Source organism: Chionomys nivalis, chromosome 2, assembly GCF_950005125.1.
Source record: "Chionomys nivalis chromosome 2, mChiNiv1.1, whole genome shotgun sequence".
NCBI lineage: Eukaryota > Metazoa > Chordata > Mammalia > Rodentia > Cricetidae > Chionomys > Chionomys nivalis.
Genome location: NC_080087.1, coordinates 68,578,601 through 68,717,211, shown reverse-complemented (window position 1 = coordinate 68,717,211; position 138,611 = coordinate 68,578,601). Strand labels below are relative to the sequence as shown.

At 46.7% G+C, this 138,611-nt stretch overlaps 10 protein-coding genes and 1 pseudogene across 23 annotated transcripts in view; 7 read left to right on the top strand and 4 right to left on the bottom strand.

The window, feature by feature from the left end:
- Positions 1-2,928, top strand: part of LOC130869529 (leukocyte immunoglobulin-like receptor subfamily B member 3) — a 7,454-nt gene extending 4,526 nt beyond the window's left edge. The window contains exon 9 of the mRNA XM_057761771.1: positions 2,792-2,928. Within this exon, the coding sequence (XP_057617754.1) occupies positions 2,792-2,928 (137 nt within the window). The remainder of the gene's footprint in view (positions 1-2,791) is intronic.
- Positions 2,929-13,343: 10,415 nt separating this feature from the next.
- Positions 13,344-13,805, top strand: LOC130868036 (40S ribosomal protein S20-like). The gene has a single exon (XM_057760273.1). The coding sequence runs from the start codon at positions 13,419-13,421 to the stop codon at positions 13,803-13,805; it is 387 nt and encodes a 128-aa protein (XP_057616256.1). The 5' UTR covers positions 13,344-13,418.
- Positions 13,806-17,178: 3,373 nt separating this feature from the next.
- On the bottom strand, positions 17,179-34,866 carry LOC130868025 (leukocyte immunoglobulin-like receptor subfamily B member 3). The gene is made up of 14 exons (XM_057760261.1): positions 34,644-34,866; positions 24,862-25,146; positions 24,422-24,727; positions 23,254-23,538; positions 22,823-23,128; positions 22,302-22,598; positions 21,754-22,056; positions 21,039-21,089; positions 20,098-20,214; positions 19,670-19,745; positions 18,680-18,717; positions 18,412-18,464; positions 17,498-17,656; positions 17,179-17,421 (listed from the first exon to the last, which is right to left on the bottom strand). Exons 1-14 carry the CDS (start codon positions 34,864-34,866, stop codon positions 17,242-17,244), a joined length of 2,679 nt encoding a protein of 892 aa, XP_057616244.1. The 3' UTR covers positions 17,179-17,241.
- A 6,514-nt stretch (positions 34,867-41,380) lies between these two features.
- Positions 41,381-51,104, top strand: LOC130868016 (leukocyte immunoglobulin-like receptor subfamily B member 3; annotated as a pseudogene).
- Positions 51,105-61,132: 10,028 nt separating this feature from the next.
- On the top strand, positions 61,133-68,299 carry LOC130869449 (leukocyte immunoglobulin-like receptor subfamily B member 3). The gene is made up of 15 exons (XM_057761635.1): positions 61,133-61,234; positions 61,399-61,434; positions 61,603-61,887; positions 61,990-62,295; positions 63,254-63,538; positions 63,665-63,970; positions 64,202-64,498; positions 64,743-65,045; positions 65,341-65,388; positions 66,177-66,293; positions 66,607-66,682; positions 66,760-66,797; positions 67,019-67,071; positions 67,824-67,982; positions 68,059-68,299. Exons 1-15 carry the CDS (start codon positions 61,201-61,203, stop codon positions 68,236-68,238), a joined length of 2,523 nt encoding a protein of 840 aa, XP_057617618.1. The 5' UTR covers positions 61,133-61,200; the 3' UTR covers positions 68,239-68,299.
- Positions 68,300-72,877: 4,578 nt separating this feature from the next.
- On the bottom strand, positions 72,878-75,985 carry Rps9 (ribosomal protein S9). 2 transcript variants are annotated; one of them, XM_057761633.1, is made up of 5 exons: positions 75,921-75,985; positions 75,546-75,667; positions 75,235-75,357; positions 73,823-74,009; positions 72,878-73,144 (listed from the first exon to the last, which is right to left on the bottom strand). In XM_057761633.1, the coding sequence occupies exons 2-5, from the start codon at positions 75,640-75,642 to the stop codon at positions 72,967-72,969; spliced, it is 585 nt and encodes a 194-aa protein (XP_057617616.1). In that variant the 5' UTR covers positions 75,643-75,667; positions 75,921-75,985; the 3' UTR covers positions 72,878-72,966. The 2 variants fall into 2 exon arrangements, with proteins under 2 accessions (XP_057617616.1, XP_057617615.1); XM_057761632.1 differs by having other exon boundaries at positions 75,885-75,975.
- A 2,597-nt stretch (positions 75,986-78,582) lies between these two features.
- Positions 78,583-85,638, bottom strand: Tsen34 (tRNA splicing endonuclease subunit 34). Of its 3 annotated transcripts, none has more exons than XM_057761624.1 (5): positions 85,621-85,638; positions 83,921-84,167; positions 83,418-83,769; positions 83,011-83,286; positions 78,583-79,097 (listed from the first exon to the last, which is right to left on the bottom strand). In XM_057761624.1, exons 2-5 carry the CDS (start codon positions 84,161-84,163, stop codon positions 78,910-78,912), a joined length of 1,059 nt encoding a protein of 352 aa, XP_057617607.1. In that variant the 5' UTR covers positions 84,164-84,167; positions 85,621-85,638; the 3' UTR covers positions 78,583-78,909. The 3 variants fall into 3 exon arrangements, with proteins under 3 accessions (XP_057617607.1, XP_057617605.1, XP_057617604.1); XM_057761622.1 differs by lacking the exon at positions 85,621-85,638 and adding an exon at positions 85,242-85,383 and having other exon boundaries at positions 78,584-79,097; XM_057761621.1 differs by lacking the exon at positions 85,621-85,638 and adding an exon at positions 84,824-85,107 and having other exon boundaries at positions 78,584-79,097.
- Positions 85,639-85,670: 32 nt separating this feature from the next.
- Positions 85,671-101,237, top strand: Mboat7 (membrane bound O-acyltransferase domain containing 7). Of its 7 annotated transcripts, none has more exons than XM_057761615.1 (8): positions 85,671-85,862; positions 86,666-86,744; positions 86,848-86,977; positions 87,453-87,579; positions 90,981-91,140; positions 93,114-93,525; positions 95,260-95,436; positions 100,213-101,237. In XM_057761615.1, the coding sequence occupies exons 2-8, from the start codon at positions 86,669-86,671 to the stop codon at positions 100,601-100,603; spliced, it is 1,473 nt and encodes a 490-aa protein (XP_057617598.1). In that variant the 5' UTR covers positions 85,671-85,862; positions 86,666-86,668; the 3' UTR covers positions 100,604-101,237. The 7 variants fall into 7 exon arrangements, with proteins under 7 accessions (XP_057617598.1, XP_057617601.1, XP_057617597.1 ...); XM_057761618.1 differs by having other exon boundaries at positions 85,671-86,025; positions 93,117-93,525; XM_057761614.1 differs by having other exon boundaries at positions 85,671-86,025.
- A 269-nt stretch (positions 101,238-101,506) lies between these two features.
- Tmc4 (transmembrane channel like 4) lies at positions 101,507-113,698 on the top strand. The gene is made up of 15 exons (XM_057761611.1): positions 101,507-101,594; positions 102,582-102,783; positions 104,348-104,493; positions 104,759-104,991; positions 105,107-105,228; positions 107,668-107,815; positions 108,323-108,490; positions 108,708-108,871; positions 109,493-109,619; positions 109,840-109,937; positions 112,042-112,225; positions 112,509-112,639; positions 112,731-112,883; positions 113,291-113,369; positions 113,472-113,698. The coding sequence occupies exons 1-15, from the start codon at positions 101,525-101,527 to the stop codon at positions 113,538-113,540; spliced, it is 2,094 nt and encodes a 697-aa protein (XP_057617594.1). The 5' UTR covers positions 101,507-101,524; the 3' UTR covers positions 113,541-113,698.
- Positions 113,699-113,997: 299 nt separating this feature from the next.
- On the top strand, positions 113,998-119,136 carry Leng1 (leukocyte receptor cluster member 1). The gene is made up of 4 exons (XM_057761626.1): positions 113,998-114,177; positions 116,720-116,899; positions 117,742-117,992; positions 118,917-119,136. The coding sequence occupies exons 1-4, from the start codon at positions 114,046-114,048 to the stop codon at positions 119,134-119,136; spliced, it is 783 nt and encodes a 260-aa protein (XP_057617609.1). The 5' UTR covers positions 113,998-114,045.
- A 37-nt stretch (positions 119,137-119,173) lies between these two features.
- Cnot3 (CCR4-NOT transcription complex subunit 3) lies at positions 119,174-135,410 on the bottom strand. 5 transcript variants are annotated; one of them, XM_057761608.1, is made up of 19 exons: positions 135,110-135,410; positions 130,263-130,469; positions 129,380-129,457; positions 129,206-129,273; positions 128,920-128,994; positions 128,688-128,777; positions 128,308-128,436; positions 128,115-128,210; positions 126,889-127,111; positions 126,664-126,797; positions 126,038-126,094; positions 124,233-124,614; positions 124,028-124,151; positions 123,118-123,316; positions 122,185-122,284; positions 121,891-122,089; positions 121,541-121,673; positions 120,788-120,913; positions 119,174-119,545 (listed from the first exon to the last, which is right to left on the bottom strand). In XM_057761608.1, exons 3-19 carry the CDS (start codon positions 129,402-129,404, stop codon positions 119,447-119,449), a joined length of 2,259 nt encoding a protein of 752 aa, XP_057617591.1. In that variant the 5' UTR covers positions 129,405-129,457; positions 130,263-130,469; positions 135,110-135,410; the 3' UTR covers positions 119,174-119,446. The 5 variants fall into 5 exon arrangements, with proteins under 5 accessions (XP_057617591.1, XP_057617592.1, XP_057617590.1 ...); XM_057761609.1 differs by having other exon boundaries at positions 129,380-129,454; XM_057761607.1 differs by lacking the exon at positions 130,263-130,469.
- Positions 135,411-138,611: the final 3,201 nt, after the last annotated feature.

Genomic DNA, 138,611 nt, shown 5'->3' with positions numbered 1-138,611 from the left:
TAAAGACCCCATTGTAATGTGGGGTTTTAATATAAAATAGCTGGTTATGTGTTTGAAACAGCTGCTTTTAGAGATGTTGACTTAGATAAATCTTCCTGTTTCTGGGCTGCTGCTAACCACGATGCATGAGCTGGCTCTTTGGAAACTATTCCCAATGGCAGGATGCCCTGTTCAGCCTTGAGGCTGGGGTAGGAGGAGCTTGGTCCTGCCTCAACGTGATACGTCAAGCTTTGTCAGTTTCCATGGGAGTCTTTACCCCATATGAATGGAAATAGAGGAGCAGTGGAAGGGGGTGTGGGAACAGAACAGAAGAGAGGTTGGGGAAGGAACAAGAGGAGAGGTAGGAGGAGAAACTGACTGATATGTAAAATAAAGTTTAAAAGGTGATAAGAATGGAGTCTGTGGCCCAGACCTTGAAGTTTCTTTCACTGCTGGCCATGGCTGTGACTTCTCCTGACAAAATACTCCTCCGTAACTTGGTTCTCTGTGGATCTGTCCCACAGTGCAAGTGGCATGTGCAAGCATGAGGCACAGGGCCATGGCAGAGCATTCTTCCTAGCTCGTAGGGTGTAGTTCTGGTATTCTCCAATGCATTCTGTGACCTCCAATCTCAGGGATTCCTATCAATGAATGGATACCTCAACTCATCTCTGTATCTGCTGTCATGTGACAGTATCATTGTGAAACTCATGATCCTTAAGAGCTGAAGGGGTGTCTATGCATCCTCCATTTACAGCAATTATTGACTAGGATTGAGTAACAAAAGATACAGAGAAGCAACCAGATGGTTAACTCTCATGATGGTAGAGTCCAACATGGATATTTCCAAGAATGCTCACTACAGACCCTGCTAAAGGAACTGAGAAGGATTCTGGAAGTCTGAAAGAGCATCTTGGAGAAGTCATAGACAGATATACACTACTAAGCAGAAACCAGGCCCCAGTGACAACCTTTGCTCATTACCCTACACTTACCAGTATTTATAGACCCATACTGGATGAGCATCCATGGCCCACAGTGTCTCCAGGGGAGGAGGAAGCCTTGCTGTAATAAGTAAAATCCTGCTATATTCTCCTCCTACTCAAAATAGATCCAAATTCATAGCTCAATCCTACAAGACATAAGTCTTCAGGAGAATCCGAACATAACTATGATCACATTAAGCAAAAACAAAACCCAGCAGTCTCAGTCAAATTCTATTGTTTGTGAAGTTTGTGACATTTCACTTCAGAATAAAATAGAGAAAATGAGACTGGATGGGTTCACCTTATTTTGTGAGCTGGCAGCTAAGAATGTCTTCTGCCTGCCCTCAGTGTGCTATCTGAACAAGAGAAGCTTTGGGGATAGGACCTGCAGGAACTCTCCACCATGGACCTTTAACTCTCCTAAAGTGGTGGGAGAGCTGCACCACCCTCTCTTCATACTGTAGCCTGTCCCTTTTGTCTCGATAATGACTATTTGAAAACATGACAAAAGTAAGGATTAAATATGTCAGTCTTGGGACCTACGCTTAGCGTCAGAGAGCCATGCCATGGGAACACTGTTACGTTAAGACCTAGTGACTACAATGTACTCTTTCATGGTTCACACACACACTCACACAAACACAAACATACCATCACAACCACCACACCTTTTGAGAGCCAGGACTGCAAAACCCTCTTCATGACTCTTCTCTACATCTTGGTCCTGCATTACTCATATAATATGTGAAAAAACAGATGGTGATCCATATACATCAGAAAAATGTACTTCTAGATGAGCTGGGAATCGAGAAATTTCTTGGTCTGGTGTGGGAAGGAACATCTGGGTAGGTTTAGTAACAAAAGACAGGTTCTCAACCTTAGTAGAAACTGTATCTCATCTCTGAAACTATAAGGAAGTTTCACCTCACCCACCCACTACTGGTCCCTGGGTACTCAGAAGAGATCAGGGTAATATTCAGGTCAAAGGAGAAATGGGAGTATCTAAGTATGGCAATCAAACAAACATTAAGCAAAAATATGCATTTAGGAAATCATCTCAGATGATGTATGCCCAGTCATTGCTGAATTCACCAGAGACACCATATTCAGAATGGTCCTATGGTTGTTCAGAGCAGTGACTCAAAATCGATGTCTGTAATATCTTGACAATGTTTTCTACTCTGAATTTTCTGTTTTCTCTGGTGCTTCACAGTGACATTGAAGAAACAAATAAGAATAAGAAAGAGAGCCCAGCTATACCAAGTGAAATAGTCATTCCAGAACATCATCAGTTTATAGGATGAAAATGATGGATATTTATATTAAATGAGAGAGTGGCACACAAAAGAGACCCTCAGGTCTCTTAGGCACATCCACTTTATATGTTTCTTCTATTCTCAGGATTAGCTGAAACTACCAGTCCATCCTAACATGCCCAAACCCAAGACAATTGAATAAAGAGATTTCAAACTCAAAGTACTGAAAACATAGGGCCCAAGTTTTTTTTGTTGTTGTTTTTTTTTTTTTTTTTGGTTTTTCGAGACAGGGTTTCTCTGTGGTTTTGGAGCCTATCCTGGAACTAGCTCTTGTAAACCAGGCTGGTCTCGAACTCATAGAGATCCGCCTGCCTCTGCCTCCCGAGTGCTGGGATTAAAGGCGTGTGCCACCACCGCCCGGCGAGGGCCCAAGTTTTGTCCAGGGAATGTAGGGTCCCTGGGTGTACATTCAGTTATCTGGAAACATTTAGTTATCTTGGGGACCTTTAGTTATCTTGAAGGAATTTTGACCATCACTAACCTCTGTAACTTCTTTATCCAAAACCACAGCCTCAGAGAAACAGGACTACACAGCGCAGAATCTCATCAGGATGGGATTTGCTGTCATGATCTTCATAGTCCTTGGGATTCTGGTCTTTGAGGCTTGGTGCATCCAGAGACAGAGTCAGTGTGCTCCTGGGAAGTAACCAGAAGAAAAAGAAGTATATATTTCAAGGTCCCAGAGTCTGGGAAATAAATCTGATAATCCAAGTTTTCTGGGAAAAAAATCCATTTCTTACTTTGAAGAACTGTTGTGAGAGATTATCCAGGGAGCAAACGTGTTTTGGGTGTTTTGCTTATGTTTTGATGAGACCCTTCCTCAGCAAATAAATGTATATTTCTCCATATACTGGAGGCATTTGCTGACTGAACTGACTTTTTTCTGAATAAATATAGTGAGGGAATATGCTGTTCCATGTGTTTGCCTTGGATCCTCATTTCTGTACATTTCTAGTCCCCTCCCTCTGATGTGTCATTTTTCATTTTTATACACTGCTACATTCTCCATGGCAGGAGGCTCTGTCTGTTGGACTAGAAACAAGAAAGGCACCTCAATAACAAAAATGATGAGTCAAGTCAGAGACCAGAATTCAAAGTTACTCTTCCTATGTTGCCCAGAACTCTTTCCATGACCCCCCAACCTTTCAGTCTTCAACACATGTTCTTTGTGGAGTTCCTCTTGAAATATGAAGTCAAATATACCACACTGGTGGGACAGGATAACCTGGCAAATTAATGTGGGCAGGACTTTGAAGGCGCTTTCTAATACAAAGTCCTGATTTGTGACATTTCCTGACCACTGTAAATATTCCCATCAAAGACACCTTTACAACAGCAATGTAACATCACAGGAGTGAGGGTGTGAAATGATACATTAAATAGATGTGCTTTTCATTTCATTTCCCACTGTTTCTTTCTCATATCTGCAAAAGGAATTAGCTAGCATATCAATCATCCCAGAATTCTCTTTCCTAGGATGGCTTATTATACAATGATTCAGAATTTCTACATAAACAACCATGTTATCTTCAATCAATGATAGTAGTATTTATTTCTCTCTCTCATTTTAGCTTTAATGAAATACTCTTTTATTTTACTTTTGCTTATGTATTAGCTAAGGCTTCAAGTACAAAGCTGAGAATGTGTGAAGAGAGATTCTGTTACCTTCTTCAGAATTTAATGCATGTCTCTGTTTTTCTCATCATCCGATATGCTAACTTTGGTGTTTTGGTATATGAAATCATTTTTACTCTAGAGGTCTCTGCTGCTAATTTCTTGTTAATGTCTATGACAAGTGGTGGTGGTACACTAACAAATGCTAGCTCTGTGTTAAAAACCATCTCCATTGTGTATGTCTTTAATTTTCTCCTTGTTATCATCAACACCATATAGTGTTGAATTTTTAATGGGATTTACAAGACTGGAAAGCTCTACTCTTTCATGAGGTGTTATTTCTATTTGATAATACATTTTCTTGGTAACATGGTATAGTCTGAAGTATTCACACTCAGGAAATTTTTTCACAGGAACATCATAGAATACTTAGCAAAGTCTCATGAGTATGATATTACACAGTACTTGCTCTTAACAAAAAAAAAAGAATACTTGCTCTTCAGGACAGTATTTAGATGGCCCATGAATTACATTTTTGTACATTTTGTATCTCTGTTCATGGCATGTTTTGGCCTATAATTTGTTTCATCTAGTTTATTTGTCTTGGTTTACACTTAGGTAATGTTGCCCTTACAACATGACTTAGGTTATATGATCCATTCTCTAGACCTGAGTGTCCATTATTTGGATAGGCTGAACTCAATTGAACTCAATTTCTTCTACTACTTGATCATTTTCTTCTGTTTTCCTTTGCTTAGGTTTTTGTTGTTGTTGCTGTTATTGTGGGTTGTTGTTGTTTTTTTTTTTTTTTTTTTTTGAGAAAAGGTCTCTATAGTGAGCCATGACTGTTCTAGAATTCACTATGCAGACATGGTTGGTCTGGAACTCACAGATATCCAGCTTTCCCAGGCACTGAAGGACTGGACTAAAAATGATGTGACACCACAGCTAGCAGATGAGCAGAACTTGGGAGACTACACTTGTCCACACCACTTTACTCTGTCCTCATGGAAAATATTTCCTGGACCTGTCATACTTTCATCTGACTCTGGAAGGCTCATGAAGGGAGATATGTCCTGGTCCTAATTTATTATGTCTAGAGTGAACTATAGAAATTGATGCTCTAATAACTGCTACATTCAAGGTCAATGGAAGGGGTACAAAGAGCTGGGTTACCACACGACACCTCTCAGCTCAGATGCTCTAATGTTCTTTTCACTCTGTGTACAACACTAGTTCACAGGACATCATATATATGGTGAAGGGAACAGGTTGCTGATGGAAGCATGAGCAGAATCTATTGTCTCTGCCTCAGGAAAAAGAAATGGTTGTCCTAACTTCAACCATTTTCAAAACTTCCTAAAACTTCTGGTGCTTCTGCATGAAGCTGTGTGGGGAAGAATGAAAAACACCAAAGTGAGCCAGAAGAGAAAGGGCTGGATGGATCCAGCAGAGATACCCAATACCTTTGAAATTATAGACCCTTCTCCTATACCTAAGTAAGAAAACTACATGCTGGGATCATGGAGTGCAAATGACCTTGTCAGGAGTCCCAAACTTTGCTTCCATATATGTTCCTCTGAGAGGAATAGCTTTTGGTTCTGATGTCATTTAGCATCATTAAGTACACCCACAGACATGACTACAGTTTAATCTGATAAAAGCATATCCTCAGTTGATGTACCCTGTTTCCCAAGTGACTTTAGTCTATGTTAAATGACAAAAAATATCCAACGCACTCTCCCACCACAATGCATATTCTCAGAAACAAGAATCCCTATATAAACGCTCCCATGTTGCTGGACTAGTTGATTCACACACTAATCCTGAAAGAGAGGTCATTGCCCTCATTGTACCCCAAGGAAGGACAGAGGGAGATTATTACCAGCTTCTGTTTGAATGTTGGCAAATGATATTGTTGTACATCACATAGCAGCCAGATAATTTGATACCCTGTGCATTAATACTGAGGGTATTGAGACAGGTTCCTCAGTGTGATACCGAGAACTGTGGTCAAGAAACAAAGGAACAGAGGGAAAAACACAGTGAGGAGTTTTCAAAACAGAGAAGGGAGTAGGAAGACCTTTCTGTGACAGAAATGAAGAAGTTACAGGAATAAGGAAATTACTAGTTACACACCACAAGCACAGACAAGCAGGAAAGTCAGCTTCCCCAGTGAGTCACCTAGGGCTTGCATAACTACTTCTAAACTTCTCTGTCACTGCCTCTGATGATCATGGATGATACTTCTATCAATCTTGGGAGTGAAGCACCTTTTTCCCTTTCTCTATCCTTCCATTTTCATTCTGACACTAACCTTAAACATTCCCAACCTGAGCTGTTTTGTCACTGTCCCCAGGATATTGCACAGCCCAAGTGCAGTGAAGACTCAAACAATTGTCAGTACTCCTGATCAGTCTACATTCTCCAGCACTGCAGGCCCCTGTCCCCACTATATCACTTTCTCTACACTTCAGTTCCTCTTCTATCACTCCACCCTGTTCCCTGCCTTCCTCTATGGTGAATCCCTCCTAAGGGCTCTTCCTCCTGAAGTGTCACAGAATCCCTTCCTGATGTTCACAGTCAACAGAGATAATCTCTCCCCAGCAAAACATTCTTCCCACATTGAAAATTCAATAGAGAGCACAAGCTGCATCTTATACACACACACACAGAGAGAGAGAGAGAGAGAGAGAGAGAGAGAGAGAGAGAGAGAGAGAGAGAAACCGAGACTAAGAAGGACTATAGAGAAGACAATGAGATACACACAGAGAGAGGAGGGGCTGTATCTCTCACATTTACTTTTCTGGGAAAATAAGAAACTAGAGAATACCACTGCACCCTCTGAACAGTGACATTGTCAAAGGAATGTACTTATGATGATCCATCTAATGGATATATATTAATAAGCTCAGGCCCTTATTAGGGACACAATGGGAACTCACACACAATTTACTACACTGATGGACATACTGCCTGGGTTCAGACTACTGCTGGAGATTTATTACAGTTTAGTGCAAAAGGCTCCTTCTACCAAGAGCTTTCAATAACAACTGAATCCCTAGAACAGCAACAAGGTCAAATATTCCCTTGCCTAAATATCTTCCTTATTTAAAGATGAAAACACAGATCTCTATATTGCACAGAGGTAAAAGCACCTAGTGAGAGCTTCACTTTTCAGAATGAATGAAAACCTTCCTTGATGAGAAAGCATTCATAAGAGTATCTTTTTTTTTTATTAAAAATTTCTGCCTCCAGGTTCCTGGCTTGAGTTCCTCTCCTGATGGGACTTGAGGGACTACAGGTTGTAAAATACATGCCTACATGAAGAATTTGGAGAACTCTCACAATAATGACTTAAAAGCACACCTGAAACATCTAGAATAAAAGACATAAACTCACCCATGAAGAGTAGATGGCAGTAAATAATCCAACTTGGAGCTGGAATCAATAAAATAGAAACAAAGAGTTGGTTATTTGGGAGGATAAACAATATAAACAAACCCTTATTCAAAATACCCAAAAGGCAGAGAGAGAATACTTAAATTGACAAAAATCAGAAAGGAAAAGGAAGACATAACAACAGACACTGAGAAAATCCAGAAAATCATCAGGTCATACTTCAAAAACCTGTACTCTACAAAAATGGAAAATGTAAAAGGAATGAACAATTTTCTAGATAGGCACCACATACAAAAATCAAGACCAGATAAACAACTTAAATAGCCCTATAACCACTAAGAAAATAGAAACAGTCATTAAAAGTCTTCCAAAAAAAAAAAGGCTAAGACCAGATGTTTTCAATACAAAATAATTCTACTAGAATTTCAAAGAATAACTAATATAAATAATCCTCAAATTGTTCCAAACAATAAAATCAGAAGAAAAATGCCAAATTCCTTTTATGGGGCTACAGTTACCCTGATACACAAATCACACAAACACAAAACTAAGAAAGAAAATTACAGGTCCAATCCCCCTCATGAACATTGATGCAAAAATACTCAATTACATACTAGCAAACTGAACCCAAGAACATATCAAAAAATCATACACCATGATCAAGTAGACTTCATCCCAGAGATGCAGGGTTAGTTCAAGATATAAAAATCTGTCAAGGTAATATACCATATAAAAACCTGAAAGAATAATACCACATAATCATCTCATTAGATGTAGAAAAACCCTTTGACAAAATCCAACACAACTCCATGATAAAGGTCTTGGGAAGATCAGAGATACAAGGAACATATATAAACATAATAAAAGCAATATACTGCAAGCTGACAGCCAACATCAAATTAAATGGAGAGAATCTCAAAGTGATTCCACTAAAATCAGAAACATGACAAGGCTCTCCACTATCTCCATATATAGTCCACATAGTTCTTGAAGTTCTTGCTAGAACAATAAGACAACAAAAGGAGATCAATCTGATTCAAATTGGAAAAGAAGAAGTCAAACTTTCGCTATTTGCAGATTATATAATAGTATACATAGATGAACCCAAAAACTCTACCAAGGAACTCCTACAGCTGATAAATATCTTTAGTATTATGGCAGATTACAAGATCAACCTAAAAAAAAAAATCAGTAGCCCTCCTATATACAAATGTTAAACAGGCTGAGAAAGAAATTGGCAAAACATCGCTCTTTACAATAGACACAGATAATATAAAATATTTTGGGGTAACGCTAACCAAACAAGTGAAAGACCTGAATGACAAGAACTTTAAGTATTTCAAGAGAAAATTTGAAAAAGATATCAGAAAAGGAAAATGTCTCCCATTGTAGTGGAATTTCTATTGTATTTTAATAAATAAAGACTGCCTGAAGATCTGAGAGCAAAACAGTCCCACTGGTCAGCCTTACAGACCAGGTTATGGTAACACATACCTTTAATCTCAGTAGCTACAATAGCACACACCTTTATTCCAGTAACCACAATGACACACACCTTTAAATCCAGTGGTGCGTGCCTTTAATCCTAGCCCCAGAGGGGAATATAAAATGGTGGAAGATAGCTCTCAAACACATAGTCTCATTCTGAGATTACTGGAGGCAGGATTACCGTTTCAGACTGATGTCAAGATTAGAGCCAGTGGCTGGCTATTTTGCTTTTTGGATTCTGACCCTGAGTTTTTATTAATAGTGCTATACTTTGTGCCCAACTTTTGGGGGCACATATTTATGAAAAAGCCATTTGCCTGAGGCTTTCTAGCCACCAGCCCAAGCCAGAGCTGGAATTAGAATTCCAGCTTGAGGAATTGGAAGGCAAACCTATCGACCTTGGTTCAGGAGAAAAATTAGCACTTCCAGCTTCCATCTGCCACAGCTTAGCTTCCATGTAAAGATGGAAAGCACACATTTGCTTTTATATGATACTGCATATTATTGTGTTGTCTTTGAATTATTTGACTGCAAAGGAAGAAGCAACAGCTGCTAAAAGATTTTTGATTGTAAGTGTTGTTGGATTAATCCAATTTACATATTTTGAAAATGTCTTGACTTCAAAATTAAGTCAAAAGATATGTTACTTTGGAGAAGAGGTTTTGCTTTTCTTTCCTTGGGAAGTGAGAGGCTGTGGATTCATTCTGGATTAAGAAAAATAAGGTTTTTGATTGAGGGAGCCATTATGGAGTTAGCAAGAAACCTGGCTCTAGAAAAATGCCTAAGAACCCACAGAGGTGAACCCAGCTGAGACTCTAAGCAATAGAGGCGAGAGTGTCTGAACTGACCTTACCCTGTATTCAGACTGAAACACTTTGCTTGAGCTAATGGGAACTCACCAACTCCAACTGGACTGGGGGTGAACGAGCATGGCAACAACCAAGCCCCTCTGAAAGGGGTTGACAGCTGGGGCAGACTGAGGGGCCACTGATAGTGACACTGAGATGTGTCTCTTCTGCATGTACCAGTTTCATGGGATCCTAGTCTCTTTGAATGTAAACCTTGCTCAACCTAGATGTAGTAGGGAGGGCCTTGGACTTTCCACAGGATGGGGTGCATGATACTCCCTTAGGGTTGGAGGGGTTGGGGGGGAGGGTCTGTGGAGGGAGAGGGAAAGGCCTGGGAGGAGGGAAGGGAGTGGGAATTTGGATTGGTATTTTTTAAGTAATAATAAAAAAGAAAGAAAAAAAGGAAAAATAAGGTTTGATCAAGGAAGACCTCCTGAAAAATCTCCAATGGGAACAGATGACCCCAGATGTTCCAATGTTTCAGAGCACATCTGTTGCAGTTTCCTCTAAGTTCTACATCCAGAACAGCTTCAAGACTGCCAGATGAGATGACACAGCCTCATAGATTTGATTATAACCCTAAATTTTCTTTGGGTCCCCATAAGATTGTCAGTGCCATCAATCAGCAGAAAGTAGCATAGAAAACTATGCCTACATCCCCCCCCCCAAAAAAAATGGATTATAGATGTTTATTTTTGTTTAATGTGTTGGTTACAAATTATTGTGGATAATGGTCAGGAAAAAAAGCTAAACAAGGGAAATTAGATTCAAGGTTCTTGTTTGAAAAGGTGAGGGATGCTGCACTTGGGAGGCAGCACTCCGGAGGCAGAAGCAGATGAATCACTGTGAGTTCAAGGTCAGCCTGGTCTACACAGGGAGTTCCAGGACAGGCTCCATACCTACTGAGAAACCCTGTCTTGAAAATGAGAGCTGACGAGAGGCCAAGGAGAATGGCACAGGAACTTTCATCTGGCGATGGATCGAGAGAGAGAGACAGAGACCCAATTTGGATCAACCGTCTGAGCTCTTAAGGTCCAAATGAGGAGCAGAAGGAGGGAGAACATGAGCAAGGAAATCAGGACCACGAGGGGTGCACCCACCCACTGTGACAGTGGAACTGATCTATTGGGAGCTCTCCAAGGCCAGCTGGACTGGGACTGAATAAGCATGGGTTGAAACTGGACTCTCTGAACAAGGCGGACAATGAAGGCTGATGAGAAGCCAAGGACAATGGCACTAGGTTTCGATCCTAATACATGAACTGGCTTTGTGGGAGCGTAGCCTGTTTGGATGCTCACCTTCCTGGACCTAGATAGAAGTGGGAGGACCTTGGTCTTCCTGTAGAGCAGGGAATTTGGACTGCTCTTCAGTATCGAGAGGGAGGGGGAGTGGACTAGGGGGAGGAGAAGTGGAGTGGGGATAGGGGGAGGGGAACAGGGGGAGGGGGCAATATGTGGGAGGAGGGGGAGGGAAATGGGAAACGGGGAGCAGTTGGAAATTTTAAGTAAAAAAGAATAAAAAAAAGAAAAAGAAAAAAAAGAAAGAAAGAAAGAAAGAAAGGAAGAAAGAAAGGAAGGAAGGAAGGCAGAGATAAAGAAAGAAAGAAAGAAAGAAAGAAAGAAAGAAAGAAAGAGAAAAAGAAAGGAAAAGAAAAAGGAGATATATATATATAAGATAAAAAGGTAGATTATTGAATCTACTTTTTAAAAGTAACTATTAGTTTTAAATATTTTACATTGATTTTACTTTTGTATATTGTATGCAAATTGTGTATATTGATACAAATTTGAGGTTTATTTTGTTAAAAAATATTATACATACATTTCTAATCTTGTTCAAGCTATTGTATTTTTACAGCTCATTTAACAATGTAATACAAATCTCTAGCCTTTGAAAATTATTATTATCAATTGTTTAGGATAATAAAGAAATATAGGTTAGTAGTTAATTACCTAGTATTGATGTGGGAAGGTCATATGTCAATCTGTTGATTTCATTGGTTAATAAAGAAACTGCCTTGGCCCATTTGATAGGCCAGCCCTTAGGTGGGTGGAGTAGACAGAACAGAATGCTGGAAAGAAGGGAAGTGAGTTAGTTGCCATGATTCTCCAACCCAAGACGCCATGCCTTTCCTCTCTGGGCCAGATGCCATGGACCCAGCCGCCAGGTCAGACATGCTGAATCTTTCTGGGTAAGCCACCACTTCATGGTGCGACACAGATTATTAGAAATGGGTTAGTCAAGATGTGAGAGTTAGCCAAGAAGAGGCTAGATATAATGGGCCAGGCAGTGATTAAAAGAATACAGTTTGTGTGTTGTTATTTTGGGTGTAAAGCTAACCATGCGGGAGCCAGGCGGGATGAAAAGCAGGCCTGCCTGCTGCTCCTTCTATAATAAAGTTTTTACTATAATAAAACTTGTAGTCACATTTGGTATGCTTTCAAGGTCAAACAAAGATATAATTTAGATAGATAGGTCATTTTTGAACTTTTCAGAGATCTACAGAATATGGCATTTAAGATTTTTTAATAACCTAGGTTCCTCTTCTTTTTTATGACAATGAGACATGCCTGCTCCTGGAAGCACCAATCTACTTCAGAGAAGATGATGGGGATTGAAGAAACTCCACATGGAGTTAACTTTGTTTGTGGCAAAAGTAAGCCACTGGTCAAGAAAATGCCCCTGCCTCAACTGGCATTATGCTGTCTTGATTAGACAAGCAGGACACAAAATATCCTGCTTCACAGAAAAGTCTGTCAAATATGCTTGGCCTGTAGGCCAAAGATGGATACCCTAATGTTGCAAAGGAACTTTGGGTGGCTTTCCAGGTAGCCAACTGTTTCTGTCATTATTCACAGTTTTTGAAAATCACTTGCTTGCACTTCCTGCTTACTCTGTTAATATTATTTCCTTCTCAGGTCTCTGAGGGAATTGAAGATTTGATAAGTATAGTTATAGTTTACCAGACACAGAAAACAAGCTATAATAGAAGGTAAATTAGGTATAAGACTTTGGACTCATCAAGATAGAATAGATATGAAACTCTGAACTTATCAAATGCAAATGGACTAGATATTGTTGATGTATCATTGCTTGTACATATTGTATATAGTCATTTTACTTATTGTATATAGTTTTCTTATATTAGTAATAGCCTTTTGATTTTAGACAAAAGGGGGAAATGTACTTGCATTTCAATTGTGTTTTAATAAAAAGATTGCCTGAAGATCTGAGAGTAAACAGTCCCACTGGTCAGCCTTACAGACCAGGTTATGGTGACACACACCTTTAATCCCAGTAACCACAATGACACACATTGTATGCTCAAAGACTATTTGCATACAACAAGAAGAGGGAATATGGTTCCACCCCCATACATTTTAAATTTTTTGACTGTTGATGCTCAATCTCACACTGCTACTGGTATTGACAGCCAGTTTATTCTGAAATGCCTCACGTCAAATGGAAGAATCTAGCAGATGGCACTTGGTGTGGTCCAGATCCCATACTGGTGTGGGGAAGAGGGGCTATTTGTGTTTTCCTACAGGATGCTGACAGTTCAGTACGGGTACCTGATCATCTGGTGCATGCTGTGGATTTTCCTGTCTGGGATCTTGAGGACAGGACAGAGCCAAGAGATCATATGGACACTGGTAAAGAATTCTGTTTCTGGCTTTCTGAGGCGTGGTGGTGTGCGCCGCGGAGCTCTGCCTGCTCCCGTCCTGACTCACCGCTGTTCGCTCCCCGCCGAGGAACAAGTCGGTCAGGAAGCCCGCACCACAGCCATGGCTTTCAAAAACACTGGGAAGACGCCTGTGGAGCCCGAGGTGGCGATCCATCGCATCCGGATCACGCTCACCAGCCGCAACGTGAAGTCGCTGGAGAAGGTGTGTGCCGACCTGATCAGAGGCGCCAAGGAGAAGAACCTAAAAGTAAAGGGACCCGTGCGCATGCCCACCAAGACGCTGAGGATCACTACGAGAAAAACACCTTGTGGTGAAGGCTCCAAGATGTGGGATCGTTTCCAAATGAGAATCCACAAGCGCCTCATTGATTTGCACAGCCCCTCCGAGATAGTTAAACAGATTACGTCCACCAGTATTGAGCCGGGCGTGGAGGTTGAAGTCACCATTGCAAGATGCCTAAGTCAACTGTTTAATAAATTGATTTAATAGGAAAAAAAAAAAAAAGAAGAATTCTATTTCTGACGCCAGTGGGATTGAATAGCCCTGTGCCGCCCTATTTCTTATCTACCAATTTTAGCACAGGTAAACTCACTGTGCCTTTGGATACCACCCAAAATATTACCACAGGAACTTGGAAAATTCCTCAGTTGTAGATACTTCTGTTAGCAGAATTCTCCCAGCTCCAGGAAGTTGCTGGGCCTTTGAGTTATGATTGGAGTCTTTCCATATTTTGGGCTGAGTGCATTACCGCCTCCCCGTGGACTCTTAATTCCCATTCAGCAAAAATAAATGTTCTTCATAATCCTGATAATATTTCTGGAGTTTTAAAATGTTCTAAGCATGTTTGTCAACTGAGGAGTTGCTGGGGTTCTGAGGAGCTGGCTGTGGTGGTCTGAGTGCCGAGGATTGTTCGTCTACCTGTCAACACATCCCATGATGATCAACTCATCCTGCATCGAGCAAGAAGATATTTTGGCTTTACAGCAGCCATAATAGCAGCCATCGCTGTGACTGCCACAGCAGCTACTGTTGCTGGAGTTGTCATTAGTCAGTCAGTTGCTTCTGCTAGCACAATAGATACCTTATCAGGCAGGTTGCAAATGCCTTGGTCACTCAAAATAAATATTGCAGTTAAATTTGCAATTGGTTTTGGTTCAAGACCACTGCTAGGTTAAAATTTAACAGATACAGTGAAAATGCTTAATGCTGCTATTTACAGACCTGGAATGCACAATTTACAAACTGGCTCTTGAGATTATAAGGTATTCAGGGAGAAGTGGGTGGCACTATGTGTCCTGCCTCTAGCTGTTCCTGGACCAGGGTATAAGCATCCTGTAATTTTTCCTTACTTATGGGCCATTGCTCTATCCATACAGGTTTTTCAGTTTTCCATTTTATTGGAATGCTTTCTGGCTGCTCTGCAATGGCCCCTAAGAAAAATTTCACAACCCTGCACACTGTCCAGGTGACTGTTGTATTATTTTCTTGTCTGCTAAAATTTGTGGGTCTCCCTGCAGATCTTGCCCAACCCCTGCCCATGGACAAAGCTCTGGTCTGTTAACATGCACTGCACAGGTTTAGTGGTCAGAACTGCTCCCATAGCTTGCAAAATATCTCTTCCCCACAAATTGAGAGGAAAGTGTTCTAGGACAAATGGTTTTAAAATGCCCCTTATGACCTTCCTCATCCTTCCAATCTAAATATTGGGCACTGCACTCTGGAGAACTGGCCATTTTTACCCCCTCCCCCCCCCCACGTAATGCCATAGAGGCTGGTTGTAGGGGCCAGGTCGTGGGCCAATGTTTTTTAGCAGAAGAATCAGCCCCTGTATCTGGATGATCTTGGAACTTTTTCCCATTAATTGTTAATATAAGTGTGGGGTGGTTCCCTAAACTAGAAACCTAAAAAGTTCTAGGGAGTCCCATGGAGCCAAACCCCTTATTCCCCCATTCTTGCTGTAGGAATAGATTAGTAGAGGAAAACATGGATAAAAGCAATTCTTGAGCTATTCTCACTCTTGAGAGATGACAAGGACTCCCACCCCAGCTTCAATCATAACTTTAATTTCTCCAGTATAATCACAGTCTATAATTCCTGGTAAAATTTTATTTCCTTGAAGTGCTGACCTACTCCTATCCAAGACTATACTTACTGAACCCTCTGGAATAGGTCCATATGCTCCAGTCCCCAAGGCCTGCACACCCATTTGTGGGGTCAATACTGCCCAGGCAGAGGTACAGAGGTCCAGTCCTGTACTTCCTGGGGTGCCCTGGACAAGGTCGTGGGCAGTGAGGTGTTTCTTTGAGGAACGAATCTGATGGGAACAGCCACTCCGCTCATGGCCCCATACACTTGTGTTTTGGGGGCCTGTGACAGGCCCCTCCTCCCATTTCCTGACATGGGAAATGGGATTTCTTTGAATGTCAGTTTTAGAGTGGCAATCATTAGCCCAACGGGCCCCCTTTTGACATTTTGGGCAAACACCTGAATTTTGCCTAGGATGAAAAACCGTCCCTATACCCACAGGGCAATTCCTTTTGAAATGTCCCCGTTGCCCACATTGAAAACAATTCCTTGATCTAGTTCCAGCTTGAGTCCCCCTAAGGGCAGAAACATTTACCTGTTTCATCACATGAGTGCCGTCGATGCCCCTGCCTAACTCCTATTTCTATGAGGAGGGATAGCCTCCTGACAGTATTTGTTAACATTTTCATAGGCCAATTGTTTTATGACAAGGATAGCTGTGTCCACATCCCCAAAAATGTGACATCCCCGCTGTAATAGGCAGTCAACAAACTCAGGATAAGGTCCTGAGGGTCCTTGAAGGACCTTAGACAATTGTTTCCCTGCTCCTCATTAGATAAATAAAGCTTTACATGTTTTAAAAGCCACGGCAGATATCTGAGCACAAACATCAGGGTCGTAAGTAATCTGTGCTGCTAAGCCCACACACTGTCCTGCACCAGCTAACATGTCAAGGTTACATTGGGGGAAACCCACAATGGTATTATGCAGTAAGGTATTTGTGCAATTTCCCTGCATTTCATCTCTCCATAACAAATAATATCCCCACAAAAGATAAGCCCTGCAAAGCTGCATCCAGTCAAGATGTAAGGTTAAGTTCCACAATGGAGTCCATTAAAGCCACAGTGAAGGGGACATGAATTCCATAGGCCATAACTGCTTCTCTTAGTTGCTTAATGTCCTTAAAGGCCAGAGGGTTATACTGCCTGAGCCTCTGTCCTTGTGAATCAATAACTTCCACAACAGGATGAATTTACCATCTCACTGGCCCTATTTTATTGTTTATTCTTTGAGACAAAGTTTCTGTATATTGCCCTGGCCACATATAACTCACTATAGACCAGTCCGCCTTGAACTCAGAGACCTGCCTGTTTATACCTCCTCAGTGTTAAGATTGAAGGCGTGCACCACCACGCCTGGCCTATTTATTTATTTTAAAACTGTGTCACCAGTGTTCCAGGCTGGCCAATAACTCCTATACAAGGTGAAGATGGCCTTGACTTCTTAATCTCCTGTTCACGCCTCCAAAGTGCTAGGATTTCAGATGTGTACCTCCACCCTGGCCTTTGGCGGTTAATGTTGTTTGAACATCTCTATGTAGCCCAGGCTGGCATGAAATTCATTAGGTAACCCAAGATGATCACAAAACAAAGGCAATCTCCTGCCTCAGCCTCCCAGAGGTTGGGATTATGGACCTGTGCAACCATGCCTGTACATTTTCTCATAGCACATCTTTGATGAGAAATGCCATTAAAATTAGTACTCAGTGTAAACCCTTCCATTCTGTTTCATTTCTCATTTTACTTGATTATTAAGAAATCTATTTTATTTCCAGTCAGGTTTGCAAGGGTTCCCAGAATTTCTGGAGGTCTCTGTTAGGACTCTTGGCAGGCAGAGGTCATTGCCCCTTGTCATCGGGAACAGAACCTGGTCGAGTGACTGCCAGGGCAGCATATACACAGGGCTCCTCCATGGCTTCCCCTGCCTGGGAGCGGGGAGGTACAGCTGTCCCCTGTCTGAGCGACCTGCTACACAGCTGGGCATAGACCACATCTTGGGGCTCCTCAGATTCAGCAGCCTGGAGCAGGAGAGAGTGAGAGGAGGGTGTATGGTTTGCTTGGGGGTGGGGAAGGCCTGGGGAGGAGAGGACCAACCTGAGTGTCCATCTCTCTGCCCTCTTCTGTTTCGTTTCCATCTTTTGTTTCCAGGACTTCTCCTGACAGGACAGAAGGTAGGAGGGCTTCTGCCCTCCTGTACCTGGAGGGTTTCACCTGGGCATATGTCTCTCCCTGGGGGTCTTCTTCAGGTGGTCTCTGTAGCAGGGAAGTAGTGAGGTACAGATAGTGTCACCTTGTTCCCCTAGGGCTCTCCTCTGGCCAGTTTTCCACAACATGGCCAGAGTGACCCGTTTAGATAATAACATCCTTGATGGATTATTCTGGGGCTTCCTTTCTATATTCTGGCCTCTTATCCTGACACTCTAACCCTTGCTGTCTTGGCTGTACCCACACAGTCCATCTTCCTGAAAACTCATTTTGGGGGACAGTAGATGTATTTGTGATTATGAGCACTGACTATGTTACAGAGGATCCAGGTTTGATTCCTAGAAATCACATGGTGACCTACATTCATCTGTAACTCTAGTTCCAGGGTATCTGACACTCTCTTCTCGCCTCTGGGAGCTCCATGCAGGCATGTGATGCAGAGACATTCATGTTTGTAAAACACACACAAACACAACAAAATCCCCACATGTTTCTGCCCAAGCTCCTTTGGCTCCTGCCTGCAGTTGTTAGATGTTTCTTTGGACCTTTCTCTCTGGGATGTCCTCTCAGAAGACAATTAGACAGATGCCAAGGAGACAGAAAGCAGACAGGAGTGAAGAGACACATGATTCTGGGAAAAACAGGAGCGGGTGAGGCCATAGCACACAGGAGGCAGGTGCTTGCAGAAGAGAGTAGTCAGCTGTGGATGTTGTTGAGGGCCAAGAGAGGGAGAACAAAGATGGCCCCCTGGACTAAACTGGGCCCTAAGTTATTAGCACTGTAGATGAGGACAGGGACCTCACCGAACTGTCCAGCTCAACACCATCCTTAAGTTTCATGTCCTCCATTGAAGCATCTGTCATGGCAGAAAAAACAGAATGTCTCCCAACCAGAGTCTAGGGACCCCTAGTTTTCTGCTTTGCCCCGGTGGGACAGAGAACGAGGGCTTAGATATACCTGGGTCTATAGTGTGAAGTTCAGACACAAACAGAAAAGACCCCAGAGCTTTCCACCACCCCTGCAATGCTGAAACCTCAGACATCTCCCTCCCCATGACCCTCTTTCTCTCACAAAGGCTTTCTTCCTGGGTGGCAGCAGCTGGGTTGGATCTGGAAAGACAAGACGAAGTCAGTTGGTAGTGAGGTGTGTCTAGAAGGTATGGCTCTAGGGGCAAGAAACTGTTCTTGCCTGGACTATTGCATAAACTGGACACAGAGAACCCGCAGAAAGAGGACTGCTGAACTTGCCTAAAGGTGAGATGGTTTTTCGGGGTTCCTGACTCATAAAAGAGTCTGCAAGACATTCTGCAGGACACAGCAAAAAGTGACTGAACTGTCTTTGGAATTTCCTGCTTGATGAAAATGTCTGCTGGATACTATGGGCCTGCAGGCTGAAGATGGATGCCCCAACGGTACAGAGGAACTTTGGGTGACTGTCCAGGCAATGAGATGTCTCTGTCATTTCTAGAGTTTTGGATTTCTTGTTTACTTAGGTAATATTATATCCTTCTGGAGTCTTTGATGGAGTTGAAGAATGGATAGATAGTTATAGTTTTCCTTAGTTATGATAAGAGATAAAATAGATATAAATATTGTAACTGTAATTTTTACTTGATAACCATTTTGTTATATGTAATTTTACTATGTTAAAGTTAAAGCCTTTCTTTTTGTTTAAACAAAAAAAGGGGAAATGATGGAGGAGTTATTTTCATTTAATAAAGAAACTGCCTTGGCCCATTTATAGGCCAGCCCTTAGGTGGGTGGAGTAAACAGACAGAATGCTGGGAGAAAGAAGCTGAGTCAGTGAGTCTCCATGATTCTCCCACTCCAGACAGATGCAGGTTAAGATCTTCCCTGGTAAGCCAGCTCGTGGTACTACACAGAATATTAGAAATGGGTTAGATCAATATGTAAGAGCTAGCCAATAAGAGGCTGGAGCTAATGGGCCAGGCAGTGATTAAAAGAATACAGTTTCCGTGTAATTATTTCGGGGCATAAGCTAGCCATGCGGGCAGCCGGGTGCTGGGGACGCAGCCCTGCCGCTCATATTACAACAAGTTACCTCTTCTGGGGGCCCCTATCTCTGGCTGTTGGCGCTGCAGTTCCTGCAGGAAGCTGCAATTCTGTCTCTTCCTGCGCTGCAAGAGAGAGTAGAGTCTCGTCTAGGAGAGGAGGAAGTCCCTCCTCCAGGAATGCACAGGGAAGGAGGGAGGGAGGGAGGGAGGGAGGGAGGGAGGGAGGGAGGGAGGGAGGGAACCTTTACAACATGGGTGAGTGAGCCAATTCAAGGACATAATAAAGTTCACAGAATACCTGACATTGCACAGGTTCTGAGATCATGTTTTTTTCTGATCTGAGATCTGCAAGTGTTTCTAAAGTACCCAGCCACAGTTTGAGGTTTCCCTGGGGTTCATGTCCTAATCCCCTGCTTGAATGTTCACAGGAACACTTATCATCTCATGTGATCCAGGTCACCCAAACCGTACTCACCTTCCTTCCTGAATTTGCCCTGATGTTTTCGTCGGAGAAGAAGGAAGACAAGGATAAAGAGGAACAGGAGGAAGGCCACAGAAACTCCGATCAGAGCCTGCAGATATCTTTCCAGTCCTGAGGCACAAGTGACATCATGTGAGCACCTACTGTGTGACAGGTCCTATTGGACCTTTGCACACATCATCTCCCATCCTCACAATCATGCAGCAAGGAATTGTCTGTTTTCCTATCCAGACAGTTCCCCTGCCTCAGAGCACCTGACTGGTAGTGACACTCTGACTTTCAGCTCTTCTCTCCATCTAAGCTGAGCCCCATGAGTTGGAGGGAAGGAGCCTGAGTACCCTGCCATGGCCCTGGGCCCCACCCTTGCACATGTCACCACCACTGTGGAACAGACCCTTTATTAGTATAGGTGCCATCCAAGGCCAGAACTGACAAAAAACTTATACATGTGGGGCAGGCCTCTCCCCATTATATTCAAAGAAACAGCAGCCAGCGCAGGATGGGAAGGGCTTGTTCAAGTTAACATCTCAAAAAATACTTGTATCATGCCCATAACAAGCTATTTCCCATTAGGGCCCCGCCTTCCGATAGAGTGCTTTTTCGCCCACTGGGGCCAGATTCATGCAGGTGAGAGGTTTGTTCTCAGGGCTTTAGAGGCAGGATGGGGAGGTAAGTGTTTGGGATCCCTTCCCTCCACATCACCCACCTATCCCATCCACCAGACTGAGTCAGAATATCTATATCTCAAAACCATATGCTGCACATTCTGTACCTCAACCTCTAAGTCTTGGGTTTCTGGGGTCTGTATTGTGATCTCTTTACCTCCTTCCCTAACAAGCTGAAGTGACAGAGAAATGAGGACTTCAGTGGAGTAAGAGCAGTGAGACAGCTTGGGGATGGAGCATACTCCCTGCACCGATGTGTCTGATACTCACCAAGTGTTCTCATGGGCCTTGAGGGTGGTGGGGTTGAGACTCCAATGGGTCCTAGGAAACAGAACAGTGGAAAGTCCTTCTCTGAATGTGTTGCTTCTATAGGTTAATAAAGAAGCTGCTTTCGGACAATAGCTTACCAGAATATAGCCAGACTGGCAGAGATATATTTAGAGAGAGTAGGCAGAAAAGAGAGAAGCAACGTAGCCTCTGCCAGACACAGACGCCTTGACTGGAACCCGCCGAAACTTTACCAATAGACAACGACCTCGTGATGAAGCACAGATTAGTGGGTATGGATTAGTTTAGGAATAAGAGCTGGCTAAAAATCCATTTAAGCTATCAGCCAAAGAATATTGCAAATAAAAAAATTGCTGTGTGATTATTTTGGGTTTAAGTAAACGGGAACAAATGACCGGTCTCCCCCAAAAGAGGAGGGTGAGGATTAGATGTTAACACAGGCAGCCTGACTCTGCTTACTGTCCTCCACTTTTCCTGTAACCTCCATAATATCCTCATGCTGTTTACTCAAAACCTAGATTGCCATAGAGAATAGACTGATTGTTACTTGAAGGACTGCTGCTGGCATCTACTTCTCTGGCAGGGATAGTAGTGGCTTCTGATTAACTATTTACATCCTCCCCTTGATCTCACACAAGTAAAGGTCACTCTTAAAGTTTAAACCATAAGTCACCATGACAGTTCAGGGTCACCTCACCTGAGACAGTGAGCTCCACAGGGGCACTGGCATGTGACAACAGATAGACAGATGAGCCTGCAGAAACATAGCACCTGTAGGTGCCTGAGAGGTCAGAGGTCACAGCACTCATGGAGAATTCTGCCTGGGACTCCCAAACATGAAGCTTTGGTTTTAGTCTCTGGGGTGGGTGTGCGGCTCCCTCCTTGGACAGAACGAAGGTGTCCACTGTGTCAGCTGTCTTACACAACAGGGTCACGTTGTCTCCAGAGTGTACCGTGGAGTTAGGCTTCACTGAGAGGGAAGGAATGACCTCAAACTGTCCTAAAGAAGAGAGAGATGAAGAGAGACTGCCTTCAATGTTCTGAAATAGCACAACAACTGGATCTTCCATGAACACCTAGGACTCTGTTTCTTTTCTTTGCCTGAGCCCCTCTCCTGCTCCCCCGTCTCTGCATCTGTTCCCAAATAAGATCCCTGTCCCTCATCTCAGCCAAAACCTCCTTAATTCCCCCAAAGAGAGCCCTAATAGATGCTAGGTACCTGAGGGAATCTATTTAGTTCCTCACCTGAGATCAGGATGTCCAGGGGGTCACTGGAGGCTGACCACTCAGAGGAGAGGTTGTGTGCACCATAGCATCTGTACCGGCCTCCAGTAGAGCTGCTCACAGAGCCCAGTGTGAAGTTGGCCAAGGAGAGACCAGTCTGGGCCCTATGGCCATAGTGTTGGGGGAAGTCAGTTCTGCCCACCTTATACAAAGCAAATTTGTCATAGCTGATGTCAGAGCAACACTGCAGGGTGAGGTTCTTTCCAGGGTCCAGGATATGACCTTGGTGAGTCAGCAAGGAAGGCTTCTTGGATAGGCCTGGAGGGAAGGTGATAGGCTAGTGATTGAGGAGATGGTTGTTACCAAACACTTATCTCCTCCCATCCTGCCCTGCACACGTGACTGCTTCTCTGGAGAAGTGGGTTCTGGTTCATCAACCAGGTTCTTCCTTTTTCACTCTTTATCTGCAGCTACACAGTGGGACACTTAAGCAAAAGGCATTGGGTGTCAGAAACGATTGGTCAATAATGGGGCTGACTCACCAGAGATGTGTATTTCCAGGGGGTCACTGGGTACTGACCACAGCTGTGGGGTCTGCTTGTAGTAACCATAACATCTGAATGTTCCTGTGAGGTTTGGTGTTACATGATCTATAGAGAACAAGGCTTGGTACTGCCTAGTACTGTGTATATACTGTGAGTCCATGGAGCTGAGGAACTTCTGATCTTCCTTGGTGAGAATGAACTTGTCATATCTCTCCCCTGAGACACACTGGAGAGTCATGTTCCCTCCTGAGATCACCACAGGGCTGGACAGGGCTAACAGCCTGGATTTACTGTTGTAGATTCCTAGGACAGAAAACTAAGACTGATATATGTGCTCCCAGAGACACAATGATTTCCAAGGTTAGGCAGAGGGAGGGGAATACTCCTGAGAGCACAGCCTGGGACTGAGACCCTGACTGTCCCCTCACCTGTCACCACGAGTTCCAGGGTGTCACTGCGCTCTGTCCAGCCAGCTGAGCTGTAACAGTAACAGTGATATTGCCCTGCATGTAGACGTGTCACAGAAGGGATGGAAAACTTGGCTTTGTTCTCAGGCTTATCTGGGGTTTGCATGTCCAAGGGTTTTTGACTTCCCTCTTTTTGCAGAACATAGATTTCTGCATCCGGGTTCCCCTGACACCAGATGGTCATGAGCATTCCTGAGGTGACAACGGATCCTGGCTCAGCCTTAATGGTGGGTTTGTGGAGGGTCCCTGCAAGGAAGGAGGAGAGAAGGAGTTGGTCCTGTCTGAAGTGGCACAGAGAAGACCTACTTGCAGATGGCACTTGTTTTCTTTTAAATTTATTCTCATGTCAAACAATACATCCCGATAGCAGCCTCCCCATAACCCCTTCTCCACCCACCCCCAGATCCACTGTTCTTCTGTTTCTCTTCAGAAAATAGAAGACTTCCCAGTGATATTAACTGAATATGACATAAAAATGTACATGCATGAAAAAGAGTCAGAGACTTTCCCACTCCAATTATTATGGTTTTAACAAAAACCCTAAGCTAGCCAGGCAATAGTGGGGAAGTCCTTCATTCCTAGCACTAGAAGGTAGACGCAGGTCCATCTCTGTGAGTTCAAGGCCAACCTGATCTACAGAGTGAGGTCCAGGACAGTCAGAACTACACAGCGAACCTCTAAAACACAAAACAAAGTGAAAAACCCAAGGTAAACAACCACAGCATGTGTGCAGAAGCCTAGAGTGGACAAATGCAGCTTCTGAGTTTGTTGCCTCAGTCTCTGTGAGCCCATGATTCCTGCTTAGTTGAGTCTGTGGTTCATGTTCTTCTGGTACCCTGAGTACTTCAGCTCCTACAATCCTTCCTCTCTGTCTTGTTAGGTTTTCCTGAACTCTTGTGGATGCTACTTGAACTGATTCAGAATAACAGAAGGCTTCACGAAGATTCATTTCTAACCTGTACCTCCTGCTACTCTCTCCCTTGGACTCCGTATCTTTTCCGCACTGTCTCATGCGCTCTGTGTGAATGGGCTCAGGAGCCCTGGCTCCTCACACACACCACGCACCAAGTCCTCCCTGGACACCTGTATAATTTCAATAGCATTAAATGGAAAATCTGGGGTTCCTCACCTGAGACCAGGAGCTCCAGGGGCTCACTAGGGTCTGACCACACCTGTGGGCTGTACCAGTGATAGCTGTAGCACATGAATGTCCATCTTTGAGTGGAGGTCACAGGACCCACAGAGAACTGAGCCTGGAACTGTCCAGTAGAGTAGTTATACTGTGAGTCTTTAGTCAAGGACTGTTTCTGTGATCCTTTGTTAGTCAGAAGTAACCTGTGATATGACTGACTTGTGGCACACTGGAGGATGACATTCCCACCTTCAGTCACCACAGGACTGGGCAGGGCTGACAGGCTGGGTTTACTGTAGACTCCTAGGAGGGAAGGAAGAATCAGTTAAATTTCCTCAATAGCTCATTATCTTCTATGGTGTGAAGGGGCATTCCTGTGAACACACCCACTTCCTGAAAGTCAAGCCTGAGACTGGGAACCCTGTGTGTCCTCTCACCTGTCACCACAAGCTCCACAGAGTCACTATACTCAGACTGTTCATCATAGGTCCAATAGCAACAGCGATATTGCCCTGCATGTTTACGGTGTACTTTTGAGATTGAGAATTCAGCCTGGTTCTTAGGGTTCTGGGGAACTTCTGTGAGCTCTAGATGCTGGTCTACCTCTTTATAGAGACTGTACTCTTCGGCTCTCGCAGTCCCATTACACAAGAAGGTCACTGTAATCTGCTCAGAGACCACGGAGTCTGGCTGTACTCTGAGGATAGGTTTAGATAGGGATCCTGTGTGGAAATGAGCAGCTAGGATCAAAAACAGCCATCCTCAGATTGGCTCGAACTCCAACCACCAAACCGACCCCAGATTTAGCACACATCTGTTGTTTTCCAGCCTCCGTGCCCAGGCATGGCTTCTGGGAATGATGGGAAATGCAGGTCAGGACATCTGCAGCCGCTCACCTGCCAGCACTGGGGTCCTGAGGCCCAGAGTGAGTCCTGGAAGAGAGTTCCCTGTGAGAGGTTTGTCCCTGAAGCTTGAGCAAGTCCTCCCCTCTGCAGGACCTCCTAAGATTTTGTTGCTTCCTGATGGGCCAGGGCTAGGAAGTGGGGCAGCATCAATTCCAGACCACAGTATCCCCTCCCCATCTCCACATCTCACCCACACAGAGCAGAGCTGTGAACGTGAAGTCCATGGCATCTCCTCCTGGAAGCTGCAACTGTGTCATGGGCAGAGGTACAGAGACTGCCTGGAGAGACAGGAAACACAGGGTGTGGCCTCTGGAGGCAGGCACTGCACATGACATGGTTGCACTGGTGCAGCCCCACAGGAAGAGGAACTTCCCTCTTCAGGCACCAGGCTCCGACTTTCCCAATGCTGTGACTAGGTCAGGTAGTAACTCTGCAATTAGTTCTGTTACGGATGACGTTTGAACAATCCTGTCAGTGTCTGTTTCATCTGTACTCATCTTTGCCAGTCCACAGGGAGCTGACAAATTATCAGACATATATGAATACTACATACAAGATATACAAATTTACACGTGGGTTTGCATTATTCCTTTCACATTTTTATGTGAAATACTTTTTCATGTTTGAAGGTTTCTGTGAAGGGTCTTGCAGTGTTTATCTGCATGGAATAAAATTTACAAACCCCTTCCTCATAGTCTCCAGTGTTGCATTCCAAATGTGCATCCCTATTTGAATGTTCTTTTATGATATATATACTTTTTATTACAATTTTAAATTATACTTATTTATTTACACTCATTTCTTTAAATCACACATAGTTAATAATAATAGATTACACTGACTTTTTCTTCATTGCTGTATATTTACATGTGCCACAGTACTTCTTGGAGGTCAGAGGACAGCTACAGAGGCAATTTTCTCCTTGTGCAATGTGGATCCGAGTCAGGATTGAAAGTTGGCAGCAGCACTTATTCACTGATCCTTGTCAGTAGCTCAGTCTTAGCATTATCACTTTCCTGTGTCCTTCTGCTCAGGCAAAAAATAAAAAAGGTGCTGGGTTCGGGTGTCCCGGGACAACCAAGGTCCAAGCAGTGTTTGATTATTTTGGTCTGCAGGTTGTTGGACTGGAGGCGTTCGCCTGCACACGGGTTCAAGTGTGGGCAGACCTTATAGGCAGCAGTGATGTGGGAATCCCCTCTGTGTACTGTGATTAACATTAATGATTAAGAAACAGCCTTGGCCTTTTGTTACGGCAGAACTTAGGTACGTGGAGTTAATATTGCGAGATAGAAAGACGAGGTCATGGGATGCCAAGGATCTGCAACTGGAGAGGACATGGTGGAACTTTGCTGGTAGGCCACGATCTTGTGGTGATATAGATTAATAGAAATGGGTGAAATTAAGAAGTAAGAGTTAGCCAATAAGAAGCTAGAGCTAATGGGACAAGCAGTGATTCGATTAATACAATTTCTGTATGATTATTTCAGTTCCGGGCGGCCTGGAAAACAAGAAGCTCCTCCTTCTATAGAGCAGTGCACGGTCTTGTCATAGTTTTACTTCTACAGAAACTGGCAAAGGGGTGGCTTTATTATCACACATGTACAGAACTAAAAAAAGGGTGGGAATCTTTCTGGACTTTGCTGTTGGTCAGGGTGCAGCCACTCTCTCTCTCTGCTGGCAGCAAATACCAACCACCGATCATCAGGAGTGATCTTGGTTCTCAGTCTTGACACTGTTCATGGAGTCACAGGGTTGGACCTCAAGAGTCATAGTCTTGCCTTTCAATGGCTTGCCAACATTCCAAAGATCACCTTCTTTGATGTCTGTTCCACCACCTAGTAGAAAAAGAGAGTTCGATAAACATAGTTTATTTCCCTTCACTTTTAGTGCTCGGGACAGATGGTGGGGCCTCCAGTATTCTACTTCTCCTGAGCCATACTGCACCCTTGAGCCACAGCCACTTTCTCTTGCAATTTTCAATTTCTGATCTTACTCCAAATTTATTTCACATGCTAAATTTTTCTTATGCTTATATGTTTAATTATTACTGATGTTGATTGGAAACAGGCTCTCTCAGTGGAGCATTGGCTGTCCTGGAGCTGGTTATGTAGGATAGGCTGGTCTGGAACTCACAGAAATTCTCCTGCCTCTGCTTCCCGTTTAGATTAAAGATGTGGGCCACCACACCTGGCCATGGGTTTAGTTTTTGGCTTGTTTGAAAATGTCATATCAGTATGCATTGTGTCTCGGATGAGTCCACCCTCCACCCTTCCCCTTCCTCCTCACCCTCTCTGATTGGATCCCTCCTCACTGACTTGTTTTGCTTTCATTTCTTCTGGGTTTTGTTGATTGTTGAAAATCCACTTTCCTGTCTCACACACCCAACTTTCTGTTCTCTTCCTCCCATGCAGTTCATTTGTGCTTCTCTTCATCTTGGGCATAGTTCCAGGGGCCACTCCATTACAGATAACTTGCTTTCCCTCTCCCAGTAGGCATCAATGCCAATAGCTCTTCATCTGTGGATGGGACTTTGTGCCCATCTCCCATCCACATACTGGATTTGTGGTGCATTGAACTTACATTAGGCTTGTAGATATCCTAACAATCACTCTGAACTCAGATGTTTCATTACTCTTCAGTGTCCAGAAAATTGTTTGTTGACATTATCCACCACTTCTGAATCTTACAGTTTTTCCACATTCTCTTCAGTAATGATTGCATGTCAGGAATGTGTCACATGGGGACAATTCTCTTACTTATCATCACTTCAAAGATTGTGTCCAGGGCACACACAAGTCTTGTTTTTCACATGGACAATGAGATAAAGGTCACTGAGTATGTCCCCCTGTTGTAACAGAGCCTAAAATACACCCTTAGTGTCCTCTTTGCATAAATGTTAATATGAATAATTACCATCTTGTAAGTCTGTCTATGTATGTCCTTTGCTAAATCAGAAAAATGCTCAGTTCATAGAGTCCTTGTGTGACAGTCTTAGATGTCTGGTTTAATCCCCAGTACTGCACACATTTGATGTTGTGACTCAAGTCTTGGACTTCAGCATTCAGGAGGTAGAGGTAAGAGTTTTGGGATTTTCAGGAAATTTTTATTATGCAATGAGTTTGAGGTCAGCCTGAACTATATCAGGCAATATCCCATAAAAGGAAAGAAAAATTCTTTCGGAGTATGTGGTGAACATGATCAAATATTTTTCTGCATGTAATAATCTTCAATAAATAATGAAGATATATTTACTGTAAATCTCCCACATTAGGTGTATGTACCAAGTATTTCATCTTATTCATTTCTAAGGGGATATTTCCATTCCAGCCTCTGCCTTCTTTTCTCCCTTGTGAGTTCTCAAGCCAAGCATGTCACATGGCTATACTGTCTCCTTCCTATTGATTTCTTTGGCAGCTCTTGTTCCTGACCTGATTAAGTGATGGATTATGCCATTTGAACCAGTTGGGGTTTTGCTGAGTGCTGTGAACTCATTCACACCTACCTCACACAGGCCTCATTGACAGTGAGAAGAGGTGCTGCCCTCTGCTGGATGTGTGCAGAATTCCTGCAGAGCATTGCAGCTGGCTTGTATACCCAAGTGTTAACCCTTTGGCTTTAATCTACGTTATGAGACTGTTACCTTTTGTGCTCACTAAGCTCTGCTTGAAGTGTGAAAATCTTATCTGAGTTCTTCCTGAAAGGTTCAAACCAATGCAAAACAATCAGGAATCAGAAAATAGAAGCATCTTGGTACAAGAATGCTTTGGCAATTGTCTCTCTTGGGGAGATTCAGATAAGATGTTTTGGTAGGTGAAAATTAACTTGTTAATGTGTACACAGTTTAAAAATAAAAGATTAAAAAATTTTAAAAATAAAAATATTTTTTTTCTTTCTGGGTTTTTGAGACAAGGTCTCTTTGTAGCTTTGGAGCCTGTCCTAGGACTAGCTCTTATAGACCAGGCTGGCCTCGAACACACAGATCTGCCGGACTCTGTCTCCTAAGTGCTGGGAGTAAAGGCATGTGCCACCACCGCCCAGCCAAAATAAAAAAACTTTTATGAAACAAAAGCTAGTCAGTTCACCAGAAGCAGATTCCTCTTCCACAGAAAAAGTCAAAATTCATCCTAGTGTGACCCGGGTTTTTCCAAGGAACAGGGAAAAACTGAACACCAGCACTTGACATGTTTGGATGAGCTATATATGATGACCTTGCCTCAGATGACTGGCAGACACACATGGCATCTCATCAGTCCTCTCCGACATTGATGTAGAGTTCCAGCCAGAGGCATCACATTTATTGGTGGATATGATCTCCCCAGGATGTAGGGTCATGTATCTTCTCCAACCGTGCCCCATGACTTCCATCCCTAGTACCCCACATGCACTAAAATTGCAATTACTGGACTCTTCTGGGTTAGTTCTTTAAACCTCTGTGTCCTTCAAAGTTTGTCCTGTGGAGGATGTCTCCTGTTGCTTTTCACAAACAATTCATGGCAGCATGTAGAAGAATCTCTGCCTTGAATCTTCTTCAGTGCTGGGCAGAAACTCAGAGGAAGGATCTTGAGTACAGGTCTGTGTTTGTATGACTCCTGCATCAACCATACCATATCAAGTGTTTTGTTGTTTGTGGAAGTAAGTAATTTTTTATCTTTTCAAGTAGATCCAGATCTTGGTTATTGACTTTTGATCCAATTCTGTTTCTTCTTCAGTTACATTTCCAATTATTTATTCCCTGTGAATGAATCATATATACCCATACACCACCACATATGTACACACACATACATGAGTTTGTAGATTTATATGTTTAATTGAAGCTTGATTTCTGGAGTATGCTCATGTTGATCATGTCTATCATCCCATCCATATGCAAAGATGTGTTACCTGCTAAAAATTAGTTCAGGATTTTTAGTCTTTCCCTATAGGAAGAGATTTTCCATGCATCTTCATGATGGAATGAGTAGGGTCCTATCCTCTCCTAAGGATACCATGAGACCAGGTTCTGGCTGCCCCAAGCCTCAAAGACCAGAATCGCAAGGACTATGAGGACCATGACAGCAAATCCCATCCTGATGAGATTCTCCACTGTATGATCTTGTTTTTTTGAGGCTGTGTTTTGGATAAAGAAATTACAGAGTTTAGTGATGGTCAAAATTTCTTCAAGAAAACTAGATGATCCCAAGATATCTAAATGTCTATACTCTCAGTAATTTGAGTTTGAATTCTCTTTATTCAACTGTTTTGGGTTTGGGCATGTTCTTGGATGGGCTGATAGTTTTCAATAATCTTGTCAACAGAAGAAGAGTATGATATGGGCATGTGACCTGAGGGTTTTTTCTCTGTCCTTCTTTCTCATTTAATGTAAATACCTATATCATTCTCATTCTATAAACTAATGAAGTTCTGGAATGTATCTTTTTTCCTTGTCATAGCTGAGTTCCCTATCTTTTTCTTATTATTTTCTTCAGCACCACTGTGGAACACCAGTGAAAAGAAAAAAATTCAGAATAGAATAAATTGTCCTACCGCGAGGGGTGCACCCACACACTGAGGCAATGGGGATGTTCTATTGGGAACTCACCAAGGCCAGCTGGCCAGGGTCTGAAAAAGCATGGGACAAAGCCGGTCTCGCTGAACATAATGGACAATGAGGACTACTGAGAACTGAAGAACAATGGCAATGGGTTCTTGATCCTATTGCACGTAATGGCTTTGTGGGAGCCTAGGTAGTTTGGATGCTCACCTTAATAGACCTGGATGGAGGTGGGTGGTCCTTGGACCTCCCACAGGGCAGGGAAACCTGCTTGCTCTTTGGGCTGAGGAGGGAGGAAGACTTGATTGGGGGAGGGGGGAATGGGAGGTGGTGGCGGGGAAGAGGCAGAAATCTTTAATAATTTAATTAATTAATTAATAAAAAATAAATAAATAAATAAATAAATAAATAAATAAGACCAACCGTCCCTAAATACAGCTTATGAGTTTCTGAGTAGCACACCCTTTTTGTAGTTGCCAAAAAGTAAAATAAAATACCAGTTTTTGTTTTGTTAAAAAAAAAAAAAGAATAAATTGTCCTTACATTACAGACATTGATCCTGAGTCACTAAACTGAGTCAGAACATCTATCTCTCAAAACCGCATTCTGTACCTCAACCTCTAAGTCTTGGGTGTCTGTGATCTCTATTGGAATCTACTTGCCTCCTTCCCTCACAAGCTGAAGTGGAGTAAGAGCAGTGAGGCAGCCTGGGGATGGAGCATACTTCCTGCACTGACATGCCTGATACTCACCATCTGTTGTCATTGGCCTTGAGGGTGGTTGGGTCGTGGCTCCAATGATTTCCTAGGAAACAGAACAGAGGAGTCGTGTAGAAAGTCCTTCTGTGTATGTGTTGCTTTTATTGATTAATAAAGAAGCTGCTTTCCTCCAATGGCTTAACAGAATATAGGCAGACTGGATGAGATATATTTAGATAGAGTAGGCAGAGCAAGAGAGAAGCCACATAGCCTCCACTAGAGACAGATGTCTCGAATGGAGCCTGCCAAAATTTGCCAATATTCCACAACCTCATTGTGATTCATGGATTAAGGGGGGTGAATTAGTTTGGGATATAAGAGCTAGCTAAAAATATAAGACAAAAAGGCACCCTACTGACTGGGAGAAGATCTTCACCAACCCCGCAACAGACAAAGGTCTGATCTCCAAAATATATAAAGAACTCAAGAAACTAGACGTTAAAATGCTAATTAACCCAATTTAAAAATGGGGCACTGAACTGAACAGAGAATTCTCAACAGAAGAAGTTCAAACGGCCAAAAGATACTTAAGGTCATGCTCAACCTCCTTAGCGATCAGAGAAATGCAAATCAAAACAACTTTGAGATATCATCTTACACCTGTCAGAATGGCTAAAATCAAAAACACCAAGGATAGCCTTTGCTGGAGAGGTTGTGGAGAAAGGGGTACCCTCATCCATTGCTGGTGGGACTGCAAACTTGTGCAACCACTTTGGAAATCAGTGTGGCGGTTTCTCAGAAAAATTGGGATCAACCTACCCCTGGACCCAGCAATACCACTCTTGGGAATATACCCAAGAGATTCCTTATCATATGACAAAAGCATTTGTTCAACTATGTTCATAGCAGCATTATTTGTAATAGCCAGAACCTGGAAGCATCCTAGGTGTCCTTCAATGGAAGAATGGATGAAGAAAGTGTGGAATATATACACATTAGAGTACTACTCTGCAGTAAGAAACAATGACTTCTCGAATTTTGCATGCAAATGGATGGAAATAGAAAATACTATCCTGAGTGAGGTAACCCAGACCCAAAAAGATGATCATGGGATATACTCACTCATAATTGGTTTCTACCCATGGATAGGGGGCCACTGAGTCTATAATTTGTGGTCCTAAAGAAGCTAAACAAGAGGGCAAACCCAAGGAAAAACATATAGTTATCCTCCTGGCTATGGGAAATAGACAAGATTGCCGGGCAAAAAATTAGAATCTAGGGGTAGGGTGGGATGGGGGTAAGGGGAGATGGAGAGAGAAAAGTGTGAAGGAGAGGATGAGGGGAACTTGGGGAAACGGGATGATTGGGGATATAGGAAGGTTGGATAGGGGAGCAGGGAAACTCATATCTTAGTTAAGGGAGCCACCTAAGGGTTGGCAAGAGACTTGAACTTGGAGTGGCTACCAGATGCCCAGGGCAATGTCCCCAGTTAGTTCCTTGGGCACCTGAGGATAGGGAACCTGAAATGAACCTATCCTATAGCCATACTTTTGAATATCTTGCATATCACCATAGAACCTTCATCTAGCGATGGATGGAGATAGAGAGAGAGACCCACACTGGAGCACCAGACTGAGCTCCCAAGGTCCTAATGAGGAGCAGAAGGAGGGAGAACATGAACAAGGAAGTCAGGACCACGAGGGCTGCACCCACCCACTGAGACAGTGGGACCGATCTATTGGGAGCTCACCAAGGCCAGCTGGACTGTGACTGAAAAAGCATGGGATAAAACCGGACTCTCTGAACATGGCGGACAATGAGAGCTGACGAGAGGCCAAGGACAATGGCATGGGGTTTTGATCCTACTTCAGGTTCTGGCTTTGTGGGAGCCTAGACAGTTTGGATGTTCAACTTCCTAGATCTGGATGGAGGGGGGAGGACCTTGGACTTTCCACAGGGCAGGGAACCCTGACTGCTCCTGGGACTGGAGAGGGAGGAGAAGAGGAGTGGGGGGAGGGGGAGAGGGGCGGGAGGAAGGGGAGGGAAATGGGAGGCGGGGAGGAGGCGGAAAATTTTTTTTCAATAAAAAAATATATATATATATGTTTAAGTTATTGACCAAAGAGTATTGCAAATAACAAAATTGCTGTGTTATTATTTTGGGTCTAAGTAGCCAGAAACAAGCAAGTGGTCTCCCCCTACATTGATGTGTGCACCATAGCATCTGTACTGGCCTCCAGAAGGCTTCCTCACAGAGCCCAGTGTGAAGTAGGCCCTATGGCATAGTGTTGGGTGAAATCAGTTACCCCCATCTTGTTCATAATAAATCTGTCATAGATGATGTCAGAGCAACACTGCAGGGTGAAGCTCTTTCTAGGGTCCAGAATATGGCCTTGGTGAGTTAGCAAGGATGGCTTCTTGGATAGGCCTAGAAGGAAGGTGATAAGCTGGTGATTGAGGAGACGGTTGTTACCAAACACTTGTCTCCTCTCATCCTCCCCTGCATATGTGACTGCTTAGCTGAGGACTGGGAATCTGGTTCATCGACCAGGTTCTTCCTTTTCACTTTTATTTGCAGTTACACAGTGGGACACTTCTTGGCAAAGGGCATAGGGTGTCAAATATGATTGGTCAATGATGGAAGTGACTCACCAGAGATGTGTATTTCCAGGGGGTCACTGGGTACTGACCACAGCTGTGGGGTATGCTTGTAGTAACCATAACATCTGAATGTTCCTGTGAGGTTTGGTGTTACATGATCTATAGAGAACAAGGCTTGGTACTGCCAAGTACTGTGTATATACTGTGAGTCCACGGAGCTGAGGAACTTCTGATCTTCCTTGGTGAGAATGAACTTGTCATATCTTTCCCCTGAGATACACTGGAAAGTCATGTTTTCTCCTAAGGTCAACAAATGGCTGGGCAGGGCTGACAGCCTGGGTTTACTGTTGTTGGTTCCTAAGACAGAAGGAGGCAGCCTGTTAAATGTGCTCACACAGCCACGGTGTTCTTAAGAGCTAGGCTGTTGGAGGGGAATACTCCTGAGAGCAGAGCCTGGGACTGACCCCTGACTGTCCCCTCACCTGTCACCACCAGTTCCAGGGTGTCACTGCGCTCTGTCCAGCCAGCTGAGCTGTAACAGTAACAGTGATATTGCCCTGCATGTAGACGCGTCACAGAAGGGATGGAGAACTTGGTTTTGTTCTCAGACTTCTCTGGGGTTTGCATGTCCAACGGTTTTTGACTTCCTTCTTTTTGCAGAACATAGATTTCGGCATCCAGGGTCCCCTGACACCAGATGGTCATGAGCATTCCTGAGGCTACAACGGATCCTGGCTCAGCCTTGATGGTGGGTTTGTGGAGGGTCCCTGCAAGGAGGTAGAAGAGAAGGAGTTGGTCCTCTCTGAAGTGAAACAGAGAAAGTCTCACTTGCAGATGGCACTTTGATTTTTTTAAATTTATTCTTATGTCATACAATACATCCCAATAGTAGCCTCCCCATATCTCCTCCCACCCCAGAACCAGTGCCCTTCTGTTTCTCTTCAAAAAAGAGCAGACTTCCCAGTGATATTAGCCGAATATGGCATAATAACATACAATAACTAGGCACACACCCGCATATTCAAGCTGACCAAGGCAATCCAGTAGGAGATAAAAGATGCTGCATGCATGAAAAAAGTCAGAGACTTCCTCCTGCTGGCTCATTGGGGCTACCAGGAGTCCCTGTGTAGGTGCTGAGAAGCTCCATCTGGACGGGTGAGTGTGTGCTATCCTGGGGCGGACTGTCCCAGTAGAGAGCACAAACGCCCCTCACCCAGCTCCTGCTGCAGCTCTGCCTGCGCCCTACTTCCCTTGGTCCCTGGCTCATTGGGGCTACCAGGAGTCCCTGTGTAGGTGCTGAGAAGTTCCATCTGGACAGGTGAGTGTGTGCTATCCTGGGGCTGACTGTCCTGGTAGAGAGCACAAACGCCCCTCCCCCAGCTCCTGCTGCAGCTCTGCCTGCGCCCTACTTCCCTTGATCCCTGGCTCATTGGGGCTACCAGGAGTCCCTGTGTGTCAGGAGCCGTGTCCCCCCAAAATTTACAGGAAGCACCGCCGTGAGGAGTTTTTACAGAGGGCTTCACTTTTCAATTGTATTGAGAATAGTCTTATTGACCAAGCCTATCCCACACCCAAATTAACTGTTAATAGAGAGTTATCTGTTAACGGAACCTGCCTCACATTCCAAACTATCTAGAGAACTAGGTGGGTCACCTTGTGACTTCCCGACCAAGGAATCTTGACCTGACCCATCGTAACCTCTTGGACGTGAGGGGCGTGGACCACGTGGCAAGACCCCGTGCTCCAGCCCCCCAAGCTCCCCATTCAGGGGCTATATAAGCTGTAACCATGACTCTAATAAACGGAGGCTTTGACAAATAAGCTTAGCCTCCTTCCCCTTATCAGCCTATGCCTTTCAGGTGGTGCCTCTCCGTGACCCTGGAATAACTGGCCAGCCAGGCGGGTTACACACCCTAGACAGAGTAACCCGTCGAGGCGGCTACAGTGGCGCCCGAACCAAGATTGGGGTTCTGACTGTTGCTCAGAGACTGGAGACTGGAGCTGGTGGTATTTGATAACAACAATGTCTGTCAATGTATGAATTCTTACTGGAATTGACTTAATGATATTTGTAACTGCTTATAGATGTTGGAAAAGGTTTGACACATGCTGTAAAATGTTTAGGTTTAATGCATATGTTAAAAATTTTAGATTTTGATCCCTTTACACTGCCCTAATTGTTGGCAGGCAGCACTCATAATCTTATTGTGGAGTAGGCATTTAGGAAGGAGGATATACCTTAGGCCAGACTAAACGGTGAATACTGGGTTTGGAAAACGCCCTTTCTTCTGGTCTGGAGGATGGAGCTATTGGTGCCAAAATTATATCATTATATCTTTTATTTGAGGAGCTCCTCATAGTCTTTTCATTAATGATAGATACAGGGGCCCAATGACGGGAGTTAGTGTGGACCCTCACCTGAACAGCACACCATACAGAGGTTGTAAAAACCGGCTCAACATGGCATGGTGCCAGGCACGAGGATCGCCCTCCACATGGCCTAAGACAGGGTGCCCTGTAGTCAAAGACCTGCTTACTGTAGGTCTTGCTAGATACCTTTTATTTGAGGACCTCCAAGGAACTAATGCTACTCATAAGGCACCCCTCTGTTCCCAGGAGAGAAAAATTGCTCTACCATTCGAGAGAAGGGTCCCTCCTTGTCCCAGTCCCTTCTCATTTAGATCTGACACCGGGGTTAGACTCTGACCTGGTGCCCTCCACTTGATAGATGCCTGCTTTTATAAAAGGAAGGGGGATATGTCAGGAGCCGTGTCCCCCCAAAATTTACAGGAAGCACCGCCGTGAGGAGTTTTTACAGAGGGCTTCACTTTCCAATTGTATTGAGAATAGTCTTATTGACCAAGCCTATCCCACACCCAAATTAACTGTTAATAGAGAGTTATCTGTTAACGGAACCTGCCTCACATTCCAAACTATCTAGAGAACTAGGTGGGTCACCTTGTGACTTCCCGACCAAGGAATCTTGACCTGACCCATCGTAACCTCTTGGACGTGAGGGGCGTGGACCACGTGGCAAGACCCCGTGCTCCAGCCCCCCAAGCTCCCCATTCAGGGGCTATATAAGCTGTAACCATGACTCTAATAAACGGAGGCTTTGACAAATAAGCTTAGCCTCCTTCCCCTTATCAGCCTATGCCTTTCAAGTGGTGCCTCTCCGTGACCCTGGAATAACTGGCCAGCCAGGCGGGTTACACACCCTAGACAGAGTAACCCGTCGAGGCGGCTACACCTGTGTAGGTGCTGAGAAGTTCCATCTGGACGGGTGAGTGTGTGCTATCCTGGGGCGGACTGTCCCGGTAGAGAGCACAAATGCCCCTCCCCCAGCTCCTGCTGCAGGGCTTTCTTACCTACACACGCGCCCCCACCCCCACCTCCAAGCCTGCCTTGTCTGCAAGGTCCTTAGCTGTGGAACAGCTTCCTGCCCTTTCACTAAGGCTACCAACCCAGAGCAGTGAGTGCCTGACTAGAGGGCAGGCCTCAAGGTCCCCGCCAGGGAACTCGGGCCCCTGCTGCTGGGGCTGCAGTGTCTGCTGCGCTCTCCTGGACCCTCTCTGCCTGCCCCCAACTTCCCTTGGTCCCTGGCTCATTGGGGCTACCAGGAGTCCCTGTGTAGGTGCTGAGAAGTTCCATTTGGGCGGGTGAGTGTGTGCTATCCTGGGGCAGACTGTCCCGGTAGAGAGCACAAACCCCCCTACAATAAGGCTACCCAACCAGAGCAGTGAGTGCCTGCCTAGCAGGCAGGCCTCAGCAACCCCCGAAAGGGAGCGCAGGCACCTCCAGCTTGTACTGCAGTGTCGCCTGTGTTCTACTCGACCCCGCCCTACCCCCTGCATTTGCCCTTCTTTCCGCGGGTCATTGGAATACCAGGCATCCCTGTTTTGGTGTTGAGGAGTTCATCTGGTAGGGAACAGTTCCTGCCCCTACACTGAGGAGATACACCCAGAGAGTTAGTCACAGCAAAGACTGGTCCAAGACACCAGGAATCTCCTGGCTCCATTTGAAGGAAGAGATGGGCAGGCGCCAATGCAAGAATTCCCCCAACAACTTGAAAGGCAACGTGACATCACCAGAATCCAGGAATCCTGAAATAAGAAGTGTACACCCTAATCCAGAAGAGTTAGAAGAATTCGACTCAAAAGTGAATTATATGAAAATAATAGAGGACCTTAAACAGGAGGTGAAAAACTGCCATAATCAATTAGAGATTACAAACAAAAAGGTAGAGGAAATGAATAAATCTCTCAAAGATACCCAAGAAAACCAAGAGAAACAAGAAAAAGTAATCAAACAGGTAAGGGAAACGGTTCAAGACTTGAAGAATGAAGTGGAAGTAATAAAGAAAACACAAACCGAGGGAAGGATGGACATGGAAAATTTGGATAAACGAACAGGAACTACAGAGACAAGTACCACCAACAGATTACAAGAGATAGAAGAAAGAATCTCAGACACTGAAGATACCATAGAGAAAATAAACACTCTCATCAAAGAAAACAGCATAACCAACAAATTCTCAACACAAAACATTCAGGAAATCTGGGACACAATAAAAAGACCAAACCTAAGAATAATAGGGATAGAAGAAGGAGAAGTACAGCTCAATGGTCCAGAAAATATATTTAATAAAATTATAGAAGAAAACTTCCCCAACCTTAAGAAAGATATTCCTTTGAAGGTCCAAGAAGCATACAGAACACCGAATCGACCGGATCAAAAAAAAAAAAAAACATCTCCTCGTCATATAATAATCAAAACACAAAACATACAGAATAAAGAAAGAATATTAAGAGCTGCAAAGGAAAAAGGTCAAGTTACCTATAAAGGTAAACCTATCAGACTTACACCTGATTTCTCTATGGAAACCATGAAAGCCAGAAGGTCCTGGATAGATGTACTGCAGAAACTAAAAGACCATGGATGCAAGCCCAGACTACTATACCCAGCCAAGTTTTCGTTCACTATAAATGGAGAAAACAAAATTTTCCAGGATAAAAACAAATTTAAATAATACGTAGCCACAAATCCAGCCTTACAGAAAGTAATAGAAGGAAAATCACAAACCAAGGAGTCCAACAATGCCCACAATAACTCAGATATCTAATGACCCTTCACCAGCACAACTTGAAGAAGGGAAACACACAAACTCTACTACAGAAAGAAAGAAAGAAAGAAAGAAAGAAAGAAAGAAAGAAAGAAAGAAAGAAAGAAAGGAAAAATGACCGGAGTTAACAACCACTGGTCATTAATATCACTTAATATCAATGGACTCAACTCACCTATAAAGAGGCACAGGCTAAGAGATTGGATACGAAAACAGGATCCAACATTCTTCTGCTTATAAGAAACACACCTCAACCACAAAGACAGACATCTACTCAGAGTAAAGGGCTGGGAAAAGGTTTATCAAGCAAACGGACCTAAGAAACAAGCAGGTGTGGCCATACTAATTTCTAAGAAAGTTGACTTCAAACTAAAATCAATCAAAAGAGATGGAGAGGGACATTTTTTACTCATAACAGGAACAATTCACCAGGATGAAGTCTCAATCCTGAATATATATGCCCCTAATATAAAAGCACCCACTTATGTAAAAGAAACATTACTAAAACTCAAGGCAGTCATCAAACCACACACACTAATAGTAGGAGATTTCAACACTCCTCTCTCACCAATGGACAGGTCAATCAGACAGAAACCTAACAGAGAAATAAGAGGATTAAGGGAGGTAATGAATCAAATGGACTTAACAGACATCTATAGAACATTCCACTCAAATAAGAAAGAATATACCTTCTTCTCTGCAGCTCATGGAACCTTCTCAAAAATAGACCACATACTCGGTAACAAAGCAAATTTACACAGTTACAAAAAAATATCTGTAACCCCAGAAAGTCTATGAACTCATGGAAACTGGACAGTCAACTACTGAACCACACCTGGATCAAGGAAGAAATAAAGAAAGAAATTAAAGTCTTTCTTGAATTCAATGAAAACGAAGACTCAACATACTCAAACCTATGGGACACTATGAAAGCAGTGCTAAGAGGAAAGTTCATAGCATTAAGTGCCCACTTAAAGAAAACGGAGAAAGCACACATTGGAGACTTAATAGCCCACCTGAAAGCTTTAGAAAAAAAAGAAGCAGACTCACCTAGGAGAAGTAGAAGACTGGAAATAATCAAATTGAGGTCTGAAATCAACAAAATATAAACACAGAAAACAATCCAAAGAATCAATGAAACAAAAAGCTGGTTCTTGGAGAAAATCAATAAGATTGATAAACCCCTATCCAAACTAATCAAACGGCGGAGAGAGAATACGCAAATTAACAAAATCAGAAACGAAAAGGGAGACATAACCACAGACACAGAGGAAATTCAGAGAATCATTAGATCTTACTACAAAAACCTGTATGCCACAAAATTGGAAAATGTAAAAGAAATGGACACTTTTTTAGATAAGTACCATATACCAAAGTTAAACCAGGACCAGGTGAACAATCTAAATAGACCTGTTAGTCGCGAAGAATTAGAAGTTGTTATAAAAAGCCTCCCCACCAAAAAAAGCCCAGGTCCAGACGGCTTCAATGCAGAATTCTACCAGAACTTCCAAGAAGACCTAATACCTATACTTCTTAATGTATTTCACAATATAGAAACAGAGAAGCCATTGCCAAATTCCTTTTATGAAGCTGCAGTTACTCTGATACCAAAACCACACAAAGACCCAACCAAGAAAGAGAACTACAGGCCAATCTCACTCATGAACATCGACGCAAAAATACTCAATAAAATACTGGCAAACCGTATCCAAGAACACATTAGAAAAATTATCCATTATGATCAAGTAGGCTTCATACATGTATTTCTTATGTATAATATTCATACAGTTCCATCCAGGTGGAACTGACAAAGGAATAAAGATGAGAACAGAATGAAGCAGACACTGACAGGATTATGGAAACCTCATCCATCAAAGAACTGATTGCAGAGTCTACTACCTGACCTAGTCACAGCCTTGGGAAAGTCAGAGCCCAGTGCCTGGAGAGGGCAATTTCCCTTCCTATGGGGCTGTGTCAGTACAATTGTGTCATGCAGAATGCCTGCCTCCAGAGGCCACACCATGTGTTTCCTTTCCCTCCAGGAAGTCTCTGAACCTCTGCCCATGAACACAGTAGCAGCTTCCAGGAGGAGATGCCATGACCTTCACCTTCACAGCCCTGCTCTGTGTGGGTGAGATGTGGAGATGGGGAGGGGATACTGTGGTCGAGAATTGTTGCTGCCCCACAGCTCAGCATTGGCCCATCAGGAAAGCCCAGGGTGTCAGGAGGTCCTGCAGAGAGGAGGACCTGCTCAAGATTCAGGGACAAACCTCTCAAAGGGAACTCTCTTCCAGGCTGACTCTGGACCTTGGGACCCTAGTTCTGGCAGGTAAGTGTATGCAAATGTCCTGACCTGCACTTCCCATCATTCCTGAAGCCATGATGGGGTGTGAGGCTTAAAAATGAAACATGTGCTAAACCTGGGAACAGCTGCAGGATTGGGGTTGAGGCGTACAATCTAAGGATGGCTCTCCTGGATCATAACTGTTCATTTTCTTGCAGGGATTCTCCCTAAACCTATCCTCAGAATACAGCCAGACTCTGTAGTCTCTGAGGACCTTCTTGTGTGAGGAAACCACAGGAGCCAGTCTGTATAAAGATGGAAATCAACATTTAAGGCACACAGAGATTCCACAGAATTCTATGGACAAGGCTGTATTCACCATCTCAAACATAGAATATCACAAGCAGGGAGATATAGCTGTCAGTATCAGATACGTGATGGATGGTCAGGACACAGTGACTTCCTGGAACTGGTGGTTACAAGTGAGAGGACACACAGGGTTCACAGCCTTGGGCTTGACTGTAAAGAAGTGGATCTGTTCAAAAGAATTCCCTCCAACACTATGTAAGACAATGAGCCCTTGAGGACATTTAACTGATTCCACTTGCTCTCCTAGGAGTCTATAGGAAACCCAGGCTGTCAGCCCTGCCCAGCCCTTTGGTGATTGATGGAGGGAAAGTCACCCTCCAGTATTTCTCAGAGCAGCGATATGACAGGTTTGTTCTGACGAAGGAAGTACCAAAGAAGCTCTCCTGAACATCAGACTCACAGTATAAAAACTCTATTAGACAGTTCCAGGCTCTGTTCTCTGTGGGCCCTGTAACTTCCAGCCAATGGTGGACATTTAGATACTACAGCTTTAACAAGCACAGCCACTGGTGTGGTCAGAGCCTAGTGACCTCCTGGAGCTCCTGTTCTCAGGGGAGGAATCCCAGGCTTCCCCTAGGATGATGTTGGAATGATACAGGTGTACAAAGAGGTCTTGGTGTGTGGTGTATTGAGAAGTCAGGGCTCTTGAACCCATTGACATAGAGCAAGGGAAACAGGGGACACAAGATACAGAATCCAAGGCAGAGTATGATAGTAAAGCCAGGAGGTCCAGGACTTTCCCTGTGCCACTTTTGGACAAACTCGCCTTCTTCTCTCCTAATTCCTTGCAGGCACCCTCCACAAACCCACCATTAAGGCTGAGCCAGGATCAGTGATTGCTTAGGGAAGTGCTGTGTGTCAGGGGACCCAGGAAGCAGAAATACATGTTCTGCATAAAGAAGGAAGCAAAAGTCCCTGGGACACAAAGATCGCAGAGAAGCCAGAGAACCAAAGCCAATTTTTCCATCCCTTCTGTGACCCACCAACATGTGGGGCAATATCATTGCTACTGTTACAGCTCAGCTGGCTGGTTAGAGCGCAGTGACACCCTGGAGCTGGTGGTGACAGGTGAGGGGACAATCAGGGTCTTGACCCCAGGCTTGCTCTCTAGAGTACTTCCCTCCCACAGCCTAGCCCTGGAGAATATGATGGCTGTGTGAGCCCACATAACGTTTGACTCCTTCTATCCTAGGAATCTACAACAGTAAACCCATCCTGTCAGCCCATCCCAAACCTGTGGTTACGTCAGGAGGGAACATGACGCTCTGTTGTACTTCATTGTGGGCATATAAAAAGTTCATTCTCACTAAGGAAGATCAGAAGTTCCTCAGCTCCTTGAATTCACAGTACATACATCATATTAAGCAGTACCAAGCCTTGTTCTCTATAAATCATGTAACACCAGACTACAGAGGGACATTCAGATGTTATGGTTACTACGAGTATACCCTACAGGTGTGGTCAGTACCCAGTGACCCCCCTGTAGTGATGAGGCGAGCAGGCCTGCGTTTGCTCACCCAGCTCCCGCACGGCTAGTTTTACACCCAAAATAATAACACACAAACTGTATTCATTTAAACACTGCTTGACCCATTAGCTCTAGCCTCTTACTGGCTAATTCTCACATCTTGATTAACCCATTTCTAATAATCTGTGTAGCACCACAAGGTGGTGACTTAACGGGAAGGATCTTAACCTGCGTCTGCCACATCCATGGCTGTCCCGCCTGTGTGACAAAATGCCTCTCAGGTGGTGGCCGTCTCAAAATGAGGGGCTCGTGCTTCCCGGAGCTTGGCCCCCGGTGGTTCCCTGGCAGTCTGCTCGAGTTGAGGTGCCTGATCAGCCTCAACGATCTCGTTCACTTTGTTCCTGGCGATGGTTTCTTGCATTGACTCTGCTTCTGTTCTATTTTTCTCTTGACAAAAACTTAATCTGTTTAAGGAACCAGGAAGCATTTCCAACGGCTCCTTGAATATGGAGGAACTGATGCGTTAGTTCCCTCCTTTGATTCAGGCCATTAATGTTATGATTAAAATTCCAGCTCGCTCTCTAGGGGAATTTATAGATACCCTAGAACAGAAAGAGCCCATGATAGGAGATTTGGTAGAATATGGGTAAATTATGAAGGAAAATGTATGGAATGGCATGAGTTACCATTTATGGAGAGGCTAGCCAGAATGAGAAACCCCTGGTGCATTTTAGATAGGAAAGAAAGGCAGGCTATTCTTGATAACATGAAGTCAGTCATTCAATATTGGAACAAACCCTGGGGGTGGAATCCTGAAGAATGGTGTTTGGGTTACCTTGGTTACCTCGAGAGCAGATATGATTTAGGGCCATGAGAAAGCACAGGTAGTTAGTGGTGTGAGACGAATTTCAGAGAAAAGCTCTGCCCACCTGGCCCTGACCACAAGACTTGCTGAGAATAATCAATTGTTTGTAATCATTTTTCTATGGAAACTTTTATGTCTGCCAACTTCCTTCTGTAATCTCTTAAAAGTGATGCTTAAATTTTAGTAAAGTTGCAGCAGATTCAAATCTCATTAGAGTTGTGTCTGTCTGTCATTCGCCGAATCCTGGGTTCTCCTAAGCCTTCACCCCTGTTCTCCCTCGGTCTTCGATCTCCAAGAGAGTCAGTCCGCGGCATGCGTCCATCTTGGAGAGGAGAACTATAGTGTCTGCCTCACTGCCTTCTTTCTCCCAGCATTCTGTTCTGTCTACTCCGCCTATCTAAGCTGCTGTCCTATCAAAAGCCAAGGCAGTTTCTTTATTAACCAATGAAAGTAACACATAGGCAGATGACCCATCTACATCAACCTCCTGGAAATACACATCTCAGGTGAGTCAACACCATCACTGACTAATAATTTATTGAGATCCTAAGCTCTTTGCCATGCACCTGTCCCACTGGGTAGTTGCATGTAGAGAGAGGAAAAAGAAGAGCCTGATGACTGAGCCAGAGCCCCACCCCTGGGGAGAGCAGTGACATGTGCTGGATACTGGGAGGAGTCAAATGTTTGACATAAACCAGGTACTCAACCACTAGTCTGTCCCCTTCCCTCTAGGCCTGGCCAGGAAGCCCTGCCTACTGACTCATCAAGGACCCTGGAAAGAACCTCACCCTGAAGTGTTGGTCTGACATCAACTATGACAGATTTGCTCTATACAAGGTGGGGGGAACTGACTTCATCCAGCACTATGGGGTGAGGACCCAGGCTAGCCTCTCCTTGGACAACTTCACACTGGGCTCTGTGAGCAGCTCCACTGGAGGCCAATACAGATGCTACAGTGCACACAACCTCTAAGTGATCAGCCTCCAGTGACCCCCTGGACATCCTGATCTCGGGTGAGGAATAGATTCCCTCAGATACCAAACCCCTGCATGAGCTCTCATGGGGGAGTTAAGGAGGTGATGCTGGGAAGATGGACAGGAACTTCATTTGGGGACAGAAACAAAGACAAAGGAGCAGAAGAGGGGTTTGGTCAGAAAAAAGATACAGAGACCCTGTGATCAGGGCAGATTCAGGTAAGGATTCAGCTCAGAACATTGAAGGCAGCCTCTCATCGTCCCTCTTCTCTTTAGGACAGCTTCCTGTCATTCCTTCCCTCTCAGCGAAACCTAACTCCACAGTACACTCAGGAAACAATGTGAGCCTAATCTGACAGTTGCCATACATGGTGGACACTTTCATTCTGTCCAAAGAGGGAGCAGCACACCAACCACAGCGACTGAAACCAAAGTTGCTAATTTGGGGGTTCCAAGCAGAATTATTTATGAGGGCTGTGAACTCTTCAATCTCAGGCACCTACAGGTGCTATGCATCTCAAGAGCCATCTCTCTACCTGTTGTCGTATGCCAGTGCCCCTGTGGAGATCACTGTCTCAGGTGAGGTGACCCTGACTCCTCAGGGTGGCTTCCTATCTAAACCCTAGGAGAGCCCTTGAGAGGCGATATTAAGGGGACAATGGGAAGAGTTAGTAAGAAGACACCTTCCCTGACAGAGATGCGGATGCCATCAGGGGCCCCTCAAGTAATGTCCATGACTTGCTCTATTGCAATCTAGAATTGTAGTAGACAATGTGGGGATCTTGAGTAAGTTACAGGACAGATATAGAAGAATGAGCAGAGGCAGGTTCCTGGGTTAGCATCTAAAACTCACCCCCTCTTATTCTTTTTCCTAGGACCCATTAAAGCCTCCAGCCTGCCACCCCTAAGGCCTGTGCCAAAAGCTGGTGAGTATCAGGCACCTCCATGCAGTGAGAATGCTCCATCCCCAGGTAACCTGCCAGTTCTTATCTCAGAAAAGTCCTCATTTCTCTGTCACTTCAGCTGGTGAGTGTGGGAGGCAAACAGAGATCCCAACAGAGGCGTCTGAATCCCAGGGTTTAGACAAAAGGTGGCATCCAGGGAGAGGTGATTAGGGTCAGGTACATGAGTAGGAGAACAGAAACAGGGACCCAGACACTCACCTCCCCATCCTGCCACAAAGGTCATGAGATTACACTTCTCAGCTATATGGAGTCAGGCCCCAGAACAGTAGGTAAAATTCCTGTTGTAATGTGGGGTTCAGATGGACAATAGCTAGTTGTGGACTTGATACACCTGCTTCTGGAAATACTGACAAATTCTCCGCTCTTTGGGCTGCTGCTAAACGTACTGCATGACTTGGCTCTTTGGAAACTATTTCCTATGGTGAGATGCCTTGCTCATCCTTGATGCAGAGGGGAGGAACTTGGTCCTTCCTTAACTTGATATGTCATTTTTTGTGCATTTCCATGGAAGACCTTACCCCATCTGAATGGAGATGGAGGAGCGGTGGAAGAGGTTGTGAGAACAGAACAGAAGGGAGTGTGGGGGAGGTCACAGGAGGAGAGGAGCAGAGGAAATTGGTTGGTATATAAAATAAATTTTAAGAAGTGATGAGAAAAAGAGAGAATGTGGCCCAGACCTTGAAGTTTCTTTCAGTGCTGGCCATGGCTGTGACTTCTGACAAAATAATCCTCCGTAACCTGGTTCTCTGAGGATCCGTCCCACAGTGGAAGTGACATGGGCAATAGTGAGGCACAGAGCCATGGCAGAGAATTCAGACTCCTTCCCTCTAGCTCATGGGGCATAGCTCTAGTATTCTCCAGTGCATTCTGTGACCTCTACTCTCAGGGGTTCCTACACATGTATGGATACCTCAACTCATCTCTGTATCTGTTATTATGTGACAGTACCATTGTGGAAGTCATGGTCCCAGGTGAGGTGATCCAGATCCTTATGAGCTAAAGGGGTATCTCAGCAACCTCCATGTACAGAAATAATTGACTTGGTTGAGGTTGTAAATGCTACAGAGGGTCAGTAAGATGAATATTCACCCTCATGATGGTGGAGGCCAATATGGAATGCTCACTATGAATCCTGCTAATGAAACTGAGAAGATTTCAAGAAGTCTGAAAGAGCATCTTGGAGAGGCCACAGATGTATATATGCCTCTAAACAGAAACAAGTCCTCAGTGACAACTTTTGCTCATCACCCTCCGCTTACCAGTATTCAGAGACCCATACTTGATGAGCATCCATGGCCCACAGTGTCTCCAGGGGAGGAGGTAGCCTTGCTATAATAAGTACAAACCCTGCTATACTCTCCTTCTATTCAAAACAGGTTCATATCCACAGATAGCTCAATCCTTCAAGACAGAATTCTTTAGGAGAATCTGAACATAACAGTGATCACATTAAGCAAATTAAAATCCAGCAGTCTCAATAAAAATAAATTGTTTTGACATTTCACTTCAAGGGGAAATAGAGAAAATGAGACTATATGAGTTCACCTTTTTTGGTGATCTGGCAGCTAAGAATGTCTGCTTCCTGCCCTTAGTGTGCTCATCTGAACAAGAGAAGTTTTGGGGATAGGAACTGCAGGAACTCCCACCACAGACTTGTGGGTCTCCTAAAGTGATGAGAGACCTGCACCATTCTTTCTTTATGTTATAGTCTGTCCTGTTGTTTGCCTCAATAACTACTATTTTTAAAATGACAAATAATGCTGCTATGAACACAGTTGAACAAATACTTTTGTAGTATGATAGGGCATCTCTTGGGTATATTCCCAAGAGTGGTATTGCTGGGTCCTGGGGTAGGTTGAAACCAAATTTCCTGAGAAACCGCCACACTGCTTTCCATAGTGGTTGTACAAGTTTGCATTCCCACCAGCAATGGATGAGTGTACCCCTTACTCCACATCCTCTCCAGCAAAGGCTATCGTTGGTGTTTTTGATTTTAGCCATTCTGACAGGTGTAAGATGGTATCTCCAAGTTGTTTTGGTTTGAATTTCCCTGATCGCTAAGGAGGTTGAGCCTGACCTTAAGTGTCTTTTGGCCATTTGAACTTCTTCTGTTGAGAATTCTCTGTTCAGTTCAGTGCCCCATTTTTTAATTGGGTTAATTATCCTTTTAAAGTCTAGTTTCTTGAGTTCTTTATATATTTTGGAGATCAGACCTTTGTCTGTTGTGGGGTTGGTGAAGATCTTCTCCCAGTCAGTAGGCTGCCTTTTTGTCTTAGTGACAGTGTCCTTTGCTTTACAGAAGCTTCTCAGTTTCAGGAGGTTCCATTTATTCAATATTGCCCTTAATGTCTGTGCTGCTGGGGTTATATGTAGGAAGTGGCCTCCTGTGCCCATATGTTGTAGCATTATTTGTAATAGCCAGAACCTGGAAACAACCTAGATGCCCTTCCACGGAAGAATGGATGAAGAAAGTGTGGAATATATACACATTAGAGTACTACTCAGCGGTAAAAAACAATGACTTCTTGAATTTTGCATGCAAATGGATGGAAATAGAAAACACTATCCTGAGTGAGGTAACCCAAATCCAAAAAGATGAATATGGGATGTACTCACTCATAATTGGTTTTTAGCCCTAAATATAGGACATTGAGCCTATAATTCGCGATCCTAGAGAAGCTAAATAAGAAGGTGAACCCAAAGGAAAACATACAGTTATCCTCCTGGTTATTGGAAGTAGACAAGATTACTGGGCAAAAATTGGGAACTGGGGAGTGGGGTGGGATGGGGGAAGGGGAGACGGGGAGAGAAAAATGAGAAGGGGAGAATGGGGAGAGCTTGGGGGAATGGGATGGTTGGGATAATGGAAGGATGGATATGGGAGCAGGGAAATCTATTTCTTAATTAAGGGAGCCATTTTAGGGTTGGCAAGAGCCTTGACTCTAGAAGTGTTCCCAGGGATCCAGAGAGATGTACCCAACTAGGTCCTTGGGCAGCTGAGGAGAGAGAACCTGAAATGACCCGATTCTATAACCATACTAATGAATATCTTGCATATCACCATACAACCTTCATCTGGCAATGGATGGAGATAGAGACAGAGGCCCACATTGGAGCAATGGACTGAGATCCCAAGGCCCCAATGAAGAGCAGAAGGAGGGAGAACATGAGCAAGGAAGTCAAGACCTTGAGGGGGGTACCCACCCACTGAGACGGTGGGGCTAACCTATTGGGAGCTCACCAAGGCCAGCTGGACTGGGACTGAATAAGCATGGGATAAAACCGGACTCTCTGAATATGGTGGACAATGAGGGCTGCTGAGAAGCCAAGGACAATGGCACTGAGTTTTGACCCTACTGCATGTACTGGCTTTGTGGGAGCCTAGCAGGTTTGGATGTTCACCTTCCTAGACCTGGATGGACGGGGGAGGACCTTGGACTTCCCACAGGGCTGGGAACCCTGACTGTTCTTTGGAAGGGAGAGGGACGGTGAGGGGAGTGGGGTGTGGGGAGTGGGGGGAGGGGGAGGGAAAAGGGTGGCAGGGAGTAGGCGGAAATTTTTAATAAAAGAAATTTAATTAAAAAAAAAAGAAAAGAAACCTAGGGGAAAAAAATAAAATGACAAAAGTTAAGATTAGGTGTATCAGTTTTGGGAACTTTGCTTAGTGTGAGATAGCCATGCCATGGAGGAAACTATTATGTGAAAGCCCATGAATTATCATGCACTCTCATGGTACACACACACACCACCACCACCACCACCACCACCACCACCACCACCACCACCACCACCACCTTTAGAAAGACAGGACTGCAAGAAACTCTACATGACTCTTCTCTACACCTTGGTCCTGCATTATTTAAATAATATATGAAAAAAACAGATGGTGACCAATATACATCAGAAGGATTTGTTTCTACATGAACTGGGCATAGAGAAATTTCTTGGTCTGATTTGAGAAGGAACATCTGGAAAAGTTTAGTAACAAGACACAAGTTCTCAACTTTAGCTGAAACTATATCTCATCACTGAAACTATAAACAAGTTTCTCCTCACCCACCCCCAACATGGTCCATGAGTACTCAGAAGAGATCAGGGGAATATTCAGATCAAAGGAGAGATGGGAGCATCAAAGTATGAGAATAGAAAAAAATTCACCAAAAACACACACTTAGAAAATCATTACAAACTGAAGATGTGTTTCCAGACAACTTCTGCTGAGTTCACCAGAGACACCACACTCAGAATGGTCCTGTGGCTGCTCAGGACAGTGACTCAGGAACGATGTCTGTTAATGTATTCTACCCTGAATTTTCAGTTTTCACTGGTGTTTCAAGGTGGAGCTAAAGAAAATAATAAGAATAAGAGAGGGAACCTAGCTATGCAGAGAAAAACAGATTCATTCCAGAACTTTATTAGTTTATAGGATGGTAATGATGGGTATTTACATTAAATAATGAATCAGAACACAGAAAAGACCCTCAGATCATATGCCTACAGCATAGTCTTCTTCTCTTCACAAGATCATTGAAAACTGTCAGTTCCTCCTAGAACATGCCCAAACCAAAGACAGTTGAATAAAGATATTCAAACTCAAAGCACTGAAAACATAGGGGCCAAGTTTTGTCTGGGGATTGTAGGGGTCCTTGGTGGACATTCAGTCATCATGGGGACATTTAGTTATCTTGGAATCATTTAGTTTTCTTGAGGTAATTTTGACCATCATTAAACTCTGTAACTTCTTTCTCTACAACCACAGCCTCAGAGAAACGGGATCACACAGTGGAGAATCTCATCAGGATGGGATTTGCTGTCATGATTCTCATAGTCCTTGGGATTCTGGTCTTTGAGGCTTGGGGCAGCCAGAGACAAAGCCAATGTGCAGTTCGGATGTAACCAGAAGAAAAAGAAGTAAATATCTCATGGATACACACCATGTGAAATAAATCTAATGATCCAGGTTTTCTGTAAAAATACAGTTATTGTGCTGAGGAACTGCTGTGAAAGAATGTCCAGGGAGCAAATGTGTTTTGCATGCAGAAGAAGGTGTGAGTGTTGGGTGCAGAGGAAGGTGTGAGTGTTGGGTGCAGAGGAAGGTGTGACACTGGTAGGCCCATGGAAGGAAATGTGTCGTGGTCTTGATATCATGATGTCTAGAGTAAACTCTAGAAATTGATACTCTAATAATTGCTATATTTGAGGTCAATGGAAGGGCTACAAGGAGTTGGGATTCCACATGAAACCTCCCAGCCCAGATGCTCAAAGGTCCTTTCTACTCAGTGCACAACACTAGTTCACAGGAAGTTGTACAAATGGTGAAGGGACCAGGTTGCTGATGGAACCATGAGGAGAATCTATTGTACCTGTCTTGGGAAACTATAGTGGTATAGTATTCATGTTTTAAAAATAAAATCTGCCTGAAAATCAGAATGTAAGACAGCCACCCTAGTCATCTATATAGGTTAGGCAATGGTGGCACACACCTTTAATCCCATCAGCCACACTAATTAGCTATAGGACTGGGCAGTGGTGGTACACACATTTAATCCTAGCACTAGAGAGGGATATAGGATGCAAGGAGACAGGTCTCAGCAGTCTCGGTCTGAGGATTCATAGTGGCAGGATCACCCATTAGGTCTGAAGTAGTAGTAAGAGCTATTGCTGGCCACTTTGCTTTCCTGATCTTCAGCTTGATCCCCAATATCTGTCTCTAAGATTTTATTGTTTGTGCTACAGGAAACAAAGAGTTGTCAAGACTTCAACCATTACCAGTACTTCCTAACACTTCAGACACTTCTGCATGAAGCTGTGGGAGGGGGAGTGAGCAACACCAAAGTGAACCAGAAGACAAAGGGCTGGATAGATCCAGCAGAGATAACTAATATCTATGAAATTATAGACCTCCTCATATATCTAAGTCAGCAAACTACATGCTGGGATCATGGGAAGGAAGTGACCATGTCAGGAGTCCCAAAATTTGCTTCCATGTATTGTCTCTTAGAGGAATAGTTTCAGATTCTGAGGTCTCTTCTCATCATTAATCAAGAAAATGCCCCCACAGACATGACTACAGTCTAATCTCATCAAAGCACATCCTCAGTTGAGATTCCCTGTTTCCAATTGATTTTAGTCTGTCAAAATGACAAAAACCAACCAATGCCCTCACTTACCCCAATGTATATTCTCAGAAATAAGAATCCATATATGAACCCTCCCATGTTGTTGGACTAGTTGATTCTCACACTAACCCTGAAGGAAAGGTCATTGTCCTCATTGTACCCCAAGGAGGGGCAGGGGGAGATTATTATCAGCTTCAGTTTCAAAGTGAGCAGATGATATTCTTGCACCTTACCCTACAGTCAGAAAATTTGACCCCAGAGTATTAGTGCTGAGGGCATTGAGACAGCATCAGTGGTGTCATGTCAGGAACTCTGATACAGATAGAGAAGAAACAGAAAAACACAGTGAAGAGGTTTGGAAGCAGAGAAAGGTAGAAGTTTCTTCCTGTGTCAGAAATCGAGAAGTTAGAGGAATAAGGAAATTGCCGGTTTTGAACCACCAGCTCAAGCAAGGAAGGAAGTCATATCCCCAGTGAGTCCCTAGGGTTTGCATAACTGTTTCTGCTATGGATTGCAGAATTATGCAGTGAGAGACCAGAGAGTACTTCACAGGTCAACCCATCAGAAATACATATCTCATGGAGATAGCCTTTGTTTAACAGGATGAGAAGGAATATTGACATCAGAGATGCACATCGCATTAACCTTATCTAGCAAAATGATAAGGTACAAAATCTTCTGAATGTGTTAGCTGTCCTCATCGCAGATTTGGTGTGATGAGATCTTTCCCCCACATTACAGTTTGGGGATTCTTCACACAGCATGGTAGTGTTAGTGTTATACCAAGATATTATGTTATTTGTTGCTACTGTGAAAGGTGATGTTTCTCTGATTTCTGTGTCAGCTTCTTTATCATTTGTGTATAGGAGGGCTACTGATTGTGTTGACTTGATCTTGGATCTTGCCACATCACTGAAGGTGTTTAATAGCTATAGGATTTCTATGTTAGAGTTTTTAGGGTCACTTATATATACTATCATATCATCTGGAAATAACGAAAGATTGACTTCTTCCTTTCCAACATGAATCCCCTTGATCTCCTTTTGTTGCCTTATTGCTATTGCTAAAACTCAAAAACTATGTTGAAGTGATATGGAGAGAGTGGACAGACTTGTCTATTTCTGATTTTAGTGGAATTACTTGGAGTTTCACTCCATTTAATTTGATGTTAGCTGTCGGCTTGCTATATATTACTTTTATTATATTAAAGTTGTTTTCTTCTACTTTTTCTGGGTTAGGATAATCAAGTCTTACTGTAGTGTGACCTCTGGGTTCTGGTGTTACCATGTTGCTTTTTAGGTTGTTGAAGGAACTCTTGCATTGGTGCCTACCCATCTCTTCCTTCAAATGAGGCCGGCAGTGTCTTTGCATCTTGGTCCAATCCTAGCTGTGGCTGTCTGAGAATTCGGGAGTTCTTGGTCTGCTCTCTACTGTCAATGTCTGTCTCAGAAAGACTCTGAGGTCTCTATACACCTGCTCTATTGGTCTTCTCTCCTGGTTTGCTCTCTTGGCACTCTCTCTTAATCACCTCAGTGTTGTAGCATGTTCTTGGTCCCCTAGGTATTATAGCAAGCTCGCAGCTCTTAGACAGTGTGTGGTTAGTACCTTGAATGATTTGGGTTTGGGGGGAGGCCTAGCTGCAGGAACCTCCCTGCTGACTGACTAGAAAAGGTGAGGGGGTTGGTGAAGGGCCCCTGGGTTTTGTCCTACTGGGGAGGTCCTAGAGAGTGGAGCAGGCAGCCATGTGGCTGTTCACTCACCTCTTAAGTCCCCTCAGTATTGGAGCAAGCTGTGTTTTAGAATTCCACTGAGATTGCAGGAGAATAGGTGGGTTTGAGGGCAGGGTGCAACTAGTAGTTTGGATGGTGCCTGGATGTGACTGTTCACTCACCTCTTAGGTTCCCTCAGTATTGGAGCAATCCAGTTTCTTTCTTTTTTTTTTCTTTTTTTTTTAATTTATTTATTTACTATGTACACAATGTTCTGTCTGTATGTATGCCTGCAGGTCAGAAGAGGGCACCGGACCTCATTACAGATGGTTGTGAGCTACCATGTGGTTGCTGGGAATTGAATTCAGGACCTTTGGAAGAGCAGGCGATGCTCTTAACCGCTGAGTCATTTCTCCAGCCCCAATCCAGTTTCTTTATGTAGGCATTTAGTGCTATGAAATTTCCTCTTAACACTGCTTTCATTGCATCCCACAAGTTTGGGTATGTTGTATAGTCATTTTTATTGAATTTAGGAAATCTTTAATTTCTCCATTATTTCTTCCTTGACCCATTGTGATTAAGGTAACCATTGTTTAATTTCCATGTGTTTGTAGAATTTCTGAAATTAGTGTTGCTGTTGAATTCTAATTTTAAGCCATGATGATCTGATAAGATATATGGGGTTATTCCAATTTTTTTTATTTATTGAGGTTTGTTTTGTTACCTAGTATGTGGTCAGTTTTAAAGAAGGTTCCATGAGGTGCTCAGAAGAAGGTATATTCTTTTATGTTTGGATGGAATGTTCTATAGATATCTGTTAAATCCATTTGAATCATAACATCTATAAGTTCTCTCATTTCTGTTAAGTTTCTGTCTGGCAGACCTGTCCCATGGTGAGAGTGGGGTACTGAAGTCTCCCACTTTCATGTGTGGGGTTTAATGTGTGTTTTAAGCTTTTGTAGTGTTTCTTTTCCATATGATGGTGCCCTAGTATTTGGGGCATAGATGTTCACTATTGAGATTGCCTCTTGATAAATTTTTACTTTGACTAATATGAAATGTCCTTTGTCTCTTTTGATTAAATTTAGCTTGAGGTCTATTTTGTTAGATATTAGGATAGTTACATCCACTTGTTTCTTAAGTCCATTTGATAGAAAATCTTTCCCCTTTATTCTAAAGTGATGTCTCTCTTTGAGGTTGAGGTGTGTTTCTTGTATGCAACAGAAGGATGGATTCTGTTTTTGTTTCCAATCTGTTAGCCTGTGTCTTTTCATATATGAATTGAGTCCATTTATATTAAGGGATATTAATGACCAGTGATTACTAGGTCCTGTTATTTTATTTTTTGTTGGTGGTGATGTTATTTTTTGTGATTTTCCCTTTCCTGGGATTTCATGCTGTGACATCAACTGTTGTCTGTGTTTTTAAGGATATAGCTAACTTCCTTCAGTTGGAGTTTTCCTTCTTGTACTTTGTGTAGGGCTGGGTTTGTGGCTAAGTATGGTTAAGTCTAGTCCTGTCATAGAATATCTTGCTTTGACCATTGATGGTAATTGAAAACTTCACTGGATATAATAATCTGGGCTTGTATCTGTGGTCTCTTAAAGTCTGCAGCACATCGGCCCAGGACCTTCTTACTTTCATGGTTTCCATTGAGAATTCGGGTGTAATTCTGATAGCTCTACCTTTATATGTTACTTGACCTTTTTCCTTTGTAGCTCTTAATAGTCTTTCTTTATTCTGTATGTTTTGAATTTTGATTATTATATGGCAAGGAGGCTTTTTTTTGATCCAGTGTATTTGGTGTTCTCTTAGCTTCTTGTACCTTCATAGGGATATCATTCTTTTGGTTGGGAAAATTTTCTTCTACGATTTTGTTAAATATATTTTCTGTGCCTTTGAGCTGGAGTTTTTCTCCTTCTTCTATCCCTATTATTCTTAGATTTGATCTTTTCATAGTGTCCCAGATTTCCTGGATGTTTTGTGTTAAGGATTTTTAGGATTTAATGATTTTTTTTTGACCAGTGAATCTGTTTCCTCTATAGTATCTTGAACCCTTAAGCTTCTTTCTTACATCTCTTGTATTCTGTTGGTTATACTTATCTCTGTACTTCCTGTTTACTAAAATTTTCCATATCCAGAATTCTCTCTCTTTGTGTTTTCTTTATTGCTTCTATTTCAGGCTTCAAGTTTTGATTTGTTTTCTTCACATGTTTGATTGGTTTTTTTCTCGGTATTCTTGGGTTTTTTGAGAGATTTATTAATTCTTTGTATTAATTAATTTATTTATAATATATTTACATATATAAACACAATTTATATAATATATTATATGTTTATAATTTATAATCATAATTATTTTGTTATATTTATAATTTATTATTATATTTATTAATTTTTTAATTGTTCTATTCAATTATTTACACTTCCTTCCCTCCTCCCAATCCCCTCCCGCTTTCCCACATCCCCTCCTCCATCTCCCACCCTTCTTGAGAGAGGGCAGAGAACCTTGCCCTGTGGAAAGTCGAAGGCCCTCCCCCATTAGATTCTGCCCTATACTGAGGTAGATTCAAGACAGAGACTCTTTTACATTTCATTATGAGCTGATTGTAAAAAGTAACAGGCATTGTCCTCAGCTGGAAAACTCTGATGGACACACAGGTTTAAAGGACTGATCCAGCAAAGTCTATCTGACTATGTGGTCAGCCACTGTGGTGCATGTGGAGTGCCATGGAAAGGGGGCATGGGAAAAGGTTGATAAAGACACTATCATGACACTACATCCTGGGGAGTTCATATCCACCAGCAAATGTGATGTCTCTGCTGGACCTCTACATCTAACCCATCTGTGTGAGAGAGGAATGATGAGACGCCATGTGTGGCTGTCAGTCACGTGAGGCAAGTTCATCACATGGAGTTCATCTCACCAGGTCAGGTGTTGTTGTAATAGGAGGAGCGGCAGGGCTGCGTCCCCGGCACCCAGCCGCCCACATGGCTAGCTTATGCCCCAAAATAATTACACGGAAACTGTATTCTTTTAATCACTGCCTGGCCCATTAGTTCCAGTCTCTTATTGGCTAGCTCTTACATATTGATCTAACCCATTTCTAATATTCTGTGTAGCCCCACGAGCTGGCTTACCAGGAAAGATCTTAACCTGCGTCTGTCTGGAGTGGGAGAATCATGGCGACTCCCGACTCGGCTTCTTTCTCCCAGCATTCTGTTCTGTTTACTCCACCCACCTAAGGGCTGGCCTATAAATGGGCCTAGGCAGTTTCTTTATTATTTAACCAATGACCTTCCTCCATCAAGGTGTTGGTGTGTCGTTTCACACAGGTCCATAGAGAAAAAAAGGTTACTGCGGGAAGAATTTTGGCTTTTGCAAAGGGAAGAGAGCCAGCTTCTGGTGAATTGACTTATCTTTACTTCACTACAGACTTTTATATTATTATTATTATACCTTAGCAAGTAAATTTCCGTATACCTAAACCTCTGATCTGAAGCTTCCCTAAAGAGACAAATGCCACAGACAAATGTCACAGGACCACTTGGTTTTCTTAGTTCTCCTACAACCAAATATTGCTTAGGTTTGAACCTTACAGGAAGAACTCAGATGAGCTTTACATATGCCAAACAGAAGGTAGAGAACAAACTTATTACAAAGACAGATGCTAACACTCCAGCATACAAGCTTCTGCAATGCTCTGCAGGAACACCGCACACGACCAGGAGAGGGCAGCACCTCTTTTCACTGACAATGACACCTGTGGGAGGGAGAGGTGAATGAGCTCACAGCACTCAGTGCAACTCTGACTGGTCCAAATGGCATGGCCCATCACTTATTCTCAGGTCAGGAGAAACAGGTGCCCATGAAATCAATAGGAGAGAGACACTCTAGCCATGTGACACACTTGGCATGACAACTCATACGGGTGCAAAAGACACAGGGACTGAGATAGGAATATCCCTTAGAAATGGATATTATGAAATACATGGGATATTCCCCCAGGGTGGGAGCCTTATACTAAATATAATTTTATTATTTCTTTGAAGAAAATTATATGTGTAAAATACATTTGATCATGTTCACCACATACTTTAAGGAACTTTTTCTTTCCTTTTCTGTGCCTGATATAACCCAGACTGACAAAAAACACACTGCAAAATAAGGGTTTCCTTAAAGTCTTGATACTCTTTTTTTTTTTAAATATTTATTTATTATGTATACAATATTCTGTCTGTGTGTATGCCTGATGGCCAGAAGAGGGCACCAGACCCCGTTACAGATGGCTGTGAGCCACCATGTGGTTGCTGGGAATTGAACTCAGAACCTTTGGAAGAGCAGGCAATGCTCTTAACCTCTGAGCCATCTCTCCAGCCCCAAGTCTTGTTACTCTTAACTCTACCTCCTAAACCCTAATGTCAAAGCCGTGAGCCACACTCTACCTCCTAAACCCTAATGTCAAAGCCGTGAGCCACAACATCAGATTTATGCATTACTGGGGATCATACACAGACATCTAAGAATGTCACACAAAAACTCTACCAACTGAGCATTGTCCTTATTTACAGAACATGTATAGAAAGGCTTACAAGATAGTAGTTCTTCCTATTGACATTGATACAAAGGAAACTATGGGTGTCTGCTGGATTCAGCAACAAAAAGGGGAAATACTCAGTGACCTCTCTCTCATCATCCATATGACAAACAGGACATGTATGTGCCCTGGATCCATCATTTGAAGTGATGTTAGGTCAGAGAATTTTCCCCATGGGACACATTCCTACCGTGGGATTATTACTAAAGAGGAGGTTGGAAATTTGTAAGACTCAGAGTGGTGGATGATGCAAGATTCTCTGTTCTGAAACTGCAATACAGTTGCACATCTGAGCTCACAGTGGTTGTGATTACATCTACACGTCCCCTACGAGCTGGGAGATTGGCACAAAATCTCACCCACAGATCAAGAGCAATTGGCATCTGAGATCTACTGGAGAGGAAGGGTAAGGTTTCTTTAATGGTGTGGTCCCTGGTACCATGCCCAAGAACAGGAGAAGCACAAATTGAGCTACATGAAAGGAAGAGAACAGAAAGTTGGGGTGTAAGAAAGGGCAGTGTATTTTCAACAACTAGCATGTCTCAGAAAAAATCAAAAAGAAGATCAGGTCAGAGAGAAGGGAAACCAGCGAGAGAGGGTGAGGGAGAAATGTTGAGGTACATGGTGGACTCCATCAAAACACAATACATACTGATATGACATTTTCAGACAATTAGGATGTTAAACCCATGGCCAGGTTGGTGGACAACACCTTAAATACAGACAACTGGGAAGCAGAGACAGGAAGATTTCTATGAGTTCCAGCCCAGCCTGGTCTACATAACCAGCTTCAGGACAGCCAGGGCTCCACAGAGAGCTTGTCTTAAAACAACAACAAAGATAAGTAAGCTCATAATCATAAAGAAAGGATAGCAGATGAAAATATTGAAAGATCAGAAATTGAAAATTACATGATAGAGTGGGTGTGACTCAGGGTGGCTTAGGAGAAGTAGAATACTGTAGGCCCCACCATCACACCTAGCATCGAAAGTAAAAGGAAACAAAATGTGTTTACTGAGCTCTTTCTCTTAATCTTGGTTGCAAAAGAATACTAACATGTAGGTCTTTGGAAAAGTCCTGAAAGACAAGATCATCACCCTTGAAGTTGAGGCCAGAGACTCCACAGGGGATGTCAAGGCCAAGATCCAAGACAAGGAAGACATCCCAGCTGATTAGCAGCATCTGGTATTTGCTGCCCCCAGAGAGAGCATGGCTGCCCTCTGGCCAATGGCAAAATACAGAAACACTCCCACACTTACCATGGTTCTACCCCTGTGTGATGAAGAAAGACGCTTAAAAGAAATCCCACACTAGCTCAGAACTGGAAATAATAGATGGTTATTTATTTAGGTGTAGACTCACAAATCAGAATTCTCTCCTGAATGGAGAACAGAAACCAAATCCCACAGCCAGAAAAAGAGGAGAGACTCATGCTTTACATCTTCAAAAATAGTATAAGAGGCCACGCCCCAGTGGACGGTTAACGCAAAGGCTATTGGCTGTATGATTTCCTACAGCAGTGTGGTGGCATCCAAGAGCCATCCCTTTGCCAGTTTATTCGCAATCACAACAGTGACAAAGCCATGCCCACAAGTGCTGCCCACACCTGAAGCCCTGTGCAGTTAACTGCCTCAAGAAGGGTGGTCACACCAACCTCATCCCAAGAGATTCTAGCAGTGCTGGGAACTGGTTTGGTTTAAGATCCCCAGAAACAATGAATATTTTTTTCCTTACCTGAAGCGGAAGGACTAAGGAAAGTGATGATTTTAAGACTGGACTAGAGACACGGATCAGTGTATAAGAGCCTGACATCACCTTCAGCCCTGACTGTGATCCACATTGCTCAATGAGAAAACTGCCTTCTGTAGTTGTCCTCTGACCTCCATTCAGGTACTGTGACACATGTGAGTGCACACCCATTAAGAAAGAAATAAGTGTAATATATTATTATCACATACATGCAATTTAAAGAAATAAGTGTAAATATATAAATAAGTGTAATTTAGGTTTGGAATGGAAAGTACATATATCCAAAAATAACAAACAGCCAGAGAAAGCAGTCCACATTTGGAACCCATCACTCGAGACTATGAGGAAAGGAGTATAAAACTCATTCCATGCAGATGTACACAGCAAGACCCTTCAGAAGCCTTTAAACATTTTGAATATGAAAACTATTTCACATAAAAATGTGAAAAGAAATAAAACAAACACATATTTAAATTTGTATTTTTTTTAGGTATAATATTCATACATATCTGCTACATGGTAAGAAATCTGGTCCTGACAAAGATGAGAACAGATGAGACAGACACAGACGGGGTTATGGAAATGCCATCCATCAAATATTGCCTGAAGAATCTACTGCCTGGCCTAGCCACAGTATTGGGGAAGTCAGAGTCTGGTGCCTGAGGAGGGCAGTTCCCCTTCCTGTGGGGCTGCTCCAGTACAACCCTGTCGTGGGGAGTTCCTGCCTCCAGAGGCCACACCCTATGTCTCCTGTCCCTCCAGGCAGTCTCTGTTGTTCTGCCCCTGAGCACAGTTGGAGCCTACAGGAGGAGATGCCATGACCTTCACCTTCACAGCCCTGCTCTGTCTGGGTGAGATGTGGAGAAGGGGAGGGGATACCATCGTCTAGAAATGATGAAGCCCCACCGCTCAGCACTGGCCCATCAAGAAACCCCAGGGTCTTCAGGGGGTTTTGAAGAGGGGAGGACTTGCTCAAGCCTCAGGGACAAACCTCTCACAGGAAACTCTCTTCCAGGACTGACTCTGGGCCTCGGGACCCCAGTGCTGACAGGTGAGTTGAGTGTCTGCAGATGTCCTGACCTTGGCTTCTCATCATCCCCAGGAGCCCTGCGTGGGCAGTGAGGATGGAAACAACACACGTGCTGGGTGGACGGGGGGTTGGGAATGGGCTGCAATCTTAGGATGGCTGTCCTGAGTCCTAGCTGCTCTTTTCTTGCAGGGGCCCTTCCTAAACCTGTCATCAGAGCACAGCCACATTCTGTGGTCTCCAAGCAGAATAAGGTGACTTTCCTGTGTGAGGGAGCCATAGAAGCCAAAGAGTATAGATTTTATAAAGAACCATACCAAAATCCATGGCAGAGAGAGATTTCACCGAATCCTAAGAACAAGAATGAATTCTCAATCTCAAAATTAGACTATCAAAACGCAGGGCGATATCGCTGTCGATATCGGACCCTTAAGGGATGGTCAGAGTACAGTGACTCCCTGGAGCTGATGGTGACAGGTAAGAGGACACAGTCTGTTCAGTAAGTATGCCCACCCCCTCACTACCCGGAAGGTAATGAGACTATCGAGGACGTTTAACTGATTCCTCCTTCTCACCTAGGATTCTACAGTAAACCCAGGCTGTCAGCCCAGCCCAGCCCTGAGGTGACTGAAGGAGGGAATGTCACCCTCCAGTGTGTTTCATGGCAGGCACATAACTGTTTCAGTCTGACTAAGGAAGGACCACAGCAGCTGTCCCAGACACTGGACTCACGGTGTAGCACCTATACTTGGCAGTACCAGGTCCAGTTCTTTGTGGGCCCTGTGATCTCCAGTCAAAGGTGGATATTCAGATGCTACAGCTTTGACAAGAACAGTCCTCAGGTGTGGTCAGAACCTAGTGACCCCCTGGAGTTCCTGGTCTCAGGTGAGGAACCCTAGCCTTTCCCTAGAATGATGCTGAAATGATATAGGTGCTCAGAGAGGACTTGGTGTGTGGTGTGTGTGAGGAGCCAGAGCTCCTGAATCCATAACACAGAGCATGGACGACAGTGGTCACAAGATACAGAATCGAAGGCAGACAGTGACAGCAAAGCCCAGGAGATTCAGGACAGATGAATCTTCATGGAACCTTGTGTTACTCTGGATCAGCTCAAGGACCATCATCCACAAGAGCACAGTAGACCCACAGGAGAGAGGGAGGAGCCAGAGCACTCAGGACAGCAGGAGAACAGGGCCCACAGAATCAACTAAGCAGAGATCAGGAGGGCTCACAGAGACTGAAGCAGCAACCACAGGGCCTGCATGGGTCTGCCTTAGGCCCTCTGCACATATGCTGTGGTTGTTTAGCTTGGCTTTTGTTGTTGTTTGTTTGCTTGCTTGTTTATTGTTTTGTTTTAGAGTTTCAGTGTGTAGCCCTGGCTGTTCTGGACCTCACACTGTAGGCCAGGCTGGCCTTGAACTCACAGAGATCTGTTTGCACCCGACTTCTGGTGCTGGAGATTAAAAGAATGCACCATCACTGACTGACAAGCTTGGGGATTTTGTTAGACTCATAACAACTGGAGTAAGGAAGTCTCTGACTCTTTTCCTGCACGTGGGATCTTTTTCCTCCTACTGGGTTGTGTTGTCCACCTTAATATGAGGGTGTGTGACTAGTCTTATTGCATGCTGTTAGGCCATGTTGCTTTAATATCACTGGGAAGGCTGCAAAAAATCTGAAGGGAAATGCAGCAGAGATCTGGGAGAGAGGAGGTGAGGAAGCTGTTGTTGGGGTGTATTGTATGACAGAAGAATGAATAAAAAGAAAAGAAGTGCCATCCAAAGTGACTTTCTCTGTGCCACTGTCAGACAGACTTACCTCCTTCTCTCCTACTTCCTTGCAGGGACCCTCCACAAACCCACCATCAAGGCTGAGCCAGGATCTGTGATGACCTTTGGAAGTCCCATGGACATCTGGTGTCAGGGGACCCTGGATGCAGAAATCTATGTTCTGCATAAAGACGGAAGCCAAATGCCCTGGGATACACAGACCCCAGAGAATCTGGAGAACAAGGCCAAGTTCTCCATCTCTTCTGTGACTCACCTAGATGCAGGGCAGTATCGCTGTTACTGTTACAGTTCAGCTGGCTGGTCAGAGCGCAGTGACACCCTGGAACTGGTGGTGACAGGTGAGGGAACAGGCAGGGTCTCAGCCCCAGGCTCTGCTCTCAGGAGTATTCCCCTCCCTCAGCCTAGCCCTTAAGAACATTGTGGCTGTGTGAGCCCGTGTAACTGTCTGCCGCCCTCTGTCCTAGGACTCTACAGCATTAAACCCCAACTGACAGCCCTGCCTAGCCCTGTGGTGACTTCACGAGGGAACATGACTCTCCAATGTGTCTCATGGGTGGGATATGACAAGTTCATTCTCACCAAAGAAGATCAGAAGTTCCTCAGCTCCGTGGACTCACAATATATACACAGTACTAGGCAGTACCAAGCCGTGTTCTCTATAGATCATGTAACACCAGATCACAAAGGGACATTCAGATGCTATGGTTACTACAATCATACCCCACAGCTGTGGTCAGTACCCAGTGACCCCCTGGAAATACACATCTCTGGTGAGTCACTCCCATCATTGAACAATAATTTCTGACACCGGATGCCCTTTGCCAATGAAGTGTCCCACTGGGTAGTTGCAGATAAAGAGTGAAAAAGAGAAAGCACCTTGTTCCTGAGCCAGAACCCCATCCCTGGGTAGAAGCAGTGATGTGTGCAGGGAAGGATGGGAGAGGATAAGTGTTTAGTAAAAAACTGTCTCCTCAATTACTAGCCTGTTACCTTCCCTCTAGGGCTGTCTAAGAAGCCCTCCCTGCTGTCTCACCAAGGCCATATCCTGGATCCTGGAAAGAGCCTCACCCTGCAGTGTTTCTCTGACATCAAATATAACAGATTTGTCCTGTACAAATTGGGGGGAGCTGACTTCATTCAGCAAGATGGCCAGTGGACTCAGTCTGGTCTCTCCATTGCCAACTTCACACTGGGCTCTGTGAGCAGCTCTACTGGAAGCCAGTACAGATGCTATGGTGCACACAACCTCTCCTCTGAGTGGTCAGCCTCCAGTGACCCCCTGGATATCCTGATCTCAGGTAAGGAACTAAATAGATTCCCTCAAGGTACCTAACGTCTATTAGGGCTCTCTTTGGGGAACTAAGGAGGTTATGGCTGGGATGATGGACAAGGATCTTATTTGGGAATAGATGCGGAGATGGGGAGCAGGAGGAGGGCTCAGGCAAAGGAAAGAAACAGAGTCCTAGGTGTTCGTGGAAGATCCAGATGTTGTGTCAGCTCAGAACATTGAAGGCAGCCTCTCATCATCTCTCTTTTCTTTAGGACAGTTTCAGGTTATTCCTTCCCTCTTAGTGAAGCCTAACTCCACGGTACACTCTGGAGACAACGTGACCCTGTTGTGTAAGACAGCATACAAAGTGGACACTTTCATTCTGTCCAAGGAGGGAGCAGCACACCAACCCCAGCGTCTAAAACCAAAGTCACAAGCTCGGGAGATCCAGGCAGAATTCTCCATGAGTGCTGTGACCTCTGACCTCTCGGGCACCTACAGGTGCTATGTTTCTCAAGACTCATCACACTACCTGTTGTCATATGCCAGTGCCCCTGTGGAGCTCACTGTCTCAGGTGAAGAGACTCTGAACTGTCACGGTGATTCATAATGCAAACCCTAGCAGAGTCCTTAACTTTGGGGACTACGGGGACAATAGGAAAGGTTAGTCAGAAGGCATTTCCTTGCCAGAGAAGTGGACACCAGCTGGGGTCCCTCAGGAAATGTTCACTCCACCCTCTGTTGCAAATAGGTTTGGGGCAGACAACATGAGGATCTTGAGGAGGTTTCAGGGCAGATGGAAAAGATTGAGCAGAGGCAAGTCCCTAGGTTAGCATCTAGCCCTTACTCTCCAATTGTTCTGTTTCCTAGGACCCACTGAAGCCTCTAACCCACCACCCTCAAGGCCTATGCCAGCTGGTGAGTATCAGGAACCTCAGTGCAGGGAGTATGTCCATCTCCAAAGTCCTTATTTCTCTGTCACTTCAGCTTGTGAGGGAGGGAGGCAAGCAGATTCCAACAGACCTCAGAAGCCCAGGACTTAGATGTTGGGGTACAGAAGGTGGCATCCAGAGAGACATGTTCTGGTTCATGGAGGATGGGCCAGGTGGGTGAGATGGACGTTGCTTGTCCATCCTTCCTCTAAGACCTAAGAACAAGTCTCTCACCTGCATGGATGGAAGCAGGCCCCAGAGAGCTAATAAGGACTCTATTGGAAGGTGGGTTCTGATGGGCAATAACTAGTTATGGGCTTGGTAAATCTACTTCTGAAGATGCTGGCTTGAACAAGTCCTTCCTGGTCTGAACTGGCTGCTGTTTCTCTGAATATAAAGGGGCCCGCACATCTAAGTTTCTGTCTGGCCTCGGCTGGCACCTCTACTGTGAGAGAGGAGGCCTCCAGAACTTGACTCAGCAGTGGGTCTGCCCCACAGTGGTGGTGCCGTGTGCAAGGGTGGGGTACAGAGCCACGGCAGGGCATTTAGGATGAAACTTAGCTTAGGTAGAGAGAGAAGAGCTGGAAGTCAGAGTCCCTGGGTTCAACTCCCAGCTCTGCCATTTACAGTCATGATCTGAGGCAGGGGGACTGTCTGGATAGGAAAACAGACAATTCCTTGCTGCACGATTGTGAGGATGGGAGATGACGTGTGCAAAGGTCCAATAGGACCTGTCACACAGTTGGTGCTCACACGATGTCACTTGTGCCTCAGGACTGGAAAGATACTTGCAGGCTCTGATCGGAGTTTCTGTGGCCTTCCTCCTGTTCCTCTTTATCCTTGTCTTCCTTCTTCTTCGACGAAAACATCAGGGCAAATTCGGGAAGAAAGGTGAGTGCGGTCTGGGTGACCTGGGTCTCATGTGTTGATAAGTTCCCCTGTGAACCTTCAAGCAGGGGATCAGGACACCAACCCCAGGGAAACCTCAAACTGTGGCTGGGTCGTTTAGAAACACTTGCAGATCTCAGATGGGAAAGAACATGGTCTCAGAACCTATGCAATGTCAGGCATTCTGTGAGCTTTACCATGTCCTGTTACATTGGCTCACTCACCCATGTTATAAAGGTCCCTTCCTTCCTTCCCTCTACGTGCCTGGGGGAGAGGCTTCCTCCTCTCCTTGATGAGACTCTGCTCTCTCTTGCAGCCCGGGAAGAGACAGAATTGCAGCTTCCTGCAGGAACTGCAGCGCCAACAGCCAGAGATAGGGGCCCCCAGAAGAGGTAACAATGGCCAGAGACCTAGAGCCCTACCTCCTAGACACACCTCACTACCAACTGACTTCGTCTTGTCTTTCCAGATCCAACCCAGCTGCTGCCACCCAGGAAGAAAGCCTTTGTGAGAGAAAGAGGGTCCCGGGGAGGGAGATGTCTGAGGTCTCAGCACTGCAGGGGTGGTGGACAAGCTCTGGGGTCTTTTCTGTTTGTGTCTGAACTTCACACTATAGACCCAGGTGTATCTAAACATGCCCTGGTTCTCTGTCCCTACCTGGGCAAAGCAGGAAACTAGGGGTCCCTAGACTCTGGTTGAGAGACATTCTGTTTTTTCTGCCATGACAGATGCTTCAGTGGAGGACATGAAATCTGAGGATGGTGTTGAGCTGGACAGTTCGGTGAGGTCCCTGACTCCATCTGTGTGCTAAGAACTTAGGGCCCACTTTAGTCCAGGGAGCCATCTTTGTTCCCCTTCTCTTGGCCCTCAACATCCACAGCTGACTACTCTCTTCTGCAAGCACCTGCCTCCTGTGTGCTATGACCTCACTCTTTCCTGGTTTTCCCAGAATCATGTGTCTCTTCACTCCTGTCTGCTTTCTGGCTCCTTGGCATCTGTCTAATTGTCTTCTGAGAGGACATCCCAGATAGAAAGGTCCAAAGAAACATCTAACAACTGCAGGCAGGAACCAAAGGAGCTGGGGCAGAAACATGTGGGGGTTTTGTTTTGGTTTGTGGGTGTTTTATAAACATGAATGTCTCTGCATCACATGCCTGCATGGTGCTCCCAGAGGCCAGAAGAGAGTGTCAGATACCCTGGAACTAGAGTTACAGATGAACGTAGGTCGCCATGTGGGTTCTGGGAACCAAACCTGGATCCTCTGTAAAACAGTCAGTGCTCTTAACCACAGAGACATCTATTGCCCCAAAAAACATGTTTTCAGGAAGATGGACTGTGTGCGTATAGCCAAGACAGCAAGGGTTAGAGTGTCAGGATAAGAGGCCAGAATATAGAAAGGAAGCCCCAGAATAATCCATCAAGGATGTTATTATCTAAACGGGTCACTCTGGCCATGTTGTGGAAAACTGGCCAGAGGAGAGCCCTAGGGGAACAAGGTGACACTATCTGTACCTCACTACTTCCCTGCTACAGAGACCACCTGAAGTAGACCCCTCGGGAGAGACATATGCCCAGGTGAAACCCTCCAGGTACAGGAGGGCAGAAGCCCTCCTACCTTCTGTCCTGTCAGGAGAAGTCCTGGAAACAAAAGATGGAAACGAAACAGAAGAGGGCAGAGAGATGGACACTCAGGTTGGTCCTCTCCTCCCCAGGCCTTCCCCACCCCCAAGCAAACCATACACCCTCCTCTCACTCTCTCCTGCTCCAGGCTGCTGATTCAGAGGAGCCCCAAGATGTGGTCTATGCCCAGCTGTGTAGCAGGTCGCTCAGACAGGGGACAGCTGTACCTCCCCGCTCCCAGGCAGGGGAAGCCATGGAGGAGCCCTGTGTATATGCTGCCCTGGCAGTCACTCGACCAGGTTCTGTTCCCGATGACAAGGGGCAATGACCTCCGCCTGCCAAGAGTCCTAACAGAGACCTCCAGAAATTCTGGGAACCCTTGCAAACCTGACTGGAAATAAAATAGATTTCTTAATAATCAAGTGAAATGAGAAATGAAACAGAATGGAAGGGTTTACACTGAGTACTAATTTTAACGACATTTCTCATCAAAGATGTGCTATGAGAAAATGTACAGGCATGGTTGCACAGGTCCATAATCCCAACCTCTGGGAGGCTGAGGCAGGAGACTGCCTTTTTTTGTCATCATCTTGGAATACCTAGTGAGTTTCACGCCAGCCTGGGCTACATAGAGATGTTCAAACAACATTAACCGCCAAAGGCCAGGGTGGAGGTACACACCTGAAATCCTAGCACTTTGGAGGCGTGAACAGGAGATTAAGAAGTCAAGGCCATCTTCACCTTGTATAGGAGTTAGTGGCCAGCCTGGAACACGGGTGACACAGTTTTAAAATAAATATAAATGGGCCAGGCGTGGTGGTGCACGCCTTCAATCTCAGCACTGAGGAGGGAGAAACAGGCTGACTGGTCTATAGTGAGTTCTATGTAGACAGAAACCTTGTCTCAAAGAATAAACAATAAAATAGGGCCAGCGAGATGGCTTAGCCAGTAAACGTACTTTCCCAAGCCTGATATCCTAAATTCAAACAGCAGGAATAGGGGAGGAAGAAAACTGACTCCCACGAATTGTTCTCTGACCTCCACCTAAGTCTTTAGTGTCCTCCCTGTTAAGTATTTTTCCTGGCCAACAAACCTCTCCGCCGATGCAAATAATCCCAATCAGACCAAATTAAAAGATGCCCAGGTTTAATGGATGGCAATACTCCCGGGAAAACATGGAGAGGTGAAGAGAGAGAGAAGGGGAGGCCACAGGGACTGGGCGACTACGTGTTCATTCTCTGGGGGGGGGCAGTTTAAATAGCCTGTGCGAGTGGTCTTGACCTTCCCTGGGGAGGGGTTACCCTTTGGCAGGCTTTCTTGACCCTCCTTGGGGAGGGTCACCATTTGGTGGGATTTCTTGGCGGTGGAGTTTGAACTGAGGCAACTCACAGGGGAGGGAGCTTATGCCAGGAGCTGAGGTGAAGCCCCCAGCTAAATACTCCCCACACCCAAGATGTAAATAAAACAATTTTGAAAATAAACTAATAATCACAAATGAAAGCTGGGTATGGTGTGGTAGGCCTGTAATCCCAACAGGGTTGCCTCAAACATGCTATCCTTCTGTTTCCATTCCTGGCATGTACAACCATACATTCATTTTATTTTTTAAAGGTTTGTTTTATTTATGCGTACGTATATGCATCTATGTGCTCTTATGCCATGTGTGTATGGGCATAGAGCCAGAGTTATAGGTGTTTGTGAGCTACATGCTGTGGGTGCTGGGAGTGAACTCAGGTCCACAGCAAGAGCAGTGCATGCCCTTAACCACAGAGCCATCTTTCCAGCCTCCCTACATTTGTTAAAATGTATTAACAGCAGAACACTATGAACAGTTTCATACCAATGTATTAGGAGCTGTACATGAAATGGACAGATCCCTTGATGTCAATGAAAGTTATTTTATTGCTTACAAAGTCTGGGGGAAGGGAGACTGTGTGCAGTATGCAGAACAAATGAAAAAATGTCATTTAAAAAATGACTAACAGAACTAAATACAAAATCTGAGTGACTTCCCACACATTGAACACACTGTCACTAGAAAAGTTCCCCTTTGGAAATTCTTTCTGGAAGTTGGTGATTTTTTCCAAATGTCTGTGCATTTGAAATAAAGACATTATGAAACTAGAGAAAGAGGAAATATAAACGAACGTCGTTTACCAAGCCAGAAATTATTTTTTTATTCTTTTTTAATTAATATTTCCACCTGCTCCCCGTTTCCCATTTCCCTCCCCTCCTCCCAAATATTGCCCCCTCCCCCCACTCCCCTCCCCCTATCCCCACTCCTCTTCTCCACCCCCCACACCATTCCTACTCCCTCTGGATACTGAAGAGCAGTCCAAATTCTCTGCCCTGCGGGAAGACGAAGGTCTTCTATCTACGTCCAGGAAGGTGAGCGTCTAAACACCAAGCCAGAAATTATTAACAAAACCTGACAAAGTAAACCTGATTAAGAAAACCTAGGAGAAAAGTTTTTCCACATCACCCTACATGCGATCCCTTAAAAAAATTAATGAACCGGTCACCAGGGAGCCTGCTCAGGACTGACCTAGATCCCCTGCATATATGTTACAGTTGTGTAACTTGATCTTCTTGTGGGAGCAGGGGCTGACTCTGACTCTCGCCTGCTTTTGGACCCCATTCCTCCTACTGGATTGCCTCATTCGGTCTTCAGAGAAGAGGAGGTGCCTAGACTCACTGAAAGACCATGGCTGGCTGATATCCAAGGGAGGTCCTCCATCTTCTGAATAGAAACAAAGGATTAGTGGATGGGTGGGGCTCGGGGTTATGGGTGACGAATTGGAAGAGGAGAAAGGAGAAGATTGGGAAGTGGAAAACAAAAAAGAAACAAAAATACGGTTCAGCAAAAAAAAAAAAATTAAGCGCATCACAATCACACTGATGTTTTTTTCTTTTCTTTCTTCCTTTTTTAATATTGGTTTTTGTTTGTTTTAAAGACAGTGAGTAGCTTAAAATTTAAAAGTTGCTGGGCATGATGGCACGGTCCTGACATCACAGCTACTTCGGAGGCTGACACAGAAGGATATAAAATATAAAATCCACTTTAGCTGCAGAGTGAGTTCAAGGCCATTCTGGACAAATTAGCAAGATCCAGTCTCAAAATAAAGGTTAAAGGGCTGGGATATAGCACTTGTCTGGTGTTCAGAACTCAATGACTTACCCTGGAAGGTTCATTTCCTGGTTCTGTTATCCCCTTTCTTTTCCTTGTTTAATGTACATCAGACATGGTATAACCTAGAAGACTTCAAACTTGCTATTTAATTGCTGCCCAACTTGAAACTTCTGATCATCCTACTTCATCCTCCTAAACACCTGACTCACAGGCTTGGGCCGCCTTCTCCAGCTCTGGGACCTTTTCTGGCCAGCAGTCTCTTGTTCTGTGCCTGTTTTGTGCCAAGACAATGCTGGTTGTGTTGCTGTGGTTCTAGATTTATAATCTGAAGTTGGGTGATGATACCACCACCATCCATCGCTGTTTAGAATGTTTCCATCTTGGAGGTATTTCGTTTTTTCATATATATCTTAGATTATGACTCTGTCTTTTGAGTTTTGTGTAGCTGACTGGCCTTCAGAATATTGGGAGAAGCAATCATCACCATATGTACTTTAGGATTTTCTAGTTCTGTGAAGGATGTCACTGGGGATTGTGCTGAGTCTCTACATCGCTTTGGTTCATATAGCCATTTTCACACTGCTGACTCATGAACAGAGAAAACCCTTCCATCTTCTGTTGTCTTCAACTTCATGTGTTGTGTATATGGAGTCACAGGTTCTCCACTTTTGGAGGGAATGGGCAGGAAACCCAGAGCCATAAATTTGGGTAGGCCGGGTGCCTAGTGGACTACAGTCCCCAGCACTGGAACTTGATAACTTTACACAAATCCTGCAAACACACAGCTTTTAATGAGTACAGGGGGACCAAAACTCAGGTCCATGTGCTTGCACACTCGTTTTGCTGACTGGGCCACATTTTTAACCTTTGAGTGTTTCTTCAGTTTTAAGTTAAAATAGGTCTTTCACCTCCTTGGTTAGATTTTTGCAAGGCTTAATTCATGTATTTTTAATTCCATACTGAGGCTATTTTGGACTAACAATGAACTGTTCTCTTCAACTCTAAGTGTACATTGGGATAGCTTTCCAGTTCTCTGGGGAGGCTCCAGGGTGGGTTGGAGGCAGACTTCCAAATTACTATAGTGTGAAGTCTAAGGACAGAAGCCTGTTGAGGACTACCCATAAGTACTGCCCCCACCACTGTTTACACCTAACCTGCTATCCCATTCTCCCCGTGTAGGGGTAGTGAGAGGAGCCCCTAAGTGCTTAGAGAATGGGGACTGGACAGGCAATGTGGATGGGATGCATGCATTCTCATACTGCATGCTTCTGGTCTGCACAAGGGTCTTGGGGAACCTTCCTATTCTCATGTCTAGTTGCAAGTTTCTATACCCTGCCCTGCAACAAGGATTTAACTGACCTGAAATCCTCTTTCAAGGACTGAAACACATTACCAAAGCAATTGTCCTTACGGGACACTTGCTTTTCAATTTCAAGCAGTTCTCACTTCCTCAGAGATGAAACCGCACCCTCTAATCTGACTCAAGCTTCCCAGAAGGCAAAATAGAAAATGAGGAAGCCAGCCTCCCTCCTGACCATGAAAACACAAAACTTCAGCTGATAATTTCTTAAGCTGCCCCGGGGAAAGGGCTCACTGGCTTATTTCCTGCTAACCAAAACCGCATCTTGAGAAACAATTCACAAAACAGAAGCCACCTAGCAGCAAGTTTACACCAGTCAACCTCACTGAAGATTCATTCAGCTGCAGATGGCTGGGTTGCCATTTTTCTTTCCACTGTTGCCCACTAAACAGGGACCCAAGGTTAACACAAAGCATCTGGGCAAACATGTTGTCTACATCTAGCATGGCTTCTTTCCACTGCAGAGGCTGTGTTCACAGCAGAGGCACACTAATAAACCAAGTGTTAATTCTGTTTTATTAGCCAACTGGAAACTAGACAATTCTCCAGTCCAGGGAGACATTAACTTAATCTTCTTCTTCATCATCACCAGCTCCGGCACCACCCTGGCCCTTCTTGGCATTCTTCCTCTTCACTCGGCCCGGTCGTCCACCACCATAAGGAGACCGGAGGGAGAAATCAATGTGCTTCTGGGAGTCCAGACGAACAATGAAGGACGGGATGTTCACCACCTGCTTGCGGACCCTGAGTGGGAAGAACAGGTTAAAGGGACAAGGTGAGAGGTAAACAATTTTTGGTCCTGTCCTTGACAGCGGGCTGATGGGCACTGCTGACCTCACAGATGCCTTGGAACCAGAGCCTATACAAATGCTTTAGGTACTAAGGCTCACACCACCTCAGACAGAGTACATCTCTGCCCATAGATGAAGTTGATGAGGGAGAATCTGAGCCTATGCCATACACAACTCTCACGATTGGTGCTCATTTACAGAAGAGTGCATTTCCCCTCACCTGAACCTCTCACTTCAGACAGGCTGATTACCAACTGGCCAACTAACAAATACAAATATAGCAATGAGGTCTGTGTTGGAACTCACAGTAAACTCCAATGACAGTTTCACCGCCAGCCCAAATTCAACTGCATCCTCTCAAAGAGAGCACCAGGAGCTATTACCTGTCCAGCTGCTTGCATGCCTGGCAGAGACCTTCGCAAGGTGTACGGCTTGAGCCGCAGTGACGCTTGCGCTGGGCTATGGGGTTGTTCCCAATTCCCCATAAGCTTTCATTTTGAACCCTCAGGGTAAGCTCAGATTTGTCAGCTCCAAAGGCTACACAGGAGATAGGGACAGCAGCTTAGCAAAGGAAACCAACATTGCAGATAAGGAAGGCAAAGTAAGGTTTACAGGCCCAGCTGCAGCTTACCTGATGTGACGCTGGCGGATGAGCACACGGGCATGGTGAATAGATTTAGCCAAACCCAGCTTGAAGACTTGGGTCTGCAGCCGCCTCTCCAAGAAATCCTCAATCTTCAGGCCCAGGATGTAATCCAGCTTCATCTTGCCCTCATCCAGCACCCCAATGCGAACAAGCCGCCTCAGCAGAGCATTGCCTGGGGGGGAGGTGTGACCCAAATAAAGACCCGACTTCCTCACCTCAGAGCCCCTAGAAGAGGCAAGTTACTACAGCTTCCCCATTTTTGCAAAGAGCACAGGAGAAAAGAACGACAATGACAATGACGTGCCTAATTGATAACCTTTCTTCTAAGCGCTCCAGGCTTGAGGCACTGATATTGCCACTGGGTCACCCTTTCAGCAGGCATTGTATCACAGGCTTACAGCTTTTCACTCAACCTTCATCTCTAAGACAGGCGCTTTAATTTTAAACTTAAGAAAGAAAACATGCTAACTTGACAAGAATCACAGCACCTGGGCAGCTAGGGCAAGCAGAGATCAAGATAATCCAGACTACATTGAACAAGACCCACAAGATATATATAAGAAACAACCTCCATCTATCCTTCAGACTACTATTCTCTTATGAGTTTGAAATACCACGAAGGTCCAGTCACCTAGCAATAAACCCCAAGTATAAAGAACCAAACCGAAAAAAAAAAATGCACCCAGCATTCTAAATTACAGGCTCAATTTCCGACGTTTTATATAAACACCAGTTAGACACAAATACAAAAAGAAAATCCCCAAAGGAATATACTATTACAATTAAACCATCCAAACATAAAACATTCAGTAAGAGAAATTAAGTGCACACTGAGCAAGCTAAGACACGAGCACGCCCCGCCATCAAGCTGTTCCTGGTAGGCTAACCCAGAGCTCTAAAAAATTAACTCATCTAGCCCCCTTGTGGCACAAACTGGTATTATTAAAGCGTTCAACTTCTAATCTGAAATCTGTCAATCAGGAGACAAAGCCTTCCTGGTAGTCACATGGGAAAGTCTAGCTTCGAATTCAAGGCAGTGCCAACAACCACAACTCCAGGGCTTTTCTTTCCTAACACTAGCCAGATTGTTTCACGATAAAATGAGATCCCTAGGAGGCTACCTTGACAATTTTTACTTCTGCTTAATAAAACAAGAAACCTCATATACCTGCAGCTCCCCCATTCTCCTCTAACTAACTCTAAAATATGAATCTGTTTTAACTGTGTTGAAAATTCCAAGTGAGGTGGCTAACCCAACACTTCTAGATTTCTGTAAGTTTACAGGCCAGACTTGGCTCCATCTGAGTTCAGCGTCATACCTTCCAAGACCACAATACAGCCTAAAAACTCAACAAGCCCGCACGCGACCACCCATTCAAGACGGGCCCCATACACACCTTCAAAAAGACGCCGTGGGTCCTTTTCGTCCAGCGTTAGCAGCTCTCGGGCGGCCTTGCGGATCTTGGCCAGGGTAAATTTGACTCTCCACACCTCACGCTTGTTCCGGAGCCCATATTCTCCTACACGTGGTTGGGAGAGAACCACAGGGCCAGAGCCATGGGTTACTTGCGACTTTAGAACACAAGACGAAATCTAAACCACGATCTTCTGCGGCGATGGCGCCCATGCCGAGCACGAGGGAGACCGACCTCATGACGGCCTAACTCGTCCCTCATCCCCAACCCGAAATTCCACCTTGGTCACTCACCTATGAGTTTCAGTTCCTGGTCGAGACGCGACTTCTCGAAGGGTCTCCGTGGGGTCACATAGGTCTTACGACAAACCCAACTTCTGGCAACCGGCATGTTGGCGTCTCTAGGCCTGCCGCGCCTGCGCAAAGGGTCATATTTGAAATAAAAATGTCATGAGGCATGCGCAGCAATGCCCGGCTAGCACACCACAGCCCCGCACCAACTCGGGCCTAGCGAGATCCGCCTTAGAAAACTTGGAACTGAGATCGTCCCACCACCGTACTGTAATATGTCCGACCACCTTCTTCCCGCCCCTCTTCCTTAGTGTATTCGTAAACTTATGAATGGCTCCGTACCCCAAAAAGCCAACTAGGCAGCGCCCCGAAGCTCACCTAGGAGCTCACGACCGCGACAAAGAGACACGCTGCTGCAGAACCGCGATCTTATAGTAACGTCGCCTTGTCGTGGCGTCACCACGCACCGCTCGCTGCTTCTCCTATCAGAAGCAGGAAAACCATAGAGTGGAGAGGTTGGGCCAGAGCGACGCTGAGCTGGGCCGATTTACCAGTGAGGTGGTTAGGCGGCTTAATAGCTGAAGCGGGGACATTCTTGTTTAATCCAATCATTAACGAAGCTGCCATTTTTTTAATTTATTATTATTTTTTTTTTTTTTGTTTTTTTTCGAGACAGGGTTTCTCAGTAGCTTTGGAGCCTGTCCTGGAACTCGCTCTCGTAGACCAGTCTGGCCTCAGACTCACAGCGATCCGCCTGCCTCTGCCTCCTGAAAGCTGGGATTAAAGGCGTGCGCCACCACCGCCGAGGCTGCCACTTCTAGGGCAAAGGCATTGAGTAACGCCCTTAAATTGTCACTTTTTGTTTTAGCAAAGACTCTTGGGAAATTCAGGGAAGCCTTGGTTCCCCACCAATGTCTCAGTCTCATAACAATGTCCAGCCCTGGCTTTACAAATGCTAGGATTTTAGGGCCATATATTGAAGTATGCATGCTGTGCTAGTTTGGTTTTGTGAGCTTGACACAAACCTAGATATATCCGGAGTGAGGAACTCTTAGACAAGAAAATACCCCCATCACCGTGGCATATGTCTCCATTGTTTTTGAGACAGGGTTTCCCATCAAATGACTGTGAATTCAAGATCCTCCTGCCTATATTTCCCAAGTGCTGAGTTCACAACCCATTTTTCTGCACATACTTTATTCGTTTAGTTGGTACCCCTGCCCACAAGTCTTTCTACTTAGTCTTGGCTGTCCTGGAGCTGACAATGTAGACATGTAGACAGGCCTGGAACTCAGGAGGGATCCACCTGCCTCTGCCTCCCAAGTGCTGGTATTAAAGGCGTGCACCACCACACCTTTATTTATTTTTGAGGGGTTATAGGGTCTATGCAGCTAGCCCTGGCTATCCTGGAACTATGTAGACAGGCTAGCCTCAGACGCATAGGGACGATGTCCCTGCCTGTCCCTGAGTAGCTATGAGGACAGGCCTGTAACACTAGGCCTAGATCGGGTACTCTTTACTTTTACTTCAATTTGCATTTATATACTCAGAAGGCAAGGATCTTGCTCATTTAGTCCAGGAAGGGGGGGGGGGAACAGGTAGCAACAGGTAGACAGTTTACTATGTGTCATACATTTGATTTTTATTCTTATATTACACGCATTGGTATTTTGCCTGTATGTTTGTATGAGGGTGACAAATTCCCTAGAGCTGGAGTTACAGCTGTGAGCTGCCATCTGGGTGCTGGGAATTGAACTTGGTTCCTCTGGAAGAGCAGCAGGACTCTTAACTGCTGAGTCATCTTTCCAGTCCCAATTCTTTAAAAAATGATTTAATGTGTACAGGTGTATTATCTGCATATATCCACCTGTCCCATGTGTACACCTAGTGCCTTCAAAGGCCAGAAGGGGTTAGATGCCCAGAAACTGGAGTTACAGATAATTGTGAGCCCTGTGTATGCTGTGAACCATACCCAGGTTCTCTGAAAGAATATCAAGTATTCCTAACTATCTCTCCAGCCCTTATATATGAGACAGGCCTTCTTGGCCTGAAACTTGCTATGTAGACTAGGCTAGCCTTTAACTCAAAGATACTCTTGCTTCTCCTGAGTACTGGTATTAAATGTACATAGCACCACACCCAGCTGGTTTTTTTGTTTGTTTTGGTTTTTTTTTTTGGGATTTTTTCGAGACAGGGTTTCTCCGTAGTTTTTTTTTTTTTTTTTGGTTCCTGTCCTGGAACTAGCTCTTGTAGACCAGGCTGGCCTCCAACTCACAGAGATCCGCCTGCCTCTGCCTCCCGAGTGCTGGAATTAAAGGCGTGTGCCACCACCACCAGGCGCCCAGCTGTTTTTAATTGTGTATATATGTGTGGGTATATGCACCTGAGTACAGTTGCCTTTGGAGGACAGAATAGGGTAGCAAATTCCTTGAAAATGATGTTACAGGGACTTGTGAGCTGTCCAATGTGGGTGTTTGAAAATGAACTTAGGTCCTTTGGAAAAGGTCAACCACTGAGCCATCTCTATAGCCCCAAACCTGTAGCCCAAGTGGACCTCAAACTTATGATCCTTCTGCCTTTGCCTCTTCAGCATGTCTTACTAGACTCGTATACACCACCACAAGCAGCTCATGCAGCGTTTTTAGTTATGACCTTTATATGCATCTGAAATGATTTGTAGAAATCTCAAGACGACCAGTGAAATGGCTCAGCAGTTGAAGTTGTTTGATGGCAAGCCTAATAATCTGAGTTTAATCCCTGAGACCCAAATGGTAAAAAAAAGAGAACAGGCTCTCATAAATTGTCCTCCTCTCCACATATGTTCCATGGCACTTTGTACCCACACACATACACATGTATGCAGATAATATATAAGCATAATAAAAAAATCTTCAAGGCACAACTTCGTGGAATGCAGAGAGGCAGAATCAGAAAGACCAAGTATAATGTCCCAGGCCTGGTAGTTATTAGTTTTGTGACCTGGGCAAGTCATTTCCCCTTTCCTTTCTCATCTAAATACAGGATTAAAAGCTCCACATTCCAAAGATTGTTGTAAGGAGTCAAAATACGAACATTTATTCAACAAATTTATTGAGAACTGCCCTTTAGAAAACAGAAGAGCCAAATAAGAGCAGTCTCAACTCTGAACAAGCTCACAGTTTGGAGACAGAAAAATAAAACAACATAGCTAGTAAGCGCCTTAAAACAGGAAAAAAAAAACTATAAAGTATTTAGTGTTCAAAACTCTGGAATCAGGCAAGGCGGGAAAACACAAGCCTCCATGCGAGATGGGGGGGTGAGAAGGAGGAAGAGTTGACCATCTAGGAGGGTTCTTGGACGCACAACCACACCCTCCTCAGTCTGCAGCTTACTGCAGGCTAGCCCACTGTAGGGAGGTGTAGACCACCTTCCCATCAGGCTGAGGGGAGCAGAGAAGCAGGGTCTTTCTGACACTGGTTCCCAGGCGGCCGGCAGAGACCAGGTCCTGAAGTGGGATGGGGTCCTCAGCAGCCCAGCACTGAGCAATGTAGTGAGCGTGGAATCGCAGCGGGTCACCTGGGAGAAAGAGACAGATGCATAGCAGTTCCCATCTGGAAAGGCTGGAGCACTGACAATGGATCCTTCTGCTTACTGCATTTTAGGTTCCTTTGTAGTACTGTGTACGGAAGTCAGGGCCTTGTGTAGATTAAGTATCCTAACATTTTCTTTTGATTTATTTATTTAAAGTATATGAGTGTTTGCTTGCCTGCATGCGTGTATGTGTACCATGCATGTGCCTGGTACCTGCCTAGGCCAGAAGAGGGCATTAGGTCCCACAGAACTGGGGTTAGAAGTGGTTTTGAGACACCATGCGAGTGCTGGGGACAAGATCTGGGTACTCTGCAAGAACACCATTGAGCCATCTCTCCAGCCCTCTTTTTCCATTTTTTTCTGAGACAGCTGTTTCATTGTGGCTCAGGTTGGCTTTAATGGCCCAAGATGGTTCACAATTGCCAAGACACAGAAGAGAAAGCAAAGAATGGTTACTTCCGTGGTACAAGGTACACCTGTAAGACTAAACAATACGCAACTATTATGATTAAAATGATGGAGGAAGGTCATTGGTTAAATAATAAAGAAACTGCCTAGGCCCATTTATAGGCCAGCCCTTAGGTGGGTGGAGTAAACAAAAGAGAATGCTGGGAAAAAGAAGCCAAATGAGAAGTCGCCATGATTCTCCCACTCCAGACAGACGCAGGTTAAGATCCTCCCTGGTAAGCCAGCTCGTGGGGCTACACAAAATATTAAAAATGGGTTAGATCAATATGTAAGAGCTAGCCAATAAGAGGCTGAAACTAATGGGCCAGACAGTGATTAAAAAAATACAGTTTCCGTGTAATTATTTCGGGGCATAAGCTAAGCCATGCGGGCAGCTGGGTGCCGGGGACGCAGCCCCACCGCTCTTATTACAACATTAAAAGATATGGTGAGACAGGCTTGTAACCTTAAGCACATAGAAGGCTTAGGCCAGGAGACTCTGAGCTTAGGAGTTCAAGGCCAACCTGGGTACCATACAGACATTTTTACCAAAATAAAAGATGAAAAAGAAACAAAAGAAAGCAAGTCAAGATTTAAAGATAAGTCACAAGTGCTGGGATGTAGCTCTTGGCAGACCACTTATGGAACACAGGCAAGGTTTGATCTCTAGTGCAACTGCAAAACATTAACAGGACCAGGCTGGGACTCCGATAGACTAAAGAAAAGATTTTATAATAGAATAAAGCAAAAATCAAAGTCCTATGCCAATCCCAGCACTCAGGAGGCAGAGACAAGTGGAGGTCTTTGAGTTCCAGGTCAGTCTGGTCTACAGAGCGAGTTCCAGGATAGCGAAGGCTACAGTGGAACCCTGTATCAGAAGAAAAAAAAGAGAAAGAAAAAGAAAAAAAGAAACAAGTAGATTATCAATAGAATTTCCCCACAAAGAAGTGCCAGATGGTAAACACGGGTTAGTTTTTTTTTTTTTTTTTTTTAGTTTTTCAAGACAGGGTTTCTCTGTAGCTTTGGTGCCCATCCTGGAACTAGCTCTTGTAGACCAGGCTGGCCTCAAACTCACAGACTCACAGAGATCTGCCTGCCTCTGCCTCCCGAGTGCTGGGATTAAAGGCGTGCGCCACCACCGCCCGGCCACAGGTTAGTTTTGTAGGCTCCGCCAGTGCAGCGCTGCAGCCACATGCTCTGGAAGCAGAGGCCCTCGGAGGGCTTGGTAACTGAACAGCTGACAGTCTGTCCCTGGAATAGGTGAATCTAAGTTAGCAGGACAGGAACCTGAATAAGACTATACAAGAGGGTGAATCACAGGCAATGAAAATTAAGAACGGAGAGCTGGAGAGATGGCTCAGCAACTAATCTACCACTCTTCCAGAGGACCAGAGTTCAGTTCTTCGCACTCACATCGACCTCCCACTGCCTGTAACTCCAGCTCCAGGAGAATCTGATACCATCTTCCGATCTCCCTGTGCACCCACGCACATAACACCAAAAAACAAAACCAATAATCTTTAAGAGGGGAGAGGAGGTGAGAACCTAAACCATGAGACTGTGAAGCATTCTAAGGAGACTGTTGCTATTCCCTGCCTGGCAGATGGGTTCCTGGCAAGAGTTTAGCCAAAAGTGCGAGTCTCTGGCTGTTAAAAGACTCCAATAGGCTGAGAGGGTACATCAAAATGCTTGAGAAACTAATCCTGTAACTGTTTTCCTGGTCGCTTAGCAATTCTGAGCCTCAGGCAAAATTTAAAAATAAATTTAGAAGCATTACAGTGATTGAGGCTTTGGACACTATTTCACAGGCAACAAGGATTCTCTCAGCGTCCGGTACACTGAGTACTCACTGTCTAGAAATATCGACATATTAGGACTAATTGGTCAGTGCCAGACCTGAATGCTTATGCATTTTAATCATCTCAACACTTCCACGTTTGAAGACAGTCAGGGATCACCCTGTTATAGGAAAGAAGAGGACAAATAGTTTAGCTTATGGTTCAATTTAATGCATAGAATTAGAGCTGGATGTGGTGGCACACATTTGTCATCCTAGCTCCCAGGAGGCCAACAGCAAGAAGATTGCTTCTAACTCAAAAAACAAAAAATGAAAAAGTATCATGAAATTAACTGATTTAAACTAGTAATTTTAGGCCGCAGTAGTTTTATCTACAAATAGGAGTCTCACTATGTTTCATATGTTGCATAGGTTGGTTTTTTAATCTCAGGTCAAAGAAATTATGCTTCAGTTTCCCAAGTAGTTGGGGATACAGGCATACTGAGACCTAGCTAGAATGTCAATGACCACGGCTACTTAAATACCATGCAGGCATCTGCATATCCATATCAACACACAATCTACCATACACTTACCATTTTTTTTTCACTTTTGATTATAGTTTTCACATGCATGATCCTATACTTTTTCTGTTTTCAGACAGGGTCTAGATACCCAGCCCTGGTTGGCCTGACCTCACTATATAGCCTATACAAGTCTTAAACTTGTGGCAATCCTCCTGTCTCTAATTCTAAAGAGCTAAGATTATAGGCATAGTCATCACACCCCTTTTTCTTTTCTTTCTTGAGATGGGTTATCATGCAGCCAAAGCTAGTCTCAAACTAGCTATGCCTTCAGTTATCACTAGAGACATGCACCACCATACCCAACTACAATCCTACACATTAATTCTTTGAAAATTAACACTATGTTCTCGGACAACTGGGTTGTTTTTTTGATGTTCTTGTTGTTGTTCTTCAAGACAGGGTTTCTGAGTAGCTATGGAGCCAATCCTGGAACTCACCCTGTACATCAGGCTGACCTTGAACTCACAAAGATCCACTTGTCTCTGTCTCCCTAGTGCGGGGAATAAAGATGTGCGCCATCACCACCTGGTGCTGTTGCTTGGAACTCAGAGATGCACCTGCCTCTGCCTCCCCAGGGCTGGGATTAAAAGAAGGAACCACCTCTCTCAGTTTAATTTTTATGTTTTGCCCTTACTAATAGTGACTTTGCTGCTTTTAATCTTTCAATTCTATAAAGAATTCTGCAGGGCATGCGCTCATATGTTTTGTGCACATTTGCAAGGATTTCTAAGCCAATCTTCTAGATCATAATATTTATCAAGAGTTACTAAATCAAGCCAGCTGCTGTGACACAAGCCTGTAATCCCAGCACTTGGGAAGCAGGGAAAGGAAGACTTTGCATTCCAAGGCTAGCTTGTGCAGCACAGCAAATTCCAAGCTAGTCTTGGAGACCTAATGTGACCCTGACTCAAGCCAAACAAGTTATTAAACTATTCTCCAGGAGCTCAGGAAAACTCTCTCATTATCCACTGTCCTTCCCTGAGTCTCCAGGGCATTGAGTCCCCAGGGTGTAGACAAAAGAGAAAGTGTAGAATAAATAAAGACCAGCAGGAAAGGTACAGCCACCAGAGCCCCAACCTGAACTCACCAGGATAGACCAGGAAGTCACCACCAAACTTCCCAGCTGCGCTGAGGAAGAAGCCTCTCTCCCACAGGTCTCGGTAGATGCTGTAGCGCAGCTCGTGGGCAGGGCGGCCAGCATGGGGCCAGTCTTTGGACTGCACACGCCAGTCCAGAGGCTTAGCCTTTACTGGCCGAGGCCTGGCAGTGGCCAGCTGGATGAGCAGGGCTGACCTGGGCAAGGGGGTCACCCCGTTTGAAGGCCCTGGTTGGGGAGATGAAGAGTCTGGGGGAGATGACGAGTCTGGAGGAAGGTATAGAGAATTACTGAATTCACAAGGCAAGGTGTCCTTATCCCCCAAAAAACCTCAATTAAAATCCCCTAAGGCTTCCTTCCCTCCTGCCCCAAATCTGAACTCCAAACACTACTCTCACCTGCTCCCTCCTGCTCCGCAGAAGCCTGGCCATCATCACTGTTTTCACTCCCTTGGGTAGCTTCGCTCCCACTGGCTTCTTGGCCTTCATCCGCCCCTGAATCCTGCTCCAGCTTCTGCTTCTTGGCAGTCTGGCCATCATCACTGGTTTCACTCCCTTGGGTAGCTTCGCTCCCTCTGGCTTCTTGGCCTTCATCCGCCCCTGAATCCTGCTCCAGCTTCTGCTTCTTGGCAGCCTGGCCCTCTACGATCTTCTCTAAGAGCTCCTGACGCCGGGTCTCACGGGCCTCGGCTGCCAAAGTGCTTTGCTCCTGGAAACTCTGCTCTTGCTGGCGTTTGAACGATGCTAGGGCCTGAGAAATAAACTTAACTGGAACCCCAAGACATAGCCTGCGGTCCCTTAGGAAGACAGGAATCCTGACCCTGTTTACAACCTCCCAACAGCGTCCTTCCAAAACAGGCCATCCCAGGCTTTCCCACCACAAGGGCCTTTTCGCTTCTTACCAAGCCATGGTTGCGGGGATCCGGGCGCGGGGCGCTGACGAGCGTCACGGCGCCTATCTCAGCTAGGAGCCGGGCTTCCTCCGGCAACAGCAGAAGCGGGAGGCCCAGGCGCGAGTTCTGGCGGGGCCCGCGGGGCAGGGCGCCCACTGTGCGGCCCCCGACTCCCAGGCGCTCCCGCAGCGCCTGCACGGCCTCAGCTCCCCACACCAGCGAGCGGCCATTAGCAACCTCCACCACCAGCATCCTCCTGCAAAGTGGGGGTGTTGGTCACCCAAACAGCCCCGCAGACCGGACTAAAGCCTTCTACGCCCCCGTGCAAGCAAGGTCCGCCCCTGAACCCGAGGGGGCGGGACCGGGGTTGCCACCTGCGCCCCAGGCCAAGCCCCACCCGGAAGGACCGCTCGAGACCACGCCCCTCGCCCAGGTCCCACTGTTCAGCTCCCCCTCAGTTCCTGGTGACCATCATCTCGGCCAATGCGTGCCACCGCATCACGTCTCCTCCCGCCATAACGGTGCACCGCCCTTTTCGCAAAGTGGGTGTCTTCTTTCGGGTGTGTCCATCAAGTCTCGAACCTCAACGTAGATTGGCGGTTTGCTCAAGCCACACCCTCTTTTAGAAACTTGGAACCCAGACCCTCCCATGTCGGATTTCCGAGGTTCGCCTTTCCTGCCTATTCACTTAGACAAACTTTAAAGAACCCAGTCCTGTCTTGCACAAGCGGTTCGATGTTCCAGCATCCTCGGTTCGGCTCAATCCGGAGCCCTGCCCACCCTAAACACAAGAGTGTCAGCCTTCCGGTGATCTCGGCTCTACTACCGAACGCATTCGGGAGTGCTCGGCTCTGTCGAATCACCCACCCCTTCCAAGTCGCACCTCCTGCTGTGACCCCGCCCACTCCCTACCCAGTTTCGGGAGCTGTCGCCCACGATTGAACTCTGGACGCAGTGCACGTCTTAACTTCTCTTCACTCTGTCGCACTGTCTTCGGTCAGAGCCCATAAGTCAACTGCTAGCCAACACTCTCAGTAGAGGCGGAGCCGGCACTACGTAGAGCGTCCTCCGTCATCCCGTCACGTTAGCAGAGCTGAAAACCTGAGGCGAGCTCTCACGGCCGCAGGGTCTCCAAATGTGGGACCTTGAGGGTCACCGCCCTTGGCCCTACCCCGTGCCTACCGAGTCTTGTAGGCCCCGCCCCGTTATAAATGATCTCGCGTATTGCCTTTTCCGGTCTTGTATGGCTCCGCCTTCCTCCTCCCCCAAATAAGGCTAGATATTTCGAGAAGCTCTTGGCTCCGCTTGTTATTACATTAAGTCCACTTACCCCTGATTATTTTCAAAGTTCAGACAAAACCTCTGGCCTCACTGGCATTTGACAGTGACCTAAAACGTATTCAACTATCCGAAATTAGTCCAGGCTTTTGGCCCCGCCTACATCCTGCTATTCTTTGACACACACCACCCGTCTGATTCCGACTATTTCCGAAGTAAGCCGAAGTGTGTGGCCCCGCCCACATCGGGTTGCTTTTGTGAGCCCGCTTTGGAACCGATTATCTCCGAATCACGCCGAAGCGTGTGGGCCCGCCTACATCCGGCCGAGTTTGTGAACGCTTCTAATTCCGAACCGTGACCCTAAGAACTCGCCTATCTCCGAAGTAAGCCGAAGTTTGTGGCCCCACCTCCACGCCGTGAGCTTGAATTACCGAGTGTACCCGAAGGAATCCGAAGCTGAGAGTCCTCCTCTTTCCGAACGCCGAGCTCCAGGTCCCGCCTCCTTCTTAAGTCACAACCCGTTTTCATCGGGACTCGAAGCCTTGGCCCCGCCTCTGACCCGAAACCCCGCCACCCCTTTACTGGCAGCTCTTTGCCCTGGGGCCTCCCAGAAAGAACGGGGCAGGCAGCCTTCCGCGCATTGGTGTTCTGGGTTCTTTTCCCACTGTGCTGTGTACGTATTGCATCCGCTTTCTGGGCCTGGACCGTGCAGCCCAGCGGGCACCCTCGGGAACCGGCAGTGCGGGGGCGTGCTGAGCTGAGGAGGCGTGGCCCGAGCAGGGGCAGTCGCGAAAGAGGGATTTTCTCATCAGCCTCCTGGTCCACGGTCGGTTCAGGTGGGCCGAGGTGGGGTTGTATGGAGGCGTCGCTGAAAATCGTAAGGTGGCTGGGTGCGGGGACGGGGACCAGAGCGTGGCCCGGCTGGGTGGCGTAACCGCCTGTGGATCTGCTGGGGCGGAATCGGATCCACGCGGGGCTGGGCTACGTAGGGAGCCTGCAGATCAGACAGAGTCATTGCTTTCTCTCCGGGGTCTGGATTGGAGAGGAGGCCAGAGGTCTGAAGACAGGTGGATCCTAAATGCTGGATTTCGCCGGGGCGGGTAAGGGTAGGAGTCCTGGGTTTTTGGGTCCCCTGAGACATAGGGGAGTCTGGGGATCCAGACAGGATTCTTAAGGGTTCCTGTGTACTCAGAGGAAGGTGGGGGTGATGTGGGTTCCTCTTCTATCAGAGAGGAAGGGTCTTGCAAAGGATTGTTTTCCGGGCCAGAAGGTGTCTAGATAGATGTCTAGGTCTTAAATAGGGGCAGAAATGCTTTTGATTTGTACGTTGGCAGAGGATTGGGTTGAGGGGCTTGATTCCTGGGTCCTGGAAGGAGGAGTGAACTGGAGGCCTGGCTTCTCAAAAGTAGGGGATTCTACATCAAAAGAGGAAGGTACTGGAATACTAGTTCTCACTGTGAGTCCTTCCTCCCCCAGACCATGACACCCGAAGAATGGACCTATCTAGTGGTCCTGCTTATCTCCATCCCTATCGGCTTCCTCTTTAAGAAAGCTGGTGAGTCAGGTTCCGTGCCCAGTGGAAAATTAGGGTGAGGGAGCTGAGGTGGGGATCACCCCTCCCGAAAGTTCTATGCTTACACTTTACCTTTTCCTTTCAGGACCTGGGCTGAAGAAATGGGGGGCAGCAGCTGTGGGCCTGGGGCTCACTTTATTCACCTGTGGCCCCCATGCTTTGCATTCTCTGATCACCATCTTGGGAACCTGGGCCCTCATTCAGGCCCAGCCTTGGTGAGAGCTAGGTGGTGAGAAAGAAAGGAGGATGCAGAGAAACAGCAACCTGTTTCCTCTTGGGGTCTTCCATTTCTTCTCTTTCAGTCTCTTGCTGCCTCCTGTTTCTCTCATGTTTCTCTGTGTTTTGGCCATGTTTCTTCCTCTCTCACCTTGTTCTGCACCTTCCTGTCCCTGCAGATTTGCCCCAGTCCTCAATGTCCACATGATGACAGTCATTTGTAACCCAATCCTGCGCTCTGGCGCTTAAGGAGGGCTCTTCTTCACCACAACGCTTCTCTCTTGACTCCCTCATTCCTTTTTTCTCTGTGGCTGTGCCTCTTCTGTCCCTGCCTGCCATCCACTGGTCCTCACTCTCTCCCCTCTTTTTTTCTGGCTGAATGGGGGAATGGTGGGATATAAAGCCACACTCAGGAGAAGGAAGCAGGGCCAAGGTCCCTGTACCCAACTCTATAACTTCCCACCTCTGTCCTAGCTCCTGTCATGCCCTGGCTCTTGCCTGGACCTTCTCCTATCTCCTCTTCTTCCGAGCCCTCAGCCTGCTGGGCCTGCCCACTCCCACACCCTTCACCAATGCCATCCAGCTGCTGTTGACACTGAAGGTGAGATTTGGGAAACACTACCCCCCCCCTTTTTTCTCCCTGGTAGCCAGGTAGCAGCATTCTTGTTCTCTTTTCCCGGACTAGACTTTCTCATAGTCAGGGGAGGGCTATGGATTTTTTTTTCTTCTGGTTTTTCGACACAGGGTTTCGCTGTAGTTTTTTTAGAGCCTTTCCTGGAACTAGCTCTTGGAGACCAGGCTGGCCTCGAACTCACAGAGATTCACCTGCCTCTGCCTCCCGAGTGCTGGAATTAAAGGCGTGCGCCACTCCTGCCCAGCTAGAATTTTTTTTTTTTTTTAATCTTTCACAAATCTTAAGCTTGAAATTTCACACCTCCCTGGGGACAGAGTTGACCTCTCACATACTCTGGAGGAGGTCTTCACCTCTCCACTCATTCCGTGGTCAGGAGATATCACAAGCCACTTGGCTCACCTGGAATGTGCCTGCTCAGCATGCTCTGCCAACATGCTCTTCTTGAATCTATAGCAGACCATCCTCCAAGGAGGAAGTAGCACTGTGGAGAGAAGGTAGCTAGCCCAAGGGCACAGCTGGGACTACCAGATCTCATTTTGTTATTTTGTTCCTGAGAGTCTCTTGTAGCACCCTATGTTGTCCTCAAAGAAAAGATGACTTTGAACTTTTTTTTCTTGGTTTTATGAGACAGGGTTTCACTGTGTAATCCTGCCTGTTCTGGGAACTCACTGTGTAGACCAGGCTGGCCTCAAACTCACAGAGATTCACCTGCCTCTGCCTCCCTGGGTGCTGAGATTAAAGGCGTGCGCTGCCACCACCCAATGACTTTGAATTTTTGTTCCTCCTGCCTCCACCTCTTAAGTGCCAGGATTGTAGGTGTACACCACTGTGCCTGGCTTGTATGGTACTAGGGAATCAAACCAAGGGCCTCAAGCGCACTAGGCAAGCACATGATCAACTGAACTACATTCTTAGCCCTGGGTTGTACTCTTAATCTCCTCGGAAGCGAGCAAAAAGAGGCCAGCCCTCAGTCCCTAGCACAGAACACAACGTTGGTGAGCTCTTGTTATGTTCTGGGCTCCAGCAACATAGGCTTGGACAGCCCTGCCAGCCTGAGAACTGGTTTCTCCAGAATCCTTTGTTCTTATGGAAAACTCAACAGTAGGCAGGGATTGGTCAGCTGTGAGTTGGAAGGAGACCCTTTCAGGGTGTGTATGGACCTGCATATGTAGGTGTGAACGGGCTGGGGTGCCACAGACTATGTTTGCTGCGTCCACTTTCTGAATAACATGCTGTTGAATGGATTTCCTTCTATAGGGGGCTGAAATCCCTTGAGAAGAAAGTTTTTCATTTTATTGATTTGGTTTTGGTTTGCTGGCCAGAAGACAGGATACAGCAAATTTGCCTCTTCAATAATAATTTGCCGTGGGTGCTGAAAGAACTAAAATATAATGCAATGAGATGAGATAGATAAACTTTTTTATCAGAGTTGAGCAAATGGTTCATTGATGTAATCTCAGCATTTTTTTTAAAAAGCTTCTAAGCTGGGCATGGCATGCCTTTAATCCCAGGACTCTGGAAGCAGAGACAGGTGGACCTCTGTGAGTCAGCTTGGTGTACATAGAGAATTCCAGGATAGCCGAGGCTATTTAGAGAGACCCTGTCTCCAAAAATAAAAACACCCATCCCTTCAAACAAAAACCAAAAAAAAAAAAAAAGGGAGAGAGGGCTCCGTGGTTCAGAGTACTGTTCTTCCAGAGGACCTAAGTTCAGATCCTGGCATGCAGACTGATGGGCTCTCAAACATCAGGAACACCAGTTGCAGGAGATAACGACGCATCTGCACACACAGGCCATACACACAGACACACAAAAATAAAAATACGTATTACAGACAAAAGAAGCAAAAAGCTAGTGGAGAGCTACCCACCCATAATGCCAGCACTCAGGTGAAGCCGGAGGAGGAGTTCAAGATCATCCTTAGCTGCGAAGTGGGTTTGAGAATAGTTCTGTTATGTAAGACTCTGTCTGGGGGAAAGACAAGTCTAGATGACTATGGAAGTGGCCTAAGAGACTGTGGGCTGTCGGCAGGTGAGTCAGAGTCACCTTGGGAGACGTTGCTTTGAGGATGATTTTAGGGTTTTGAATTTTTGTGTTGTTTTTGTTTTGCAGTGGCTTGGTGAAGAGGAGACAAAGTTGTCAAAAATGAAAAACAAACAAAAAAACCTTGGGCCTGTAGCTAGGTCAGAGAAGAATTCTATATTGTGGGCCTAGAAGGGGAAAGTGGTTCTTTTTGTTTGTTTGTTTTGTTTTTCGAGACAGGGTTTCTCTGTCCTAGCTATCCTGGAACTAGCTCTTGTAAGACCAGGCTGGCCTTGAACACAAAAGAGATTCACCTCACCATCACCCAACAGAAAAGTGTTTTTTAGAGCCCCCTTCCTACCCCTTGAAACCATCTTGTAGGGGAAGCCCTGCTTCATTCTCTTTCCTCCTTCTCTCTGCTGGGGCTCTGTCCACTAAGCCTAGTAGGAAGCAGGAGGACACAGATGTGGCCTTTAGGTTTTGCCTCTTGATAAAATAGGTAGAATATTTTATCTACATCCTCATCCTGACCCCTACCCACTAGAGTCAGAAAGGAACAAACAAGCTTGGGGTGGGAGAAATGCCTCAGCAGTTAAGAGCACTGACTGTTGTTCTAGAGGACCTGGGTTCAATTCCCAGCACCCACATGGCAGCTCACGACTGTGTGTAACTCCAGTTCCAGGGGACCAAACACCCATGACAAAATACTAGTGCACATAACAATAAGTAAATAAGAAAGGAATGAGCTTGGCCTAGTAATGCAGGTATATAATCTCAGTACTCCAGGAGGCAAGTTTGGAGGACCACAAGTTCAAGGGCAACCTAGACAACTTCCCATGACCATGTTTCAAACTGTAAAAGAGAAAGAGGGGATGTGGCTCAGTGTTAGGGCACTAGTGTTGCATATGCAAGGCCCTGTGTCAGAGCCCTGGCGCAGGAAGGAAAGCAGGTAGGCAGGCAAACTGTGGGATTGGATGAAAGCAGAAAGAAAAAACAGGTAGAAAAGGAAGGTCTAGGACCGAGCCTGGGGATGGCCACCAACTAAAGTTCCTTCCAAAGCCGGGCGGTGGTGGCGTATGCCTTTAATCCCAGCACTTGGGAGGCAGAGGCAGGCGGATCTCTGTGAGTTCGAGGCCAGTCTGGTCTACAAGAGCTAGTTCCAGGACAGGAACCAAAAGCTATGGAGAAACCCTGTCTCGAAAATCCAAAAAAAAAATAAAGTTCCTTCCACCACTCTGGATATGTAGTGCCATCCATAGGTAGAATCTCACTCCTAGGTATAGATTGAAATGAAATGGGTGTAAAATGGCCTGGGGCACTGATCTCATGCCTTCCTCTTCCCACAGTTGGTGAGTCTGGCCAGTGAAGTTCAGGACCTCCATCTGGCTCAGAAAAAGGAAATAGCTTCTGGCTTCAACAAGGAACCTACTCTGGGCCTCCTGCCCGAGGTCCCCTCTTTGATGGAAACACTCAGCTATAGTTACTGCTATGTGGGAATTATGACAGGTAAGTGGCCTGCCCAGCACTGCTGGGTCACCCTCTGCCTCACTCCACCCAGAGTTCTGTTCCTGTTTAATGTCCCCTGCTCTGTCCCAGGCTACCTGTACTCTGTCAGCTGCTATCTTGTCCTCAACACATCTGCCTGCTGTGGGAACGAACCTTGGAGAACTGCTTCCTTTTCACCTATTAGGGGCCAATAGGCGATCTAAAGGAGATAGGTCTGTGTAAGCCAGGGGTTTGCAGCTCAGAGTCTTCCGGGGGTGGGGGTAGGAGGCTGGGGCCACAGTATTAAAGATTGAACCAAGGGCATTATATGTGCCAGTCAAATGCTCAAGGACTGAGTTATATCCCCAGCCTTTTAGTTTGGTTTGGTTTTGCTTTAGATAGGGTCTCACTTTGTAGCAAAGACTATTCTAAATGCTCCATGTAGCCGGGTAGCCTCAAACTCACAGAGAGCTGCCTACCCCTGCCTCCCAAGCTAAATTTTTATCTTGAGATAAGGTCTCTGTGTGTTTCCTAGGTAGGCCTTGAACCTTTGATTGTCCTACCTCAGCTTCCTGGGTAGGTGGCATTATAGGCGTTGTGCCGCCTGAACTGAATGAGAAAGTCATTACGTTGGGTTCATTTGGTGCTAGGGGCTGAACCTAGGGCCTTGTGCATGCTAGGCAGGTAAACTCTACCAACTGATCTACATCTCCAGACACAATTCATAGATTTTGGCTTTGTTCCTTTGTTTTTGAATTTCTTGTTTGGTTTGGTTTTGGAGAGTTTGTTTGTTTTTGAGAGAGAGTTTCTCTTTGTAATAGCCCTGGCTGTTCTGAAACTCACTCTGTAGACAGGCTGGTCTCAGATTCACAGAGATTGGCTTACCAAGTGCCGGGATTAAAGGCTTGTGCCACCACTGCCTGGCTGATTGTTTCTTCAGTATTTGTGTGTGTGTGTGTTATGCATGTTGTGTGCATTTGCTCATGCATGCCTTGGTGTGCATGTGGTGGTCAGAAGACAATGCTCTGACATTGGTTCTTACTGGGAACCAAACTTGGGAGCCAATACTCTACTGAGTTCTCTCCAGCCCCTTTGTTTCATTTGACACAGGCTCTCCCTATATAGTCCAGGCTGGTCTATTACCTCTGGACCTGGCTCAGCTTCCCAGGATCTGGAATTACAGGCATGCACCCCCATGCCTGCCAGATTCCTTGTTTGTTTTTGTTGTCTGCAATGCTGGGGATTGAACCTAGGCTTGTTAAGTGAATGTTCCACCACTAACCTATATTTCCCAGGCCCGCTTTTCTTTTTTCTTTTTTTTTTTTTTTTTTTTTTGTAGAGCCTCATGGAGCTGTTATTTATGCATGCATCCATTTAAAATGCCCCAGCTCACTGGCTTTTATATAGCCATAGAGTTTTGAAACCATCACCAGTGCACATTTGTCTGCAGAACAGCCTCGTCTCTGAAAAGGAGCCACCTAACCTTTAGTCATCAACACCAAGCCGCTTCCATTCCTGCAAACCATGGGCTTCTGTCTATAAAGACGTTTCATATAAATGGAATCACAGTCATGGTTTATGGTGAACATACAAGGGCTTCAGCATCCATCCCTTCATTCAGTCTCCACTGATGCTCCCTGATCCAAATCCCATCGTACCTCAGGAACCTCAGCTGTCCTTCTGCTTGTCCCTACTCCACCACCCAAGCCAGCTCAGCATCCAGAGGGAGCTTAGGAAAAGTTGTCAGGAACCAGCTCTTCCCTGTCAGGGAAACCTACAGTGGTTTTCTGGTCTGGTTTTCTGTCCTCTTTCCCCACACCCCTAGAGTACTTTGTCCTCTCCCCTTAGGCCTTATCCCTCAACTCTCTAGGTCTCTCCCCTCTGTAGTTGTGAGCCCCTCCCTCTCTGTTCACAGACCTCCTCAACTCCTCCTCTTCCTCCCTCTCCCGTTTCCTTTCTCTTCCATCCTCCTCCTCTCGCCTCCCACTCCCCAGTAGGCACGGATACACGCCATCCAACCACCTGCCCCTTGCCGCCTTCCACAGGCCCGTTCTTCCGTTACCGCACCTACCTGGACTGGCTGGAACAGCCCTTCCCGGGAGCCGTGCCCAGCCTGAGGCCGCTGCTGCGCCGTGCCTGGCCAGCCCCGCTCTTTGGCCTGCTCTTCCTGCTGTCCTCCCATCTCTTCCCACTGGAAGCTGTGCGTGAGGATGCCTTCTACGCCCGCCCGCTGCCCACCCGCCTCTTCTACATGATCCCGGTCTTCTTCGCCTTCCGCATGCGCTTCTACGTGGCCTGGATTGCGGCCGAGTGCGGTTGCATTGCCGCGGGCTTCGGGGCCTACCCTGTGGCTGCCAAAGCCCGGGCCGGGGGTGGCCCCACCCTCCAATGCCCAACCCCCAGCAGGTCAGGCGGCGGGAGGGAGGCTTCCCAAGACCCAGCAGGCCCCACCACCAAGGGTTGGCTCTGCCCCTAGTAGGGAGGAGAGCAGGGAGCAGGGTATAGGACTACCAGCTGTGGTTGACAGCCTATTGCCCCCCTGGTGACTATCACCTGCCTTCCCTGGGCACCAGGGAAACTATGTGTTCCTGGTACCTACAGATTGCCCCTTGTTGCTAGCATTTGTTACCCCTCAGTATGGCTAATTGCCCTCTATTGCTAGGGAAAGAGAAATGGTATCATAGCAACCACATGCCTACCCTGTGTTGCCATGGAAGTGTCACCCCCAAAACAAGGTCCTTCCTGGTTGCTGAAGATACTATCTTTTGGTAGTAGTGGGTCCACCTTCTGTTTCTAGGGAAACAGTTCCTTAGCAATTGAATTGCCCCTCTGCTGAGGAAGCTATATCTCTAGCAACCATGGTTCCTTCCTTCTTGCTGATAGCCTTGCTGTTTGTGGCTGTGAATTCTTTCCCTTGAACTGCCTGTCTTGCTGAGAGCCAGCAGCTCACCGTGATATGTTCTCACAGAGCACCTCCCAGTTGCCCTATTTCTAAGGAAGTAGCATCTTGGCTGCTCTCCTCCAGTTGAGGAGAGTACCACTCTCAGCAACCACAGGTCATCTTCTCCCCATTGCTGAAGCTTAACCCTTTATTAGTAAGGCTACCCAACCCCAGCACTGTCATTGATGGGTGAGCCACAAAACTAGTAACTACAGAGTTCTTATCACATAGGAAGCATCCCTTCTTGTTGATAGGAAAATGGTATCCCTAGCAACCAGTAGTGAACTGAATCTCTGTTTCTAGAATCCATTGTCATCCTCCCAGCTGGGGAATGGGGTACCAGCCTCTCTGTAAATTATAGCCCACCCCTTACTAGAGGTGTGCCACCCCGGTTGTTGTAAACTGCCATGCTGTTGGACAGTCATACCCCAGGGTGTGATTTACTACCGCTGCCCTGGTAACTGAGTAGACCTCCCACTGCTAGAGAGAGGATGGTCTTCAGAGAAATCAGACAGAGATTAAATGCTGTTTGAAGTCTACAAGTCCCACTGGCAAAGGATGCCTTCCCTCCCGTGGCTAGAAGCCACTAGAGGTTCACATAGGTCCAGCATCTTTCTCTGTAGCTGAAAGTGTTGGTGTCAGAGACCTGAAAACCTCTGATATTTCTGGACGTGACACTTCTCGAACAATCACAGGGACCAGGAAAAAGGCCTGTTCTGAAATAATTTTCTGAATAGCCTGGGCCTTGTTGCTAAGGAATGCCTTTTCCCTAGCAACAGAGAACATTGAGAGTCACGAGGCCTAGAATATCTCCCTAGCAACCATGAACCACCTTTTTAGAGTGGATACTTCCCTGGCAGCTGCTCTGCCCCAGAGTTCAGAAGGGACCACACTTGGAAACTATTCCCAATATGCTGAGCTTGGTTGCCAGTGGACTTGATAGCTTAGCAACCATAGCCTTTCAAGGCATTCTGTGACTTATTAGGCTCCAACTAGTTACGAAGAGCACCCCACTATTAGTGAATTGTGGCCCACCCACCTGACTCCTATGGTTACTCTCAAAAGTCATAGCCAGGGAGAGAGGGAGCCGTCGCCTGTCCAGAACCCTTTCTTTAGCATTGGGCTGGGACAGAAGCAGGTGTCAGGAGGGGCCTGGCTGAGCTGCATGTCTGTCCCCATCCTCATCCTCCACCCCCCAGTCCGGAGAATGCAGCTTCCCTGGAGTATGACTATGAGACCATCCGTAACATCGACTGCTATGGCACAGACTTCTGCGTGCGGGTGCGGGATGGCATGCGGTACTGGAACATGACGGTGCAGTGGTGGCTGGCACAGTACATCTACAAGAGCGCACCTGCCCGCTCCTACGTTCTGAGGTGAGGGAGCCCCACCTGGTATCAGAGATAGTGCAGAACTTCACCTCCCAGTAGATCCTATGGTAGTATGTGGGGGCGGGGGTGGGGCTTCTCTAGCTAAGCCCCAAGTCCTGAGGCTCATGGGAGTTGTAGTTTCTTGGGCCTGCTAAGGTAAATCCTCTGGGCCCAGAGATTGAACTCAGGTCATCAGGCTATAGGGCTTTTTACCCACCGGGCTATTTTGATAGTCCTTGTTTGTTCTTAGGCAGAGCCTCAAGTAGGCGAGGCTGACCTTAATCTGGATTGGTAGCCAATCATGACCTAGGATCCAGATCTTCCTGTCTCTGTCTTCATGGTGTAGATGTGCACTATCATGCCTGACTTGTTGCTTGGACTCTTGTTCTTGAGATAAGGTCTTACTCTATAGCCATGGTTGTTCTGGACTTGTTTATAGAAACCAGACTGGTCTCAAACTTCAGCTATCCTCCTGCCTCTGTTCCCTCAGTGTTGGGATTACAGGTTTGTGGCCCCATACCTGGCCAACTTTTTTTTTAACTGTTTCTTTTCCATTCACCTTCCCATTTTGCTCAATTGTCTGCAGAACAGCTCTTGGCCGCTCAGTGGTGGCTTCAACTTATTCAGTGGCCTGAGCAGTGGGAGCTGCAGACAAGTCCTCAGCCTAACTTTTAAGTTGTTTTCTTTCTTCCTGTTTTTTGTTTGTTTCTTTACAGTGCAAACACCCAGCCTTTCCAAACTGTCAGATGTGGTCAGTGGACACAGAGATACCATCCCCTGATAAGTAGTTAATGAAGGCAGCATATGAGCTAGATTTCCCTGGGCATCATGGGAACTGTGGCTTAAAGATCGATCCACTCTAAGGATCTGGAGAGGTGACTTCAGTGATTAAGATTGCTTATTACTTTTAGAGAAGACCCTAGTTCACTTCCCAGCACCCATATCTGGTTTATTGCCACTAGTAACTCCTGAAGATCAAAAGCTCTGTTTTGGCCTCCTGGCACTACCCTCACATGTATAACCCCCAACACACACACACACACACATACACAATTAAAATCTTTTTTTAAAAAAAATTTCATGAGGACTGGAGAGATGGCTCAGAGGTTAAGAGCACTGTCTGCTCTTCCAGAGGTCCTGAGTTCAATTCCCAGCAATCACATGGTGGCTCACAACCATCTACAGTGAGATCTGGTGCCCTCTTCTGGTCTATAGGCATACATGCAGACAGAACACTGTATACATAATAAATAAATAAATCTTTTTTTAAAAAATGTATTTACTATGTATACAGTATTCTATCTGTTTGTATGCTTGCTGGACACGAAGAGGGCACCAGACCTCATTACAGATGGTTGTGAACCACCATGTAGTTGCTGGGAATTGAACTCAGGACCTCTGAAAGAACAGTCAGTGCTCTTAACCTCTGAGCCATCTCTCCAGCCCATAAAGAAATCTTTAAAAAAAAAAAAAAAAAAAAAAAAAAAAGATTAACTCTGAGTCAGATATGATAGCACACACTTATTATAATCTCAGCACTCTGGAGGCTTAGGCAGAAGTTTGATGTCCTGGGCACCTTAGTGAAACCACATCTTCAAAGGAACAAAAAAAAGATGTACTCTGTGTCTGATATGCACAAGGCCCTGAATTCCATCTCTAGCATCACAAAGAAATTGAGAAACAGTCTGCTCTGGCCTTGTAGGGAGAATGCATAGGAGGTGTGGGCGGCAGAGGTGAAACAAAAGTGAATGTGAGCTTCTGGGTATCTAGGTGGGGGTGATGGAGAGCAGTTCCTCAGCAGGCCTGGCTGACACTGGCTTTGGGAGGAAGAGTTGGGGCTTAGAGTGCTCAGCAGCAGCAGAGCAGAAATGAGCCCTGCTTCCCAGGCAGTGGGGCTGGTGACCCACAGCGCAGGAAAGTCTTTCCAGAAAAGAAAGGACAAAGAGAGGAAACTCTTGGGACGTGGGTGAGGAAGAAGACTTGAGTTTCATCTCATTAACTTAAAGACTATCAGGTGTCACTGGAGAGGTAGGTAGATTGTAATGTGATGCTGGCACTTAACGAAACGGTGTTAGAAGTAGGCACTGAAGCCAAGAGGAAGTACTCATTGTACTGAGAGTGGAGAGGGGTGAAGGCAGGAGGATTGGGAGTTCCAAATCAGCCTAGATAACAAAGTGACACACTGTCTCAAAACAACAAAACTAAAAAGGGCTGGTGAGGTGGCTCACTGGTCAGGTTCTTCCCTCCATGCCTGGCCATCAGTTTCTTCTCCAAGACCCACGTGGCGGAAGGAGAGGGCTTACTACAGCCAAGTTGTCCTCTGAACACCACAACTGCTTCATGGCACACAAGAGTGTCTACACATAAATAAACGTTACAGGGGTGTGTGCTGGGAATGTAGGCCAACTGGTAGTGTGTGCAGGTAGTGCTGTGCATGTGTAATAACAGCATTGGGAAGGTGGAAGCAGAAGGATCAGGAGTTTGAGGTAAGCCTAGGCTGCAGGATGTTTGAGCGCTACCAGTTACAGGTGATGCTATTAAAACTCTGGGGATCAGGTCAAAGCCCAGGGCACCGCAGTATTTTGATTACTTATTCTCAATTAGGGGTAATTGCTACACCCTTGGGGGACATATGGCAATGTCTGGAGACTTTTTTGTTTCTAGGGCCTCAGGCATACCAGGCAAGTTCTCCACCACTGTCTTAGCTAGGGTTTCTATTGCTATGATAATACACCATGACCAGCTTGGGGAAGAAATGGTTTACTTCAGCTTATAGTTGTCCATCACGGAGGGAAGTCAAGGCAGGAACCTGGAGGCTGGAACTGAAACAATGACCGTGGAGGGGTGCTGCTTACTGGCTTGCTCCTATGGCTTGCTCAGTTCCCACCCCCAAGACCACCTATTCATAGTAAGGTAGGTTCTTCCACATCAATCATGAATAAAGAAAATGTTCCCTAGACTTGCAGAGGCTGATTTGATGAGGTTATTTTTCTCAATTGAGATTCCGTCTTCTCAGATGACTCTAGGTTGTGTCAAATTGACAAAATTATTAAAGGGGGAAAAAGGACAACCACTAAACTACACCCCACTTCAGGAGACATTTTTACTAAGACTGAAAGATTTCCTTTGGCATCCATGAGTGGAGACATGAGATTCACATCTGGTACCCCCTGCTTCTCAATGTAGTACAGTCAGCATTATTCTGTCACTGCAGAACTTGTCAGAGACAAGTCCCTAACAGGAAAAGAACCCAGGAGCTCATGCTGCTGCCAGAACTGCTGGTTTCTGCTCAGTTGGAGAATGAAGTAGAAAATGCATTCTGTGTCCTTTAAAAAAAAAAATTTTTTTTTTTTTTTTGTTTATTATGTACGCAGTGTTCTGCCTGCAGGCCAGAAGAGGGCACAAGATCTCATTAATAATGGTTGAGAACTGTCCTGTGGGTGCTTGAACCAGGGTCCTCTGGAAGAACAGCCAGTGCCCTTACCCACTGAGCCTTTTCTCCAGTTCTCTGTGTCCTTTTCATATGGTCAGAGCCTGAATATATGGACTGAAAAGTTAGGGAAGTAAGGTTTGGAAAGATACTTACTCTTGCAGAGAATCTGAATTTGGTTTCCTATTACCCACATGACAGCCCAGCCTTCTGTGACATCAGTTCCAGGGGAGCTCTCTTCTGGACTAAAAGGGTATCAGGCAGGCATGCACATGGTACACAGTCATACACACAGGCACAAAACACCATACACATAAATAAAAATAAATTTTAAAAAATAGAGAAGTCGGGTGGTGGCACACACCTTTAATCCCAGCACTCAGGAAGCAGAGCAGGTGGATCTTTGTGAGTTCGAGGCCAGCCTGTTCTACAGAGCAAGTCCCAGGACAGGTGCCAAAAGCTTCAGGGAGAAACCCTATCTCTAAAAGCCAAAAAAAAAAAGAAGAAGAAAAAGAAAAGAAAGCGAATTAAATCTCTTCGTAAGAGAGTGAACCAGCATGGTGGTGCACATCTAATCTCAGCACCTGGAAGACGGGCAAGCAGAGCTCTTATGAGTTCAAGGCTGTACAGTGAGACAAAACTGAGAGAATCAAACTTTAGGATCCACGAAGGAGGAGCGGACCATCCCTGGAGGTTTTTTATCTTTTACGGTTTATTTTATGATTTTATGACCATTTTGCATGGGTGTATGTATGTGCGCCACATGCTTGTCTGCTGCCTAGAAAGCTGAGAAAGGGCACTGGGTCCTCTGAGACTGGAGCTGCGAACTTGTGAGCCACCGTGTGGATACCAAGAACAGAACCTGAATGTTTTGCAAGAGCAAGAAGTACTATTAGCAGCTAAGCCAACTCTCCAGCTCCTCCTAAACAGATTCTTCCTACAGGGTTTCTGATGCAGATGAGAGGATCCTAAGAACTTATAAGTTCTTTCCAATATTAACCAAGTCTGACTCTGTTTAACTTGAGATCTCTTGAGTTCAAGGCCAGCCTGGTCCACAGAGTGAGTTCCAGGGTGCCAGGGATACACAGAGAAACCCTGTCTCGGAATACTGGTGATGCAGCTCAGTAGTACATTATTGTCTGGTGTCTGCAAGGCCCTGGGTTCAATTCCCAGTGACAAAAACCACAAAGGCACCTTGACTTTCAGGATACAGGAAGTGTGAGTAGGCCTGAACTCGGTCTGAGGAAGAAGGAACAAGGTCTAAGTCCTTGGTTTGAGGGAGGAGGACATGAGACAGTGGGTACTGTATTGAAGCTTGGACTTCTGTATCCTGATTCAATCTCTTTATTCAGGAGTGCCTGGACCATGCTGCTGAGCGCTTACTGGCATGGCCTCCACCCTGGCTACTACCTGAGCTTCATGACCATCCCGCTGTGCCTGGCTGCTGAGGGCTATTTGGAGTCAGCCTTGCGGAGACATCTGAGCCCCAGGGGCCAGCAAGCCTGGGACTGGGTGCACTGGTTCCTGAAGATGCGTGCCTACGACTACATGTGCATGGGCTTTGTGCTCCTCACCATGGGTGACACGCTCCGGTACTGGGCCTCCATCTACTACTGGATCCACTTTCTAGCCCTGGCCTGCCTGGGGCTGGGTCTAGCTTTGGGTGGGGGCAGCCCCAGCAAGAGGAAGACAGCATCCCAGGCCACCACCGGCCAAGCCAGGGAAAAGCTCAGGGAAGAGTGAGCTGTGTTGCTCTGGCCTGCCAGCCAGCGCAGTCTTTGCTTGGGAATTCTGTGAACCGGGCTGTATTCTCCTTTACCCAGCAAGAATCCCTTGTTTGGCTAGGAACCTGGAGAGGATTCCTCCTTCCTAACAAATCCCCTGCCTCTGATTTAAACAAAGCTGGAGGTACCCTTCTCTTAGATGCTCGCCACATCCTGACTTTTCCAAACCTCCCTCTGCTGACATCAGGGTATTACTGTCCACTCTTGTCCCAGTCTCTGCAGCAGTCTTCAGGTATTCAAAATGCCACACTTCCCAAAATGCAAGGGCACAGACCAGTGGTCATGTGGCATCTTGGACAAAGTCCCTGTGGGTCCCCGGTATTGGGGCAGGAGCTTCAGGGCCAGGTTCTGTAAAAGGGGAGGAACAGCCTTCTCGTTTTCTTGGCTTTTATCATCAATCCAGTATTTCAGAGACCATGACCTTACACATCCTGGAGGAGAAACCGAGGTACAAGTAAGCAGCCCCAGGGGAACACACTCTTACAGTAGCTTCTGTCTGAGCCATTTCTAGGCCCCCACACAACCTGCTACCCAGTGTCATCCTTGGCCTGTGACAGGTCAGAATGTATAAATCTTTCTCAATAAAATGTTACACGTGCATCTGTTTGTGTGTCTATGGGCGACAAACCACCAAGGTACACTTAGCCCAGCTTGTCAGTGTGGCATACTGACCGCTGTCATCAAGTTTTGCAGGCTCAGCCAGTAAGGACTTCAATTCCCAGGAGACCTTTTAAAGCTTTATAGGAAGTGTAGCATAGTTACCTCAGGCCACCTAGTGGCCAGGTACATCCCTGCCTCATGCCCCTCCCTTACCTAGGGCGGTCCCCACCCTAGGGGCCTGGAGACACGGAAACAACAGGTGCAAAATACATCCACAAACATGGAAGAACTTCCCATGGAAGCCTGGGGCCAGTCCAGGGATTGGTCTAGCTCCGCGAGGGCAAGAACAGGTAGGAGAGAGTCCTGGGAAGTCGGGTCAGAACATCAAGGAAAGAAGCTGAGGTCCTGAACCTGAGAGCACAAGGGATTTCATTTCCTGGGTTTCCTGAGACAGAAACTCGGAACCCCTGAAGAAGAACCGTGCACAGACCTAGTTACAGTGTTGGAGGACAGGGGTTGGGTCACTAGTATCAGGCACGGGAAGGCCCAGGGGTTCCAAGTTCCAGTAAGGGAACAGGAAGTTGAAGATCAGACGCATACTTAGGGTAGGAGGGATCTGGGGGTTCACACCTGAAAACCTTAGGAAGAGTGTCTAGAAGTATGGATGTATGAGCCTGGGGTTTTGAAACAGTATGAGGAAGGCCAGGACCTGGATCTCTGGATCAGAGGGATAAGAACTAGGGCCTTGAATCCCTGATGAGGGAGAAATGATGGGATCTATAGCCCTGGGGGAGGAGAAACTTGAGTATAGACTCCTGGGAGAAGTGAACCTGAGAACTAGGCCTGAGGGCTAAGGCCTGGACCCATGTACGTGAGGGAGGGGACTTGGGCCTGGATTCCTCAATCTGAGGGAGAAGGGCTCCTGGGTCCGAGGGAGGGGGGGCTAGGACCTGGACTCCTGGGTCCGAAGGAGGACGACTGGGGCCTGGACTCCTGGTTTGAGGGAGGAGGGCTGGGTCTGGACTCCTGAGTCTGAGGGAGGAGGGCTGGGGCCTGGACTCCTGGGTCAGAGGGAGGATGGCTGGGGTCTGGACTCCTGAGTCTGAGGGAGGAGGCTGGGTCTGGACTCCTGAGTCTGAGGGAGGAGGCTGGGTCTGGACTCCTGAGTCTGAGGGAGGAGGCTGGGGCCTGGGCTCCTGGGTCAGAGGGAGGAGGACTGGACTCCTGGAAGAGGACTAAGTCTGAGGGAGGTGGGCTGAGACCTATACTCCTGAGTCTGAGGGGAAAGGGCTGTAGCCCAGTCTTCACTGTCTTCCAATCCTTGTTGTCATGACCAGGCCCATCACTGGCCTCCGTGCTGAAAAACCTCCCAAGTGCTGCTACTCTTCGCTACCGTGGCCCTGGTGTGCTCCCTTGGGGGACACTGGATGAGGATGGAGATGGAGGAAGGAGTCCTCAGGCCTTTTCAGAAACTGACCAAATGGAATCTCACCCTTCCCGAGAACTTCCCTGGCCTATGCAGGCAAGGCGGGAACACAGGTGAACCCCTCTTCTCTGACACCCTGACACCTCTTTCTGTCAAGGAACTCTTTCTGATTTCAATAGTTTATTTTCTTTCTTTCCTTTCCTTTTCTTTTCTTGTTTTGTTTTGTTTTTCGAGACCGTTTTCTCTATGTAATAGCCCTAGCTGTCCTAGAACTCACTCTGTAGACCAGGCTGGCCTCAAACTGAGATGCACCTGCCTCTGCCTCCTGAGTGCTGGGATTAATGGCATGCACCACCACCACCTGGCAATAGGTTATTTTCCTTATTGCCTTGCCACTAGCCAGGGTAAGGTTTGCCTGGGCTTGGTCTGAACTTTGTGTTAGAGAATCAGGAAGACTTTTGTTGTTGTTTTTCAAGACAGGGTTTCTCTATAGAGCCTTGGCTGTCCTGGAACTTACTCTGTAGACCAGGCTGGCCTCACAGAGATCCACCTGCCTCTGGCTCCTGAGTGCTGGGATTAAAGACATGTGCCACCACTGCAGGCTGAGAATCAGGAAGACTTAATTTTTCATTTTGTTCCTTCCTTCTCCCAGCCTTCCTTCTTTCCTTCTTGTTAGTTTTGTTCTCTACCCCCCCCCTTCTTTTCCCTTTGAATTTTTTAAACAGAGTTTCTCTGTGTAATAGCCCTGACTGTTCTGGAACTCACTCTCTTCACCAGGCTGGCCTTGAACTCCCAGAGATGGTCTGCCTCTGCCTCCCATGTGCTGGGGGGCTTAAAGGCATGCGCCACCACTACCTGACTGTTCTCTTTTACATTTTGGTGTGTGTGCCCGATAGCATGCCCGATAGGCTTTCTGTGGCGCTCAAAGGACAGCAGGCAGCAGCCAATTCTTTTGCTCTACCATGTGGGGCTCAGGAATCAGACACAAGTTTTGAGTTGGTCACAATTGCCCTTACTTGCTGAGCCATCACACCAGCCTTTTTGTTTTGTTTTGTTGAGACAGGGTCTCACTCTCTAACCCAGACAGACCTGAAATCACTTTTTATCCCAAGCTCTCCTCGAATTTGCACTAGTCTTTCTCCCAGTTGAGGGGCTACAAGCAGGAATGGTGCACCGCACCCGACTTCTTTATTTTCTTTCAAAAGCATGTCATTGGCCGGGTGGTGGTGGCGCACGTCTTTAATCCCAGCACTTGGGAGGCAGAGGCAGGCGGATCTCTGTGAATTCGAGACCAGCCTGGTCTACAGAGCTAGTTCCAGGACAGGCTCCAAAACCACAGAGAAACCCTGTCTCGAAAAACCAAAAAAAAAAAAAAAAAACGCATGTCACTAATCTGACCAGCCTGTCCTTGGACTCTGAATCCCCCTGCCTCCCCCTGACCACTGGTGGGATTACAAGTGTGTGCCACCATACATGACTCTGTTGTTATTTTGTGCCCTGCTTCCTATACATAAAGTAGATTTGTTTCTTCTTTAATTGCTAAAGAGTATTCCACGATGGATACAGTATACCACATCTCCACCCTTACTGGGTCAAGTTGTTTCTATCTTTGGGCGGTTCCCAGTTTGTAGCTTCCAAGCCCTTCACCCTCTGACTCTGACTCTTCTTTCCTTCCAGGAAGAGGCAGGCTAGAGAGCAGGTGGCCTCTGGCTCTGAATCTAAGGCTGCCCATTGGACCCGACAGCTTTCCAAGACCAAGGGAAAGATGAAAGAAGGCTTTCAAACTATACAGCCCTGGGCATGGACGCTGAAGAAGATTGGGGGTGTGGAGCCTGGGGTCTGAGGAAAGGAAGGCTGGAGTCTGGGGCACAGACTCTAGGCCTTAGAGAAGAGGGCTATGGCCTGCGCCCCTGAGTATGAGGGAGGGAGCTGGTGCCTGGGCTCCAGGGTCTGAGGGGGAGGCAGGACTTTGTTCTAGATTACTGAGTCTGAGGGAGGAGAGCTGGGTCTGAGAGACAGGGCTGGGGCCTGGACTCCATCAGAACTGTACTAGTGAGGGACTTGAGGCCTCTCTGCTGCCCCCTGCAGGCCAGTTTGGAGCAGGCACGGAGTCCTACTTCTCCCTGCTGCGCTTCCTGCTCTTTCTCAACCTAGTGGCATCTGTGATTGAAGTCTGCATGAAGCTGATCCCCACCTGGTTGGAAGGGACTCCTCCAGGTCCCCCTAGCCCTAACATCTCCTCACCCTGTGGTTCCTATACCCCTCAAGCTCAGGGCCTGGTCACCTTCTCCACTCAGCTCTTCAACTTGCTCTCTGGAGCGGTAGGTACCATGGTCCCTGGTTTCCTCAATGGCCTATGGTCTAGATCACCCAGCTCACTGACCCCTGCCTCCACCTAGCCCCATAATGACCCTTGCTCTCCCTCTCCCTTCCCAGGGTTACCTAGAATGGTCTCCTCTGTTCTATGGGTTCTACCCGCCCCGATCAAACCTGCCCATCACTTACCTGTGCTCCGTCTTTGTCATCGGGCTCATCTACTTGCTGTGCATCCTACACCGGTTAGTGACACCCACATCCTGACTCTGATAGGAAGGGGAAACTGGAGGTAGTATAGAAGCCCCGCCCACCCCCAGGAGTCGTTTCTTCAGCACTGAAATCTATTTTAAAGCCTGGTGTGGAGGCCCAAGCTAGCAGTCTCATCACTTGAAGGCTGAGGCAGGATGCTTATTTTGGGTTCAAGGTCAGTCTGGGCTACAGAGTAATTTGAAGGGCACTCTGAGCTACACAGAAATGTCCTGTCTGGCTGAGTATGTTGTCCCACTCCTTTAGTTCCAGCACTAGGGAGGCAGAGGAAGATGGACCTCTGAGGCCAGTGTGGTCTACAGACTGAGTGCTAGGACATGCAGGGCTACACAGAGAGATCCTGTCTCTTTAGAAAAAGACAAACAGACAGGCAGAAAGAAGAGAGCACAGTTGGGAAGTCCCCACCCCTGCTTACTTAGTGGTATACCCTAAGGTGAGGCATTAAATAAGCATATGAAAGCCTGTTTTGAAGATTCATAATTATAATAATCCCAGTGTTTGGGAGGATAAGGCAGGAAAGTTACCTTGAGCTCCAGGCTCCATCACAAAATCCCCAACGATATCAAGAAATAGAACACTAAGTTGGCAAGATTTTGCCATGGGTAGGAACACTTTCTGAAAACCTGACTTCCTTTCTCAGGACCTGCCTAGGACAGAGAGGAAGCCAACTCCTCCACAGGTTGCCTTCTGACCACCACACACACTGGTGGTGGTGGCACACGCCTTTAATCCCAGCACTTGGGAGGCAGAGGCAGGCAGATCTCTGTGAGTTTGAGGCCAGCCTGGTCTACAGCATGAGTTCACAGACAGCCAAAGATACACAGAGAAACCTTGTCTTGAAACAAGCAAACGAAACAAAACAACATACAAAGGCTGAGGAAATAGCTTGGTGGATAAAGTGCTTGCAGCAGAAGCCCAAAGACCTAGGTTAGGATTCCCAAAACCCACAGAAGAGCTGCCAGCAACACACATCTGTAGCCCCCAGCACTGGGGGTGGGGGACAGCAGCAGAAACAGGAGGATCCCAGGGGCTAACTGGCCAGCTAGTCTCTCCTCAACAGTGAGTCCCAGGTTCAGTGAGAGACTCCATCTGAAAAACTAAAAGGCAGAGTGATAGACACCTGGAATACACCTCTGGCCTACAAGCACACACACATGCACAAGTGCACCCATGTTTTCATGCATATGCCACATGCACACACATATTCCCAAGTGTACCCATACACTCATGCATACACTAAACACATACACACAATCCTTAGAGCACCTATACATTCATGCATATACCACACACACGGACACACACACAGCTTCCTGGTTGGTTTGGAAGGTGGGAGAAGCTCTGTGATAGTTTTCTTTTTTTTTTTTAATATTTATTTATTTATTTATTATGTATTCAATATTCTGTCTGTGTGTCTGCAGCCAGAACAGGGCATCAGATCTCATTTCAGATGGTTGTGAGCCACCATGTGGTTGCTGGGAATTGAACTCAGGACCTTTGGAAGAGCAGGCAGTGCTCTTAACCTCTGAGCCATCTCTCCAGCCCCGATAGTTTTCTTTAAATATAGGAATCCCTTCTGATTTGCATAAAAAGAATGTTCCCCAGGTTTAAGTACAAAGAATGAAGTCTCTGAAGATGCAGGGACCATGTGGGGACACTCCCCAAAGGTAGACATAGTTTCTTTGGCCAGGTCTATTTTTATCTTCTTTTTGTTTTCATCCTTTCTTCTTTTTAAAGTTTCCATTTATTTTATTTATTTTGTATACAGTGTTCTGCCTTCATGTTTGCTTGCAAGCCAGATGAAGGCACCATATCTCATTACAGATGGTTGTGAGCCACCATGTTGTTGATGGGAATATGAACTCATGACCCCTGCAAGAACAGTTCAGTGCTCTTAACCTTTGAGCCATCTCTCCAGCCCTCATCCCTTTTTCTTATTCAGTCTCTCTAGTCTTTCCCCCTCCCCCCACTTGTCTTAATGGGCAGGTTGAGACAGTTACCTTGTTACCCTGCATACCTACCTCTGGCTGGTCTGGAACTCACTATGTAGCCAGGCTGGCCCTTGAACATGCAGAAATCCTCCTGACTCCGCTTCCTTTGTGCTGGTATTAGAAGTACATGCCACCAGGCCAGCTTGCCTCCTCTCTAGAATGTCTTTTTTTGTTGTTGTTCTCTCTTCTCTGTCTTATTCTTAAGTCTCTCCCTCTTTCCACTGGAGTCTCTCCTAGGTCTTTCTGTCGCTTTAGGGTTTCTGTTTCCCAGATTGCTCTGTTAGCCTTTGATCCCAAAGATTTTGCGTATCTCTCTGACTGCAGCAGATGGCACCTGATCACAGGTCTTTGAGTTGTGTCCCATAAGTAAGATGCCCCCACCGACACTCTTAAACGCCCTGTTCTCGTGGTCTCTTCTCTCAGTTCGGTGTCCGGGCTGAAGGAGACTCTGTTGGCCGAGACAGATGTTCTGACCAGCTATAGTCACCGGGTGTTCTCAGCTTGGAATTTTGGCCTCCACGGGGAAGTGCACGTGCGGCTGCGCCAGCGCATCATTTTGTACGAACTGCAGGTGTGCTCGGGGAGGCGGGGCTACAACTGGACAAGACCTGGTTGCGATGGGAGCAGTGCTTTGCTAAGAAACAGGGAGAGACAGAACTAAGGGGAAGCCACACTAGGAATGTGTGGCATGGAGGAGGGGGGTACTGAGGGAATGGACTCGTTTAGGGAAGACGCGCAGCCCAATACTACCGGTCCAAAGTGAAATAGGGACGTGGCTTAAAAAACAAAGTGGCTTAGAGTCTCAGGGGAGTGGATCCTGGGATTCTAGGTTGCACGGGGTGGGTTTTGGACAGAAGGCAGAGCCTTAAAGGGGCGAGGTTTGGGGATCTTAGGTTAGGCTGAGAAGGGTGGACCCTGGATGCAAGTCCGGGCTGCAGAGGGTCAGTGGCCCAAGAGCTAAGTGGTCTCATGGACATCACTGGAGGGTATGGAGCAAGGAGAGGACTGTATCAGTTCCATCTGAAGAACTAGGCCTGGAGGGAACTATCCCTGGCAGCAGTGTTCTGCTTGGCCTCAGGTGGAGCTGGAGGAAGCCATGGTTAGGCGCCGTGCTGCGGAACAGACGCTGGGCCAGAGAGTCAAGGTGTGGTCGGTGAGGGCTCTGCTCAACCTGCTGATCCTCGCGCTCCTGGGGGCGGCCTTCTATGGCATCTACTGGGCTACAGAGTACACCGTGACGCTGCAGGTACAAAGGATCTTGAAGGGTCTTGGAGGTGGAGGGTTCGCGGGTCCTAGAAATCACATTTCCAAGGGTGAAGCTCTGTGAGAGAGAACTGAGGTCTTAGGAGGATCTTAGGAGGGTTGGGAAAGGGAGGTCTGGGATTTTCGGGTCCTTTGAGGTAAAATGAGGCTAAGGACGGACTTTCAGCTTCCTTCCTTCTTTGTTCCACACTCCCTCTCAGGAGACACCAGTGGTTCAAGAAAATCCCCTCCTCAAGCTTCTGGTGGATTATCTTCCATCCATTTCCATCTCCGTGTTCAACTTCGTGCTGCCTATCGTGTTCAAGTTCATTACCTCACTAGAGGGCTACACTCGCAGCCACCAAATCGCCTTGATCCTGCTTCGGTTCTGGACTCATGGGATGGGATGGGAGCTCTGGGAGAAGGGAGAAAGGGTCTCTGGTTCCACAAACAAGACAGAGAAGTCTGGGCCCGTGAGATGGCTCAGAGGGTAAAGGCGCTTGCTGTGCAAGTCTGGCGACCTAAGTTCATCTCCAGAAAGAATGCAAAGGCAGAAGGAGAGAGCCGAATGCACAAAGTTATCCTCTGATTTCCACACACTCACTATGGGATGCACGTGTGTGTGTGTGTGTGTGTGTGTGTGTGTGTGTGTGTGTGAAGACAAAGGAGCTCTAGAGATGGCTCTTGGAGAGGACTGGCAACCATATCAGGGAGCTCACAACTGCCTGAATGAGACTCCTTCTGGCCTCTGCAGGCACTAGCATACTTGTCATGTACACACAAATGTACAGGACCACACCTATGAAAAGTATATGATAGGGAAGTCCTCTGCATGTGAGATCCAGGGTCTTCAAGACTCAAATCCTGACACTGAAATGCAGTTCCTTTCTCTATGGAAGGCAGCAGGGAGAAGATGGGAGGGGATCATGGGAGAGCATCAAGAAGGAGGGACTGCATGGTCTGCATGGCAGCAGTGTGAGTCCCTTTCTCCATCTTCATCTTACAGGACTGTGTTTTTGCGTCTGGTCTCCCTGGTGTTCCTCCTGGTTTCTCTGTGGAATCAGATCACATGTGGGGGAAACATGGAGGCAGAACGATGCAAGGCCTGTGGCTACAATTACAAAGAACTTCCGGTGAGAACGCTGTGGGGGCATGTGGGGCATTCTTGTGCTTACAGGTAGGACAGGGATTGTTAGTTTGGGAAGAGAATATAACATGGCTGCTTATAAACACAGAAGCCCTCACCCATGCACTTTATGAGTGGGGCTTCTGATGCTTGCTAGCAATTTGGAGCATCAGATGCTTGAACCTCCATGTTGGAAGGTCTGGTCTATTGATTTCTTGCTTCTTCAGTGCTGGGAGACTCGGCTGGGCCAGGAGATGTACAAACTTGTGGTCTTCGATCTGCTGATAGGCTTGTTGGTCATGCTGTTGGTCCAGTTTCCTAGGAAGTAAGTGTCCTGCCCCTCCTTGTAGCTCTGCCCCTACTGGAGCAGGCCCCACTCCTGTCGAAGAGTCTCACTTTCTCTCCTACCAATTTTCTTTTAACTGGGGTCTTTACACAAACAAGGTAGTTTGTCACTGAGCTAGATATTCTAGCCCTCTTTATTATTATTTTATCTTATTTATTTATTAGTGTGCATATGTGTTTGTGTGAGCATATGCTGTGTGCTTGTGTGTAGGGGGATAGTCAGATGAGTCTTCCTCTATCATTCTCTGCCTGGTCCTTTGAGGCATGATCTCTCTCTCTCTCTCTGAGCCTGGGATTCACATTTTCTTAGCTAGGCAAGAAGCCAGCAAGCCCCAGCAATTTTCCTACCTCTGGCCCTCTCAGTTACAAGCATGCCAGGATGTCTGACCAGAGTTCTGGGATCTTAACTCTGGTTCTCATAATTGTCCAATAAATGCTTTTAACTGTTGAGCTGTCTCTTCTAACACACACACACACACACAATATATATATATATATATATATATATATATATATATATATATATATATATTAAAGATTTACTTGTTCTAATTATGTGGGGGGGTGGAGTAAAATTGAAAAAAATTATGCCCTGGCAATGCTGAAGCGTGCATGGGCAGCCCATATTTGGTGGTTCTGTTGAACTTGTCCTTATTGGGTTTCATGGTCTAAGTTGATGAGGACAATTTGACCAGGTCTCTTCCTCAAGAGGGCACCAGGTCTCATTACAGATGGTTGTGAGCCACCATGTGGTTGCTGGGACTTGAACTCAGCATCTTGGAAGTGCTCTTAACCGCTGAACCATCTCTCCAGCCGGGGTGGTAGAGTGCGCACAGGTGCCCATGGAAACAAGAACAAAGTGTATCCCTTGAAACTGGAGTTACAAGTGGTTATAAACCACTTGATACAGGTGGTGGGAATTGAACTCTGGTCCTCTTATAGAGGAGTCTGCCCCTCATCCCCCTTTTTGTATGTAGAGACAGGGTCTCTATACAGTCCTGGCTGTCCTATAACTCTCTGTGTAGACCAGACTAGCTTAGCCTTGAAACTCACAGAGATCTGGCATCAAAGACTGCTCAAAAAAAAAAAAAAAAAAAAACAAACAAACAAAAAAAAAAAAGACTGCTCAAAATAATCACTCAGAAACTATATTAATTACACCCCTGCTTGGCCTATTAGCTTATGCATATTTTTTACTAGCTCTTACATCTTAAATTAACCCATTTCTATTCTATATTTTATCACGAGGCTCATGGCCTACTGGCAAGGTTCCAGCTAGTGGCTCGTGTCTTTTTCCTCTGGGGGCTAAATGGCTACTCACTGACTCCTCCTACTCTCTCTCTCTTTCTCTCTCTCTCTCTCTCTCTCTCTCTCTCTCTCTCTCTATATATATATATATATATATATATATATATATATATATATATATATCGTTAAGCCATTGGCTGAAAGCAGCTTCTTTATTCATTAACTAATACAGAAGGACTTTCCACACCAGAGATCTACCTGCCTCTGTGTTGAATGTGCTGGGAATAAAGGCATGTGCCACCACATCTGCACAGTATAGGCCCTTAACCACTGAACTGTCTCTCTCATCCCTTTTTATTTTTCCCAGACTCTGTCTGTGGCTCAGGCTGTCCTGGAACTGGTGGCGATCCGGTCTCCTAGGGCTCTGATTGCCAGTCTAAGTCACCACATCCAGCATCCTTCCACTCTCCAGATACAGTTTTAACTTCCTTTTCCTCACCTAAATCCCCACCCGCTCTTTTTAAAGTTATTTCTCTCTGACTCCACTCCTACTCTTAGTATTTTAGATCAGGTAACTTTGAAACCAGGTTCTGGAACATAGATCACAGATCTTAAAAGTCCTTTACATTTAATCCCAGCACTCAGGAGGCAGAGACAGACCGATCTCTGTGAGTTTGAGGCCAGCCTGGTCAACAAGAGTTGACAGGCTCCGGACAGGCTCCAAAACTACAGTGAAACCCTGTCTCAAAAAACCTTTACAAAATAATGGGCTGGATGATAAGGTTGGGAAGACCCAAAAACATCCAGGCCTATGACTGCCCTACCTTGCCCTTCAGGATATTCTGCGGCCTCTGTCCTGGGGCATTGGGTCGTATGATGGGGACTCTGGAGTTCCAGGTGCCCGACGAGGTGTTGGGGCTCATCTACGCTCAGACTGTGGTCTGGGTGGGAAGCTTTTTCTGCCCTTTGCTACCTTTGATCAACACCGCCAAGTTCCTGATACTCTTCTGTCTGAAGAAGGTGAGGCCGAGGACGATCCGGGGGTCTGAGCTGACAGATGTTGGGGCTATACTCCTGGGTTAGGGAAAGGAGGATGTCAGGGCCTTTGATGACTGAGCCCCAAGGGAGGGAGAAGTGTGCTGGAAGTCAGAGTCCTGAGCCCAGAGAAAGAAATCTGATGTCTGAGGTGGCTCAGACATCTGGGTCCTGCCTCAAAGGAGGCCAAAACTCCAAGATGGGAAAAGAGGAAACCACAGGACTGATCCTTGGGTCTCAGATCTCCATTTCTCACCTCTTCCCGCAGATGGCGCTCTTCTCCATTTACTCACCGGCCTCACGCACCTTCCGAGCCTCCACAGCAAATTTCTTTTTCCCCCTGGTGCTCCTTGTGGGTCTGGCAATCTCTGCTGTCCCGGTGCTTTACAGTATCTTCTTGTAAGTCTGAGAGGCGCCTTTTCCATTGCGTTCATCACAGGGTCCTCACTCTGGCCCTATTTGATTGAGCTCAGTGTGTCTCTGCCTGCAGGATCCCACCTTCTAAACTGTGTGGCCCATTCCAAGGGAAGTCTATTTGGGTCCAGATCCCCAAGTCCATTGAAAGCCTCCCTCAGACTGCCCAGAACTTTCTCTACTTTCTGGGGACCCAGGCTTTTGCTGTACCCCTTCTGATCCTCTCTTGGTGAGTGGTTCCAGACTTTGGGGTCACAGTTTGGATATATGTGATTTGGGGGGCTGAGCACCTAAGTATTAGAGAGGAGGGCTGCAACCTGGATACCTATGTGGAATGGAAGGGAACTGAGGCCTACCGAGATCTGGAGCAGGAGGGTTGTGGTCTGGACTCCTGGGCCTTAGAAAAGAAGTCTGGGTTTGGAACCCTGGGTCTAAAGGAGGTCTCTGCAGCCTAGACTCCTGATCTGAAGGAGGAGGGCAGAGGTATGGACTCCTAGGTCTGAGGCAGAAGAGAATGGAGTCTCAAGAGGGTTTTGAGGGTCCTGATTCAGGTTTCTAAGGAGCCATATCTTGAAGATATATATAGATATATAGTTTTTGTTTTCCTGGAGTGACTTTCATTCCTGTTCTCCTAAGCATCCTGATGGCGTATACAGTAGCCCTGGCTAACTCTTACGGACGCCTCATTTCTGAGCTCAAACGCCAGATCGAGACGGTGAGCCAGGGTGGTTCCCTGGAAAGGGCTCCCTGAGAACATGGGAAGAAGGACACGAGTGAAGAGAAGGTGTGTCTCACTTTCATCCCCCTTTGCCCTCAGGAAGCGAAGAATAAAGTCTTCCTAGCCCAGCGTGCCGTGGCTCTAAGCTCAGCGAATGGAACTCTCTGACCAGTCTGGCTGGAAATGTCATCCCACCTTCAGCCCTTCAGACCGATTGGACACCTCAGTGACTTCCTATAGTACCCTCTCATCTCTAGAATCGAGACCTACGGCCTCCGCCACCAAGCACCTCACTCAGTTGAACCGTATTAATAAACAATAGCCGAGGTCGCTACACATTTTGAAACCCGGTCCTGAAGCCTTGGACAGAGTTTGGGGAGGGGCCTGGTCAATGGCCTGGGTTGTGTCTGCGTGACGGGATAGACAGGCGGGGCTTCACCAACCTCATACAGCAGCGTCCGGGGTGGGGCAGCTCAGATTGTAAACGTTTAGGATTGGCTGTGATGGAGTACCTCTTAGCCAATCACCTCTAAAATAGGTCATTAGTGGGCGTGATAATCGGCCCAGAACCAATGCACAGGCAAGGGTGGGACCATGGGGCGGGAGCTTCCTCGCGCCAATCGGAAGTATTGGAGAGTGGGCCTGATGGTCGGAGGTCGGCTACGGAGCAGCCATGAATATTTTGCCCAAGAAGAGCTGGCACGTCCGGAACAAGGACAATGTCGCCCGCGTGCGGCGCGACGAGGCCCAGGCCCGGGAGGAGGAGAAGGAGCGTGAGCGGAGGGTGTTGCTTGCTCAGCAAGAGGTAAGCCTGGGGCTGGCCCGGAAGCACGGAGGGCCTGCCGGTCACTCGCTGTCAGGCGCGGGTCAGTGTTTGGCGATGTTTCTCTACAAATCCTTTGCTAACTTCCACTAAACCTTCCTAGATTTCCCCACTGGTGTAGTGGAAGTGGCCAGAGACTAGCACATAAGAGTAGGACAGATATTCTGATTACTTTATAGTTCGTCCGCACAAGTTACTGAGCATCCACTGTATATATGTCCCCCCACCTTGCTCTTAGAACAACTTTGAGTCCTTAAAGGGGTGTGCGGTCGGCACTGAGCGCAACGGCTTCAGGGCGGACAAGCTGGAGTCCACTCCGTTAGACGCATTTTCCATCATTGCTCCTCGAGACAAATACACCCAGAGGCTTTGCTTGTTTGTTTTTCAAGACCGGGTTTCTCTGCACAACAGACTAACAGACCTGGCTGTCCTGGAACTCGTTTTGTAGACCAGGCTAGCCCTTGAATTTATTGAGATCCACCTGCCTCTGCCTCCCAAGTGCTGGGATTAAAGGCGTGCGCCACCACCACCTGGCTAGAGGCTTTCTTTCTTTGAAACAGGGCCTAGGTAGCCCTGGCTGTCCTAGAACTGGCTATGTAGACCAGGCTGGTCTCCACCTTTGAGATCCGCCTGCCACTTCCACCTGAATGCTGGGATTGAAGACTACACACACATGACCAGACTTTAATGATTATTCAGTCATTTTTGTTTACACTTAAATCCCTTGGCCAATCATGAATTGGTGTGGGTTTTTAAATTTTTCATAGTAGCTGGATTTGGTGAGGTTTGTAATCCCACATACTGATGCTGTAGAGGGGAGAATTATGGAGACTGTCCTGAGCAATTCAGAACCTACCTGGAATGGGGGTGACCACTAATGTTTGGAATAGTGACCTGGAGCCACACCTGGGGGCCAAATTCTTTTTCCAGAAAGTATGGCATGGCTGCCTAATAAGCTGTATTTGGGAGTTTGTGCATGTGCTGCATATACACTAAGCAGGGGCTTTACGGCTGGAACAAAACCATCTCTACCTTATAGCTGAGTGGGTTTTCGTTGTGGTTTTGGTTTTTGGAGACAGGATTTTCTCTGTGTAGCTTTGGAGCCTGTCCTGGAACTCACTCTGTACACTAGCCTGGCCTGCTTCTGCCTCCCAAGTGCATGTGGACTTTATGGGACTTTATTTTGTGGGCCCCTACCCTGTTGCAAAGTGTGGGCCAAGGACACAGAAATACTGAGTAGGTTTTTTTTTTTTTTATGGTGGCTGGAGAGATGGCTCAGAGGAATAGAGCACTGGCTGCTCTTCCAGAGGTCCTGAGTTCAATTCCCAGCAACCACATGGTGGCTCACAACCATCTGTAATAAGATCTGGTGTCCTCTTCTGTACTGCAGGATACATGAAGGAAGAAACCTATATACATAATAAATAAAAATCTTTAAAAAAAGGATTTATTATGTGTATAGTGCTCTGCCTGAAGGCCAGAAGAAGATACCAGATCTCATTATAGATGGTTGTGAGCCACCATGGGGTTGCTGGGAATTGAACTCAGAACCCTTTGGAGGGGCAGCCACTACTTTTAACCACTGAGCCATCTCTCCAACCCCTGCTGAGTGGTTTTTTTAATAGCTGCTTTTTGTTTTGTTTTGCATCACTGTAGGCTGGGAAGCCTTCTGTTTTAGGCTGGGGACCTACCAGCAATTCGTGATAATCAAGTTTACTGTTTTTGTGGTTTTTCGAGACAGGGTTTCTCTGTAGCTTTGGAGCCTGTCCTGGAACTAGCTTTTGTAGACCAGGCTGGCCTCGAACTCACAGAGATCCGCCTGCCTCTGCCCACTCCCCCCCCAGTGCTGGGATTAAAGGCGTGCACCACCACTGCCCAGCAAGTTTACTGTTTAAAACACCCATTCTCCACTCCAAATTAGAAAGGGCGTCTTTTCTGGCTCCCGGTACCTATACTATCCTCACCTCCTCCTCTAAAGGTTTTTCCAGATAGTTTCCTTGTGTAGCCCTGCCTGTCCTGGAACTTGCTCTGTAGACCAGGCTGGCCTTGAATTTGGCGGTTATAAGGCACGTGCTTTTAATCCCAGCATTTGGGAGGTGGAGGCAGAGGCAGGCCAGGTGTACAGAGCAAGTTCCAGGACAGGGTCCAAAGCTACAGAGAGAAACCCTGTCTTTTTTTTTTTTTTTCGAGACAGGGTTTCTCTGTGGCTTTGGAGCCTGTCCTGGAACTAGCTCTGTAGACCAGGCTGGTCTCGAACTCACCGAGATCCGCCTGCCTCTGCCTCCCGAGTGCTGGGATTAAAGGCGTGCGCCACCATCACCCGGCATAAACCCTGTCTTGAAAAGCAAAACAAAACAAAACCCACTCAGCCTCTGCCTCCTGAATGCTGGCATTAGAGGCATACACCATTAGCCAGCCCATGGCTCTTTCTTGTAACCCCCAGCACTTCTATGTTCTGAAGGTCTTTTTTTCCCCAACCTCTTTAGGAGTGTTCTGAAGGTCTTGCCTATAACTTTCTTCACAGGCCCGAACAGAATTCTTACGGAAAAAAGCCAGGCGCCAGAACTCACTGCCTGAACTGGAAGCGGCAGATGCAGGAGTTCCAAGTTCTGGCCCTGTGGACCTGTTTAAGGAGCTGCTGGAAGAAGGGAAAGGAGTGCCCAGAGGCAATAAAGAGCATGAGGAAGAGAAGCGACAGGAGAAGGTAAGCTGGCTTCCTCTGTTGGTGGAATCCTGGGGGGGACTGGGGTCAGGGGGGCTAGCTGTAACTAAGAGCTGTTAGGATATGGTGACAGATGAGCACACAGGACATTCTGAATGTGACTGAAAGCACATAATTTGGTTACTGATGCACTTAAGCTGTTTCTGATGTTAACCTTACTCTATGAGACTTAAGCTAGATTGAGATGAGACCTCAACTATACAGACCAGGGTGCCCTCCAGCTCACAATCCCCCTGCTTTGACCTCCTGAGTGCTGGAGTCATAAGCGTGCACGGCCAGATGGCACTCGTGCTTCTCAAATTGTGGCTCTCCTGCATCTCCCATTCCAACTTTGAAGATGCTTGTATCCCGGCCGGGCGGTGGTGGCACACGCCTTTAATCCCAGCACTCGGGAGGCAGAGGCAGGCGGATCTCTGGGAGTTCGAGGCCAGCCTGGTCTACAAGAGCTAGTTCTGGGACGAGCTCCAAAGCTACAGAGAAACCCTGCCTCAAAAATCCAAAAAAAAAAAAAAAAAACAAAAGATGCTTGTATCCCACCGAAACCACTCTGCTTTGCTTTTCTGCAGGTTTTCCCATAGACTTCTTCCATCCTCCTTTCCATCCCTGTCCCCTTACTACATACACTGCCACTGTCCTCCTTTTACTCTTCCTTCTCCAGATGAGCCAGCCCTTAGCACTTTGCATAGTCCTGTCCCTGATTTCCCTTGTTGAATGACTACCTACCAGCCCGTCATCTCTCTGAACTCAGGTCCTGGCTTTCCCTACTGCCACATCTGGGGCTCTCAGAGGGACTGAAAAGACTATTGTGTTTTCTTGCCCCACAGGAGAGGCAAGAGAAAGCACTAGGCATCCTGACATACTTGGGCCAGAGTGCAGCAGAGGCCCAAACTCAACCTCCTTGGTACCAGCTCCCCCCAGGGAAAGGGGGCTGCCCTCCAGGCCCAAGCCCAGATGAGAAGATCAAGAATCGGTTGGACCCATTGAGGGAGATGCAGAAGCACCTGGGAAAGAAAAGGCACAGCAGTGAAAGCCGTCCTTCTAGAGAGGAGAGGCCTCAGAAACAACGGCCCAGAGAGTAAGAATAGACTTAGTCCATAGTAGAGCAGAGTGAGATTCTGGGGGCCATAGCACACCAGTGTGGTTATAACAAAAAGCTCAACAGGAAAGGCAGGTTGAAGTGCTTCTTATGTGGTCTACAGGCCTCTGTGGAGACAGACTTCATTTAGGATTTTAGGAATAGTATCTCCTCTTATGGCTAAGGGTATGTGTGGATGCTTCTATGCAGGATTTCTCAGGCTTTTTTTTTGTTTTTGATGTGCATGGGTGTCTTGCCATGACTCCAGCACGGGGGGTGGAGGGGAGGGAGAACAGAGGCAGGTGGACAGGGCCAGCCTGGTCTACAAAGTGAATTCCATTATAGCCAGAGCTACACAGCATGGAGAAAACCTGTCTTGAAAAACCTACCTTAAAAGATCTTTATGGCCTTTAGGTTTTTTTCTGTTTGTTTTTTTTTTTTTTTTTTCCCTGATAAGGTCTCAACTACGTAGCCTGGCTATCCTAGAACTGATTGTGTTAACCAGGCTGGCTTTGAACTCAGATCTGTCTGTCTCTGCTTCCCAAGTGCTGGGATTAAAGCATACCTGCATCACACTCAATTGTCTTATATTGCCACAGCAGAAGGCAGCACACAAGGAAGAGCCCGGTTTGACTTTGATCCTCAGTTTTGTTCTTTTGGTTTTTTGAGACACGGTTTTTGTGTAGTCCTGGCTATCCTGGAACTAGCAACTGGAGAGGGGGTACTCACAGACTAATCTTTTTATTTCAAAATGGTGCAGGGGCCCCAGGATACTACTAAATGTGCTTTCTTGACCTGGAGGGGCATCTGATCTTAGAACCATAGGGGAGGAACAGCCCTTGAAGTGAGTCTAAGGACTCACTCATGTCACCCAGAACCAGGTGGCTTCTCTCAAGCTTTCTGCTCTTGCTCTCTTCTCTCCAGGCCACCTTCCCTACAAGAGCTCCGAGCTGAGCGTCTTCAGCGAGAAGCAGCTGAGAGGGCTCGATCAGAGGCCCTGCTGGCCCGTGTACAAGGCCGAGCATCCCAACAAGGTCAGGTGGAAGTGGAAGAGACAGATGAACGGAGGCGGCGGTACAACTCCCAGTTCAACCCTCAGCTGGCCCGGCGCCCCCGCCAGCAGAACCCCACTCCTGCCCACTAACTCTTGGGGGAACAGGAGAGGCTGCAGCTGCCAGCCGTCATATAAAACTATTTATTCATAAATATTTTCCAAAATGAAAATAGGTTTACCAAAAAATGTCCCTCACTGGGGAGGGGAGGAGGGGGCAACTCTCACCCCCAGGCCCCCAGGGTAGGGCAGAGAGGAAGAGAAAACCTCCCTGCCCTTTCCCTGCTCCTGGGGGGGAGGGTGCCCCATGGCCTTGGGCCTCCCTCAGTCTTCCAGGGCAGGGCCCTCACCTGGGCAGGGGGATCAGCATGCGGGGGGAGGGGTCAGGTAGAGGGGGCCGGTGTCACTGGAGGTCCCGGTCCTCCAGGTAGCGGTACTCAAAGGTGAAGCCTTCCTTCTTCCGCTGGCCCCACTTCTCGTAGTCAAAGTAGATGTAGGTGCCCTGGCCGGGGAAGAAGGTGGTCAGTGAGTGGACGAGGAGGGGAGCTGAGATCTGGGCCAGGCAGATGACAAAAGAGGCAGTTGTCAGGTACATGGAGGTGCCAGCCTGATTGCTCTACATGCTCGCACTATTATGCTCCACCCTTGGTGATTGTAGAGTGGTGAAGGGGAGACAGAGAGGGCAAGCTCCCGGTGGGCCTGCAGGCTTTCTCTACAGCTTCGGAGGACACAGCCGTGAGGCCCACGCTCATGTTCAGACCCTGAGGAATGGGGACAACAGGTGGCCTGCAGTGTGACAGATGCACAGCATCCATATCCAAGTGCTCTGCAGTGACACACACTTCATCGTAACTGAGTCTAGTGACTCAGTGCCCTGAGATGTATTCCAGGACCAAACCAGGGAAGGACAAGAAGTCTGAAATCGAGGTTGGAGATGATACAGCAAAAGAAAGAAGCTGAGTCAAGTGTCTGAAATGCTTCAAAATGGTCTGGAAGGATGTAGGAAATGGAATAGAGTTCTGTAAGAATGGGGACCAGTGAAGGCCAGCTTGGCACCCGGAAGTGTAGGTGTACGGGGAAATGTGTACGGGGAAAGCCACCATGGAACACACCAACTGAAAGCAATTAAAAAGAAATCCGTGACGCTCACTGTATCGCAGGCACCATTGGTACTTACACGTTATTAACTCATTTAATCCTTGTAACAACTGCATGAGATGGGTACTGTTACTCCCATTTTTACAGAGAGAGAAACAAACGAAGAGAGGTTCGCTTGATTTGCCCAAGATCATCCAGCGAAAGCTGGGCTCAAACCCAGATCAGCTGGCTTTGAGGTATTTAGGGAGAGTGGAGTTTCCAATCAACTAAAGACTGAGACTGGAGAAGGCTGCCTAAACAGACTTCCTTCCAATTATGCTCCGTCCCTGTTCTGCTGGTTGCCAGGAAAATAAGGGGTCAATGAGGTCAGGTTTGGGAGATGCCAACTATAAATATAAAATCCCACACTCTCAACTAAGTACCTAGGGCTGCATGATAGAGACAGCAGCTCAAGGAAAGTTTTCTCTTTGGAAGAAGTAACAATGGCACTAAGAAGTGGACAAATGGAGAGACCGCATCCCAGGAGTGTGGGAGGTCTGTTTGGTCAGTCTATAGGACTGTGCTTGAATATCAAAGGCCAGCAGCAAGTCTGGGCTTGGGAACACTAACCGTACCCCAGTGAGACCAGGGCAGGCGGGGCCCTCACCTGCTCAAACTCATCTGTGATGGTCTTGGGCTCCTCATGCCTCTGGAACCACATCATGTACTTGGTGTGGAATCGCCAGGACTGCTTCTTTAGGGCCTTGGCTGCCAAGTACTGTGCCTTGGTTCCCTGGAAGAGAAAATGCAGAGAAAGATCAGGGGGTATTCAAATTGGGTAGGGAATGGGGGATAGGGCAGGGCATCAGGGCTAGACCCAGACCCCCACCACAGACCAGGTGGGGCGGAGAGTCCATTTGCAGACAGTGCTGGGAGCACAAACATACCATGGTCAGAAGAAAATGAGACAGGAGGTGAGAATTGCTTTCAGAAAAGCTTTGAGAAAGAAGAGAAACTAATGCATAATGAAAGCTGAGAGGAGACTATGTAGAAAACTCAAAGGGAGATGGGAAGGGGCTGACTCGCTGCAATTGAAAGGTCAGACAGTTCCCTAGAGGTCTCTAGGGGGGCCTGAGTACCTATTGCAGTTCAAAGGCTATCCTCAACTAAAGGGTTTACCAGGAGCTGAGAGCTCTTGGTAGTTGAGTGTGTACACAGCCTAGGGCCTGCAGCCTTTTCCTTAGTCTGAGCAATTAGAATGCCTTGGGACTGGACAGGTTTGAGGGGGCCTGGGATGGGGAAGGGTGCGGTCCCAGTGGCCGCAGTGGGACACCCACCTCGCCCCTCCAGCCCGAGGGGGGATGGCAGCGGTGGCGGCGGAGCTGAGGGGCCCGAGGCTGCCCCGGGGGCCCTGCTGTACCTCCAGATAGTAGAAGATGAAGAAGAGTGTCTCGGTTGACAGGCGCTGGTAGAACTCCACGGTGTCCGAGTGTGGGGGTGGCATCTGGTGGTGGTAGGGGGGCGTCGGGCAAGGGTTCCGGGGGAGGTATTGCCTGTGAACCAGAGAGAACTTAGTACCAGGTGACTTCCAGTTCCTGTCCTGCCTGCAGGAGGGTGTTCTGAAGCACACTTCAGCCTGCTCTAAGGAGCCCCAAGCCAAGTCCTCAGCACTTTGAGATGAGTACTCTACCTAGTCTCTCAAGGCCCAGGAACCAGCTCCTCCCTCAGACTGGGAGTCCCGGTCCCCAGCCCCTTTCTGCAGCCCCTCACCGAATGCGCTCGGAGTCAGAGGGGTGGGGCATATGGTGCCAGGCGGCCTCTTCCATGGCCTGCTGGTAGAGCTGCTCCTTGGTGAGGGACACTGGCCCCAGTGGACACACACCCAGTGACAATGGTATGTTCACCTCTGAGAGCTGCAGGGGTGGCTGGGCTGAGGTGGGGGGTGCTGATGTGCTGCCCAGGATGATGTCTGTAGGGAGGGATGGGGCACCAGGCCCCTCAATGATGAGGATGGATTCAGTTTCTTCTTGGCTTTTGCCCTCCCCACCATCCCATGATTATCACCTCGCTCTGTTAGGTGTAAGGTTGGCACTGGGTCCTCAATACCAGAGCTGATAGCTGCCCGTTCTGCCATGGATTTCAGAGAGCTCAGAGGTTCAGGGGCCTAGGAAGAAAAAGGGGATGAGCCTTAGGACCTGGAGCAGAGACTGGGTTACACAAAAATGCAAAGCCTGATGGGACCTGTACACTCTGCCTACTCTTCTGTTTCCAGTTCCCTATTTGCAAGATCTACCTATATTATGCTATAACACCATGGCTGTACGTAAGCTGCACATCTGAGGTCACCATCAGAAAATGGACCACTGATTCTCTACTGTGTAATTCTGTCCAGGGTCCACGATACATTCCAGAGGAAACCGTACCCTACAAAACACAGTGAACAGGCCATAGCACACACTGCTATAAAGACATTATATGCTGAAGGAACACCCCCACTGGACTGCCCACAGTAATATGGCATCCTGAGGGAGGTGGCTGGCAGGACTGCAGGCTCTACTGTTGCCTTAAGGGTGCTGGCCATCCCCTGGGCATTCAATCTCCTTGGGAACATCAGTGGGTTGGGTCTACAGCCCCCACACTGCTTGCTTTCCCTGATGAAACAGCTTAGGGCTGGCTCTTCTTCCCACTCTGTGCAACCCTTCCATCACCAAAGCCCACCCACAGACCTGCACCCCAGCTCTCTTGGAGGGGACTCATTCTGTACTAGTCACAGCCAATAAGGCCTAGTCCATCATCCTATTCTTCCCTCATCCCACCCACAGCCTCACAGAAGCCTCTCCACAGTGTGTCACTTATTTCTTCTCCCCTCAAAACCATGCTAAAGCCCTATCACCCACTCAGGAGAACTTCTAAGATGCTTTTATCCCCACTAGAAAAGTAGACACACTGGATTTCGTGCTCCAGAATAGGCTCAGGGCCCACATCTGAGGAGCTCACCTTGATTTCCAGGGTACTGCTGAACTGTGGAGGACCATTGAGCAGGGTGCCAGCTGCCTTGGCCTCACTAAAGCTGGGCGTTGGAGAACTGGGGGGATTCACAGGCAATGGCACCAAGAGGCTGGGTCCCCCTGAGTTGTTCCCTGAGCCTGAAGCCACATTCCCAGCCCCCGTTGGGGCTGCCGTACTGGATTCCTTTCTGGGTAAAGAATGGAGGAGACTCAGATTAGGGTCCCTAGAGAATGAGTACAGAAAATGGGCTCCAAAGGGGGCAGTTGAAGGTAAGACAGCTGGGGTGGGCAGGAGCAGAACCAATCTCTAGGGTCCTCTTCCATTCAGCAGAGGTACTGAGTTGGGAATGCAGGATTTAGGATCCCTTAACAGCTTAAAAGAAGGGGGAACACTGGGGCAAGATTCAGAATAAATCTATTTATAAACTGATATGAATATATATATATATGAATAAAGTAGCCTTGCACAGACACACAAGGTGCCAAGGTGTACTCCCAATGGGACTGCTAATGTCGGGGGCAAGGTGGCAGATCTTTTAGCATTGTTTGGAAACAGCTGAAGTAATCTGATGTCATGTTAGAGAAATGGAGGACTAGGACATTTTACTTGGAAAAGGGAAAATAAGCCCCCACACCAATGTCAGACAGGTTGCCTCAGAACAAAGAACAGAAATGCAGAGACAGCAGTCTCAAACCCAGAGTAAAAAAATCAGTAAAAGAGAGGACAAGGCTGGGAACTAATGTATACACATCCCAGGTGGTAAGCAGGGACAGAAAGAAACCCTTGCTGAGGTGAAGGCAGAGTGCACTGGACACCATCAAAAAAGGACACAACTTGGAGCCTTGCAGCAAGGATGGCATGAGAGCCAGTGCCCACACCTTGCCACCCCAGAACTCACGAGGTGCTTGGAGCTGGGTTGTGAGGGCCTGAAGTAGGCCCCAGGGCTTGGCTGCTGGCACTGCTGCCCCCACTGCTGCTCAGGGCCACCTCTGCAGGGCTGTCTGCAACAACTGAACTGTAGCCTGGGGAAAAGAAGGGCAAGTGTAAACAGGCTGTCAGCCACTGCCCACCTTGCCCTGTCCCCCAAACTGGCCTCCACTTACTGGTGGCACCGTTCTGCTTGCCAGCCCCTCCGCCTGTGCCACTGTTACTATTGCTGCTGCTCCCTCCGCTGCCACCACCACTTCCCCCGCTCGGCTGGGCACTGGGGGGCCGGGGCTGGGCAGTGCTGGGCCCGCTGGCATTGGGTGGGGCCACAGCCTGGGCATAGGGGGCAGGAGTACCCGAGTTGTGGCTGGGAGCTGGACTGGCCTTGGGGCCCAGGGCACTTGGAGGTGCTGCTGGGGTAGAGGCCCCATTGTTGCCAGGGGTGGAGCTCAAGGCAGAAGTGGCAGGTGGGGGGCCAGAGGGATAGGTGGGCGGCACAGCTGGGGACTGGGGGTGCTGGTTGCTGTGGACAGGCTTGGAGCCGTTTTTGGCTGGAGACTGCAGGAAAGAAAGAATAGAGGGTCAGGTACTAGACCAACTTGTCCACTACCCACAAGCCTCTTACTGCCTCCCCACATATTCTCTGACCTGCTATCAACTGTCCACACTATTCAAGGCACCTAAGAGAACGTGACTGCCTTCATGTTTAAGACCTATTTATTTCCAGCCCACTCAGCTGTCCCAAGACCTTGCTGGACATTGCCCCCTGTAGCCCACATGATCCACAAGATCCACATGATCTTGTTAAAACAGAGACCATGCCAGGCAGTGATGGCGCATGCCTTTAATACTAGCACCTGGAAGGCAGAGACAAATGGATCTCTGTGAGTTCGAGGCCAGGCTTCAAAGCTATACAGAGAAACTCTGTCTCAAAAAACCAAAAAGAGACCAGTGGAAACACTTAAATACCCTCAATTTGAGATGTGGAGTAGTGGTACATGCCTTTGATCCTAGCACTTGAGACACAGAGACAGGCAGATGAGTTTGAGATTAGCCTGGTCTGTTAGGCAAGTTCAGGCCAGCCAAGGCCACACTGAGATACTCTCACAAAACAAAAACAACCCCCTCAAAAAAAAAAAATCTCAATTTGGGATTAGTTGGATCAGCCTAAATGTTTAAGAGTAAGGGAACTGGGATAGCCAGAATACTTCTGAATGTCAGCTAAAGGTCCATTATAGTCACAGAACTGTAAAATACACTGCTCCAGAGTGTAATGACCAGGAAATCCCTATCTCAGGAAGTTCCAACAACAAGGCTGCCACGCTAAACCTCCTTCTGGACTTCTGAACCTCACTTACCACGTACCAAAGGGAACTGGCTGTTCACTTTTTTCCTGGGATCACTGCTGACAGTCAGGGGGCCTGTGGCAGAGCTGGGCCCACTCCCAGGAGCCCCTTCCCCAGTCTCCCTCACTCCATACTCCATTACCCTTGGTGTTCCCCTCAACCCTGGTGCCCACTGAGGTCCCTCCCACCTGGGAATATCACTTCAATCACTCCAGAGGCTTTGGGATCCTTCTGCTCCTACAACATTCCTGTTTCCTAAGGAGAAGTCCTCTCGCAGGGACTACTTCCTGCAGCCAGCACAAGATAAGCAGTCTGACTTTCTTATCACTTTCATAAATGGCCTACAAAGACCGGGTCCTCGGTCCTAAAAGGTCCACCTCTCATATTTCCAAGCTTCCTGCCACAGCCCCCACTGTGACCTGCTGCTGCCCACAGTACCATCCAGTCTTCCTCTGCGGGCCAGAACATAGGCCACCTCAACCACAGCACCAGTCATCAGCCTGTCTTCAGGGTGACACTGTTTCTTGCATGCTACTGTCCCAAGAGCCCAGCATTGTGGCCAGCACTCCAGCTTCAGGACTTTAAAGGACCACTAAATAAACAAGTGACAAGACATCAGTCAGACTTGGACTCACCTGACTGACTTCACTATCTGTTGAGCGGCCTCTCTTCTTATCATCTTCAGAGTTTTCCTGATGTAGGGGAAGTAGAGTCAGAAACTATGTGACCTCCAGGGTGCCAAAACAAAGGGCAATCCTTTAGGGATCCAGGAGGGCCCTTAGTGCTCTTAATCTCTCAAAGGCCCATCTGACAGGCCTTGTGACCCACAGCTGTCCCAACCTGAAATTCTGGGAAACACCTAAATCTGAGCTCGTTAGTACTATCTTCTGAGAGCCAGCACCCACTCCCACCCTATGAAGTACCCAGCAACTTGCTTTCTTTATAGACTTCAAACCAGGATCCCTGTCAGAGAAGAAACACCCAGCTGCTCAGGTCCTCAAGCATCCCACACTCTAGCACCCCCACCTAAAACAAGCACGGCAAACCTGAGTGGGAACCTAGGGTCTATCTTTCGACTTTTTATATTCATTCCACACTAGCAAGGGCCTCAGAGGCAAAAAAAAAAAAAAAAAAAAAAAAAAAAAAAAGGCCTATAGACTTTACTTCCTTAGCTGCTCTCTCTAGGGGAAGATTGGACTTCTGTGATATCCCCATGCCCACCCTCTTGGAACCCAAGTTATTAATAACCCCAGACCCTCACCGTAGTGCAGTTAGCTGGGCTGGGTGGGATGGGAGAGCTGGAAGTTGTTGAGGTGGGCGTGCTGCTGGACTGGTTGAAGATCTCATCCTCCATGTGGCTGTGGCTGGGTGGGGAGGTGGCGACCAGCGCCTGTGCTGTGGGGGCAGGGGAGCAGCATGCTTAGCTGGCTCAACCACGCCTCCTGCCCTCACCCTCTGTGCCATGAAGGTCAGCCCAGGGCCTCACGAATGTCCTCGAGGTCCAGGTCGTCATAGAGGAATTCGTTCTCTTCAAAGTCAGGGTCCTGGGACGAGTCTACGTAGTACTCCACGTCATCCTTGATCTTTCGGATGGCGTCAACCAGGATGGAGTCGTTGTCCAGCATGCGCAGAATGGTCTCCAGCATGCGTACATGGTAGCGGTGCTTTTCGATGTGCCGCTTCAAGCCCTCAATCCGGTCCTGCTTCTGCTGGCGAGCCCAGGGCCAGGCTCAGGGGCTGCAGAGCACCTGCCTGGCCCTCCTGCCCCCACAGAACCTGTCCTCAGTCCCCCATCCCCAGGATACCCCAAAAACTCCACTCCAGCCCCTCCTAGCATGGGGCAGTGAGGAGTCTGCCCACCCCCCGTCCCAGTGAGGACCAATCTGAGGTTTATGGCATCTCAGGGTCCCACTTCTCCCTCCTCAAACCCCTTTGGGCTCTGGAGATCCCTAGAAATCTGTTGTTGTCTGTGCTAGCCCTACATTTGGCCTCTATCTGGCTCACCTGTCAGCAAGTCTCACCCAGCCCTCCCCCACTGTTCTGACCTCTGCCTGGAATATACATCCCATTTCACTGCAATAGTAATAAGGATAAATAAGAGGAGCTCCTGCTCCTCCTAAGGTTCCAATTCCCTTTACCACACGACACCTTAGTGCCAGTTCCAAATTCCTCCTTTTGTTAATGACACCCACTCTTTCCCTCTCTGATTCTCAAATCTCTCACCAATCATGACATATCTCTCATTTCCCATCCCAACTTCCTTCTCTGGTGACACCATTAAATATACAGCCCTTTGAATTCACACTCTACAATCCTACAGCTGTAGGATCCAGGACCCTAACACATGTCTTTGGTCCAAACCATTGCCACTGGTTTCCCAAGGACACCCCACCTCAAAGGAGAACCTGGAATCTTTGGGGTGCTGTGTACCTTCCCAATCTGGTTGACCCTCCATGTCTCACTCAGTGGTCCCTGCTGAACCTAAGTCTATCTTCAACTCAAACCAGCCCTAACAAATATCCCATGATTCTGTCTTACCTCCTCCCTATACCACTCAGCTGGCTAGGCTGCCTCATCCATCCTGCTTTCTCCAATCTCTACCCCAGATATATTTTTGGCACCCAGAACTAGATTCCCATAAGCTTCCAGAGGCTTCCTGTACACAGGCCACATCCACCCCTACCCTGTGGGTGTGCTTCTCCCCTCACTCACATCCTTGTCGCCCTTCTTCTTGCGTGTCTGTACCGACAGTGACTCCACCTCACTCTCAAACTGGTCCACCTGCATATTTAGGGTGTCAATGGTGTTCTGGGGGGAGAGAAGGGAATAGGGGTTCATCCTCAAGTCCCTGACATATACTTAAGTCTGGGCCCATGTGCTCACTTCTTTCTTTGTCCCAACTCACCGTGAGCCACTGGCCAACCTCTTCCTTCTCCTTCTGAGCAGGGTCCACCTTCTGAGCCAGACCTAGGCCCTCCTTGCTATAAGCTTTGGTTTTGGTCTCTCGTTCCACAACTTTGAACCGTTCCATTTGCTGTGGAGAGTACAGTTGGTGGAGAGCTCTCAAAGATGAGATAGGAGCTCTAAGGGCCAGCAATGCTACAAACAGCCTGGGAACCTTATCTCTTAGACTGAACCCTCGTCTTTGTCCTTCCCTTGGTTGTGGAGACATTAATCTTCCCAGGAGTCTGGAGTGGCAGTTCCTAGAAGGCTGCTCTGCCTTCTAGCGTCCCAGGAACCTGATCATACCACAACCCCACCGAGCCCCTGGCTTTGATTTCTTACCGTTTCAATGAGCTTGCGGTTTTCGATAAGCTGCCTTTTGTCCTTGATCTCGTTGGATGCTACCCATGTCTTGATCTGGTCCCTCAGCCGCTGAAGAGAGAAGCAGCAAAATATTAGGCTGTAGGCGTAGGAGTTGGGGCCCTCAGTGACCTCTTCTCCCTGGGACCCAGCAGTCCACTCTCCCCATCCCTCCTCCCACAGGACAAAGAGAGTCCAGCCCCAGCCCCCTCACTTGTAGCTTCTTAATCTCCTTCTTTAGGTCAGCCTCATACTTTTCTTTCTGGTTCGCGTTGGCTGCATTGTGGAGCTGAGGGATGAAGAATTCAGCAGTCAATGTGAGAGTGGCTGCCCAGAACTCGTCATAGCAGTAAAGGTCCAGTCTCTTCCTTGGCTGAGAAATCTAGGACCCCTCCCCATAGTTGATCTTAGGGATGCTTCCCTGGTCAACACCCTGAGACTTTGAACCTCTTGATGGTTCTCCCCACAGACCCAGATTTTGAGGTTTCTAGGCTATGTACCTTTTGCCAAATATCTTCAAACTGCTCCACGCCTTCGGACACCTTCTTGAGGCAGCGATCAATCTCACCTAGACAGAGAAGAAGACTTAGGATCCTGACAAGGCAACAAATATTCAAAGACAAGTTCCCGGAAAAGGGGGCCTGTGGTCACATTTACAGCAGGCAGGCTATTACCTTGGAGTTTGCGCTTGTCCGCCATCTTCCCTGCCCTACAGACGAACTCTCTTCATACTCCCTTGGAAATGGACGCTGCTGGGGAAAATTGGGTAGGATTTAACATCTATTCTGTGGCTAGTTTAAACCCAGAGACATGGTGGCAATCATGGAGTAGGTAGGATGGTAGAGGGAAGAAACAGTTACCTGCCCTCTTCCCTACCCGATAACAGAACTCAGGGCCTTGCACGTGCAAGCATTCATTCATCTAACTACATCCCCAGCTACATTTCCTATCTGATAAGAAGATCTGGCCTGTTCCTACATTCCTTCAATAGCCCAGTACAGAGACGGGCAGATTGGATTCTGGGAAACTGCTGAAACAAAGAATGCTGTATCTTATTTGTGGGCCTCTGACTTAGGGAGCAAACCTTTCTTTAGTACAGAGTATCTGTTCTCTAGATGACACTACAGCACATGCAGCATACAGACGGACTGCTCAGATGGAGGTATGAACCCTAACTGAAGACTCTAAACGGGTTGGGACCAGAGGTGACTGGGAGAGGCCACTCCAGGCAAGTCGGGAAATACATGAGGCTGGCAACTCCTGGCACGAATGAGATACTGTGTATGCAGGTGTGAACTAAAGGGGAAGAGTGACGGGGGATTTCTCCAGCTATGAAGACCTGATCCTGCTCATGAAGGACACAGCATCAAACAAGAGGATCTTACACTTTCAAGAAATTTATTTCACGCAGAATCCTGGAGCCCCAAAAGATAATGTTCCTGGCCAGAAGTGTCTGACACTAAAAATGGTTATAGAAACTTGGGAGCAGGAAGTAGCACCTCAAAGAGGGCTGGGAGAAGATAGAAAGCTTATGAAGATAAGATAGTAAAGAAGTACCTTAGCTGTGAGAGAGCAGATCCGCACACATGGAAGAATTCTGGATCAGATAGACTCAGAAACATGAACCCAACAGGGCAGAAACCAAAACGCACAGAGGGACACCTCTTATTATTCTGAAGGAAGGTGAGCTTAGAGGGGCCAGAGGACAAAGGACTGAAGAGGGGAGGTCTATATGTAGAGAAATCCACACTACAAAACTTGACTCTGAAACAGAGGAACACAGAGAGGGAGGGTCATGTGAAGAGGATTTCTGAACTGCTAGCAGAAGCTGCCCCCGCCCCACCCTGCCCAGAGTATACTAACAAGCAAGTCTCTGAGAACTAGACTAAACAGGACAGGGGTGCCCCAAAGCAGCTCTCAACCATAATAGCAGAAACTGTCCTATTCCCACGACCAAGAATTTCAACCTGGTGGGCAGCCATAATGAGGGATCTTACTACCAAGGAAAATACCCAGAGAAATATTCTAAACAAAACATGCAGGTTGGAAATGTTTCAGAGTCAGTTTAATGTACTACAGCCAGTGCAATGGAAAAACAGTCTTTCCCTTTCTAAGAAAGGGTCTTAGTAAACACTTCAGGCTGGCTTTGAACCCATATTCTTGCCTTGACCTCCCTAATGCTGAGGTTAGAGAGTGCACTGCTATTCCTGGCTCATTCACTTGTACTAATCACAGATGGCTAGCAACTACTCCAAGGGACATTACAGAGCAGGCTTTAGAAAAAGAGGCCTGAAGAGGATGGGGTTGGCACCTTTTCTGCAAGGATTTTAAAAATTAACTCTGTGGAATCCCACTCTGTGGAGAGGTAGGTATGGGTGGCACCTGGGAACCTAAAATCTCTACAGCACAGGACCTATCAAAAACAAAACAAACAAAAACAGCACTCTTATCTGACACACCATAAACCAGGAATCTTTTTTTTTTTTTATTTATTTTTATTTATTTTTTATTTTTTGGTTTTTCGAGACAGGGTTTCTCTGTGGCTTTGGAGCCTGTCCTGGAACTAGCTCTTGTAGACCAGGCTGGTCTCGAACTCACAGAGATCTGCCTGCCTCTGCCTCCCGAGTGCTGGGATTAAAGGCGTGCGCCACCATCGCCCGGCTATAAACCAGGAATCTTTTTTTTTTTTTTTTTTTTTTTTTTTTTTTTTTTGGTTTTTCGAGACAGGGTTTCTCTGTGGTTTTGGAGCCTGTCCTGGAACTAGCTCTTGTAGACCAGGCTGGTCTCGAACTCACAGAGATCCGCCTGCCTCTGCCTCCCAAGTGCTGGGATTAAAGGCGTGCGCCACCACCGCCCGGCTTAAACCAGGAATCTTAAGGAAGATAAAGCAACTAGCAAAAGGACTCAGCAAAGAATCCCACTTAGGAGACCAATTGGTACCTCTCTGGTCCATGGACCTTGCATGGAATCAACAAGAGGTGTTCAGGATCTTGACCAGGAATGAGTCTTGGCTCTAATATCCACCAGCACAGAAAAGCCTCTTTTTACACCAAGGAAGGAAGGAATGTTAAACAAGAGCCTACAGAAGGGTTCTGGGCGGATACTGCAACCATAAGAGGTGAAGCCCTACCCTAATCTCACAGTGAAGTAGTTGGGACTGAAGCAGCACAGGAGAGGAGGTAATACGGCCCTGCAGTAAGAATACAGTACTGTGGCAGTATAAAATGACAGAAATACTAAAGGGGCTAGAAACAAGGCGCTAAAAAAAGGGGCAACAAGGGCCAATGAGTAGGATCAGCATAAACCAAGCCTGACAACCTAAATTCAATCTCCAGGATTCACATGGTAGAAAGAGAAAATCAACTCTCAAAAGGTGTCTTCCATCTTTCACATGTATACATGTGCTAAAACGCATACACACACCAAATAAATAAACACAAGCAAAGAAACAAAATGTTGGGCCAGGGTTGGCCTTTTAATCCCAGTCCTTGGAAGACGCAGGCAGATAGATCTCAAGGCCAGCCTGTTCTACATGGTGAGTTGCAGGCCATCTCAGACTACATAGAGACACAGTCTCAAAAAACCAAACAAAAAAAATTTATTTATTTTGTTTTGATTTTCGAGACAGGGTTTCTCCGGAGCTTTTTGGTTCCTGTCCTAGAACTAGCTCTTGTAGACCAGGCAGGCCTTGAACTCAGAGATCCGCCTGCCTCTGCCTCCCGAGTGCTGGGATTAAAGGCGTGCGCCACCACCGCCCAGCGAAACAAACAAATTTAAAAAATAACTAAGGGCCAGTAAAATGACTGAGTAGATAAAGGTACTTGCTATGAAGACCGGTGATCTGGATTCAATCCCTAAGTCCCAAATAGTGAAAGCAAAGAACCAACTTCCCAGAGTTTTTCTCTGACCCCCCACATTTGTCATACCAACCATGCACATACCAAAAATACAACTTTAAAAATATATATAATAGGTCGGGCGGTCTATTATATATATTTATATAAAATAAAAAAAATTTAAGAGCTGGCGATGTCTTGGGTAAAAGCACTTGTTCTTTTAGACAGTCCAGGTTCAGTTCCCAGCACCCACATGACAGCTCACAAGGGTCTGCAACTCCAGTTCTAGGGGAAACAATAGCTTCTCAGGGACAGCACATACACAGTGCCCTTACATGCGGGGAGGGAAAATACACATAGAATGAAAGTAATTCAAGCAAATAAAGAAAAAGAACAGGTGTAATGCTTCAGTCATCAAGATGGGCAAAGCTGTGATTAGAGAAGAGTTTCTGCCTGGCAAGAAGCTGTTGTTCCAGAGTAGACAAGGCCCACATACCCAGGAATTTCTACTCTAGAGGCTGGAGTCTCTGCTAACCTCTCCACAAAAAAACACTCCCCACCAAGAGGGCACCCATACCTCAGAAGCCAGAAAGGAAGTTAGTGCTGGAGTCTGAAACTATAGGTGCCGCCACAGAAGACTGCCCACGCCATTTTCCAAGACCCTTCTCTAGGAGGCATCACCACAGGGCCCTTTTGAAGTAGGCAAGCACCTTCACACAAAGCATACATATACACAGATGGTGAGGGGCTGCGGACAGCGTGGAGGAAGCTGGACCTCTTGGCCCAGATGGAGGCTCAATCATGGCTCTCTGTCCAAGACTGTGGCACATCCTGAAATCAGGACTCACAACAGGAGTCAACAAAACAACTTCCAGAACTTTTCCCCACCGGTTTCAAGATTGGCATACACAGACCCGATGAGGGGCATAACGTTAATCCTGAAGGCTGGTGCTGTGGAGTGGCCACACAAGCATCTTGGAGCATAGCACAAGGCATCTTGCAGCTAAGAGGGTTCACACTAAAGCCAGGAGGGGTGGCAAGCAGCATTGGTCCTCCATGGACCCTGGCACCGCCACATGGGGGTTCCGTTGGGTGGATAAAGTAGGTTCTGGTCAGAGGTAATTGTAGCCCCTGGAGAGGCCCAACACCAAAGGTGGGGAATGAGGAACCACACCTTGAAAAGTCATCCCTAATCTTTAGTTGTAGGCAAAGTGACCACAGTGTTCTCTCCCCCAAGTCCCAGACACGGCATAAGAACCTTCACTGTAAACCCTCAGAAAGATCACAAGAGGAGTAAATCATACTAGCCAGGCAAGAGTATCCTAGCCTCAAAGCACACAGGGGTGTAGCTATCTCAAATGCAGGAGAGGGGGAAGCTGATACCAAAGAAGGCAGGAACTTCACCTTGCAGGTGACAACACTACCCAACAAAGACAACCCAAGTATAGGGAGAAAGGCCACCCCTTGCACAGCAGGAGACTTAGGCGAGGGACCTTTGCATTCCTACAGGGTAGGTATCTAGCTCTGGTCCGAGGCTTTCCCCCAGTGTATTTCAATTAGGGGAGAGAAGTGCAGGGAGATGATAACCCATGTGATGAGGGGAGAAGGTGAAGACAGTGAGGAGAGATCGAATCCTAAGAACTGACAGTCACAGAACTGAGATGCAGCTGTTGAGAAGAGGTGCTTCAACTGTCCCCAACAATAGCATACCAATAACTGAGAGCTCGGGAGCTCACATTCCACCGACACAGGCTGAGGAGAGCTAAACAGCTCCCAGCACACAGAGCAATACCAGTAGACTTGACACCACTAGGAAACCACATCCAGGGAGGCCGACAGCTTGCACCTTAGTGGAGCTTGCATCCCCAAAGCTAGAGGCCGCTGATACCCTACCTCAAAGATGGAAAAGACCTGAAGCCAGGAAGTGAGCTAGACGGTGGACAGTCTTGAATCCAAGGTTTGGGGAAGGAGTGTTTAAAAAAACATGCTTCCTTTAAAATAAGGCTGGTGGAATGGGACATCTAGGAGACTTCACTGCCAGAGCTGTGAGGACAAGGTGGAAACTTTGGCTTAGGCTCCAACTCACAACGGGAGCTGCAACCTCGGGTCTTGGGGACTTTTCCTCCACCAGATCCATCTCTTCCAAAGAGGCTTCCCCCTATCAAGACGCCAACAAACTGGAGCTTTCGGGTGCAGAGAGGCCACGCTCCTAAAGGGAGCTCCCGGGGAGGGCATGACTGCAGTTGTGCCCCCCACACCCACAGCTGAAAGCCTCTTCCCCGGCCCGCTGCGCGCCCATCGCTCCAAGACCGGCCAGACGCGGAGGAGGGCGGGCACCTCGCACCCGGGGCCGGCGCGCTGCCACGCGGGAATCGGGACGCGGGAGGAGAGCGGAGGCTCCCTGCCCGCCCGCCCGCCCGAGCTGAAGGCAGGCCTGAGCGCGCGGCCAGGGCAGGGCCAGGGCCCGGCGGGTCGCGACAGGCGGAGGGGTCGCGGAGCGGGAAGGCGGCCGACGACGCTGGGGAAAGAGGGGAAGGGGTCCGGCCCAGTCGAGCCTGACGCTCTCACCGCAGGAGCTGGCGCCGCCGCTGCGGAGCGTATCGCGACAGGCGAGGAGGGGGAGACAGAGGCGAGCGCCCGCCAGCCGCCTTTTTTTTTTTTCCTCTTTCCTCAAGCCCGGGCGCTATCGCGATAAGAGGGCGCGAAAGCCGGAAGTGGGGTTGGGTTGTTGATAGAGGAAGTGGGCCCGGGATTGTTCTAGACGACCGAGTAGGGGATTCGGGGCTCAAGGGAAGGCCCGGCGGCGGCTGCCGACGGCTCCACGGAAGCTGAACGGGCCCGGTCCAAGATGGCGGCGACGGAGGAGGCCTCCCCTCCTCTCTTCTCGTCTCTGGCGCCGGCCCGCCCCCGAGCCCCGAATATAGGTCCGTCATTGCTCCTGCAGCACGTCGCTCTGGGCCGTCAGGCGCGTCCCATTGGTTCCGAGGAAGGATGCGGCCGGCCCCCTTGCTCGGATTGGCTTATCTCTGCAGGGCGCGGCGTTCGATTGGCCTCCCGCTCAGCTGGCTTGGATTGGCTCAGGTTTTCCTTCCCGGCTCCTCCTCCTCCTCCCCGCCTCAGAGCACAACACGCCAGCGCGAGGGCCCGAGTGTCAATCAGGAGGCCTGTGTCGTGCTGATTGGATGCGTCCGCCCCCTTCTCCTAAATCAATTGGCTGCGGGGAGGAGTCAGGGCGAGGGGCGGGAAGTCGTCCGTCAAGTTTGAAGGCAGCTGTAATTGGTTACGACGTATATTCTGCCTCGAACTTATTGGTTGGTCATGGAAGTGGGTAGGGGAAAACGAAGGAAGGCATGGAGAGTGGGTGTTAAAGGCCACTTACCTAGTGGGAGACGGACAGGTGACTGGGGTTGGGAGGGGGCATTAAGCCCAAGTTATCTACCAATCAAAAGAGCCGGCAGGCCTAAGGGGCGGAGCTAGACGAGAAAGCCCCTCCTATTTCCAGTTTGGCCAATAGGGTAGCTATTAACCGAGGGTGCTGCCGACAGGTGTGGTTCTCTAGCATCCTTTCCTATTCCTGCCATCCAGGCTGTTTTCTGATCCTCATTTAAATAGTTTCCCAAGTGCCTATGCTTGGCATATCTCTTTTCAAAATACTTTCTGGATGGAAGAAGGAAAGGCGGAATCAGAGACAACTAACACCATGCACAGCACTGAGAAAGTGTCTGCACGGGACTGTCCTGCCTCCAGTTAAGTGGGCAAGCCGACTGCGGGACACTCTCCTCTATCTCCGTTCCTTTGGTGTTGCAAGGAATCTGTTGCTGCAGAAGCTGCAGAAGCAACTGCGCTTTACCATACTTCAGTTACATCTGTAACGGCTACGTATTGGAACTGTTAGGATTCTTCTCTTAGGGAGTAAACTTCCCTGACCACTCTTGTAGAGTGCTTAAATGAGCCTCTTTAATTTTGTTCAAATTCTGATTTTTTTTTTTTTTAAATACTTACTTGGGACTCCCTCTCTGGATTTCTCAGTGTCTGACACTTACAAAGCACTCTGTAGCCTTTGGCTGAATCAGTAGATGATGAGTTGAAAACTTTTTGAGCACCACGTTTTCATGAACTGGGAAGCCAGATCCATCTCTGCCCGCCTAGGTGAAGGAAACTAAAATAAATCAAACTTGAGGAGAATGTGGACACCCCCTCAGAATGGCATGAAGCGAGAGGAAGAAATGGCCTATAAAAAGTGTATTCTGCTGGAGAGATGGCTGGGCAGTTAAGATACACTTTTCTGCAGAGGACTCGGGCTTCTGTTCCCAGTGCCCACATGGTAGCTCACATGCCTGTATAACACCAGTTCCAGGGTATGACTCCATCACCTGACCGCTGCTGGTGCACTTATTCTAACACATTCACATAAGTTTTTTTTTTAAATGCACATTTTTAGGGTCACGTAGACTTAAGAAAGTGAAATCTAGAAACTTGTATTCGTCCAGATTTTTCTAACACCCCCATACCAAACTTTCAAGTTTGTTATTCATGTACAGCTTAGTTATTCTGTGTAGGTCCTGAATGTGGAGCTGCTTCTAGCCTTATCAGGAAGCCCTTATGGATTTGTTAAGATGCAGCTTATCTAGGTGGTCCCCAGTTCTGCTTTTCCTAACAAGCTCCCAGGGCATGCTGATGACCTCAAGAACAGAGTTTTGATTCTCAGGCTTAGTTGCACTTTAGAATCACCTGGGAAGTTGGGGGGGGGGTGTCCAAATACCCAGGCTCATGCTAGAAAAATTATGTCAACTCCTGGAGATAAGAACGAGCTATCATTCTTCCCCTGAGATAATTCCAATGTGTGCTTACTTCAAAGCATAGTCCTTTAATCAGTACCATCAATAGCACATGGAAATGCACTTTCTCTTTCACAGAAGGGAGATTTGAACCCAGGGCTTCACACAAGAGGAAAGTACCCTACTATTGAACTATTCCAATTGCCTCTCACCTCATTTTTGGCAGGGTTTCATATAGGACAGGTTGGACTAGAACTAGCTTTGTAGCAGAGGATACCTTGAACTCCTGGTCCTCCAGCTTCCATTTCCCAAGTGCTGGGATTACAGGTATCTACCACCATGTCTCAGCTTCTGCCCTTTTTTAAAGGATCTTATGTAAGCCTTGAACTCACGATGTAGACTAGGATGACCTCCAACTCACAGAAATCTGGTCTCTGCCTGGAGTGTTGGGATTGAAGGTGTATGCCACCATACCCAGCAGGGCCTTGACACAGCTAGGCAAGCACCCTGAGGTGAACAACAAACAAGTGTGCCTGGTGGCCAGGGAAACCAGAAAAGGATGTCCTATCTTCTGGGATTGGAATTATAGACCACTGTAGGCTGCCATATGGGTACTGGGAATCAAACTTAAATTCTCTGGAAGAACAGCCAATGTTAACCACTGAGAAATCTCTTCAGCCAACTCCCTTTTCTGAAATGTGTGTACATATGAATGTATTGTGTGTAGGTGCACATGCATGTGTTTATGAAGGCCAAATTAGCCTTCTCAGTAGCTCTTCTTTTTTTGTTAGGATAGGTCACTCATCTGATGACGGGTAGCATGCCCCAGTGATCCACCTGCCTCTACCTGCTCAGCATTGGAATGGCAAACACATGCTACCATTCTACCATTCTTGGCCTTTTATATGGGTGCTGAGTACTGGACTCAGGTTCTTACGCTGGTTGTTCTCTCTCTCTCCTCTCTCTCTCTCTCTCTCTCTCTCTCTCTCTCTCTCTCTCTCTCTCTCTCTCTCTCTCTCTCTCTCTCTCTCTCTCTCTCTCTCTCTCTCAGACAGGGTTTCTCTGTATAGCTCTGGCTGTCCTGGAACTCGATCTGTAGACCAGTCTGACCTCAGACTCACAGAGATCCACCCCCTGGTTCTTATGTACTCTCTCCAAAAGTACTCTCTCCAAATCTCTCCCCAACTTAAATTTCTTTTTTGGACACAGAATTTTTCAAAGCCAGACTGGCCTTGAACTCACTGTGTAGCTCAGGTAGCTTTTAACTTCTACCTGAGTAGCTACGATTACAG

Bases quoted from the DNA above. Each gene is read 5' to 3' on its own strand.
- LOC130868036 (XM_057760273.1), top strand. From the start codon at position 13,419: ATGGCTTTCAAAAACACTGGGAAGACGCCTGTGGAGCCCGAGGTGGCG.
- LOC130868025 (XM_057760261.1), bottom strand. From the start codon at position 34,866: ATGACCATCTGGTGTCAGGGGACCCTGGATGCCGAAATCTATGTTCTG. The intron at 23,129-23,253 runs GTGAGGGGACAG...TTTCTGTCCTAG, and splicing joins CCTGGAACTCGTGGTGACAG to GAATCTACAACAGTAAATCC. The intron at 18,465-18,679 runs GTGAGAGAAAGA...CTGCCATGACAG, and splicing joins CACCCAGGAAGAAAGCCTTT to ATGCTTCAATGGAGGACATG.
- LOC130869449 (XM_057761635.1), top strand. From the start codon at position 61,201: ATGACCTTCACCTTCACAGCCCTGCTCTGTCTGG. The intron at 66,798-67,018 runs GTGAGAGAAAGA...CTGCCATGACAG, and splicing joins CACCCAGGAAGAAAGCCTTT to ATGCTTCAGTGGAGGACATG. The intron at 67,072-67,823 runs GTGAGGTCCCTG...TCCCTGCTACAG, and splicing joins GTGTTGAGCTGGACAGTTCG to AGACCACCTGAAGTAGACCC.
- Rps9 (XM_057761633.1), bottom strand. From the start codon at position 75,642: ATGCCGGTTGCCAGAAGTTGGGTTTGTCGTAAGACCTATGTGACCCCA. The intron at 75,358-75,545 runs GTGAGTGACCAA...AACCACGTGTAG, and splicing joins CCAGGAACTGAAACTCATAG to GAGAATATGGGCTCCGGAAC. The intron at 73,145-73,822 runs GTAAGCTGCAGC...CTTCCCACTCAG, and splicing joins ATCCGCCAGCGTCACATCAG to GGTCCGCAAGCAGGTGGTGA.
- Tsen34 (XM_057761624.1), bottom strand. From the start codon at position 84,163: ATGCTGGTGGTGGAGGTTGCTAATGGCCGCTCGCTGGTGTGGGGAGCT. The intron at 83,287-83,417 runs GTGAGAGTAGTG...ACCTTCCTCCAG, and splicing joins TGCGGAGCAGGAGGGAGCAG to ACTCGTCATCTCCCCCAGAC. The intron at 79,098-83,010 runs GTGAGTTCAGGT...TCTTTCTCCCAG, and splicing joins TGACTTCCTGGTCTATCCTG to GTGACCCGCTGCGATTCCAC.
- Mboat7 (XM_057761615.1), top strand. From the start codon at position 86,669: ATGACACCCGAAGAATGGACCTATCTAGTGGTCCTGCTTATCTCCATC. The intron at 86,745-86,847 runs GTGAGTCAGGTT...TTTTCCTTTCAG, and splicing joins CTTCCTCTTTAAGAAAGCTG to GACCTGGGCTGAAGAAATGG. The intron at 93,526-95,259 runs GTCAGGCGGCGG...TCCACCCCCCAG, and splicing joins CAATGCCCAACCCCCAGCAG to TCCGGAGAATGCAGCTTCCC.
- Tmc4 (XM_057761611.1), top strand. From the start codon at position 101,525: ATGGAAGAACTTCCCATGGAAGCCTGGGGCCAGTCCAGGGATTGGTCT. The intron at 105,229-107,667 runs GTTAGTGACACC...CTCTTCTCTCAG, and splicing joins TTGCTGTGCATCCTACACCG to TTCGGTGTCCGGGCTGAAGG. The intron at 112,640-112,730 runs GTAAGTCTGAGA...CTCTGCCTGCAG, and splicing joins GTGCTTTACAGTATCTTCTT to GATCCCACCTTCTAAACTGT.
- Leng1 (XM_057761626.1), top strand. From the start codon at position 114,046: ATGAATATTTTGCCCAAGAAGAGCTGGCACGTCCGGAACAAGGACAAT. The intron at 114,178-116,719 runs GTAAGCCTGGGG...CTTTCTTCACAG, and splicing joins TGTTGCTTGCTCAGCAAGAG to GCCCGAACAGAATTCTTACG. The intron at 117,993-118,916 runs GTAAGAATAGAC...TCTTCTCTCCAG, and splicing joins CAGAAACAACGGCCCAGAGA to GCCACCTTCCCTACAAGAGC.
- Cnot3 (XM_057761608.1), bottom strand. From the start codon at position 129,404: ATGGCGGACAAGCGCAAACTCCAAG. The intron at 126,798-126,888 runs GTGAGGCCCTGG...CTGCCCCCACAG, and splicing joins CCTGGACCTCGAGGACATTC to CACAGGCGCTGGTCGCCACC. The intron at 122,285-123,117 runs GTGAGCTCCTCA...TTTTCTTCCTAG, and splicing joins GCAGTACCCTGGAAATCAAG to GCCCCTGAACCTCTGAGCTC.